Genomic DNA, 112,629 nt, shown 5'->3' with positions numbered 1-112,629 from the left:
CCAAGGAGCAGAAGCTTCCCCCATGGTCTCACTATACCCTACCCAACACCTTGCTGAATGTGGAGATGATTCAAACCCTTCCCTCTCAGAGTCAAGGGGATACCCCATGCAAGGAAAGACCAGGCTGTTTGGGTTTTTTTGTTGGGTTTTTTTCAGAGATTTTTTGTCTTTTTAATTTCATCTTGGTACGCGATTTCTGACAGTGTGTCAGCATCTCCCGCTGGGTCAGCCATCTCTGGAACCCGCTACATTCAGTGTCAGATCGTACGGTGGTGATGAGCCAGTGTTTGAGCCTCACAGTCACTTGCATGTCTTTACAGGTTGTTGCTTACATCGTTTGTGAACAGCAGCACAAAAGGACACAACGCATGAAAACGAGAGTGGGGATGAGGTGAGGGTCAGCTGAAGGCTTGACCCTAAGGAGAACTTTCCCCAGGTTCCCATGGCTTCGGCAGGGATGAACACAGGAAGGGAAATGCCTCCTTTCTCTTTTGCCTGAGGGGTGGTGATACAGGCTGCAGTGTTTTCCAGAGCCATGACAGCAGTTCACACTGGTCTAGCACCCATATTTGAGGGTACAGGATGGGGTTGCTGGCGGAGGCAGGCTGGGTCCTGCTGTGGGAAGGAGAGAGATGATACAGAGAAGCATGGCTGAGCTGTGATGGGCCCAGATGTCCACCAGGTCCAGCAGTGTTTTCCATCTTGCACTAACCCCACACTGAACATGTCCAGATAGGGACCTGGCCACCATGCTGTCCCCATCAACCTGTTGGCAGAGGAGCAGGTACTTGGAGCCAGCCCTGCTTTGGGTTTCAATTGCACCTCAAAACCAGTAGGGAAACCCGAGAGCACCAAAAATAACCAACCCCAAAATCCAAACCTATCGCCTGAAATGAACTGATGTTCCTTCCCTGCCACTGGGCTTTTGCAACCTAAACATAACGTTTATAAAAAGTAAATTATTTCATCTTATAACTTAAGTGCATTGAGTGTTTCCTTAAATATGGTTCACGCTGAAAATAAAGTTACTTTTGCTGTACAGTAAATTTCTGATAGACTTAGAAATAAACTTTGTTGATACAATCTGGCAGGTGTGGCTGTGTAGGACATCACCCACAGCCACACAGCTCTGCACACACACACACGTGTGTGCCCATTCACACACACATACACACACACAGCCCCATCCTCAGGGACGGGGGTGATGTTAGGGGTTTCTAGCTTTCTATATTCACACGGGAACACCTATCTTAAAAGTCCCTGTGTTTAAACAGTGAGCGCTCAAGCTGGTAGAGGGAACAGAGGGAAAACCCTGAAGTGAAATTTTCCCCTTGTTTCTCCAAGGCATTGTCAGCTTTTCAAATTTCAAAGCCTGGCTGATGCTGCAGGCTCTCCCCATGAAGATCAGCAGTTTCCTCTTTCTGCTGTTCAGACTGAAGGCGGTGTGGAGGGAATACGGCACTGGGATGCTCCCACAGGAGCATCCCCCTCCCCCTGCCTTTCCTCCTGCTGAAACAAGAAATTTGGTTCCCCGTTTGAAATTTGAAAATCCACCAGCCAGCTGCAACAACCACTCCTGTCCCTAATCCTAGGCTCCTAAGAGAAACATGAAACTATGCAACCCATAACTTAACTCGCTCCTTGGGAATCCCAAGCTACAACATATTGTTTGACAGCATGTCAGCAGTGTCACTTTCCCCTCCCTCCCAACCCCAGGGGCTCTGCAGCCCCTCCTGGAGCAGCGCAGCAGTGGTGGCTGCCGTGTGCTGGGGCCCACGTCACGCTCAGGAGGTGAAGTAGGAGTTCTGCATGGAGTAGAGGTGGTCAATGGGATTCCCCACTCGTGCCTGGAGCGGCCCCGCATCAGTCGTGGTGAGGAAGCAGTCACCCAGGTTGCTCAGTGAGGTATCATCGCTATCCAAGTCATGGAAGAGGGGTTCAGCACCTTGGGAAGCAGGGAAGAAGCAGAAGGGCTTCAGAGCCTGCTTTTTCCTCCAGCACCGTGACAGTGCCTGGTACACCCAGCTTTTGCAGTGTAAGGATTTAGCGGTGAGGGGACCACCATCTTCCAGCATCACTGCATCCCCCTGCATGCCTCCACCACACAGCCCCCCACCACAGCCCAGCATCTCCATGAAGGGCAGAAGGCAAGAGGCAAACCCCAGAGCTTTACCATAGGGGTGCATGTGGTCTCCGGGCATCTGTGGCGGGGTAAGCCCTTGCCGGAAAGGGTCGGAGCCGTAGACACTTTGCTCCATGCCCAGCAGCTGCTGGGGTGGGGGCAGAGTGGTGTAGTGGTTCAGCATTCCTTCCAGCCCTGCGCTTCCACTGCCATTGGTCTGGGCTGGAAGATAAGAGCAAGTTGCCAACGCAGTGGGGATGCTGCTTTTTGAGGGGCCCAGCTGCCTTGGGAAGCCCAGAGAGGGCTGTGAAATAGGGAGATCCTGAATGCAAGGAGAACTGGGTGTGAGGGGGTACCTGAGCTCAGGCGCTGTGTGTTTTGCTGATCTTGCTGCTGCTGCTGCTGCCTCCTGGCAAGCTTCTTCATCTGGGTGAGAAGAATGGGAAAACCAGGGTGAAGTCATGCCCGGGCCAAAGTCAGGAGGGAGGGGAGCCCCAGCACCAGCCTTAGTGGGGGCCTACCCCTTGTACCCACCTTTGCTCGCTGATTCTGGAACCAGACCTGCACCACACGGACACTCAGCCCTGTCTCTGCTGCCAGCGTCTCCCGAACCTTGGAGGAAGGAATGACAGCAGCATCTCAGCCCACTCTGCCTTTCAGGGAGGCTTTAGGAGGGAACAGAGCAGCCAGGACAAGTCCTTGGTCAGCATCCAGGACATCCCCAGGGGCTGAAGGCAGCTGAGCATGGGCCCTTACCTTCCTGCAGGGCTTGGAGGAGACCTCAAACGATGCCTTGAATGCCCTCCGCTGCTGTGTGGTCAAGATTGTCCGCGGCCGCTTGGGACGCTTGTGATCCTTCCCATCCTCAGCACCCTTCCCTGAGGTTTGGCCCAGTTTGCAAATGCTGTCCTCGTCGTCACTTTTGCCTAAGAGGGGGAAAAAAGAAGCAGGTCCTTTACAGACAACACATCATGCACTACATTTTCCAGCATGTCCAAAAATATCTGGGGGACTTAAACTGGTGTTGGTGGGAATCTTCCTGTGAATGTGTGAGAGGAGCTGAGGTTTGGGGCTGCCTTCCCCACAGCAGCTCAGAGAGGGTGAAAGCTGCTGTGACTCATAGTTTGGGGCTGCTCAGTCAGCCAATGTGCTTTTACGTTCTTCTTTGCCCCAACAGTCTGAACAGCTGCAATGTGAAATCCTAGGACACCTGATTTTCCCTCCATCAGACCCAAATCTCTGCCTGCTCTACAGCTGGTGACCAGGCCTGTATTTTCCCCTTTCCATGGAGTTTTAAATCTCTCTAGCCAGAAGCTCAGGCTGCTTCAAGGTTCACCCCTCAGGTACTTGCTGCAATGTGCTGCCCCACTGCATTCCCAGGCACTGGTGTGTATCTCCCTGCTGCTCTCCACCGTGCATGGCTAAAATGCCTTTGGGCAGAAGCTGCTCCAGGAAAGCATCTTACCAGCCCGCCTCCTTTTCTGCATCACCACCATGTTGACAGCGTCACATGCTCAGCCATTGTGGCACGGCTGAAATGCAAGTCTGACAACACAGGTCCTTCCCACTCACGAGCTGTTATTCACTTACAGCCTTTTCCAGAAAGTTCCTCCACCATCCATTCAGGAACTGATAACAGAACTGAGGTGCTGGTTTGGTACAGATGCAGGCTACAAGGCTGTGCTTCACTCAAATCCTGTCCCAAGGCTGTTATGCCTCTGGGAGAGGGGGATGCATCAGGGAGTTGTAAGCCTAGCTCATAGTAATTCATGGGGAGGGCAGATCAGGCTGAACCCCATGGCAAGACCTAATCATGGATCACACACATCACAAAAGCATAAATCCAGTGGCAGCCCAGTTAGGAATGGGGAATGACAGGAGCAGCTCTGCAGAGCAAGGTGAGGCAGTTATTCCAGTGGAGGAGCAAGGATGCTCTAAGGTAACAGTTACCTCTTCCCTCCACACTGCTCGGTTCTCTCCTGGGCTCATCAGCTGATACAGAGACCTTCCCTGTGGCTAGGGCTGGGCAGGCTGGGACAGGGGGAGATCTTCATACTGGTGATCCCCAAACAGCCTGGAGCTAGGTGCTGGTCCCCAGGAGACAAAGCCTTGCTGCTGCTGTGAGCTCCCTGCACAGCCACAGTGTGCCCATGGCAGCAGTGGCAATGGGAAAGGCAAACTGCTGTTTTCTTCTGTGTCCCAAAACAAGGGACATAGCAACACAGTGGGTCTGAGAAGCCCAGTGCCAGAGATGCTGAGTGTAGAGCCTGATGGCTAATGGGGCTGAGCAGTGGCTGTCACTGCCTCCTCAGTGCCAGCCTGCTCTGCTGAGCTGCCTGCTTTCCTGAAACCTGAAGGAGCTTAATTTTGATGGAAGGGTAGAGAGTTTTACAAATACTGGGAGGAGGAATGTCAACCAATGGAGACATTTCAGTGCCTGAACCCCTTTACATCCTAATGGGAGGCAAGTGCCCCAGTCCCCTCCAGTTTGCAAGGGGCAGAGCCCAGCAGGGGAGAGCCAGAGGCTCATGGACACCATCAAGCAAATGATGCTCAAAACCAATGCCAAGGGGAAAACCCGCTTGGAGCAGCCCTCCAGAGCCCTGCCCCCACACAACACCTGCTCCGCAAATCCCTCCCAGTGTCAAAGGGAAAGAAGGAAAAGCGAAGCCGGATTTGGCAGGGTATTACTTTTAATTAACTCTCCCTTTCAAGCCTTTCCCTACCAAGGAGGGGGGAGAAATTAATGAGTGTCTGGGGCTGCCCCTGACGTCACCTGGGAAGGGGCCGGGGCAATGGATATTGTGCAGCATGCCCTTGGTCCGACCCGCCAAGCCCGCATCCCGCCGCCAGGGCCAGGACATTCCTCACTTGGGAGGATTTAGGGAGAGGAGAAACGTTAGGACGCTTTTAATTGGAAAGTGGGGTCCTCTTTCAGAGGGGCTTGTTTACTTAGGCTGGGCGGCGGAGGCTCAGGGGAGGAGGTAATTGAAGCGAGGGTTTGGGAGATTACAGACAACATATGGCTTGCTTTTTATCTGTGCTTTCTCATAAAGTGGCCTTTGGTGCGCGCCGGCTGGGGGAGGGAGGCCGGGGGTCTTCAAAGCAGCAAGGGGGAAACAGGGGAGACACTGGACAAGCGCATCGCACACTGCTGGTGAAGGGCATCTGAGACCAGTGCCAGAGTGGAGACACTCCCTCTGCATCCCCCGGCGTGGTGGTGGGGTCCCCAGGAGGGACGTAGCAGGAGGGGGCAAAGCCGCCTCATGGTGGGAATCCATGCGGGATGTGCACTTGGGCTGGCCCCCACTAAGCCACCATCCCCAAAGCCACACAACATCCCAAGACAGGCTGCTGGTGGCCACTAAAACCAGGCAGGAACAACAGTGGGGCTAAGCTATGGGGTCTGTGGGGAGACAGGAAGGGCTGGGACCCCCCAGCCTGTAGCTGCCAGGGGATGCTGGGGCTTTGGGTTGGGTTTCCACCCAGCCAAGGGGTTGCCGTGCCCTTTTGACTCCCACATTGGCCCTTTGCATCCCCTGGGTCTCAGCTGGAGTTTCCACCTAAATTAGTATTTCCCCTGGAGGTTTTTGCTAGTTGTTCTCAGTTTGGCTAGAGCCCCTGGCAGGGGGCTGGACCACTGGCCAATGAGTCGCTGGGGAGGAAAAGCTCCCCAACCTTTCCCAAACTGCCCTTTTCCCCTATTAGGAATAAACCCAAACCACTGTGGCCAATTCACTTATTTTCCTGCAAGATGTCTCCTCATCAGTTCCTATTTTAACTGAAAGAGTCTGCATATCCCAGAAGGAAAAAATAATAATTCTTCAATTCATGAAGGACTTTCCCAGGGCTAAGGCAAGAGGCAGCGCCAGCGTGCTGCATCCTGCTACTTTCCTGCCTCTTCAGCAACTCCAGTGTTGGACCACCACTCAGCGGCTGCCTTCAGCCACCTCCTCCCATTGCCTCCCTCTTTACTGTTTAAATATCATCACTGTTATTTGGGAGGAAGATTTTTTTTCTTTCAAGCAAGTGGGATTGCAGAGGAGCACAATATTAAAGAGAAATAAGGGCTTCGCACAATTTTTGCTCCATATCCACTGAAACCACCCTGTCCCCTCCAACACCTGCTCCAAGCTGCAGCATTGCCTGCGCCTTGCAGTGAGCACTTGGCTTTGCCATGTCTGTGGCCTGCCTTGCTTCACACCTTGACAACCTAACCAGCTCCTAAGCAGGCTCGTAACACTGATTTCTATTTTATTAAATCCAAAGCTTTGCTCTAGCAGGGAAAGAACAGGTTTCCCCCAGCATGCTGTCAGCCCTTCCCAGAGCACAGCATTTCAAAGTTGATTTTTTTCTCCACAAAGCAGATTTTCCCCCAGTGATGGGTTTTAAGAGTGACCCAGGTGCACAGCATGGGGTTGTGCAGCCTCTCAAGAAACAGGGCTCCACAGGGACAGCGTTAACACAAGGATTTCTGCTAGCAGATCATTTCCACCCTCCTGGCACCCATTGCTGGGCTTTCTTACTAAATTTGTCTTCCTGGGAAACATTCAGATTTTATTTGCATTGACTGTGAATACATATTTTAATGCTGATCTGATGCTCTGGGCAACCTGACCTGGCAGTGACACCCTGGCTGGAGCAGGATGCCAGTCCCCTGCCCACCTACAGGTGCCAGCTAGGTGCCACCTCTCCTGCAGCCCCCCTTGGCTCTTTGGTGTCCCAGCAGCGTCACCACACTGGGTCTGCTGTCTGGGACGGTGAGGCACAGTGGAAGGACACAGAAGGCAGTCATTGGGATGCTTGGGACCATGACTTTTTTCAGAAAGAAAACTCTTGTTTACAGTATGTTTCAGCAGAGGCAGCTCCTCTGTTTCCAAAGGCAAGGAGGTGAGAGATGTCACCTTTGGCCAGCATGACCCTCCCTCCTGCTCCTGGAGAGGATGTATGCCCCTCAGGATGGGGTGCTGCTCCCCAGGCCAGGAGCACAAATCATTACAGAAAGAGCCTATTGAGATGGGATGGTCCCCAGAGTATCCTCTAGCACTGCAGCCCCTTCGCTCCTGAGGTACCCGCTCATGCTCTTGCTACTGAGGTGGGAGAGACTCTGGGTGGAGAATGCGATGTGCTTTTCCCTTTGGACCATGGGGAAGAGTTTCAGGGTAATGAGCCCAAACCCTGCTTCTAATGAGCAACACTGCACTCACAGGGGCCTCAGAGCGGGACCAGCCAGGGAGACACTGGGCACGGGCGGCCCCTTACCAGAATCCGACAGAGCCGGGCTCACCAAGCTCAGCAGCTCCCGCTCCTTCTCGTAGTCGCTCTTACAGAGGAGCTGCCCTTCCTTCAGCACAAACTCGTCGCCCTTCTGCAGGCGCCGCTCACAGACGCAGCAGCAGAAGCAGCGCAAATGGTAGACGCTCTTCTGGGCGCGCATCACCAGCTCACTGGGCGCGATGGCCTCCAGGCAGCCGGCACACTTCACTGCGAAGAGCCTGCGGGAGCAAGAGGAGATGCCGCTGGGATGCCCGGCAGCACCGCGGCTGCACCCACAGGCGGCGCAGCGTTTGGGACCCGGGGCAGGGAGATGGGCATCACAGGATCACTGCGTCACCCCGTTGGTGCTCTGATTGCACTGACGGGCTGGGCACAATGACACTGTCTCCCTGCATCTTGCCCTGTGCCAATGGGGATTGCTGCCTTTGGGTCTACTTTAGCATTTTTGGTTGATCTGTTACCAGGTGCTTACCATGAACGCAGTCAAAGGACGAAGATGTCAACATCTGGACACTCCAGTAGAAAATCAAACAGGTGTCAAACCCAACAGTCCAGCTCCCACCACCACAAGACATGGGACACACAGGAGTTTTATCAAGCCAACCCTACATTTTTACCTGCCTCCAGATCACACCTAGATGTAAGGAGATGATGGAGGTGGCAATGGAGCCAGCAAGCTCATTCATGCCTTTCAAGAAGCACCTGGAGAAAGCATCAGTACTGTAAGTCACCCACAAACCACCCCATCCTTCTGGCCTGGGTCACTGGAACAGCCCTGTTTCTGCTTGCAAACATATCAAACACCCAATATATCATAAAAATCTCTACGGCAGCAAGTTTTGGGTTAAGGCTGGTGACAGACTGAAGACTCAATGCGTCAAAAGGAAAAGATAAATCTCAGCTTGTTCCTTGACATTGATGGGACAGTGTGTGAAGCACCACTAATTGTACAATTCCCAGGTTTCAACACACTGGCTTTATACTTAAAAGTCAAAAATAATAATGACAGCAATAACACTGTAGCTTGAAACGGAGTTTTTCTGTCTCCAACTTTAAATGTCCTTACCAAGAAGTTCAGTAGCATGATCATTGATTTACAGCTGGGGAAACTGAGGTGAGCAGAGAGGAGGCAGCAACATCACTGCTGGTTTGAGAGGATTTGGAGGCACCTGGAGCTAATCCCTGGGCTGGATGTTTTAAGTGAGTGGGATGTTTCACCCAGTAGAGATGTTTGAAGATACCCCCAGATATCTGTATTTTTGGCTTGGGCCCCATAAGGAAAAGAAAAAGTCACTGTTTACCCAGCCTTGTCCTAAATATCTGTGGGAACTGGACATTATTATTCCCCTGTCTTGATGACCTTGGCCCAGAAAGAGAAGTCAGAAGTCAGCACACATCCTGTGAAGGTTATCTCCGAGCATCGCCCATGTCCCAGCCTGGGGATGCCCTAGGGACCTGCATGGGGAGCGATGCATCCAGCCTTCCTCTGACCCCAGATAGCTCCCACCTCTGTGGTCCCATCCCACGTGTTATTCCCAGGGAAAACCTGAGGTGCTGGGGGGCTGCGGTGCTGGGATGACTGGCTGGGAGGGGAAGGGCAGCCCTGCACCCACCACTGGGTTTTCAATCCTTTTGCTTTTTTTGGCAGTTACAAAACCGAAAAAAAACCCAAAAAATCCAACAAAAACAAAAACCCAACAAAACCCTCATAGGACATGAAAAGCACCGAGTCAGCCCCATCCCAACAGGGAGAGGACCAGACGTAAGCAAAACCCTCACAGCAAAACCATCAGAAAATGGAGATCATTTTAAAAAGTTTTTGTGGTGAGCTCGATAGCCCATAAAACAAGGAGACAAGGGGCAGAACAAGGCATGTGCGTGTCTTTGTGTTCCAGAGGTACCTCCCAAAGCAAAGCCTCCCGTAACACCAGAGATGCTACACAACAGAAGATCCCCAGCAGCAAAGGTGCACGCACCTTGCCGCAGCCCATGCACAGCCTCTGCTCCTACGAAATCCCAGCCAGGTTTCATCTCACTTTTTCCTTTCATCACTTCAGTTGCCCAACAGCTGATAAAGAAGGCGGCCCGCTGTGCGAACTGCCAGAGGGGGACAGGCAGGTTCTGCCTTGCAGGCAGCAAGCCTGGGAGAGTCAGCAGCAACTGGCTGCATCTATGCCCCTCTCTTGCCTGTGCGGAGCCAGTGACCCTGGGCAGAGCAGTGTGCTCCACGGTACAAGGAGCGCAGTTATGTGCAGGAGCAGAAGATAATGCCGGCCTCCCCGTGCTGAGGGCAGGGTCAGCCACAGAGTGTCACCTCCCAGTGCTCAGTGCTGCAGCTGGTGAGCACCCAGCTCCAGAGGCAAACAGCTGCCTGCCAGACATGCACACCTCTGCCAGGGTGACAAGGCACACTGCCACCTGCCAGTGGTGCCTGCCAGCTTCGAGGGTGCTGAGGGTTTGAAGGGCTGGGAATGGGGTATCCAAATGTACCCCACTTTATGTGGTGTTGGCTCCCTCTTGCCTTGGGGTTTCTCATGGACACTTCATGCCAGCATGTGGGCTATGCACACTCCCTCCCCAGTTTTCCCAAAATGGTGGGGGCGAGCATGAGAATAGGGTGCATCACTCTTGCCATGATAGCCAAATCCTGGCAAACTCGTAAATTGTAGCATCCCCCAAGAAGTAGGAAAGAGGTGTTACGAAGTTTTTATAAAACACCAGTGTCACTACAGAAAGTGGAAAATCGTCAAATAAAAGGTGGAGGTTAGGGAGTTTATAATTCTGTGTAATGCTGTTAGTAGCTTTTATTTTTGTACACTCAGTTTTAATTTCCCAGGTTTCCATACAACTCTCTGTCTCTAAGACGTATGTATTTCCAAGACCCCAGTGACTGCCCCGCTAGGAAAGGGATGTATATTCCTTCTAAATCATCCCTTCTGAAGGGTTATTTTCTTCTTGTCCCAGCTCTGAGAAACACAGGCTTGCACTAATATTTCTGTAATTGTCTCTCATGTCAAAGTGGAGGTGATTTGATTGATCTGGTAACACATTCTCGCCCTGTTGAAATGAAGCTTTACCTGCTCAGTAATAAAATATTGATAAGCTATTACATTACTGCTATCCAATCTTCACAAGTGAATGTGTCCAAAATCTCTATTTCCAGGACACTGATTAAAGAACCATAAACTTTTGCCAATTAAGCCCAGCAGCACCAACCAAGCGATGGATGTTTCTAAGCCCAAAGCATGTTGCAAAGCAGGAAGGTGTGAGATTTAGGTAAATGGCTGCCTAATATTACACACTTAGAGCCGTACTTAAGTTGCTGAATAAATTACTTTCTTTCCAAACTGCTGAGTTCCCAGCAGCTCCCACTGAGAGATGCCAGACGGACCAGTCGTCTTTCACTGTCCAGTGCAGGACTCCCCCATCCCTGGGCAATGTGAGATGCAGAGAAATCCCCATAAAACCTCTTTCACAGTATGAAACCATAAAGAGCGCCTTATAAACCCATAATAAACCAAGATCCTAGGCAGTAAAAGGTCACAGCATAAAAACTTCAACCTACCACAGGTAGTAATGGGGAGAGTGCAAAGGGCATCCCAGATCTCTACAGTCCTGGAACAGCCCTGGACAGTATCAGCTCTTATACAGGGACTGGGGAGGAAGAGCATGCATGGTTAACATCCCCCCATAGATAACCCCATGCATGGGTAACCTCATGCATGGATAATCCCACTTGAGAACAACCCCATAATAGGGGCAACCTCACATAGGATAACTCTAGCACAGACAACTCCTGCACAGGTAACCCAACTGAACCACCCCTGGTCAGCCAGAGATGGGGCGGAAAGGAAGTTTTCTTCCAGCACCAGATCTAGCAATTGATTTAACATTTTTGCCTGATCAAGGCACACCAGCCTGGATCCAGAGATGTTTTCCTCCACCTCTGTGATCTTCAGCTCTGTGCCCAGCTCCCTCCTTGAAGAACACATGAGATACTTTGTCCCCTCTCTCCCTCTTTGTGCCTCCCTTCAGCTGCAAAGGGGACTTTGAGATGACATTTCTTTATAGGAGGCTGCACTGAAGAGAAGGGTTGGGACTTCAACAGGTTTTAAACCAAGAAAAAATTACCTACCCTTAGATTTCAATAGAAGTGCTTTCATTCCTGCCATCATAGGGATGGCAGAAGACAATTTTTCCTTCCATAGCCTGAGGTTCAAAAGCTACATGAGGCTTGGCTAGCAGCCTTTGGGTTTGTTTAACCACGTAGGAAGCTGGCAGGCACAGTGCAGGACACTGGACAGGGTGACCCGCTCAGCACTGTGATGCTCGGTAGAAACCCGGCCTGCCATGGGCAGCTCAGTAAAAGTCTCATTGAAGCACAGACAGTGACAATCTGTAAATCAAAACAAACCCACTCAACCTAGCAGAAACTGGGACAAAAACATGGTGATGCAAGCAATTTTTTTCGCAACAGACAACCTTTTGCTTCTGATCTTACAAACATTCCTGTTTCTATACTGATTAATCTGCATTATTATTACTATTATTTTGTATTTAGGTCCCTTTTGAAATTAAAATCCACAGTTTTGAAACAGAAGGGGGGAGGGGGGGTGTGTGGAGGGGTGTTCAAGAAGATTTTGAAACAAAATATTTTGCCATTTCCAGAAATGCAACATTTCTGCTGGAAGGTTCCCAAACAAACTAGCCAGCCCTACAGATGTCCCCCTTTTCTCTGGGACAAAGTCTCACTTCTCCACGCAATCCCTCTTCCTCAAGAAAGCCATCCCAGACCCCTCCTTTCGGGTTTCCCATCCACACAGCATCACTGAAACCTAGAAATTTCTACACGTGTCTGAAGCCGCCTCTGGGACAGCTCATCCCATGTCCCCTCTGACACCCATGGAGGGGGAGGTGTGCGGGCAGCCCCAGTTTCTCATCAGAGTCACTACCCCCTCTTTCTCCCTTTATTTTGAGCTGACAGGCTGAAAGGGGCTGTGATTGACGGGCGCTTCCCGTCTGCTGTCTGTCTGCGTGTGTCGCATACAAACACAGCCCTTTGGAGCCTCCCCGGGAAGGGGGCAGTGGGTCAGGGATGCCGATATTAAATAGTGATGGACAAACCTCAAACGCTGCGCAGAGGCTTGGCTCAGGCAGCGGGTAAGGCAAGGCAGCTCGGCTAGGCACAGGAATAATTTCCTGCCTGCCTGCACCAGCCTGGCCCAGGGATGTGCTGAGAGGGTGCCCCAAGTGACCACACAAGCTCCTGGCTGAGGGCTGGAGCAGGCGCCGTTGGTACCAGTCCCTGTGAAGCAGCTGCCCTGCTCATCTCCCTGCCAGGACTGCCCACAGCAGATGCATCCACAGGGATGCTGGGTTTTCCAGCACCTTGGTGCAGGGACCTGTCTAACTCATCTCTTGCTCTCAGCACGGCCCAGGAGGAGTGTGAGAAGACGTCAACCAACCCATCCAAGGTGTAAAGAGCTCCAGCCAGGCCATGCTCACAGACATCTCTAGTCAATGTCTCTCTGGAGAGCAAAGCCATGACCTTGGCATGAGGACGAGCCAATGGACATGCATGGCACGAGAGGTGCGGGAGGAGGCTGGAGGCAGGCACCGGCAGTAAGCCGCAGGGCTCCGTGTGTATGGATGTCGGATTGAGTTGTCTTGGCACTGGGTCATCTTCTCACTCACTGTCACTCATCAGAAAGGGGGAGGGCAGCACCAGGTCCGCCAAGGGCTGGCAGTGGAAAAATGCCAGTTGTTGTCAACCCTGCACGCATGGCTTGGGAAAGATTTGCTGTCCTGCTGCTGCTGGGCTCACATCACTTTGTCCTTCCCTCCAGCCCTTCTGGGGCAAAAGGATGAGGCAGAGGGACTGTGGCCAAGAAGGAAGGGAGAGGGATTCACCCCCTATGTGTGGTGCCTGCAAACGCAGACTCCGGCCATAGGCACTGGGGACAACGTGGATGTTCAGCTCCCGGGAAGGGTGCTGAGGCCATGAGAGGAACTAGGAAAGGGCTCAGACCACCTCTGTGCTGCAGAGAGCAGGCTGGCATGTCCTGGGGTTAAGGAAAAGAGATTGAGGGCAACCCAGCACCAGCGAGCCCAGGAGCTTCCAAATCCACGCCAGGTCTCCAGACTCTCAGGCTGACGCAGGAAAGCACCCCCAGCAGCCCTCCCTGTGCATCCCAAGCCCTCAGAGAGCTCTCTGGTGCCATGAAGGAGGGATGTTTTCCCTGGGACTGTTCTTCTGACCCTTCTCCGTCTCCCGGCTCCCTCCCCCTCTACCCTGAGGCGGACAAGTGTTCGCTTTACTGCCTGGCAACGGGGCTGGGGCTAAGCTTGCTAAAATATGAGTGTTTTTTGGCTGGAGTACCAGAAGGCTGCAGTCCTACAGAGAGAAAAAAATTGAGCACTCCATGCCATGGCTCCAGAAAGGGGGAGAATTAGGTTTCACACCGAGCAGGCTGGACCATGGCATTCTTTAGTTAATGCTTAACAAACGCCCAAACAATAGCGGCCAACTTCGCTGCGTGTTTGTAAAATGTATTCTCAGCAGATTCGGGTTTATTGGGGAATTCACTCACTTTGCAGCAAGTGATGTTTTCCTTTTTTTTTTTCTTTTTTAATTTCCCTTCTCCTCCCTCCCCCCCCAGCTCAAGCCCTTCTCATTCCTGCTGCTTGAATGCATCTTCCGACACTTCAAGGGGACATAGCAACCAGGCTGAAATGGGCTTATTTCATCCCTTAGGCTGATGCGAGCTCGCCTTCACGGCCCTCGTGAGTAAGTTCTTCCTGGGGTCCAGTTTAGCCGCTGCTGGCAGCCAGGAATGGGGAGTCCAAAGTATCCTTGGCCTCTTGCAAATCCACCCCTGAGCAGCTGGCTGGTGGCTGTATTCTCTGGGAGACCAGTGAAAGCAAGGAAGGGAGGTGAAGCCTGGGTCCTGCTTTTAACCTTTCTTCGCCTAACACAGCTCTCTCAGGGCCCAAAGCCGATGGTCCTACCCCATCCAGCATCATGTTCTGCCATACACCCCAGCCCTGCACACATCCCAGCCTCGGAGAACCCATCACAGTGGCAGATGCCAACAAGCACAGTTTGCTTTCAAAGGCAGAACTGCCGTCAGTGATGGCTGGGGTGTGGAGGCAGGGGGACAGCCCCGTCCAGGGACCCCAGAGGCTTTTGAGGTGTTAAACTCAGGGATAAACTGGGCGATCTATGCATGGGAACCCTGCAGAAGAAACCCTAAATGAACTCTTGCCTTGATGAGAGCACCTAAGATGGTCCTACATCCCCTCCTGGAGCCTGATGCTGTGGCAGAGGATGCCAGTGACAAGGGACACGCTGGGGACAGCGGACATACAGGGAACATGGTGGCAAAGAGGAAAGGGGTGCAGCAGAGGAGAGGGGGTTGGCACTGGACTGTTTAACCTTCCCTCTGCTACACATGAACCATCTGAGCCTTCACAGGAAAGGGCACCTTCAACCCTGCCTCCTGGATGAGGTCAAAAGTGGTCACTGAACACCCCCCCCAACCCTGCAGAGACCACACTGTGACACGCAGGGGCACCACTAAAATGAAAGGGTTAAATAAACAGACAAACGAAGCCTTCCCAGCAAACAGCTGCTGCCAAAATACACTAGCAACCCCCAAGCCTTCTCTACGCCAAAAAAAAAAAAAGGTCAAACAAGTGCATGGCTTCTAAGGCTGCTTTAAGTTGCTCCATTTCTGATGAAGGATATACTATTAAGACTTTCACCAGCAAGGTCCTACAGGAGCTGAGAGCTATGGGTTCCCTCCAGGCCCTTGGAGAGCCTGATAAAAATCCTTTACTGACTTCCTGGGCAAGGCCATTAGAACAAGACCAAAATGCTGATTTTACTCCATTTCCCTAAAGGCTGCTTCTTTTTGTGCCCCTCTCCTTCCCTCCCCCTCCCTCCCCGTAACAACACGTAGCATAATGCAGGGAGCTGGGCCCATCTCAGATCTGGTTTTGGAGGCAAGAGGGATACAGGTAGGAGGGGGAGAGGTGCACACAACACTGTTGTCCACAACACTTTGTCCAAGCGCAAACACCATCTGAACGGAGACAATCCAAGGATCAATCCCACCCAGCCCATGGCACAGCAATTCTGCATCCCAGCCAGTACATCTCCCACAAAGCTGAATTTCGAGCAGTGACCCCTTCCCCCTCCATGCCCCCAAGAAAACAAGGATAATTGAAAAAACACAATATCACTAGTCAAATTTAATATTGAGAGTGAGTGAGCGGGAGCCAGAGGTCAGAATTAATTACACCCCACCATATTTCAGCACGCTGCCGCGGCTCCGTGTCCTTTCCTTGGGGAGCAGTGCTTCCATAGAGAGGTCGACAGACATTATTAGAAAGGACTGATTTAAACGTACCCCCAGGAGCTTTTCAGCTTGTCTCTTCAGAGCCTTTGTTTGTACTGAGATTAATGGAGAGGCAAATGATGGAAAAGCAAAGTCACCAGGAGCAAGAGGATGTGCCATCGCCGCCACCACCCCGATTTGGCTGGCTTTGTAAAGGAGGGCAGGAATAACTAGGAGAGAAGGAAATGCTGTTTATGGCATTCATTTTGCAGATAAAAATGTGATGATCTTGAAACCTCATTTTTGCTTTCCAAGAAATGGATATCCTGGATAAATATCCTGCAGGCTTTTTCTCCTGCCCCCTTGGGGATTTTACACACCCACTGGTTTTTCGATGTGCTGTATCACTTGGGTGGAAGGAGCTACTTTCATTCTCTTCCAGCTTAAGGTACCCCTTCTTGCAAGTCATTATATTTGCTTATGAATTTTTTGTAAACCTCCTGTGATGGACAATGAATATAGAAACAAAAAAACAAAAGCTTTCCATTTGGCACTCAGAGGGTTACAAAAAAAACCCAAACCAAAACCAAAACAAACCCAAAAAATAACAAAAAATACTCCCCCAAAAAAACAAAAACAAAAGGAAAAGAAAGACCATTCAGATCAAGTGTAGACATATCCTTCCTCAAGTATAGCCAGCCCTGAGCAACCTAATCCAACACTCAAGCCAGCCCTGTTCTATGCAGAAGAAGGGATGGGGACCTCTTGCCCCTTCCAGCCCTGGCTCCCCCATGGTGCCATAAATCCACTTCCACCTTGTACCAACAGGTTTAAAAAGGGATCAGGCAAATCCGGGGGACCAAGCCCACCCCTAGCCTGGTCCCACAGGACCGAACCCTTAGGACCACCCAAATTCCTGAGTGCCCAGGGCTCCCCTGGCTTTCTGAAAGCATCACTTACAAGGGCACGTACCCTGGGTGCAGCCGTGCCTCAGCAGTGGGGCTCCTGACTGCTCTCACATCTCCTAGGCTACAATTAAGGCTTGTGTTTTCCTTTATTAAACAGAAAACCTGTGTTTCCCCCAGTGGTTCTCTGAGCATCCAGGGACAGGGCCACAGGAGCCAGCATTTCCCAGGCATTTAAAATTCACGGGACATTCGTGCTGACGTGCCAATGTGGCAAACTCTCATTAGGAGGCAGCCAATATCCTGTCGAGCTTCCTGGTGCTCTGGCAGCTATAAAAATTGCTCAGCTGTATGAAAGCTAAACAGAGTAAACTAAGCCCGACATAGAGACCAGCTGCTTCGGACCGGCTCAGCAAGCACAGATCTGTGGGAGCACACAGGGCACTGCCAGTGAGGAGATATCGGTCTCGTGGCTGGGTTATTTCTTGCCTTATCTTTTATTTCCATGTGTCCCAGTTCACCGTCACACAGGGTTTTGCATAAATATTGTCTGTGTGTGTTGTCAAGTTGTTGGGATGTTGTAGATTTTTTTTTCTCAATAGCATTTCCACAATGGGAAGCAGCTGTTGTGGTTAAAAGGCTGCTCCGGAGCAAAAGCTGTGCTGCACATCCAGATATCTCAAAAGAGGCATCCTTCATTCATAGCTCCGTGCACTAGAGAGCACTATAACATGTGTTTCGATGAAGTTTGTTAACTACTCAGCTAAACAAGCACGCTGGAAATGCCAGAGGAATATGCTCTGGAATGAATGGAAATATTCATCTAAAAAGATGTTAAACTTAAGCCACCTTTTTTTTCTCCCCCCACCTCTGCTGAGCTCATGTTGCATCTCTCTGGTAACACGTGCTCTCAGGCTGGGGTTTCGGGAGAAGCAAATGCTTGGTATGCATTCTGCACCCTCATCAAAGCGGCATCCGAAACAAGGCTGCGGTAACAGATAAGGGTGAGAGGGGGGTACTCACACCATCGGTGGTCCAGGGAAGCATCAGCAGAGGAACCTGGCAATGAGCAGCTAGCACAGGCAGCTCACTGACCATGATCCCAACAAGCAACCTGCTCCCAAATGACATGGAGAAGCAGAGCTGCTCTGTCTTTGTGGGGCTGGGCATCTGCTCCCCAGGGGTATTGAGCATCCTAGAGGAGTAGGGTAGGTATAAATAAGGGATAAGCTAAATAGGGATAAAACCTGAGGAAAATTTGGTTATCAAGTGTTAAAAATTCACTTGCTTCGCTAGAGCTTTCTCTTCTTCAGCCTGGGGAAGTTTGGGAGGGAAGCCTGCATTTTTAGCCAACACCCTCTTGAAAATTCAGCATTATATTTATTTGTGTAATAACTGCATTTCAAGGTGGCTTCAGCAGCCATGAACACCCCCAAAAAAGGCTTTAACTGATGCCAGTAAACAAGAGGCAGTCTCAGATCCTGACATCAGTTAGAGGTGTCAGTATCCATTATGGGGGACGGATGCTCAGAAAACTCCAAACTGGCCTAAAGGTGTTTAGTGCCAGAGCTCGTTCAAAGTTTTCCCATAAAATCATATCTCTTCCTTCTATTTGCTCTATTTTACACACACACACTCATGTGTGTATACATTATATGGTTTTTTTTTCTGAAAAACCTGTTTTCCACAGATTTTTTTCAATTCAGACATGAGCCCAAAGTTCGTAGTTCTCTGGTTCAACTCAGTTGGGTACTGAAGGGCTACAAGGTGGAACAAGGTGGGGCAAGGATGGCCTTGTTCCTGCGCCACTCCTGGGCTCATACTACTGTCCTGGTACAGGTGCGTAGGGCTGGTGCTCACTTTGCCAGGCTACCTGAGACAGGTCCCAGTGCTGCCAAGGCACCAGGATGAGCCTTCAACAGATTCGACACTAAGAGCAAACAGGCTTCCCTTGGAAACAGGTTGCTGCTGCTCGTCTGCTCAGGGTTATCGCAGCGCTGGGGGCAGCAGCCCTTCCCAGCAGCCTCCGGTGGCTGTCGAGGCAGGATATTACTTTGTTGCTTATTCATTTTATTGCTTCTCCTTTCTAAATATTTGCTTGGCAGGGGAAGGATTCCCTTTACACAGTATCTGCTTTTACAGGTCAATTGAATTTCTGGCGCTCTCAATCTCTCTTTCCCTCCAATTGCATTTGCAAAACAAATATTGATTGTACCAATTAGCTGTGAACCCCTCGCAGAAGACAGCTCAACACCTTTAGCTGGGAGAAGGCTCTCTCAGGCCCAAAGCGTGAACTAGTAGATGGAGGGACAGGAGCCTACCACAGAGCAGCAATGTTGGGGCAGGGCTCTGCAAACCGACGGTAGGACCCTCTGGAAGACAACAGAAAAATAATGTTGTTAATCCATCCAGCCAGAACACAAAATCTTTGAAGGGTGTTAAGTTATATCTGGGATGTCCCCTCACACCCGAGACAAGTGTAAATTACCCCATGCCTATCCTTCACTCTGGAACCTAATGACTGCAACCGAGGGAGACCACAAATGGCACCAACAGAATAACAGGTAGAACATTAGATCCATCAAGCCCAAAGCCACCCATCCCCAGCAAAAGTCTCAACTCTTTCACTGACACACCAAATGCACCAACTCACTGGGGCACGGGTGGGTAAGAAAGACACCCCCTTCCCACTACGCAGGTTCGGGGAGTCCCTTCTAGCTCTGCTCTTTTGCCTGGTGTGTGATAAAGAAGCAGCTCTGGGCAGCAGCATGCGCATGATTCTCCTGCCTGCCGCAGCAACATTTGCTGTCTGGAATAGCTGGCAGATGCCTTTTTTTAAGGGTGGACTAGACCGTGATAAAAAAGAAGTACACAGTTGGGTGCTTGGCCACAGAGCAAAGGACCACAATGAGACCTTCTTGCAAAATCACACCCTTTAAACAAAATTAAAACCCAATACAGTTATTTTTCTAATGTCTTTAGGCTTTGCCTGTGCAGTGCTGGACTTCTCTGAGCTGCCTTCACCAAACAAGGGGCACATCCAACTCAAGCACCACGTCACACTTTTCACATTTTAACACTTATTTCATTGCTCTGGAGTTTTGTTGTGGTTTCCTTGGGAAGTTTTGTTAAAATCCTCACTGCCACAAGGAGAAAGGAAAGACATCTTGGTGGAAAAATCAGTCTGCATTAAAAACTTGCTGCGTTATGCTCTGACGCAGTCTAAATAACTTATAAAAGAACAAATGAGATCACTGAATTGCACAGCAGTGTGAGACACAGTGGGGATCCTTCACCCTACACACAGAAAGCAGTGCCAGCCTTTGGTGGCCTTCTTCTGTCCCCAGGATGGGGGTCCCCAGCACAAGCTGGGATGGCGATGCCACCTCTGGTATCACTCCAGCAGGAGCTGTGACAGAGCCCCACAGCTCACAGTCCACCAGATCACCACTGGCAAAGCGTTCAGAGCACACTGTTAAATGTGTCCTGCCTGTGTCAAAAGTCACAGCCCAAGGCAAAGGCACAGAGCAGGCAGCAAAGCAGCAGGGGGGCTGCTGGATTAGCCACCAAAGTGGGAGTCTCTGTCCACATCCACTGCAATAGTGCAGGAGAGAGGCTGGGCACAGCTAGCAGCCAGTCCGTCCAGGAGAGGACACCCAGACTGCTGGGGATGCCCAGCCAGGGAAAAAGCCTCTTTTTCCACCTTGCAGCCTCAAAATGATGCTGCAAATCCCAGGAAGCAGAGACAGTCTGCAGCCCCCTCAATATCCCCTGCAGCCTAGGGAAGGTGGATTACTCAGACCAGCCTGCGAGTGCAGGACTGGCCCAGCATCCAGGAGAAATGCTTTTTCCTCCCAAAACATGGTATACTTTTTTCCCCTCCACAGTTCTCTGAATCACAGCCAGAGGAATTCAGGTTCCCCCTACAGTGCTGGGGTAAAACGAGACAAGAAAACAGAGCAGTCACCCTCCCATAGCCAGACCCGGGGTCTAGTACCCATGGGGGTGTCGGGTCCCCTCCGCAAGCTGAGCTAAAGCCCGGACAAAGATGTTGCTATGTAGGATGTTGACATGTACGATGTCAATATATAAGCCAGTCCTATCTGATGACAGCATGCACACATACAGCGTCCCGGAGCGGAGGGTGGGAAGCAGATGCGTGGTTAGAGAAAGGAGGGACGAGCCACAAACCGTTCATGCTCCTCTGCAGCTTGGACAAATACAAGGCTGTTTGGCTCCATGTTTTGGGCTTGGGCCCATCTCTCTGGTTTAAAGCAGTTGAACTGAGCCCAAAGGCTCATTATGTCAGTCTGCCTGGAGCTGGTTCCACCGCAAGGATGTTTCATCCTAACATGAAGCTGATGTTCCTCTTTGCAGCTACAAGGGATTTGGGGTGAGCAAGAGGAAGCAGTCCCCACAGCAGGGGCAGTGCTGCCATCTCTCAGCATTTCACCTGAAACAGGCGATAGTGGGTGCTTGAGGCCTATGCCCACAGCCTGCAACTGGGTGAGCATCCAACCTGTTCACTATTACCATATTATTCCTCCCATTTTAAACTGATCTCCCTGGGCTGCATCAGGAATGGGTACTCTTGGGACGGCAAATCCCATGAGCTTGGAAACAAGGATTCAAAGGCAGAGAACCCAGTATTCATCCTCAATTCATGTCAAATGACATGATGGGAGAACCAAGGTCAGGAGCATTAATTTGTTTTGCCAGCCTGTGTCCTGGACGTGCAGGGCAAAGGCAGCCTGAATCCCCCTCCCTCATGTCAAGCAACATGTGTCCATTCCCTCCCTGTGACATCCCTAAGAAGACATCACCATGCCACCTCCCGGCCTTGCTGAACCCTCTAAAGGTCAGCACCGAAGGCATGTCCACCACATATGGTTATTAGTTCTCTGTGGGTCCATCCATCCCTCCACTACAGCTGGGTGAACAATTCACAGTGCATAAATTTATCTAGCAGATCTCAGCCCACGTGCTGTTTGCTAACAGTCTGTAGAGAGGCTATATTTTATCCCTTTGGGTTTCTTGGCCAGCATTCAAGCTCCTGACCCTGATTTATTCTCAATCGGTCAAGAGCCACATTTCATCTCCATAGGCCACGTCTGCACAGAGCTATTTGAAGCACGTGGCTTGACGTCCTGAGCAGCACCAGGGCACTTCACTGTACACTGGCCCCAGTTCTTTGCAGCACATCCAAAAGGTAACCAAGGGGGATTTTGTGTTCAAATATAGGCTCTGCGGGGGCAAACTTTGCCTGATGAGAGCAGCGTGGCCGGAACAAACCACACCTCTTCTGTGCACGGAGGCAATGAGAGCTCCAGATGCCGGCCAAGGCTGGCTCGCTGCCTGTCCTCATCCCGTCTCACCATCTCTTTGCCTACCTCTCTGCCTATTTATAGCCATGGAAGACCTTTGCACAACACTCAAGCAGCCAGAGGGTTGAGTGCATAGGCAGGATGGCAAATGCTGCTCTTTAACTTTCCAAAGTCCTTTTCCTTCTGCCTCCCAAGGGGCTGCCATCGAGAACCAGGCATGCACCCTGCCTTTAAGACGAGACCATGGGACCAGCCAGAAAATGCTTCTCAGAGCTACACCCACTGCCAAACTGGCCTTGGGTGTTCATAAACCACCCTATGATCTGTCTCAGTGAGTCTTTACTAGGGCAGGAATCACACTCAGCAAATGTGACCATCCCTCTGTGAAGCCAAACCAGATAAATTAATTAAGACAATGGGAGAGGTAATCTGCAGAATTCAGTGAAAAGGTGTGACATGAAGGATCAAGGTTAGTATCAACCCTCTCTGACATCTTCATTGGCAATTGCAATTAGGGACTGATTAGCATGTTAATAACATTAGTAGGAGATAATAAACTGGAGAGGATGGAACAGAGCAAAACAATCTGAAGGGGACCCTGGAGTGATAAAACCACCACAAAACCACAAAACAAATTCAGCTTCTGCAGTCCAGGGGTAAAAGCAACTGGAGCAGATGCTGTGGATGGAGGAGGAAAGGCAGGAGCAGGGAAGCAGAAAGCAGTTTGCACGGGAGCGGCATGTTGGGCAGACGAAGGAAGCCCGCACACTGGCTGCCCTGCAAACCAGGTCTTGCCTGTGAGCAGCTCAGTGAGTGAGGCAGTCTGCAAGGCTTCACCAGGAGAGCTGAAGAAGGACCAGCACTGCATGCTGGCAATCTGCAGGGCATCCTGCTGGGTGCCTTGTAAGAAAGACTAATATCCCAAGTAGAACCATTAATACAACGCGACTTCATCTGGAGCCGTTTCACCTCAGGAAGCTCCATTGCACGAACACCTCCCCTGCTGCACGCCTGGTTCCCAGGTGGATTGAACACGCATGGGAAGGAGAGAGGTGACAGAGAGCTGCTGCCTTCACCCCAGCCAGGCAAGGCGGAGGGACAGCAGTAGTTACACAGAGCTAACAGCTGTGCTCACGCTACTCGAGGAGACCCCCTACTCTTCAGGTGTACTCAGAAATAACTCCTCTCCCTCTGCAGCGACTCACAGTGCTGTCTTTGCTCACTGCACACCGTGTACTGACCAGCATGAAGTGCTGGATGCCCCTGCCCTCCAGCCACACTGAAGCTCCCCTGTGTCTCCTTCATCACACGAGCCTCTGGACTGCTTTGTGAAAGCTGCACCGTCGCTGTCTTTAATGGGACACAGGATGAGGGGTGGACCCTCAAGGTGGGACACATTGGCAGTCCTTGTTCTGGTATCACTGTTAGTCTACACTTCACTTATAAGATGGACAGAATTGTTTTCTTGGAAGAACATCCTATAATAACTCAAATTACCAAAATGGTGTAACCTGATTGTCTTTCTTATGCAGATCCTAAAGGACCTGCACCTCCCGGTGCAAACCAGGTGGCTGCAAAAGCAGGCAGGATGTATGAGGTCATGGTGGGATGATGGTGGGGCTGCAACCACTCCTACACTGCTCTGGGAGCCCCAAGCAAGAGAAACAAAACAACACGAAGCACACCTTCAGTAGCTAACTTGGCTATTACAATAGCAAGGGAGACTTTGCCCATCCCCATGGTGTACAGGGTGAGCAGGAGAGCTAAGACAGGCTCACCTGATCTCTGCAGCTCTGCTTCACCAACAGTTCTTTCTGCCAAATAAAAAAATAGCAGCCAGCAGGGTTGCAAGGAAAGGGCTGGGCTCATTAAAAGCACCCATCATCCTGATAAATAACTGCTCCTTCACCTCTCATCTGGAGCCTTACACCCTCAAAACCTGGTGCTCCACAGCTGGACATCCCTGACAGTCTCCTCTCCCAGTACCTGATGATTCAGGCAGACCAAGCAGGACTTGAGTCACTGCCACTTGTCCCCACCACCAGGAAACAAGTCACACCAGCCACATCACAGTGTCTCCTCCAAATGGCTCCTCCAAACCCCTGATGTCTGAGTGTTCCAGCCCTTCCCTGGACCATTTGGAGAGTTTAAAAGTGCAAACAATTCAAGGGAAACCCAAATTTCTAAGCTGCCAGGACAAGCATTATAGGATGCAGGAGCTCTGGAGGATCTGGGCTGTGCAGCCGCCCAGCATCAGGAAGGGGCAGGAGTTTTATTGTCCAAAGGGGGATTAAAGTGGTTCCTGCTGCATGAGTATCTGGAGGCAGGCAGGGAGGAGGGGAGATGCTTTCCCTTGATTTGTGGGCTGTTCTCAGGCTGTCCTTGCTGCCAGGTCTTGGGCAATTTGACGACTTTTGTTGCAAACTGGAAGAATAGGAGACATATGTGAAGGAGGAAATCTGCATTCCTCTCGCCTAAGAAATCCCTTCTCACTTTCCCCCAAATCACACATACACCCAACCTCAGCCTCTCCAGGCTGGCTTGGACACCGGCTCCCCTCCCACACCCAGATGACCTACTCATCCAGAAATGGCCAGGGCCCACATCTGGGGCGTTATCCTCTCCTCCTTTCCTTCCCGGCCAGAGTCCTGCCTGCACACCCCTGCGGGGGGACACTTCACCCTCTGCTGCTGAGTGGGGAGGTGGGAAATGCCAGATAAAACCAGTCTCTTTCAGCAGCATCAGTGTAAAGGGGACCTCAAGCCTCCAAAATGCACTCCAGCCGCCCTGCAAACTGCGTACCAAGCACCTCCATACATCCTCTTCCAAAGGCATGCCTGGTGGCTTGCAAATGTTGGATGTTGTTCTTCTTTGTTCCTATTTCCCAGAAAAAAAACACACTGGGTGCTCCTTTCCTATCAGACCAGAGGTCCTCCAATACCAGACAGCGATGTGACCCACTGGGCAGTAGTGGTGGACACAGCAATGGACATGGCACCCAGGCCACCATGCCTTGATTTCTACAGCATCTCCCCTTCCTCAGATGCCTCTTTTGTCCCTGGAAGTGCTCTGCAGGATGCAGAGGTGGGAAAGAACACACACAAATCTGAGCCTCTGAGATAATGTCACCTCAGGCCATGAGACCATGTATTTACAGACAGAAGGCCAAAACCTGCCCAAGAACCTGAGCCTGCTTGAGTCTGCTGTGAAAGCCTGTGGGGAAGGTATGCATCAGGAGGGAAGCCATCTGAGTGTGAACAGAGTCCAAATGTAAGCAACAGAGAGCCCCCAGTTAGGGAACCAACTGCTAAGAGATTCTCCTTGCTTACTTCCACAGCACATTACCACTGAAGCCTAATGATGTCACCTGCTAACCTGCTGAACACCTTCTGAGCTGACAACCCCCAGGGCGGTTAAAGCAAAGAGTGACCAGTGTGTCACCAGCATGGAAAGGTACCACCTGAGAGGGGGAAAGCAGGCAACCAGTGCAAACCAGCCTCTCCATCCTTGCAGCTGAGCAAAACTCACCTCCAAAAGAAAACCCCAGCCCTGGGGCTCAGCTCTGCTGCTCTGGGGTATTTTCTCACTGGTGAAAAGGTGAAGCCGAGACATCACATGAAAACTATGGGGAAAAACCCAGCAGCACTGGGTTAAGCAAGCCCCTGCAATCTGGCTATGGGGCGTCCGCCTGTGCAATCTTGGCTTTGCAACGGGTTTGCAGGTCCATTAAACAAAGTGAGACAGAAAATTGGACACCAGCGCTTGCTCCGTGGAGCAAGAGCCACCCAGCTCCAAGCCCATCTCACTGGGGCCTCCTGAATTTCTTTTTCCCCTTTCAAAAGAAGATTAAAGGCAAACCCTGAGTCAGACCCAGATCAAACACAACCTCGCACGTGCTCAAGGGGAGCAACCAGCACTGCAGCGGTAGGAATGAAGCACAGTCCTTGCATAGACCTTTCTGACCCCATTTCCACACCCAGCTGGATTTAGGGCTTCTCAGCTGGGGCGGGACGCTTCTGGGTAAGAAGAGAAAAGGCTCTAGGGTGGACCCTGCTTCTTCCTATTCCAGGAAGGCCAGAGCCCCTTTGAACTCTGTCCTTCTGCTGGAGAGAGTGAAATCTAGAGATGGAAACACACCCCCAGTGCTAATCTAGACTTACACTTTCCCTAGCGTCAATCACTGTTGTGCTGAAAACATCACCAACCTGTGCATGTGCCAGGCAGCCCCACGACAGACAGACAAGCTGGATGTGATCTGCTGCACCAGCATTAACGGGCAGCTGAATTTCAGCCACTAGATTTGATCATTTAAGCACCAGCGCCTTGCCCCAGGCAGCCAGCAAGACTATTATTAGGGCTCAAGGCAGCTTGGCTGCTGAATGCTTCTCCTGCAAGCACTGCCCCGTGAAAGGATGCACAATTCCCACCACGGTACCCCTCATTGCATAGATATTGGATTTGGGAAATACTTTATTGCCGCAGGCAAAACATTTTTCCCCCCCCATGCCTACCCTTTCAAATGAGAGATTTTTAACTCCGTCTGCTGAACTCCCCAGCTCTTTGCAGCAGGCACCACCTAAACCCCTGGGGAAAAGCCAACATGTGGTCAGATGGTAAAAGCAGGTCTGCCACCAAAAGCCACTGGCATCCCAAATTTCACCCAACCCCATTCCCTTCAGTGCAGGGGGAGCCTGAAGAAGAGCAAACCTGCAGATGTAGCAAGCAAACGAAAGGTGTTGGAGGAGGTGGGAAGCAACAAACAGCCCCACGCACCAGCATCTCCCCATGAAAGAGCTCAGTGGCTGCTTCCACAGGCTGGAGAGTTGGTGAGGAGGGGCTGGGACCCCCTAAAAACCTGCAAACAGCTTTAGAACAGCTCATGGCAGGAGCAGAGAGACAGATGCATACTTCAGGGCAGACTATAAAAGCAAGATAGGACACCACCTCCCTTGCTACAGCAGCTAAAAGTCCTCCTGAAGCAGCTCCCCAAGCAGAAGCATAGGACCACCTAAGAAACTCATGCCAAAGGCTGCAAGGTGCTCTGGTGCTGCTATGGTGCATGCTGGATGCAATGGGCATCCTCAGCCCAGCACAAACAGCCCTGTCCTGGGCTGCTCCTCCAGGAGCTGCTGCAGCTTTACAATACATCTTTGGATGTAACAAGACCCTGCTTTGCTCCCTAACATCACTTGTTATTGCAGCACGTAAAAAATACCCTTTGATAATTTTGTTTACCAGGTTGTAAACCCACTCATCAGTTTCGGGGATAGGGATGCGTGGGGGCCTTGCCTCACCACACTATGTTTCTAATGATCTCAAGATCCTCAATGGGGAATCGCGCCCGGTTTCTGCAAACTATTATCTAATCTAATTCCCTCCATCCTGTTACTTAAGGATTTACAACACACAACCTCCCCTGAAATGGTTTCTGGTAAATTCTTTGAAAGCTCTTCTGGTCCTCACATCATTGTCAGGGTCAGCCACGCATTAATGGCAAAGTATTTATGCATCAGGTAACTCGTTCCCTGGCAAGAGAGTTTGTCTATGCTTTTTAAATTCAGGAAGCAATTAATAGTTGCCACAAAAGCAACATGCTTCTCTTGGGTGAAGGCCATAAAGCCCTCTGAGTCACCATGGGGAATTTGGATGCCTCCATCTCAGCAGACACCTTCCATGTGGTGGTCAGAAAGTAAATGCCGATGTTGAATAACTGATGCTGAAGAGCTGTGACTCCAGCTTCCTGAGCCAGCTTGAGATGGCCATTTTAAGGAACAGCACTGCCAGCATCAAGAAGTCAAGCATCAGCATCTTCCAGCTTTCCCTAGAACCGGAGAGCTAGAAGTGCTCCCTACTGAAAACTAGGAAGAACTTTATTAAATCCCTTGGCTCTGGGACCTGCAGCTTTAAAAGCCAAAATGTTACAGATATTGCTGTGGATGAAGCCAGGCTCCCAGCAGAATCTGTAGATCTGACAAAGTATCTTGTAGAAAGGTGGAAAACCCCAGTCCCTGAAGCCCAGCATCCTCCACTCTTACCAGGAACTCTAGTCCTGACAGCCCAGCATACTCTGCTCACACCAAAACCCAGTCCCTAGAGCCCAGCATCCTCCATTCACACAAAAAAAGCCCCAATCCCTAGAGTCCAGCATCCTTGGCTAACATCAAACAACTGCAGCAGCTGGAAAGCAAAGGCAGAAGCATCTACCACATAGTGTTTCCTCCTTCCCAACAACACAGACATCTCTCAGGGAAAGAGGATCCACTGATTGCCTCCCACTAAAAACATCAGCCAGCTGCAGAGCTCCCCAGGTTTTAGGAGACAAGCTCCCTTTCCACGCTGCCCCCCTTGAAGCCATCAGAAAGGAATGATTTCCAGGCTTACCCCTCTGCGCTAGACTTCAACCAGCTGCAGACAGGCCCATGCATATCCTCTTCCTAATCCTTCATGCACAATCCCTAGACAGTCCCTGGCTTTTATTATTTTCTGGCAGGAAAGAGCGCTATGTTAACCCCTATGCACAGGCTGCAGCCTGAGCATCTCTCAGCACATCCCAACTTGGGTCCAAATTATAAATGAAATGTTCATGTAACAAAAGAACTGGTGCGGGCCAATTGTCCATTAATATTTTAAATTCCTGCTAATTCTTATTTAACGACCTGTCCAAAAAGCCCTTTCTAATTGCTTCATACAGTGATGGGCCTAAAGTATTTATTGATATAGACCACAGAAGACTCTTCCTGTGATGGGATGGAAGCCAAGGGACAGAGCAGGCAGCAGCATCACTGGTTGTCCACCGAGACAAGGACCCTGTACTCCTTACCTCTGCCAGCAGAGACAAGGACCCTGCCACTCCTCCCTTCTCTGCACAGCAGTTCCCCTGGCTTCAAGAATACAAGATGAAGTCCTAACTGTCTAATTTTAAAGCACTGAGAATGAGGGACTAACGTCTATATGCATGCTGAAAGGTCCTGTGCTTAGCATGATGCTGTAAAACTCTCAGGGGATGGAGCCACACCTGATGTGCTGGCTCTGGCTAAGGGACAGAGGTTTCCAGATGTGAAGACAGTATGCTGGTGGCGCACAAGAAACCCTCACAGGGCTGCAGGACAAATGCAGACAGGATTCGCATCCCAGAGCCACACTGATCCCACGAGCACTCCCTGCAAGGGTTGATCCCAAGATGCGGGCTGTGGCCTCACCAGCCAGGAGCAAAACAGCCTCCATCTCCAATGCTAAGCTCCTGAGGAACTCAAGGCTTCACCCCAGGAGGGAGCAGAGCCCTGCAAGATGGCTCAGGAGTCAGGTGAGGCTGCAGCCAGGAGCTGCCCCTCCGCCCACAAGCTCTGTGCTGACCTTGAAACACGGGGCGGGCGGCTGCCATCATTGGCATCATATGATCTGTTACAAAACACAAGGGGCTCTACTTAGAGGTTACACACTGCAGGACAAATTTAACACCCGAGAGTGTTCCCGATCCCACTGGAAGAATTCCTGGCAGGGGCTCAGTAATCGCCCACTACTGTAAGTGGCCAAGTGCCATCACATCGGTTCAGCTCCAGACACGAGGACCTCGTTCCCTATTTCTGATGGGAGAGATGCTCCAGCTGATGGATGACATCACACAAGATGAGGAACCCCTCAGTGGCAGGTGGGCCTTGAAGCAGAGAGTAAAAGGAATCTGGAAAAGATGCTGTTCCCAAAAGCCTTCACTTGTTTGAGAAAGGTACTTAAGGACTGCGATTAAAAGTTGCATTGAAGGCACCCTGACTATAAAGCTAGAAGTCCATTAAGAGATCCTTGGGGAGAATGATGCTCTGGTGGACATCAGAATAATAAGCAGATGGAATGGAGGCATCCTCAAAGGATACCCAGCCCAGAGTCTGATGCCCAGGGACTTCCCAATCCTGCCACGAGAAAGAAAGGCTCAACACCAGGAGAAATTGTCCCTGCTGCCATCTCACCAGCTGTATACAAACTCTTCCAGAACCATGCTGGCTTTTTTCAGAGGTGGAGCGGGCAGATGCTGCTCTGAAGCAGAGCCAGGAAAGGCACAGGGCAGGCAGGGTGGGAGAGGCTTTCCCAGAAGCAGATCTGGTCCCAGCTCAGCAGTGAGCCAGACTTCACCGCTCCCTCATCCTCCTCCTTCTCTCCTTCCCTTTCCTTTCGACTGGCCCCAGCCCCGCATTTCTGGAGCGGCAAGAGTCAGCTCTGCCGACGCTGCTATGGGGCCCTGAGCCAGCTCTGGCTATAACCTCAGAATGAAAACATCATCTCTGAAACACAGCAACGGGAAAAACAGACAGGCTGACATGCGTGCACACATGAGCATTCCTGTAATCAGGAGAGCTCCCACATCAGCGGCAAGATTTGCAATAATGGGCAATTTGGGGTACCTGTTTTGACCTGCAGGCTCTGACTTCTGAGAAGGGCGATGCTGTGCTTGGTTAGGGTGGGCTCACAGTGAGCAGGATGGGCAGTGCTTCCTTCCAGCCCCTGTGAACACAAACCTGGAACCTGCTGCTCCCGGTCCAGTTTGCTTTCCAGCCTATGCCAAGAACCCGGCACTATCCTGGTCATGGTGCTTATGGGAGGAAAGGAGAATTGCTGTGACAGGCAGGTGGGGATGCTCAGAGCAGGACCAGCTTGAGCTGTGGGTGCCCCCAGCACCTGCTGCTAGGACCAGGTTGGGAGTGCCAGCATGGAGGCGATGGAGCCAGGTCAGACCAGTGACAAGACGACAGAAAATGTTGTCGGGCCAGCGGCTATTTTTATCTGCAAGGACCAACACTTAATACTCTTGTATCTCCCACAAAATGTCACTTGAGCTCCAGCAGAAAGCTTACACTGCTCACAGACAAGGGCTGAAACCTGAGCATGTAATCCCTGCTCCAGTCAAAAGTTTTAGTGGGATTCACAGTGTCTGGACAGGGGAAGATGAGAAAAAAAACCGACCCTTTCCCCTGAGAAATGACGGCTGGGGCAGAGGAGAAACAGAACACGCAGGTCCCCTCCTGGCACCACATCTCTCTGCAGGGTCAGCTGCCACATCTGTAGGGCAAAGCAGACTTTGCAAGCCCTGCAGCTACATTGTGGCCTCCCAGCTCAACGAGACTTCAGCTACTCTAAGAGGGTCTTCAGAGGACAGTAGAAGGCAGAGCCCGCAGAGGGGTTTTGTGTCAGGTCAGGGTAGGAGACTCCATTGAGGTATCACTGCCACCCATCCTGGCAATGCCCTCCTCTCCACTGAGCATCTCTAATTACTTCAAACACCACCTCCCCACCGCCCTTCCCTTTCATCGCAAAGCCCAGACCCAGAGATGCCTGGGGTGTGAGGAATGGAGGCTTCCATTACTTAATAAAGCCGAGGCAGAGCAATGCCGTTATTAACAGCAACCTGCCCCTCCCCACTGATGGCAGGAATATTGCACTGGTAATCCCAGAGGAGCACCCCAGCACTGCCCTGACAGTGGATGCAATAACGTGGCCCCTCTGGGACTTGGTGCTGCCCTTTTATATTGCGGCGAGTGTAAATGCCAAGGGGGTCCTTTCCCAGATCCTCCTCTACACTGCAAGCAGGGTTCAGTATCAGGGATGGATGGATACACACTCACTGATCAGGCACAGGATTCCTAGGATTTATGACAGCGTCTTTCGGAGGGGAGGCAAAAACTAAGGATTAAAGAGCTCTGTGCTGATATATGATGCGACATGGAGATGGCTGGTGTGCTCAGAAAATTAGGATACCACATTAAGAGCTTACATAGAAACTTACAGGAGGTGAATTTTGCTAGGGGCAGAAGGCAGGAGCTCACACGTGCCTCAGAGCTGTCCTCAGTCACTCCCAGGTGGCTTTTTTCCCATTACACTGTCTTTCATAAAATTAAAAAGACTGGCCAAAGCGGTCAGGATGGAGGAGTGGGCAAGGAGAGGACACAGTGGAGGACAGCGCCAGCCCCTCTGGGCTCTGCAGCCCCTGGGAATGGTGGCAGGATGCTGACAAAAGGGGGACAACCATCGTTTCCCAGCAGGATGTGCAGCACTCGGCAGAAGCAAGTAACGGACACTGACAGGGAAAACCAGCTCCACTAGCCCCAGAAATCTTCTCTTACATCAAGGAGTGGGGTGAAACCCCCCAGGAATATACTGCAGAGGCAAAACCCGCATTCCTGAGATGGCCAAAAAGCAATCACATTTATCTCCCATTTCTAAAATCCATTTCTGAAGCATTGCTGGCCAAGACACTTCAGTTGCTTGAACATGGTTAAAGCAAATATATGCAAAAAAAAAAAATAATCATAGAATCTTATAGGTGAAACTTACATGGTCTCCACAAACATCTTGCATATTTCCAAGGACACTAAGGAAATTCACATTTTTTATCCCAGTTTTGTGGACTTAAAATACCCCAAGGGAAAAAGTTATTTAGAACTACTTAGGAGATGCAAAGCATAAAAAGCCTGTAATTATTTCTCTGCCAAGGGCTTGTCAGTTTGAAAATCCCCGCTCTTGAACAACTAATCCTTATGGGAAAAAAAAATGCAGCTTCGGCAAGATGCATCATCGGTTGACTTTTGCTGCACTTTTCCAGCACAAAGGCACTAAAGTGGAAAGCACAGATTTGAGTTTTGTTCTATTAGCAACTTTCACCTACAACGTGCCTGATGAACTTCCCCAGCTGACCAAGCAGACCTGTAAAGCACCGTCCCAAGGTGAGACCAGCAGCTGCTCTGCGTGAGAATGGTGCTCTGCAGGCATCAGGCCAGGGAGGGAAGGACAAGGTGGATCTTTGGAGGCAGAAGTGCCTGAAACAGTCCAGTGCAAGGTGGGGGTATATTTACTTTAAAAGCCAAAGATTCAGGGAGTTCCTGAGATTTCTGTTGTGCAGTTGGAAACAGATAAAGACATTATTGGCATGGAAACTGTACTTCCTCTGGAGGATGGGGATGGTCCATCTCAGAAGAGCAGGGTGGATTTGGGCTCTCTGGTTTAGCAGCCAGATTCATCACTTAATGTTATGCTGCCTGGATAAAGATGGGTAGCATCAGTGCTTCTGAACTGGGTTGGCCATGAAGAAATGGTCCTATGAATCTAGCTGTGTTCCCATACGTATCCCAGCATCAAAGTACTGATCATGTTTCTTCCATCCTCACTCCAGCCATAAAGAGCTAGTTACGCCATGAGGAGAGGGGAAGAAGGTGAAGCACTGGGAGCAGGCAGGATCCCAGCACATTTGGCCAGAGGTCATTCCCACTGAAAATACTTACCATGAAACTAAAAATGGGATCTGGTGGTGGTTCACAAAACAGCACATCTGGAGAAAGAGCGCTTCTCCCCCAGCCCTGCATGGGGTGACACCTGGGGGCCTTGGCTCCACATCTCAGCCAGGTAAAAAAAGATGCAAAGGTTATTTTGGTGCTGCGGAGGAAACTCCTGTAAAGAAGCTGCCACGGGCACAGACACTTTGGTTTTTGCTAGGACCCAGACAGGGGCTGCGAGCATGCGCACACCAGCAATCCTCCCCAGCCTGGCATGCCTCTAGCAGGCTACGTGAGAAGCGTGTTACACCAGGCAGAGTGGGTGAGCAACCCAGCAGCTTCTGCAGCCTGGCACCCATCCATCAGTGCTGCCCAGGTTTGGAGCTGCAGAGCAGAAGGCATTCTTACACACACATCTTGCACAGCAGGTGCCAGAAAAATCTCATCCCTGCCTTGGGCAGCTTTCACCCTGCCAAGGATAAACACCTCACTTGGACCTACTTTCCCCATGCAGGGCCCTTCAGCTATCTCTGACACCTTCCATTACTTTCCCCTAAACCATCTCCATAACAGCACCACCCATCAACATGGGTTTTGATGTCCTCAAGGTAATGCATGCTGGAAGCGTTTCCCACTTTCTGGTTAACCCTCCTTTCTAGGGCCAGAGCTGAAACAAGCTCGGACTCAAGAGCCCAGCCTACAAGACTTTAAGCTTCATTAAAGTTTTAAGATAGTCCACTGAGGTTGCTCTTTCAGCCTTTCATAATTACGGATGCAGAAGGAAGGAGCAACATTCACTTGAGCAGGCATCAAGAAAATTCAAACACTTAATGGCTTTCCTAACCAAGCTCCCATGTCCACATCACTGTTTAAAAGGATCTGCTCGATAGCACTCCAATGCTCTGCCCGGCAGCAGAGATGCTGAGATATACATAATTCAGTATTCCAGTTCCACATCACCAACCCAGCTGGCCACCCATTTGGCAAAAGCCAGACTCAAGACACATAAGCCTAAGCCGTCCCACCACACCAGAGACCACAGGCACCTAAGGCAAGAGGATGACTGGGCTCATGGACAGTGTTCATGTGAGCAAGGGGCCCTCTGCTCTTCCTGTATCCAACACCTGGAGTTCAGCATCTCCATCAGGCAATTCAGACCTTGGCTTGCCTGAACCACGTTCTCAGAAGAGCCTTTTCCTCCCCCTCAACCCTCGCAGGAGTCTATAGAAAGTGGTCTGAAAGCAGAGAGGAGACTGTCACCCCATCGTCAACACCCAGCACAGGGCTGGGGTCCTGCATACTCAATGCACACACAACACAGCTGCCATTCCCTCCTCTCCTGTTGCCTGGACGGGCCTCTCTAAGACCAGATATGGAAAAGATGCCCCAAAAGGGTGTTCAAGGGCAGTCCCAATCTGGGCTTCACACAGAAGTCATTGGCCAAGAGTTCTGGGGTTGTGTTTTGACAAACATCCATCTCCGCAATCATCAACCATGAATTTAATCATCCAATGGCATCAAAATCATCCCTGTGGAGGCACTTGTGAACATGTGCCATTTCCCAAATTGCATTTCCCTCTTCCTGTTTAGACACATTAGTGCAGAGGTTAGCAACACTTTGTATAGCTAAGACACTGTTTTCCAGGAACAAAGACTTAACAGAGCTGGCAAGTGCCAAGCAGAAATTTTGACAATGAAAGCATCCTTATGTTTTTACAACAGTTGGGCTTGGAGGGAAGAAATGATAACACAAGTTAAAAGAAATAAAAATAAAACTAAAATGAATGAAATGCTGCATCTGAGAACTGCCTTCATGTCCCCTGATCTATTTCTCTCCCCTTTCCAAATTTTTACTGCCAAATATTTCCCTGAGCTTTCAATAGCAAAGAGAAAATTCCCACCTCACTCTTCCTACTCAGCTACCTTGGGCAATGTTATCCACTGAGAAATGAACTTTTAATGTGGCCCCACTGGCCCCAGGCAGAGAAGGAGCCCTCAGCACACACAGGTTCCAGGTTCATCCAGGGAGCTCTGCACCACAAAACTAGAGTACAGGATGCACGTCACAAAGAGATGAGTCGCATCCAAAAGGTAAATTATCCAGGAATCGCTCTTGTTTCTTGTTGTGTTTTTAAGACCTCACTTTACTCCCTTGCAGGGCAGGGACCTTGCCCAGAGGGATTTCAGGGGTGATGGTGGTTATCATTCCAGAGGAACAGACATACCAGAGAGGGAGATTTTGCACGGTGGTGGCAGAGGCACAGGACAATAGGCCGAGGTGTGAGGGTCACATGAAAAGGGATTTGTTCCTTTATCAAGGACAGAAAGCTCTCCCTAAGAGCAGTGTTAGGAAATGAAGCCCACAAGGGAAGGAGAGGGGCAAGGAATGGCAAGAGACAATGTGCGGACGATGGTCACAGGGGGACAACTGAGGAGGATCAATGTTGAGCTCTAATGGGCTTGCAAAGCATTAGTACCAGCTGAGGAAGCCTCCTCCAGCATGCTCCGCCCTTCGACACGTTTGCCCCCAGGAGGAGCAAGATGCCTCTGTGCAGGGCAAACCTTTCATCTGCAGGCACGGACCCCCAGTGACGCTTGGACAAGAAGCACCTTTGCCTGCCGGGATGTGCTGTGATACAGAGGAGAGCAGTTCTCCTACCAATTCATGCCTTCTCCTATCAGTTCATGCCTTAATCCTACCGATTCATGCCTGGGAGATACTGCAACACAAGCTCTTGATTGCCTTCAGTCAAAGGTAGCCCAAGGTGGAAAACAGAAAGACAGGCATGATGTAAAAATAAGGCAAATCTGGAGAGAGACTGAAAATTTGTGCCCCCTATTCAAACATGCCCAGCAAGACATTATGATAAGGAACAAATCCTTTTTTAGCTAGATACATATTTCCAGCCCCATTTTCACGGGTAAAGGAGCCAAGTCTCAGCCAGGCACCAAGGCAGGAGACCTGAACCCAAAACAGGATCGTATTCATAGGCATGGGAAATGCTCTACTGAAAACAGGTAGGTGCATGCAAGCACACAATGCAATATAAGAAAATAAATTGTTTGCATTGAACACAACATGATTTCACCCCTGTATTGAGAAATGCACATGCCACCCTCCTCAAAACTCAAACCCCTGTGGGAAGAAATCACCATTTTTGGATTGCCAGTCTACAACATGCAGAGCACCTGCAGGATCCCTGACAAGATGAAGAAATTGGTCTTTTATTAATAAGATCCCAGCAAAACATATAAGAAAGAAGGCAGAGCCGTCTGACAGAGAAAGGCTATCAGACAGAGATAGGCTCAGGCTGCTACAGGCCTTTTGCAAAAGCTTCAGGATCTGCCTGCCCATAAATATTTGGGATGGGAAGCCAGGAATTACAGACCCCTTCTCCTGGGCAACCAAGGCTTGATGATGTTAAAAATAATCAAACAGAGCTGCAAGAAGATGCCTGGTGGTTTCACAGAGATGCACAGACAACCAGGGTGCATCCATTGCCCCTGAGCGCCATCAGGAGAAGGTACCCGGGGACCAGCTGACTTCCTTCTGCCCAGACAGGTTTTCTTCCAAGTTAAAAGTATTGAGGAACAAAATGGAAGTCACAGGATAGTGTAACTGCAGTGACAGGCTTTCACACACATCTGCATGGCGCTTGCCATTGCAGTGAGCACTGTTATCTCCACATACCTCTCTCTCCTGAAATTTATGAATACATAGAAATTCAAATTCCTCACGAAAATACATTTATGGGGGCAAAAATAAAAATGGGGGGTCAATCCCAGTATTTAACCCTTGTAAAATCTAAACTTTTCCCCCCCTGCTTTAGAACTGCTCTTTACTCCTATTACAGAGGAGATGCTTTATTAAACTGCAGGTACAGGCACAGACTCTCAGCCCAGGCTCCTGTCCCCAGTTCCCCACTTTACGTTTGCCCCTGCAGAGGGCATAAGACAGAGACAAAATGGAGTACAAAGGGACAAAGAGCATCTTGAAAGGAAAAATACCCAGGACACCACTCTCTTTTCCACCTCCCACCGCCTTGGCCACAGCCTCTTCTTCCTCAGACATCCTCCAGCACTAGAGCATGCTGAGTAGCCCCTTGGCTGAACACCACAGGATTCAGCAGAAGTGGGGAGCCATGAATCCAAATCCAAACCAGATTCAAACCATTGGGTTTTCTCTTTCCTCAGAAAGGAGCAGGACTTGCAGCCTAGTGAGTGGAAGAGGAGATCCTCAACCCCCAGACACCTCTAAGGCAAAGGGTGCTTCCGGGTCCCCCGGCTAAACCGTGGGGCAAATGTACAGGATCAGAGTCAGAAACTGCTGTGGGTTTGGGTATGTTGAGACAACCCTGGGACAGGGACAGGCAGAGGAGCTCATCCTCCCTGGCAGCACATGTGGCCACTGGCGAATCCTGCCCACATGCTGGCCAGCCTCTAGCATAGCCAGCACCCAAGACCACGATCCGAAAACAGCTGTGGTTGACCACAGCATCGAGTTTAGACCCTGAAGAAAAGCTCCCCAAGGAGGGACTGAGCAAGAAACCCAATTGTGGGTGCTCTCAAATCCGTGGCTCAGCAAATCCCTCCCTGTGCCTGGCGGCTGCAAGCAGATAAAGAACCAGGGAGGCAGGGGCTGGTGAGCCTGGACAGAAGAAGACCCCAGCTGTCTCTCCAGCTGGTGGGGACAAAATTTTCATCAAACTGAAACAAACTCCCCTTTTCCTCCCCCAGCCGATTTCTTTTCAATGTCTTCACTGGGTTTGCAAAGATCTGAAGCAGTTCCCCCAGATCCAAGCACCCTGATCGGCACTGATCAGGAAGAACTGTGACACAGGGGGAGAAAGAGAGAGAAAGGGAAAACCAGTCATTGCAGGTCTGAAATAAAATGGCAGAAACTACGGAGAGTCCCAAGGAAGCTCAGGTCCCAGCCCTGCCAGCCCCAACCCACAGTGTCACAGCCAATGATCAGGAGAAAGGGTGACCTCAAAGCTACCCCTGGTCCCTGCTACAGAGAAACATATGATGAGTATATTCAGCTGCCTTTGTCCCAAGCTGTGAAACATTGCTCCCTTCCAGGCCTTTCTATGAAACATTAGTTGTAAGGCTCAAACCCAACTAAGGTCAGAGTGAAGGGGCAAGATGTCAAATCTGTCCTCTACTCCCTTTGGAAAAGGAAAGCCCCACAAGTGAGAAGACGGGGCAGTAGAGATGGAGGCAGGGTGTATTTTGCTCACCTGGCATTTCCAGTGCAGAGCCCACAGTGGCCTCCACAACACACCTCTCATTGCTGCATCCTGCTGCTTCCCCACTTCCCTCCCACCCCCATCAGAACAACAAGACAACCTAATAACAAAAAACAAAGGACCAGCACCTGGTCCTGGCCTGGCAGCACCCACCACAATAACCCTTGTAGGGATGAGGCCAGATTTGACTGCCCCAGAGCTGCGCTCATCCCAGCCCACAAGTCAGCATGTTTCCTCCTGGAGCTATGGGGAAGGAGGCGAGTATAGAGAGGCATTTGCTACAGGAAGCAAGGTGCTGGGTGGGGATGGAGAGCAGGCAGGAAGGATAGGATGCTCAAGAAGAAAAAAAACTGAGGAATGAGAAAAGAGAGACCGGCAAGAAGGATATCATGCCGCAGACCTGCCATGTGCTCTGCTACCCTGTCCAGAGCAGCCTGACTGCCTCCAGTGCATGGCCAGCTGGAGAACCCCAAGTTAGCACCACACTCTTCATAGGATGCCCTATACGAAGGGAAAAGGACGTCTGGAAGGCATTCTCCACTGTAGCCATGGCTCTCTGGAAGGTCCATTCTCTCTGATCAGACACAAGAAGAGCAAAAAGTCCCATTTCTCCAGGCAAGGTAAAGCAAAGACTGCAAATTACCAGCACAAACCACACAGACCATAGGAAGTCCTAGCCGGTGGGAGCGGGCAGCTCTAGAGTATTCAGCATCAGCATCGCCTTATTCGTTCTATCCATCTGGGATTATCTGCTTCGCAACCCTTCCGGGCTGGGGAAGCTGTGCTACGGTTTGCAGCTAATTGCACAATTACATTCATTAACCACATTAAGCAAGATAAACAGCCACAGTGCTTCAAACCTCTTCCCTCTCTCTCCTCTATGGCAGCAGCTGCCAGATGAGCCTCCAGTCCATGAGAGGAGGCTGCGCTGCACTGCCCTGCACCAGCAGATCCCACCTTCCCCATGGGTAGAGCCCGCAGTGGTCTGCCGGGACCATACTCGTCCCCCGTACAAAGATGCAGGGTGTGATTTTAAAACCCAGCACTGATGGGTTTCTCAAACACATTTTCTTTTGTGTGTGTGTTGGACTTTTTTTCCTTCACATCCGGATGGTGCCTCCTCATTTTAATTTACAGAGGCAGAAGTGGAGGCACCCTCACGACCCCATGACTTCAGGAGCAGGGGATTTCGGAACCAAGCAGAGGGAGCTTTGCAATGACAGCCCAGAAGCTGGCAACAGCACAGAGCCATCAAGCCATGTGAAGACAGGACGAGCATCACACAACTGCCTCCCTCGGCCGGGGAGCCCGGCATGGTGGAGGCGGCTTGGGGGCTGCGGCTGCCCCTCCGCTGCCGGCGCCCACATGCCAGGCCTGCTCCAAGATGTGCTGGCCATCTGCTCCTGCCAGCCGGGGCTGGGGCTGGGGCTCTGCGCCGTGGCTGGGGATGTGCCAAGCCGTCCCGCCGTCGCCACGCTCCCCAGCTGCGCCCCCCATCACGACCACACCGCTGTCAGTGCTCTTGGCCCCCAGAACCAGCCAGCAGGGCTTCTGCATGCCACTGGCATCACCCATGGTGGGGCTTTGGGATGGGGATGTCCCAGCGGCTCCAAGTTCTCCCTACAGTTCCGGCTCCACTTGGCCCATGCAGACCCACTATGAGACACCTCCAGGCTTGTGGGGCTCAGGCATTCCCATGTTCATGTGGATTTTAAGCCTCTAGGGCAGCCCCTCTCTTTCCATTGCTTCCAGCACCCCTCCTCATTTATGGCCAGGTTCGACGTTACCCCGGAAAAAAACCTGCTGCCCCAAAAGCCCATCCCCCTGGTCACCAGCGCAGGGGCCCCACAGCTGGGGAACATCCCCGAATCTGCTCTGCAGTCAGGGAGCTGGCCAGGGCGAAGCCTGAACCTTGTCATAGTTAAGACTTATCAGGTTTGGATAAGCGCCGGGGGCTGCTGCGAGATTCAGGATGTTCTGTAACTGATGTCCTCTGCCCCAAATAGATGCTGTCCCAGGGGCATGGCTCAAGCAGTCCCTCCCCAGGAGCACCCCCCTCCAGAGTCGGGGAAGCTCATCCAAGAGCGACCCCTGGCCCCCTGAGTCTGTGGGCAGCATCACTGTCCAAACTGCCCACAGGTCCTAAGCTGTGGCCCTGGGCACCCCAAAGAGATGCCGAGACCTGGCCTGGCATCCTTTGTCTTTCAACCATCCCTCTCCGGGTCCTCTCCCAAGGTCTTCCTCTTCATGAAAGACAAAGAAATATAAAACATGTGCTTCAGTAAATGATTCTTCAATTTCTAGAGTCCAGCAAGTCATATGGTCGCTTAATACCGCCCATAACACTTTCCATAGCTGTATTTATAACTAAAGGCATAACTCTGCCATCTCACGCTCTGTCATTAACCCTCTACAGCCTTCTTATAAACGGAATTCAAACAGAGAGCAAAGAGGCCTGTCAGAAAATGCTGCACCTACTCATCTCTAACGAAACATTGCAACAGTCACCACATGGAAGAGAAATCCCATCTTTCAATTAAAACAAAACCAACCAACCAAACAAACAAAAATCCCCATGAAATCAAACAAACAATCAAAAACAAACCCACCAACACCACAGCACTGGCAAGTGGGATCGCAACCGCTTCCCTGATACTCCCAGCCCTGATGTTTCACACGCAGACACCCCAGCCCTCCCACCCGACAAGCCGACAGAGAGGCCCCGGGGAGGATCGGCCACTTTACGCCATCGCACTGCACAAGGAGTGTCAGTCACTTCACGATAATTAACCAGCTATCGGCTTGAGGTAATTAGCTCAGTGCAAGAGCAGTGGCTCTTCTCCTGCCCCTTTCACACTGAAAGCCCCATTATCAGCATCAGCACCCAGGCAGACGCCGGCACAGCGTTACTTCACCAGGGTAAAACATAGGGACAGGCAGCTTGGGCAAAGAAAGAGGGGGTTTCATTAAATACAGCCATGTGTAAAGCTCAGCAGAGCCCAAAGGGAACAGCTCTTTGGGACTTTGCTCAGCATCCTTGCCATCCCTAGGTAAGGAGTCGCAGCGCTGGCACATCAGAGAGCCTGGGCAGGGGGATGGAGGGAGCAGGGACATGGACCTACAGCCCCATGCCAAAAAAGATAAAATAAAACTCCAGAGGACAAAGATGTGATGGCGAGGGGCAGGTGGGAGCAGGAGAAGAAACCAGGAGTGGCTCAGGGATAAAACCACCACACCTCTGGGAAACCATGGCTGCAGAGCCCACTCCCAGCTCCAGCCAGTCACCAAACCAAACACAGCTGGGAAATAACCAGGATAAATGATGCCACATCAGAGCCTAGGAAATACTTGCTGCATTTTCCTTTTTCACAATCATCCTTGTCCAGCCCAACAGCAAGATGGGCCCAACAAGAAGCCAGCTGAGGAACCAATTTCTTTCCCAGACAAGTGACACAGGAGAAGGGTTTCAGGTTGGAGCCAGCTTCCAGAGCTCAGAAGCTGCAGTCAAACACGCAGAAAGTAAAACCCACACGCGCTGCAAGCTGGAAAGGCATTTCTGTGGTAATATTCATCCCAGTTTCCCTTTAATGCTCCAAATGGAGGCACCGGTAAAGCAAAAACTGTGAATTAAATTGTGTTGGAAAGCTATGGGAAGGGGAAGCCAAATTTCGATGAACAAGCAAGCAGCGCACCCAATCTCGACAAATTTTTGCCTAAAAAAAAATAAGAGAAAAGCCCCTAGCACAGCGCTCTCCTTCCCACTCTCACGGCAGCTAATTCTTCCGCTCTTTCGTAAACATTTGAAAACAAGGTCACGCGCACAAATTCTGCTTTCAATTTGCCTTGTATCCATAGTGATTAAACTCAGACCCACAATACGGGACTTAAAGGGGAAAAAAACAACTTTAAAAAGGCCTGGAGTAGGGCTAGCCCCCAGGCACGCTCATCGGCCCACCGAAGGCCAGGGATCAGAGCATCGCCAACCACTGTTTTCTCATGTAGCAGTGATCAGGGAATGGAACCGTGGGGCTCCAGTAATTGTGCTATCTCCGTAGCGAAGGGTCCGGCCCCACAGCTACACCCTCCCCAAGAAACAACTGGCCCAGAGGCAATACAATTTTAACAGCTCTGAAACCCAGCCAGAGAATGGGGTCCGGCAGGGACAGTGAGAGTGGCATGATCGGGAAGAAAATGGAAATAGCTGCAGAGGAAAGACTCAACAGCCTTCTCCCCATTCCCACTGGAAAGGCTTTTCTTTAAATAAAAAAGGAAAAATAGTTTTCTCATTGTCTTCCCCCCCTCCAGCCCCACACTTGCCAAAGGAGCAGCATCAGGACTGGAAGCTTTAACCACCTACGTCTAAATTTCCTGCTCATCACAGCCCCAGATGCAGGCAGAGCCTTCTGCCTGTAACAGCAAAAACTCCAAATTCAGTGGGGCCTTTCCTGGTCCTTGACAAGTGCCTCACTTTCCCCATCTGACCGGGGGAGCAATAGTATTGTCCTGCCTGTGGGACTATTTTCCTAATAATATATAATATTTCCCTAAGTCCATCCAGAACCACATCAGGGAGGATCTAATGCTCCTCCTGAAGATGCTCAGATGGAGAACAAAGCCAGAGGAGATGGGGAAAACACTTGTCCCTGTCCCTCCACAGCCTCGGGGTTACCGAGGCTCAGGCTCGGTAACCCCAAGTCTCAGGCTCCGAACAAAAAAGGCTCCTAAATGCCCAAGGCCCAAGCCAAGCACAAGGAAATACTTCCCAAAAGGGGAGAACTAGGGCACGACAAGGCTGCAAGGGAGAAGCACAACCACGCAGCACTGTAAAGCTGACACCTCTTGGGACACACAGCACAGAGGAAGCAGGGAAGTCGCAGGGAAGCCCCCCAGCCCCTCATGCTTTCAGCTGGGTGCTCGGAGGGGAACGAGGGGGGCTCACCACGGGGACAAGGAGACACTTACTTCTCATAGTCCAGCTTGCAGTAGAGCTTCTTGTCACGGTAGAAGCAGGTGGTCTGCAGGGGCTCCTTGCAGGACGCGCACTGGACGCACTGCTCGTGCCACAGGCTGTCGTTGAGGCGCAGCAGGAACCGGTCCGAAATAACGCGCTGGCACCCTTCACACACCGACCGGGGGGTCGCGGCTCTGCCTGCGGGAAGGACCCGGGCGCGGGGTGGGTGGAGGGAGAAGTGGACGGGGAGACGGACCGCGCGAGGGACGAACAGAGGATCGCGCTGCTCCCGCTTCCCCGGCGCAGGCTGGTGGGTCGGGTGGGGGGCGAGGGTGTGCGGGGTGCTGCTCCGGGATCCGGGGATGACCTGTGCCTTAGAGCAGCTCCGGGAGCGGGTCATCGTCCCCGATTTCGTTCCTTTTGGAAAGATGAAAGCAGAACCGCAGCTCGGAGAGAGAGCGATTGTTTGAAACGGATATTAAAACGAAATTAAAAAATATAAGTTATTTATTGTTCGATACGAAGGAAAGGCCTTCGCTGTAGCGGGGGGCAGAGCCGGAGCACACAATTTAATGCATTCACGGAAAGAAACGGGAGCGAGAAGGCGGGCGCGGGGGCACTGCCTGGGCGAAGGGAGCGGCGCGGCGCCGGGCAGCAACGAGCAGCGGGGAAAGCTGCCACCGAGGTCCCCCGGTGCCCATCACTCATGTCCCGGCCGGCTATGCCCTACCCTCGGGGTCCCCAGGAGGGCAAGCGGGGTGCCCAGACTTACCTAGCAGGGAGGAGAACGGGGCCGCGGGGTCCAGGGCGTTCGGCAAACTCTCCTCCATCTTCAGCCCGTCCAGCATGGTGAGGAGCCGAGCCGGACGAGGGGGCCGCGCCGCTCGCCTACCAACACAGCCCGGACACACCGCGTTCAGCCCGGCCGCCGTCCCCACCGCTCCCGGCTGGGGTTTCCCTGCCCCGACTACCCGCCCGCTCCCGGGACGCCCCGCTCCCCTCCTCCCTCTTTATCTCCGGCAAGAAGAAACCCCCCGAACTCCCCGCTCCGGCTTCGCAGCCCCTGCCCCAGGCGGGCTCACAGCATCCCACCAGCCCCGCAGCTCTGACATGTGGGGCAGCCAGCCCCGGGGCCTTCCGCTGCAGCCTGACAGGAGGATGCGGGACGGGAGGATGCGGGGCAGCCATCGGCAGGGTTCGGCCGCTTACCTGGGACGGCCCGGGCGGAGCCTTCTTGCGGGGAGCTGGCGGGAGAGACGTCCGCAGCCACCACTCCGGGATGATCCTGCAGCGGCTCCTGCCTCCCCGGACTGGCCTCCCTCGCCTTCCCCGCCACCGATGCTGCCGGAGTGGGGACCGAGCCTCGGCGCCCTGGACGGCTCTGGAGCGGAGCGCACCAACCTGCGGGGAAGCGCCCGTCCGACTGCTGCCAAGGCACATTTCCTGGAGCTGATACCTCCCTGCCCGACCCCCACCCCCTGCCCTCCCCTCTCCACCCCACTCGAAATAAGTTTCCTCCCCGCTCTCCTGCCTGGCTGCAGGCACCGGCCCCGCCACGCCTCGAGGGGCCGGCGGCTCTTCCCGGCTCTGGGGGGCACGACCGGGCCGCCTCAGCTCCGCTCCCTGGCTTTTTTTTTTCTCCCTCTTATGTTTTCAGAAAGCCAAAAAGAAGGAGAAGAAGGAATAAAAATGAAAGGTGGAGGGCGGTGACCCGCCACCGCGGCTCTCCCGCTGGTGAAACCGCCTGGAAACCAGCTCCCCTTCCAGGAGAAGCCGAGGCCGGGAGCTTTTGGGAAAAGCCAGTCCCGGCCCGAGGAGGCAGCGGCCGGGGAGGAGTGCGGTTCCCGGCGGGGATGCGCTCCCCGCGCTGCGCGTTGCCTCGGGCGCCTCGCTCCCACTGCCCCGGAGTGTTTAAGGAAAATTAGTGCTGGGAGGGGAGGAGGAAAAAAAACCAAAACGAAAACAAAGGCGGAGAGCTGCCCCGGAAGGCTCGCCGCCGGTGATGGCTGACGCCAAGCAGGGCCCGGTCCGTTACGGGCGCCGGTACCGTGGAGTCACAGGGGGAGGTGGCCCCGGGGAAGCGCCGCTCCGGCTCCGCCAAACCGCATCGGCTTCGGGGAGGGGAAGCCCGCCGAAGAAAAGATCCCGCCCGGCCGGGGAAGCTGAAACTTGGAGCCTTCCCGCAGCCCCGGCAGTTTCCCGTCCTGCCCGGCTCTCTCCTTCTCTCCTCCCTGGCGGGGGTTCGCTAATTTTTCGGGGAGTTTCACGGGTTCGCAGGCCCGAAGCCACCCGTACCGGGGCCAGGACCGCGTACCTGCTGCTGCCGGAGCAGCCTGGACAGCGCGGCCGCAGCTTCCCCCGGCACGGGCAAGGGAGGACCGGCTGCAGAGCTGCGAGGGACCCGCTACAGGCTCGTGGATGATGGGAGGTTTTTAGGGGCTTCACCTCCTGTGTTCACCAGTGACCTTGGTACCAGCCACAGGAGCGCTCCCAGCCTCTCTGTGGGGCATCCTCGTCACCGAGTGTTCCCCACGCCCAGATGACGTGGGTGATACAGGCACCAAGGTCATGTCCTTTGAGAGCTCATAGGAAGGGGAGAGGCCACAGGTTAGGAGGGGTGGATCACCACCCTGCCAAAATCCCACGGGAGAAGGAGGTGGACTCCAGGGACAGCCTTGCTGGATCCCAGTGTAACTACACTGGAAGCTCAGGCACAAAAGAAATGGTACCACTGCACAGGTTGGAGTGAAACAGCGCTGATCCCTCACATCCAGAAAGGCTGAGCTGCAGCAGGGAGTCACTGGGCTCTGATGCTTCTGTCTTTGTCTCTCCTAAAGGTTCCCGAGCAGCTCCAGCCAAATTTCTCAGTAGCCAGATCCATCAGAGCGACATTTCCAAGACACAAGCCCAGCCAGGACATGACCAAGGGCTCCAGACACTGCTCTTCCTCCCTTTGCAAAACAGCACAGCCAGCCCAGCCCACTCCATCCCAGCTGTGCAGGGCAGTAGATTTTTCTTCCACAGGAGTCAGTGCCATGGGATGGGAAAGTACTAAAAACTGTGGTCCTATACAGGACACCATGCATATATACTCAGACTGCCTGCTTGATTTGGTCTCTTCAGAGATGAAGGAACAGCTGGAAGTAAGTCCCCCCTAGGTGCTGTCCTCTGGTGGTGTCCCCCCCCTCACTCCTCCTCTCTAGGGAAGGAGGAGTCTGGAGACTGCCTTAACCTCACAGCTCTTGTGCGCAACTTCCAGCTCAGTCTAGGAAGGATCAGGCTTGAGGGATGGGGGTGCCAAGGGGGCTGCAGCAGGGTGTTGCTGCCCGTGATTTACACACGTCCACCAGCTCCCACACAGTTCACAGGTACTGGAGCACACCTGGTCTCCCGCAAAGGATAGTCACCAGGTGAACCACACCTTCACCTCAGCCCTACAAAAGATGGAAGTGGTATTTCAGCCAGCTCAGTGCAGCCTCTGAGGGCCAGGCTTTCCATGATTAGCTCACCCAGGGCTGAATTAGGTGCAGCAGCCCACATTGGTAACTGCTGAAGAGAATTAAACCAGAGGAGAAGGAGGGCTAGGCTTTCTCCTAGCTGTAGGGTCTGCAGGCAGCCAGGTGTTACAAAAACTGGGTGGTCTGGAAAAAACATCATTGAACAGAAGCAGCCTGCCAAATTAACAAGCCCATGGCACTGGAAGAGGGGCCACACATTTCCCCCAGCGATCTTCCCACTGGGGTTGCCCAGTTTTCCTGTTTTGTGCCAAGGAGCTTGGGTGGACCAGCAGGTCCACACTGTTCAGTACTGGAAGGAGATCAGCAGCACTCAGGTTCAGGGGTGGCTGGCCACAGTCAGAGCAACAGACATGGCTCCAGATATCAGGGAGCCAAATCCAGCATCACCTGAACTCTGCACAGCAAAGCAGATGCAGAACCATAGAGGAGCAGGGAGGTCTGGACACAAAAGCATGCACACAGGAGACCAAGGGAGAGGGCAGTTACGAGCTGTGCTTCCCTACATGCGCTCCAGCCACCTGTCTTGGGACAGGAGCACCATCAGGGTGCTTTTAATGCCTGAAGCCAAGTCTTCCCAGAGGACAAAGCCCTGCCCATCACTCAGAGACATCCCTCTGTGCCACTTACCCTGTTAAGTACACTCCACCCTCTCTTTCCTGTCACCCTCACAGCCCTTTATAGGCATCAGCTGCTGCAGACCCAGCTGGGCTGGCTGGCCCTGGTAGAGAGGCAAGCCAGAAATCAGCCCACAGCCACAATGTTGTTGAATATATCCTTTGGGGGAACACACTCCTTTACAACTGAAATCCCCACAGCCAAGCCTGTCCCAGGAAGAGCTAATTGTACAGAGAGCATAGGGAGAGAGACAAGAGTGGTGTGGGGTGGCAGCCACTGGCCTTACATAGGTTTGGGTTGGTCCTTCTCCACCAACACTGACAAACAGTTGGGGATTTATCAGAGCTTTTTTGCCTTTGTATCATGTTTTCCACCACAATGTACCTCACCGTGAAATAAAAGCAGTCAGTCCTGAAAGAGGATACACACACTGTTTCCCATTGCCACCATCAGCTCTAAGGATTCCCACATGCTCTGAATCAGTGTAATTTCTCCTCTACCCCCTCCTCCTCCCTATGCCCTCTGGTGCTCCAGGAGGTAACAAGTCAACACAGCCTCTCCAGCTTCCCATCCAAGGACTTTGATGGGACAGCAGAGAGCTGGGTGGGATGGAAGAGGGGACAGACAGAGAAATGAGGCAGCAAAGACAGCATGTCAGGGAAGCTCAGGTGGGATGGTGAAAGCAGTCCAGGGCCCAGACAACAGGTCCTCAAGGAAAGGCCAATGGTGGTGGCACTCAGTTTAGAGTCACACCACTGGCATCTGAAAGTCATCTTAGGTCTATAGGACATGATCTTGAATCACTAAATTCAGCAGGGATAGTGGAGCTGAGTTAAATACAAAGCTCAAACCTTTATAGTTTGGGCTTTATTTATTTTATTCCCAATACAGAACTGCTGTTGTTGAACTTCAGTAAAAACTGAAGCAGCCACTACATAACCCAAACGAAGTCAGGGCAGGAAAATACACTGGATTGATTCCTGGGTGAGAAACAAATCCAGCTTAGCACAAGCAATGGAGTTTGAAGTGGTTTTCATTTTTTCTGAGGTCCCCATCATAAGTAGCTAAACCCACTATTGTTTGGTGTTTCCTCCATGGAGCACCACAGAGCAAACGGTGAGAGTTGATAAATGCTTTGAAACCTTTGGCCTGTGCACTAAAACAAAGCTTGTCTGTGCTGGGGGAACCTGCTGCTAACTCTGAAGGCTCATGAGATATGATGCAGGGTGAGAAAGAGAATATGACACACTGTCTTGGACCAGTCATTCTAAGAGCAAAAGAAAAATGCCAGAGCTTAATCTGAAGCTATGAAGGTTTTCCCTTCCAATGGGGAAACCAATGACTGGATCTTCAAAGTAGTGGCAAGACCCAGCAACAGGAATCTGGCAAGAGCAAAATTCAGAGGAGATAGGAGGATCCAGGTTTCAGTAGGAAGCATAGGTAGCTGGACCCTAGTATGCTCTCCTTGTTATGCCTGAAAAGTGGCTGATGCCTGGATTTTGAAGGCATCATCATGACACTGGTCTGCAAGGAAAAGCAACCACATTGAAAGAAACTTAAACTTTGGTATTTCTTGAGTTTTGAGTTCTTCAGGGCTATTTTTACTTCTTTGTGCAGTCTTAACTCCACACAAGCTGGGCCTGAATGTATGTGCAAGAATATGAGTTTTCTTTGGCTTATCCATGACTGCCGTTTCTACTGTTTTACAAAAATTAGGTTTTTGCAGAACTGCAGATTGGGCAAGCTCCAGCCATGCCAAGCTGCTGTTCTGCTGCAAGAATTCAGTCTGAAGGAAAACTGTACCTATGAGTTATTACTGAATGCTGTGGCATTTGCTCCTCAGGGTGGCTGTAGAGACTTACCCTTAAGCTTTGCAAGGCTAGGGGAAGCACTACTCTAAAGCAGCATTTGGACACCATCGTATAGAGACGACAGACTGAGGAATCCAAGGGTTAGGACAAACCTCAGTCCTCAATGATTGCAGACAGAGCTCAGAAACCACCTTTCCGGGGTCTCAAGGTAGACTGCTAAGAGTAGGGGTGTCCAGGAGCCACAAATGGCTCCTTTAGAACAGGAATCTCTTAGTTATCATATCACATCATTTCCCACTTCAAAAAGTGACTGTTCATGGTGCAGGCAGTAGCCCAAGATCAGCATCAAGGCAGTCAATGTGAATCACTCATGGGCCTTAGCAAGCTCTACTCACACTGACTGCAGTAGCACACGCAGGATCATCTGGGTGTACTGTATCATCATCCAGTGCACTGGATCCACTCTTCTGTCCAGTTTATTTTTCTCTGTTGCCCACACGTTGAACAGTTCTGCCAGTGTGGAATACCAGGGACTGTGAATTCCTCATCATGGACTCAAATTAAGCCACCAAGAGGCATTACACTGTCTATGTTAAACCCCTATCAGAGAGGGCTGAGCATGTCCCAACAATTGTGGTTGCCTTGGCCAAATTAAATTCCAATCTTGCAGCTCCATGTAAATATAATCACAGCTGCAACAACTGTGTGCTGAAGACAGGCTGTGAGCTCCTGAAAGAGACAGCACTACGGGTATTGAAGCATCCTGTCCCTTCCAGCTGGCTCAGCCTGCTGTGCTGCAGTGACTCACCCCAGAGCCAAAGCACACTGAGTTACCACCAAGTGCTGCAGGGCTTCAAAATAGCACTCAGACATCACCTTAGCAAGAGCTCTACTGCAGCATGAGGATCCCTATGTTTCCCTCTATACATTTCAATAAAAGGCATCAATACCACATGGTCTACCTTCAGACAGTGGCATCAGCTCCTGCTGCCCTTCTCTGGCTAAGTCTGCTAATGCCAGCCAACCTCCTTTACTTAAACTATCGAAACTGAGAGCAGGGAGGCCAAGAGAAACCCAGGGCTTCATAATCAGGAAAGAAACCCAACCCAGCTAGTTGGGGACCAGCTCTTAAAAGCCCACAGCTTTTAAGCTTGTACCAGTCCAGGCTGGAAGTAACCTCTTGCCTTATCTAGCCAGGAGTGTGGGGTGGGTACCGTCCCAGCACAGTCTGTGTGCAGTGTCTCAAATTCCAGCAAAGGTTTTACAATGAGCAGGTTGATCATCCTTCTTTAGAATACTTCCCTTTTAATGGAGAATCACATTTTCAATTCAAAATAGCCCCTTGGCCAGTGCTTTTCACCTATTTGAAATGCTCCCTGTTCTTTTCATCATCACAAGAAAAAACAAACAATTTAGCATTTTCATAATTTGGAGGGGTTGTTTCTTTTTCCTGCTCTTTTCATTCTCTTTTTCCTTCTCACAATGAAATACCAGAGAACAAATCATGGCCCTGGGTGGGATTTTTAACAAAATGTTAAATGTTTCATTTTTATCCTTTCTTTATCCTGTTGTCACTACTCCTTCCCCTCGAACTTCCCCGAGTCGCTGAGCGGCAGCGTTGCAATCTGTCACACGGACAGACGAAGCACGGCTGCATCTCACCGCACTGTCTGCTGAGAGGGTCAGAAGGGGCAGATCACTTAACACTACACCTGTTTTATGAATAATAATGCAGACAGTTTTGCTGGGTTCCTGGGAGGACATTTTCCCACCAGGATAAGCTCCGCATATTGAACAAATTAATGTCTTTAACTCATTTGACTCTGGTTAGCTCAGTTGTGATGGGAAGCTCCAGCAGTGCCATTCGAACAGGGAAAAGAGGAGGCAGACCTTTGAAGCAGGTTCTTCAAGTGTCTTGTACTTTCCATCTCTGCAAGTTTCACTTACAGAGGCATGAGATTATAAATTTGGGGTTGAAGAGCCTGTTTGCATTGCAAAAATATGGAGAGGGAAATAAAATAAATGAAAAAAGCAGCTGAGAACAGGATCTGCAAAGCTTTAGAAGACTGAAAATTATCCACGAGCATGCCAGGTTTGTTTCACATTGAAATACTCCACCTGAACCAAAATGAAGCACTTCAGGTTTTCCCTCAGTGACTGGACTAGCTCAGAAAACAAAAAAAGTACATTAAAAAGTCACTTTTTAAATTACTTTAAAAATTTCGAAGAATTCAAGGAGTCCAGGAGTTTCTTTGTAAGGTGGTGGAATGAAGTGTTCTGATTCAAAGCACCAAGTTTCTCCAGGTTTTTCCTTAGCAGGAGCTACAATACCTGTCCTTTCTTGGCCAGGGGACTGTGCCCTGAGTGATGCTCCTGTCCTGATTTGGGCTGCTTGAGAGTTTTGGAAGCGTCCCTCAGCCCCATCCCAAGCCAGAACTGTGACCACAGCAAAAGAGGACACTGCTCTGCCAGCTCAAATCAGTGTCTCTCTCATATATTATTTTATTTGTTTTGTTGGTTTTTATTGAGAATGAAAAAATAATTTAAAGCAATTATCTGTACAGGGGGCAGGGGAATGGTTAACTGGTCAGAGGATCTGTGGCCTCCCACAGCCAGGCCAGGGAGGGTTAGAGGAGGTGATTTACAGCTGTACAAAACGCAACAATCCCACCGAGGACGAGCGGAGGGAGGGTGGGAGCTCTCACAGGCTCAGAGTGGAGGGGTGGGAGGCTGTGCAGGGGCATGGTGGGGACAGGGTCGGGCCAGAGAGAGGCCAGACCCTCAAGTGACCTGAAGGGGTGTCTCCAGCATCTCCATGAGGAAGGTGTCAATAGGGGTGTCTCCAATCAGCTTGAAGAAGAAGAGGTGCTCCAGGCACTTCAGCCCGATGGACCGCAGTGCCGGCAGACGCAGAAGGAGTTTGGCAAACCTGGAAGAGAGCAGAGTCAGAAGCATGTGGGAGGCACTGGCTGCCCTCTCACAAGAGTTTCCAAGCCTGCAGCAGAGGATCAGGAAAGAAGAGCTCAAATTCTCCCCCAAAATGGCTTGGGAAGTTCTATCTTAGATTCCCCTATGCCTTCAAAATAAGCATTTCGCTCTGCATGTGTGGATGGTAATAGAATCATAGAATAGTTTGGGTTGGAAGGGACCTTCAAAGCCCATCTAGTCCAAGCCCCTTCAATGAGCAGGGACATCTTAAATTAGCTCAGGTTGCCCAGAACAACATCCAGCCTCAGCTTGAATGTCCTTAGGGGTGTATGTTTCCCAAAACAGATTTTAGCATTTTGAAACATAAAATCCAAGCAAATAAACAAACAAAAACCCCAACCAACCAACCAACCAAACAAAACCCAAAACACCAAAACCCAAAAAAGATACATCCAGATTCTCTCTCCAAGACTTACATCTCCGTGGTGCCATTTCAAGCCTTCTTGAGAAAAAGAATCTTCCAAAACTCCCCAGCCTCCCGAGAGTGTGCAGCCCCTCAGCAGTGCCTCTGCCAGCCACTGCCTCCCATTTCGAGGCACAGCTGCAAGGAGGTGCAGCAAGTAAAGTGCATCCCCCTCCCCACGTCCCACTTGTGGCACTCTGTGGTCACATCCAGAGCCAAAAATAGCAGAAGATGCTGTGGGTACATCACTTGGCTGGTGGCAATGGGGATGGGTCCAGCTGCCGGTGCTTCGAGAGCTCGGCCAGTAGAGGGTATGATTGGATTGAAAAGCAAGAAAAATGCATCCTGCTAGCACCAGAAAGGCTCTGGCCCCGGATTAGGGCTCTGAGAGGACAGGCCAGCCTGCGGGAGCTGGGTTGCTCAAGCAGTTCTGGTTGGTGTCCTCCTGTCGTTTTGAGGGTGGCCCAGGCAGAGCTAGCACAGACACCTCCGCCTCAGTCTTCTCTTTCCACGGTGGGTGTTGTGCTGCCCTGGGCTGCCTGGCTTGCTTGGGGACACTCACCGCCCTGGCTGCTCAGGGTACTTCTGCTTTGTGTAGGCTTCCAGCGTGGCATAGACCTTCTCCCTCAGTGATTCCACTTCTGAAGGGCTGGACAAACCCTTAGCATCTGGATGAAGGAGAAAATAGGGGTAGGGAAGAAATCATTGCAGAGGGGCCTTTCCACTGCAGAGTGACTTCTTGCAGTGTAGGAGAAGACTCAGGCTCTCTGTAATCATGGACCCAGGGACTGGGACAAGTCTGTCTGCAGTCCTGCCTGATGCTCACTGACACAGCCCTCCTGCCTGTGACCTGCCACGGCCCAGAGGGTGTGCATGCCACCTGAGACTGCCCCAGGCCTCAGACTTACCTGGGTTAAACAGGACAATGGCTCGCAGGCACCCCAGCTCTGACTTATCCATCTGCATGTCTTTCATTTTGGACACCAGTTCTGTCAAAACCCTGCATATGGTGACATGGGTGGGAAGAGGAACACAGACAGGTACAGACATCAAGGCGGCGGACTGAAAAACATCTGGGTCAGGCACTGGGAATATCCCATATTCTTCTCTGCAGGAAGAGGCAACTTTGAGGGAAAACCATGCCACACACTGCTCAACAGCATCCAGGGACCTGAGCATCGAATTCACTCCTGTTCTCATTTTGCTCAGCATGTGGTCTCTGTGATCCATTTGGACGATGAAGAAAATCTGCACCCACTTAAGGAAAACCACATGGGGTTTTCTCCACATTTCACTGTGCAAAACATGTGAAGCATGCCAGTTAAGTAAGAGTGGTGATGCGCTGCCCTGCCAGGCGGGGAGCAGGCATGGCATGGATGGTACATATGCAGTTGGTACATGAGCAAGTTGGGGTATAAGGCTTTGCCAGATAAAGCTCTTGCTGATCAGTATTAGTTGTAGATCCAGCTATGACAAACTCTAGAGAAAAGGCAGAGAAGCATTCCTCCCCCTCCACACTCAACCAAAGACCTCCTTCTGCAGCTGCAAATCCCTTTCCAAGGTGCTTTCATTCCATTCTTGGTTTTTCAGCCAGTCAAGCATCCCTTCCTCATTCTAAACTAGTTCTGGCCTAGATGATCATGGGTTCTTACTAAGGATATGTTGTCCATTCAGAGAGGAAAGGCAGAGCCAGCCTGACCACTGGTGCTAGGGGATGGCAGAAGCAGGCCACATACCTGTCAAAGATGGAGCCCACACCAGCACTGTGGGCACTGCTGCGGTGCACATGCAAGCCCGTGGCCAGAAGGATGCCATCTTGCACTGACACAGAGCGATGGGAGAATGAGGCAATGAGCAGCTCATTCCATCCTGCAAGAGGAGGTGTGTAGGACACAAAAGACAGTCAGCAAAAGAAAATCAGTCCCACATGGAGCAGGAGAGCTGGTTTCTCCCTGCTGGCTTCAGATGGGGCTCGCAAGAGAGATAGGACCCCAAGTGCCAACTACACCCTTGCCAACACTGCAAGGGGCGGCAAATTGTGACCGGCAGCAAGGAAGGTGCAGAAAAGGACTCAGGGAAGTGGGGAGACACTATTTTTTCATTTTGCACATTACACACTAGTGTGCCCCACACATAGCGAGTTCCGCAGTTACAGGAATTACATGAATAAGACATTTATTCACACTTCTCCAGCCCTCCTACATGTCTGCATGAAGAGAGGAACAAACAGCAGATTCCACTGCGCCACAGACAGCCTCTACCAACTGCTCATCACGGCTCATGATGGAGTGCTTGCCCTGTTATAGGGCAAGCAGGGACAGATCAGATCAGGATTTCACATTCACCATCCTGCCTGGCTGGCACAGCACACAGCCCAGAGGAGGGATAATGGATCCAAGGATAGCTCCAGAGACCCCAGGTGGGAACATTACCTGCCCGGAGGAGAATGACTTGATCTTCCAGGGTCAAGTCAGAGAAGTGAGGGATTCGCTTGGCCCACTCAACAAGTGTGAAGAGCTGCTTGTCAGCTGCGTGGCATATGTTGGTAACAGGGTCATTTGTCTAATTAAAAGCAATATCAAAGGGAAAAGAGGAAAAGAGAATTTGTCAATGAAAAATCTTTGACAGTCACTGTCTGTATTGCACATGGTATCAGATCAAATGAATGATGCTGAGAGCCACAAGTAAAATGATCAAACTGACAATAATCTCAGCTGTGCTGGGAAGAGAAGAGATTTATTACCACTGTCCCCTCTACAACCAGCCAAATCAGCTGGTTGCTAAGCTTTTCTGTTTGCTTGCTCTTTGCAAAGCAAGTCCTGCATGGCAGGCTGTAGTCCTACTCCCCAGGGCGTATCTAATCATCATCAAGCAGCCTCTGAATGGGCATGAACAGCAGTTTCATCCAAACCAGTAAAACCACAATAAACCTGCTGAGTCCAGCTCCATTCCAGTCTTGGTCACTTCGGGCAGACAACCAGTGTCCAGAGCTGAGAATCTCCAGCATTCAGATATCCCCCTATTGACCCATTGAAACCAACAGGAATTAAAAAAAAAAAACAGCTAGGAATTTAATGTGTAGCCTGTTTTCTAGTCATTCAGAGTAGCTTCAAATGAAAAAAAGGTTACTGATTTTTAGGCAGTGCAAACCAAAAACCCCTTGCAAAAATGCTAGCCATTCACATGGGGTTTAGCTTTTCAAATCACACCTCAAAGGCTCTCATCTCAAGCTGCAAGTGATGTTAGTGCCCTTACCGAGCTCTCCGTGTTCACATCGCTGTATGCCTCTGTCTTGGGTTCGACTGCCAGCTCAGCTTCTAGGATCCTCTCCACAGGCATGTCCTCGCTGCCACTGCTTGTGGACTCTGCTTCGTTCTCACTCCGCTCCCTACTCCTCTGCCTCTCCTCCTGCACAGCTGCAGAACAGAAACATGGTTCTACATCCACAGCAACACTTACCTGCTTGTGCTGGGTCTCTTTCCTCTGGGAGGAAACTCGATCGTGAGGTTGAGAGCAGAAAATAAATGGATATTTAAAATGTAAATCCAGAAACATGGCTGCCATCATTAGCCACCGATAACATTGGGGTTGCTGTAGAACAGCGGCCTCCAAATCTGATAAAAAGTTGTGATTTCCAAGATATGAAGCTCCAGAATATAAGAAAGAGGAGTTGATACCTCCAGGTGGCAGCCTAGACTCAGCCTAGACCCAGGACCCAGACATCAAGGCATGCTGTGCTTGCACCATGCTTTGAACACTCCCACAGTGGCTAGCACATCCAGCAGCAGGATGGACCATCACCCCAGCTGGATCCACACACGCTGCCTGTCTCATTCCTGAGCAAAAGCTTACACAGCCTGGCCCAGCCCTTGTGCCACCTTCTCCTCCACTACCTCTCTTCCCAACCCTCCGCAACAGACAGTAGCTCCTAGCACCTCTGAATGCTCCAATCTCTTCTCCCATCTCTGTATATTTTCCAAAAGAGAAATACAATCACTGAAACTCTCTCCAGATCTCAGATATTAAATCCCAGGGCTGCTGGGTGTGTGGAAGACAGGTTGGTGTAGAACACGTGTATGTGGTATGCCAAGCCTTGTGCTCAATAGAGGCCTGGGTACACATTTTTTTCGGAGAAAATCCCGATGGGAAGAAAATCCTGCTAAAATCCAAGTGACCAGCAGGTGTCATGTCGGTTTAGCTCATCGCTGGGCAGAAATGTCCCAAAACAAAATCCTGCTAGCATCACTCTTCTGTGTGAGAGGCAGGTGCCTAGAGTGCCTCATAACCCCTAAGGGACAAGTAGGCAGCTGGCCTGGCCTGTGCTGAGCTGTAGGCAGTTATACACCTGAAATGAAAGGTTCAAGGGGAAGAAGCTGGTGGCAAAGCTGGCCCCTGCCATGCAGACATTGGTGCTTCAATATTCAACAGCTGAATGTCTTCCCCACCTGTTAGCTAAGCACCAGGCAGTGGGTATCCAGAGGAGTGGGAAAACCAACAGGGCCAAGGGATTAAAAAGACCTTTAAGAGGAGAGGGGACCTGCATAAACACGAGGGGACACCAAGAAAGGAAAAACTCAGCAAGTCCACAGCTCATAGCAAGCCTGCGGGAGAATTTGACCCCCATTTTCTCAATTAAGTAAATGCTGATGGAAGAAGGGTGTGACAAGCTTTTAGGTCAGGTACTTGGATTAGGAGATTTCTTTCCCATTTGTCTTTATAGCTCTGCTGTTTGCAGTGGTGTCAGGAAGTAAGTCCTTGCATCAGTCTTGCCTTACTCTGGCTTACATTAGGGTGCTTTCAGGGGAAGGGCCAAACCACAGGAGGCTCCTCAGCACTGAGACTTACGACCACTTTGCACTTCTCTGCATTTCTCCCAGTTTGGAGGATGTGCTTCTCAGGACTGCCCAGCTCTGGGGAACTGGCGGCACCCAAGGAGGTGGCTCAGTGGGACATAGAGCCTGGCACTGAGGGTGGACAACACAGGATGCTCTCCTATGTGCTAACCAGCTGGGGGAAGCATTTGTCCTCCTTAGAGTAATGGACAGGAAGAAGCCAGGGAAGTGTTTCTAAAGTCATCAGAAACTTAGTGGGAAGTCATGCAGGGTTCCATCCGTGTCCAAGCTGCAATATGCCCCCAGTTTCAGCAGCTTCCGGAAAGCCCGGTGATTATTGCAGCCAAACCCCCACAGAACCCACCAAGATCCTGGTGTTTAAATTTTCAAGCTCTGCAAAGGAAAGTTGAGTTGACACCCTGGTCCTTTGAACCACTTTGCACCCAGCTGGAAGGGAGAGCTGTGCCTGGGATTAGGTTTTTGATTCAAGCTTGGCATTTTGCAGTCCCCCACTGCGCTAAGTGATTGAAGCAGCACAGTATTGATGATACTGCAGGGAACAGGACAAGGTCAAAAATGCCCTGAAGCTGTCAGTGTGGGTTTTTGAAAAGCTCTAGCCTTGGAGGGCTACAAAAGCCAGATTTGCCCTGAAGAATGTAAGGAAAATTTCTCTAAGCCCATGCCTTCCACCAGCACTCACATACCTTCCCTCTTCATGCCCATCGCGAGGCACTTCTGATAGCGGCAGTACTGGCAGCGGTTGCGTTGGCGCTTGTCTATGAGGCAGTCCTTGTTGTCACGGCAGGTGTAGATCAGGTCCTTCCGGATTGTCCTCTTGAAGAAGCCTTTGCAGCCCTCACAGCTGTACACCCCATAGTGCTTCCCTGGAGAGGCAAGGGGAGACCATGAGTAGGCAGGAAAGTATCTGCCCTTCCCTCCAGTGTGAAGGAGCTTGAAACAACCCCAAAGGTGAAAACCCTGGCTGCACAGTATCACTTTAGCAGGCCTGAGTTGGATTTAGGGGTTCTTTCCAGTAATAGTGACCAGTAGCAGTTAAACTATAGGAATGCTGCTTTCCTGTGATAAGGAGGGACTGCAACCCAAGGCAAGGATGTGGAGCCACATCCTGGATGCAGTGCAAGTGCATTAAAGCCATAGGTAGCAAATGGGGTGCATTGATACGGAGGGGGTCTGCAAGGCACAGCCAGTCGGCAGGTCTCTGCAGTAGGAGAGAAAACCAGGCATAGGCAAAGCCTTGCTAACACAAAGCACAGGTAAATAAGAACACAATTTTTTATATTTACCTTTGATAAACAGGGACAAAATGTAAAATATTATATATTATACGCATAAGGGAGAAAAACATAGCTTTTAGATTTGCTCTCTTTTGGGCACAGCACAATTAATCTGCAAAACCCTTAGGTAAGCCATACCTAGCTATGAATCCTACAATGCCACTATGACACCAGCAATCCTCCACAGGGTTCATTCCTGCACGAGCCTGGCTTCAGAGCATCAGGTGAGTCTTCATTGCACAAAGCCTTCTCCATGAAAGAAAACCTCCTACCTGAGGACCTGTCCCCACAGATGGCACAGATGTGTTTGGCTAAGGATCCTGGGCTTGTAGATGGGTAATTCATGTTCCCGATCCCTGGGAGACCTGGCAAGGGTTTGACATCCTCTGAGCTGCTGACATTGTTCAAGACATTGAGCTGCAATAGCAGAAGCCACAAGACAGGTTAGAGGATCAAGACTCATACCCCAGTGAAACCATCCCCAAATTGAGCTGACCCCTCCTTTATTGCTCCTGCTGGGCTCATCCCATAAGCTTATCCCCAGCAACTCCATGGGGCTGCCATGGGCAGAGAGACATCATCTGGTGAATCCAGCTGGAGCAGTTTAAGCAGATGCCTGGTAGCAGATATTGCCTCTCATCCTGCCCTGATGCTGTAACCAAAGCCAGTACTCAGCATAGCTGGAAAAGAGCAGGCAGCAACCCTCAGCTGCTCAGTTACAGCTTCCAAGCAACAGCGCTGGCTTCATTAGAGGATGCTGGTCTCTGTCTGCTTGCAGCCTTGAGCACCAATAGCTTAGTAAGGAACAGCTTTGCAGCCAGGCAGTTTGTTGCAGTGAAACCTACACTGCTGCATGGCTAGGGAAGCCCTAATGATGTTGAGTGAGTTAGCTTCCCTGATTCACCATAAAAAAAATCTGCATGAACACATAAAAAACATGGCCATCTTGGTTACTCCCTGGGACTTAGGTCCCTGACACTATCACAGCCTTGGGAATGGAGCAGGTTTGGGGTTACCAGATGAAGAAAAAGGAAGGGGCTGAGCATCTAAAAATCGGCTTCAGTAAGATGCAGACAAATGGCCCAGAGCCCCCAGCTTGAGATCCCCAGGAGCTGCTCGTGGCTGCTGCAAGTTAAAGGTTACAAACCGACATCGATTAGAGACTAAAGCCTGATGTTGCCCAGGGCTTCCTTTTATTGCTATTTGCTTTCTAGCTGTTGTTGGCAGTGCAGTAAGGATTAAGGGCCATTGAGCACGTCTTTTCCAAAGCTGTCTGGGCAGAGCAATGTCTCCCCAAAACCACTATGAAATCATCTTTCCCACTGCCATTCTTTGAGGGCTGGGAATGGTTTCTTCCTTATTAAGCTTGTTTTTAGCAGTCACCCCAATTTATCAGATAAAGTTCTTCTTCCCAGCAAGAAGGTGAAAGTAGGGACACAAAACAAGGCTTTGAATGAAAATCCAGCTACAGATACTGTTAAAGTCTCCATAACATCTAAACCACTAGATTTCATGCATGCTGTTGCAAGTTCTCCGTTTGCTCCAAGAAACTGCCCATTTACCATTAAAAAGTATAATTTCCACAGGGGCTTTCAGGAAAGAACAAGAAGAGCTCATCCCATTGGGATTTTTGGACCGGTCATTATGAAAAAATAAAAAGGTGAAGCCTGTGTTTATCTTCCTTCACACTTCCCCTGCATTTTCAAAGCTTCAAAGGTCTGATGACATTGAAAATACAAATTATCCAGCAAAAAAATTACCACATTAGGAGCCAGGTTGTTTTGCTCCTCTGGAAAATAGAAGTGCATAGGGAAAAATTGCCCAGAGGAATAGAGGTTCACTCTCCCCAGCAGAAACCCAGCCCAGGCACTGGCAGCTGTAAGTATAATGCTTCAATATTGGCCCAAGAAAAAGGGAAATCAAACCCTTCCTCCCCACAGGTATCCAGCCACATTTTTTTAATCCTGAAAACTTTTTGGCAAGATGCTGAGCCAGGAGGAACTTCTTACGGTTTACAGTGTTACCCAGAGCTCAGCTACCACCTTTTCTTTCCCTCTGGCTGCACTTTAAGACAGTAACAGGGAGAGAGGATGTATGGGAGGGGGAGGGAATAGGGCAGTTTTAGCCATCAGTGTCCTCAGAGCTTGACTCCGGCAGGTTAAGTGCAATCACGTATGATATCTGGGACAACTACTTGAACCCAAATCCATTAGCTGCCTCTCTGCTGAATCCCCAAGGCCCAGCTGTCTCCTTGCATTAGAGGCAACGCAAGTGAAACCTGCTCCTCAGAGCTGGGAACTTGGCACAGTGCCTAGGCTGGGGAAACCACTTCCCAGAGCATCCCCATCCCCAGAGGAAAGGCTTCCACACAGCCAGTGCTGCCACAGCTCCACCACCACAAAACACCTGCCCTGGGTGTCATGGGTACAAGTATTGTCAGGTTGATGGGAGCAGCTGGTGGTGCAAAGGAAGGAAGGATGCCAGGTGCACCCACTGCAGTCAGACCAGATCCACACAGGAGCTGAGGATGCTGGTAAAAGGTAAACCAAACCTGCCAAATCACCCTGTACTCTCTCAGAGCAATTCAGGGGCCTCTCCACACCACCCTTTCCCAGCCCTGGTGGCAGGCACAAGGAAGAGCTTCAGACAGACTGTGGAGTTAGAGTGGTACATGGGGCAGAGAGGGCTTGGGGACCATCTCCTTGCTGCTTCTTCAGCAGAAGCCCAGAGGCTTTTGAGTACTTCCTACCTTCAGATCTCACTAATAGAAACCAAAGTCTTGTTAATAAAAGGCAGAATTTCTACTTAGATCTGAACTCCCAGAACATTTCAGCACACTAACAAAATTCCATGCTGCCACCTTCTTCCCAGCCATGCCAGAGGTGGTGCCAGGCTCTTGGGCAGCACGTTCCTGTCCCTGCCCCACAAAGCCACACCAGGAGGCTCCCAGCCCATCCATGGCTCTGGGGAAGCACCAACCCTAACACCTTGGTCTCTCCGCTGTCTGAGTGAGCTCAGGCAGTAAGGATAGCAGGGCCTTGTTTTAATTCAGTCAAAGTTTATGTGCAACACGAAGTATGTGGCTGGCATTTAGGACTAGCATTTGCCTCTCTCTAGAAAGTCTATCTCCTTTCCAAATAATGAAACAAAGCAGATATCCTTTTGCAGGAAGAAGAGGAATGCTTCACGTGCTGCAGCCCTCGGTTATCCTGACTACTTCCATGTACAGTAATTACATACGCTGCAAAAGATGCAGTGAAGGAGAGCTGGACTGCACCCACAGTGAGAACTGACCTTGGAATTCTCTCTTCCCACTTACTGTGCAGGGTATCTTGAAATACATACAGGTATCTTCTCTGTGTCTGTGCCAGGGGGGTTTATGCAGAAAGATTCACGTGCTGGAAATTGTTCTTTACAGCTCATCTCCCAACTGAAATGAGCTGGTGGCCAAAAACCACCAGACTCCACACCAGCCAACCCACACCCTCAAATTTTGGGACCTGATGCAGTCTAAACACTGTGAATTGTAGCAAAGCAAGTACGTGCATCTGCATACCTGTGGACTTGCATGTGTCACAAAGTTCATGCCTGGGGCTGAAGGCAGTGAGACAGGGTGTGAGCTGATAGAGGACGCGATGACTCTGTACGGTGAGCCCAGCGCGTTCACTGGAGACCCGATGGCATTCATGGGGGACGGCAGTGCCCGGGAGGTGTTCACGGGGGCTTCGAGGTAGTTGTGGTGCCCCTCCACCGAATTTCCCGAGGAAAGGCTTGATGACAGGCTCACAGATGTGGAGCTGCCATGGACAGGGGAATCTACAGGGAAAAGCAGAGAGATTAAATACACTATGAGCAAGGTTGGCTGTACAGCTATCAGCTGCCCAGCCTTGGTCATGTTCTTCCTAGTAGGTGGTGCAGTGCTGTGTTTGGGCTTCAGTCTGAGAACGATGTTGATAACGCACCAATATTTTAGTTGTTGCTCAGTAGTGCTTACCCTGATCAAGGACTTTTCAGTCTCTCACTCTCATGCTCTGCCAGTGAGGAGAGGCACAAGCCAGGAGGGAGCAGAGACAAGACACCTGACCCAAACTAGCCAAAGGGATATTCCATACCACAGTACAACATGCATGATGTATAAACTGGTGGGATTTACCCAGAAGGGACTGACCACTGCTCAGGATGGTTTGGTATTGGTCAGTGGGCACTGAGAATTGTATTGTGCATCACTTGTGTTTTCTGAATTTTCATTTATCCCTTTTTGTTGCTCTCTAATATCCTTAACAATATTGTTATTTCTGTTATTATTTCTATTATCATTGTATTTTACTCAATTTCAATTATTAAATTATTCTTATATCAACCTGCAGGTTTTGCATTCTTTCAATTCTCCTCCCTATCCCACCTGGGGGGAAAAAGGTGGGCAAGCAGCTGCGTGGTACTTAATTACCAGCCACATTTAAACCATGACATCAAGGCTCTAAGCCAACCAGCAAACATGTCTTATGCTATAAATGGAAAGAGCAAGATGTTGGTTATGGTACATGAAATAGAGTTACATACAGCAGCAAAACGTATTATAAAGATAACGCTTTATAATCAAATCTTCTTTCACTGCTTCGGTGCCTCAGCTGACTTGGAAGAAGGCACCACTGCCTGCCTGCTTCTGTTTTTCTCTGAATTACTCTCTGAGGTCCCATTTCTTTTGTCTAAGCTGGCTCTAGAGACAGTGCACATCTGAAACCATGAAATCTCCACTCATCAGGCTGGAAACCCCTGAATGCTTCCCATGTCTTATGAAACACCTTTTCTCTCTGTGATGGCTCAGGCATCATGCTCAGCAGGCTCCTCTTGCCATGGCTTAGCTCCTTCCTTTCCCACTCACCAATCCACTATGCTATTTTACATGATCCTCCAGCTGTCAAAATTTAATGCCAGCATCTTCTGGAGAAGCTGGAGCAATGGAGGACAGAAACTGCCCATGACATGCTGGCAACGCAGATGGCAAGGCACCCAAAAAATATTTTGTCCATTACTTTGCCTCACATAGTATGAAACAGAGCAGAGACTATTCCCACAGATGTGCCTGGCAGACAACCTCAGAGACACAAGGAAAGAGGGCTTCCTCCTCCCGCACTAAAGAACCCCAGTGCACATCGCCAAACTAAGCCTCAGAGTAGCCCCATGAGACCAATCTGCCCCTGAACCCCACTGGGAAAGAGGAGGTATAGAAAAGCAATATAGTCTTGAGCATTGCCACTTCAGGGCAGTCTCTGAGGCTGAATGCCTCACCCAAGGTCTAAATGCTTACTTCTATAGGACCAGTCTCCTATTCAGAGGGTATCTGGGCATCAAATGCCCACTAGTTCTGATAGGTTATGTATCTAGCTGTATTTTAAGGATTTATATGACCTTTTCTCCCTCCCCTAGAATTTACCAACCCCAGTTAGCAATAGCTGTACTAACATTTCAATGAACCATTGTTTCTCTGTTGGTTTTTCAATACAGGAGATCATTCCCTGGAGTAGCAAGGAAAAGATGTTGTGTGGGAAGGTCACACAGTTGGTTTTCCATGGCTGGCATAAAGGATTCTTGTTCCCATTGCATTTGCAAGTAAGGGAGCACTTTGGTGTTTTGTTTGTTTGGGGTTTTTTTTCCTCCTTTTAACATTATTGCAAAGTTATTTACGTGACAGTGTTTGTTATTTTACCTGAAGTAACAATCAAATCTGATTCAAAGGGAAGATGCACAATAAAGACGGGAAAAGGTCAGCTTGCTGAATAACATTAAAGACATTTGTCAGAGTCAAGGAGGACTCGATCTGCTGTTATCAACCCACTTCAGACTTAATTCTGCAGGAGGGGTGGGGGGAGAAAAGGTCTTTGTCAATTCTTGCTTTGGCTTTTTGGATCAATTCTCCCAGTGGGAAAGCAATGTGCAGAAAGAGGAAGCCAGCTTAATGACAACAGCAGAAGCCTTAGAGGCAGCAAGGCAGTCTGAAGGCAGAGCTAGGGCTCCTGCCTGCTGCTGGAAAGAGTCATCTCACATCCCCCTGCCACCATCATGGAGGCAGGCAGCCTATTTTCTGTTAACAGACAGCAAAATCTGTACCTTGTAATGGCTTCCAAGCACAAAAGACTTTCACCCCAGACACAAGTGCCAGGAGAGCATTTAGCAGTGGGCAGAAGATGTGGTTTTCCTGGCCCCACCCCTATCTATGAGCTCAGCTCACAGAGGCACCTCAGTTGTTTCCTGGGACTTTAAAGGACTTGTGCCAGAGAAAAGCAAATGCATTTTTCATCACCTGTGAGTAGTCTGGTACCATAGCATGCAGTCCTGCCCAGCATCTGTAGCACAGACTTACAAAGAAATTGCTTTTATGCCTCTTTAAACAGCTAGATAAACAACATTGCCTTTGAGGATTCTTCAGCTTGGAAAATAAGCCGCTGAAGGGGAGACTGGGCAGAAATCTATCACACCAGGACAGCTAAGGAGAAGAATGATTCTTCATCCTTTTCCATTAACACAGAAAAGGGCATATTTTGAAAGTATCATGCAGAAGATTTAAACCAATAAGAAAAGACTCCCAGGAGAGTTATTTAACTGCTTGCATTTACATCAGACCTTACAGAAATGCTGTCACCACTAAGTTTATCTATTAGAGAGGTTCCCAAGGACACAGAGCAAAGCCACGTAGACTGCTGTCCAGGACAAGCCCCATGGTGTGCTTGTGTCTGTGCCAAGAACGCTATGGCCAGGTGAATCCACTAAACTCCAAGATGGGATCAAAAGTTGAAACGAGGAATTGTGAAGAGCTTGCGCCTACCTTTTTTAGCCCAGCAATGAGACATCAAAGAAACATGAATGCATGAAGGAGATGGACAGAGAAATGAAAATATCTACTGGCAAGCACAGTAGATATTTTTTACACCTTTACACAAGTGTAAAGCCAGGCTTTGCCAGGGCTTGATGATATACACCAGAGTGAACAAGCTTGTTTCCACAGTGCCTGGCCATGCTGTCCTGCTAAGGCTGTGACAAACCCATTGGTGAAAACCACCAGTGTTAAGCTACCATTTACTCATGAATAATTTTATCCATCTGTTACAGACTGTAATACCAACTGCATGAAGAAGCGTTTGAAACAAAAAGGAAAAACAAAAAATAAAGGAGAAAAAAAAGGGCAGAAAGGGGCGAAGCAAAGCGCTCCCGCAAAGGTGGTCCAAACTTTGACTCTCAGTCCCTCCCTGGGATAAGTTTGCCAAGTCAGCCCCTGTGGGAGCAGAAATGCACCCTCCTGCATCGAGGAAATTTCCTACCATGGGGAAATAATTCCTTTCAGGTTGTAGTGCTCCAAGAGCGATATGACCTGGTAGCAATCACATCTTATCAGCTTGTGCAAGTAGCAATTTGCACAGCTGGCAAAAGGTGTGCAGAAAGAACCATACTTAGTTCCTGAGCTGAGTAACCTCAAAGTTGTCTCAGTCCAAAGGAGACAGGGTGGCTTGGACAATGCAAACAGCAGATATTACAAGTGTGATTAATTTTGGTCAAAAAATACTAAATGAATCTGCAGGAAAATACCGATGCTCTGTGTCCCACATCTCTCAACAGAAAGCACTCAGAAAGACCTGGGGCTTGCAGTGGTGGCATGGTCTTCCTCAAGGTATTTTCTCCCATGATTTGGGAGACAAACAGAAACGACAGCACAGCAGCAAAGGACAGCAAGTAGCTGCTCTGCAGCAGAGAAGCAGCTCTGGGACAGAGCAGGGGGCACTGAAGAGACAGGACTCAGTCCTGCATGCCTGCCACAGCCGGCCGCCTCTGCCTTTGCAGCAGCACTCGGCACAGGTGACATTTACACAGGCCAAAGCGGGCCCCGAGTCTGTCCGTCAGGTAATGTGAGGTGACAAGCGATGCCGGGGATTCAGCCGGCTGTGCCGGAGCCCCGCAGAGCGGAGGGCAGCCCCGCACTGGGAGAGAGGGCTCTGCAGCTGACACAGCCCCTGCCTGTGGGCTCCCAGACCGACCAGGTCCCCCACCTCTGCTGCGGAAGATGGGCTGAGACCCCGCATCCAGCCAGCATCAGTGCTTGCAACTGCTTTTAACCACCTGCTCCAGATTCAAGACCAACTTACTTCTGATCCACAAATGGAGCTGTTTGCGTCTTTCTCCTCTCTCTCCCTTCTCCACATTAATGCTTGGACATTTCAGGGCAGCCTGATACTGTATTTATTTCTGTTCTGGAGGAACAGAGGTAAATAGGACAGGGGGTTGCTGCCCTGTGTAGCTTCTCTGATGTTTCCACTGCAAACACAGCCTACAGAGAAGTCAGTGCCTCAATCAACCCTCCGCAAGCTCTCTTCTACAGGAGCACACACAGTCCAGGCTCCTCTTTGCAGGAACCAAAGCCTGAGAAGAAGAAACCTGCTTCTGGGTGCTTTGCTCTTTCAAACTGTCTCTGCAAATGTACCACATTACTTGCTGCAGACAGCAGCTGTGTGTTGAAAGCGTGCTCACAGACACAACGTCCACCCTGTTGCTTTAGCACTCAGAATAAAGATCATATCTAATAATCATTCTGCTGACATTAGAAAAAAATAATGAGAGAAGACCCTAAGAACGACTTAGTTCTCATACCCTCAAGGACATAAGCATTACCTTCGTGCACCAGTCACTGAAGCAGAGGACACAAAGTATGATACTTTGCTTCCACCTGTGTTTAGTCTCCACCTTAGCAAAATCGTAGTCCAGTGATGGGAAACTTACATGAATAGCCTTATAAAATCAGGAATAGAACACCACTGGCTACATCACAGCAGATGCATAGGTGTCTGACAGATGCACCTGCAGAGCACAAACTCCAGTTCCACTACACCAGTGCTGAGCAGCCAGCTCTGGGCTAACATGGCTAGGCTGATCCAGGACCTACATTAGCTCAATCAAGCCAGATTGGATACCTTTGTGCTATGACCACTTCACAGGTAAAGCTGGGGCGGGCATAGAAGCAAAGACTATCTACAAGAGTGTGCAAGTGACCCCAAATGCCTGGGAAAAGGCAGTGGGAAGATAAGCATCCAAGCTGCAGCCAATAAAGCTGTCTTGATTTACACCCAAATAATGACAGGAAATACCAGTCTCAGTAATTACATTTGAGCAGAAAGTGGAATGAGGATGCAGAGACCAGAAACATCCAAGCTCTAAGTACGCTATTGAACCAGTATGGGTTGTGAGTTTGTTATGGTTAATGCCTTCAGCTGGAACACCTAGCAAAGCCTCAAGAGGAAAGATATCCATGTTAAACACTGGGGTTTTTCTTCAAATAAGGCCTAAAAAGCAGTCAGGCTTCCTGAGACCTGAGAATCCCTGGTAAGCCTAGAGATGATGACACTTTCAGCCTTTAGTTTTCTTTTTAACGTTAGAATCAAAAGCTGGAACTTTTCAAATAGTGAAAACCATGCTTGTGTTTCTGAGGCCCCAGATATACATGGAAGAGGTTCATATCGTTCGCATGAGCAATTAAAGTTGTCCTGCCTGACACACGACTAGCAAAACTTCGCAGATACTTCATCCTCCGCAGATCAGAGAGCACCGGGAAGTGGGAAGAGACGTGAACAGAAGGGCTGATTTCAGGAGAGGAGCACTGGCGTGTGTGGGAGGTACAGCTTGGCAGGCAGCTCGTCCTTGGGGACGACCTTCAAGGGGAAGTACCTGTGAGAAACACTCCTGAAACTGGATGCAGTTATGCAGCAGGGAACCCAGGTTAACTGGAATCAAAAGTTTTGTTGCTATGTCTGCAGGAGTAGTTTTTATTTAATACATGGAAGCTAAACTGAGTAACTGTACCCTTTCTGGTGGTATTTTTAACTGTCCAAGCAGATTTCCACAGGCAGTACAGATTGCCATGCTAATATCCTACAGAAAGGTTATTGTTTTCACCTTGCTTTTCAGGTCCAGTAACCTTTGTGCTTCCATCTTCCTGCTCAGCTTGGAGTCAATAAATAATGCAGCCTTCCCCTGCAGCTAACACATGGAGGAGCAAAATTTTTTGTCTGTGTGCTGGCACATACATGAGCAGGGGCTTCTACAACAGGGATCAGCACAGGGCGAGAGAGAGTTTCCCTCAGCTCTCTGGGTGCTGGGAAGAGTTGCTCCTTTTACTCTCAGGTAATGGCTCTTCTGCCACTCCTGCAATCAGGGCCCACCCAAAACCTGGGCCGTAAGAAACCACGGGCTGGAAGTACACAAGATTTTCACCTGCTCTGGTACAGGCTCAGCATCAGATGCTATTTTGAGGTCTTGCTCTGATTTAACTGAAATACTGAGTCAATAGCTTGAGATGTCCAAGGACATTTGGACAAGAAGCACCTGCAGTGTAACCACATATTCTTTTCCAGTTAGTACCCTAACAAGGTGTCACATCCCCCTGATGACCATAGTAACACACGAGTTGGATGAAATTTCTCATCTCTGAAGAATAAAAGTTGTTGCATTTAAGGCCTGAAGGTTTTTTCATGATTGCCTGATCAGGTTTCCCACCTGGCCAGCAAGATTTTCGGCACAGCATCCACCAGGAAAAAATGCAGGTTTCTGCCATGGCCTTTAAACAACTTGGAGAGGCTACAGGTCCCTATCAGAAACTATCTCACTGGCTGCAGGGCCTGTGGCTGCCCCAGGCAATTGAAAGCAAGTGTCTCCTTCTTTAAAAAAAACAAAAATTAAAAAAAAAAAAATCTATGTTTCAGTAGCTACAGGAGTTGCCCAGTCACTGAAATTTCTCACATCTTTTCTGGGTCAAAGAGCCCTCTTCCATCTTCACATACTTCAGTTACAGGTTCTGACATGGCAAGCTGTGACAGACAGAGAAAAAGGATCCTGCAGGTCACAAAACCTGAGACCATCACAGGCAAAAAAGGTGCCAGCCAGCAAGGCAGCCCCACTCCAGACACAACCGGGGTTTTTCTCCCCTTATCCCCCAAATGACCTGACCTAACCCCACTCTGCTTGGGAGAGCTGACAAGATTGAAGCCAGAGGTGGCGTGGCTACAGGCCAAGTTACATGAGTACTAATAAAAGAGACTTTGTGGAGGAGCCAAGTTAGCTCTTGTCCCCAACCAACACTGCCAGAAAGTGCAGAGAGAGAGGACAGCCAGCACAGCATCTTTCCTTGCCCTGGGAGCTGAGCTTCAGATGAAATGCATCCTTCTGGAGAATAAAAACACATTTTGAAGCCCTTTCTTTGTTCCTATAGCCCAGGCTGTGAAAGCAAATCCATCTGCCTTAGTGCACATCTCCTGCTTTAGATGTCTAAGGGTGACTCATCTGAACGCTTGCCCTGCTACTCTCCAAACTCATCTGTAACACTTTAGAGTCTGACTGTCCTTTTCTCACCACAAATTATGTACTTATTACCAATTGGTGTATGTACATTCTCAAATTTCATGGTGGTATTCAGACATTTAAGATCAAAGCGAGTTATACACACTATTGAAAACATGTTCCTTATTTCTAACCTGAATGTCCTTAAGCTCAAAATGAAGCCCAGAATTTCAGAGCTGAAGGAAATCAGAATATAATAAGATCTAGACCTGCCAAACAGGAGCAGCCACATCATCTTAACTACCCTGCAGCAACAAGGTGCAAGAACAATGAATGCAACAAGCTGACAGCCTAGTGTGGACACTGCCCTTTTCCATTGCCTTGATGTCCCCCTTCATAATGCAAGCACAGGCAGGACCAGAAACATTTTCATAGCTATTTTAAATAAAGGGGAAGCAGCAAAGACAACATATCATGGGCCTGGTGGAGATGCAGGTTGCCTGCACGGGCTTTGTGGTGAGGACCCCAAAGCAGTGGGAAGCTTGCTACACCCCCACCCCCATCATTGTTGGTCACCATGATCTGTCCTGCTTCATCTCTCTCAAAGCCTTACTGTCTCCTTGTACAGTACACGGGCCCCTCAAGTTGTCTGGCCAGAGCAGCAATTGCCTTCTCAAGCAGCCAGAAATCTCTCTCTGCACACCCAACAACCCAATGAGAGGCAGTCCCACACCACCCACCAGGCTGCCTCAGTGGCATGGAAGCCCTCCAGCCTTGAGGGGAATGTAGATGCAAGTGGTAACCTGCAGGTCTATAGCATCTGGGGAGTGTAGGGCAGGCCAGAGTGACTGTTTTAAATCAGCCCAAGCAAAACTTGGCCAATGCTTTTGCATCTCTGTCAACAATTCACCTGCAGAAAACACTTCTTTCTAAACCAAATTAGAAGCAGGCTAAAACTTCAGTTAAATATACTTCTAAATGAAAGTTAAAGTTCCAATATACTGAACTTTGGGCTGGAGAGCAGTCCCTTCAGATTTATTGGTGAAGCAGAAATACCTCTGCTCCTACTACCAATTTCCTCCTCTAGAAATCTCCCAAACGCTCTACCGAGTGCTGTGACCCCTGTCTCTACAGGGATCTGTGCCCTATTCCCATGAAAATCAGACTGAATGTCACTTTTCTTTTGCTTCTTCATAAATTTGTAATACTCAACATACTAAACACAACACTTTCATTGTTTCACTCTTATTGCAGCAATAGGAGAGAGTTTGGCTTGTCTTTGCTTGATCCTTAAAAACACCACTGAGCAACAGATTCTTCCGAGTCATCTCTTTTGTACAGAAACTGCCTAAAAAGGTATTTTGGAAAGTCAAGTGCTTGTGAAACTTGGGGATGACTTGATGCAATACCAATGACTTTTCTGTAGTTGGAGAATTACCAGAGGTGAGCATCTGGTGCAAGAGGGAGGAAAAAAATGCACACATAGTGGGAGCATCCCATGTGCAATTCAGCTTCTGCACAAACCTTCTAGCAGAGAAATATCAGGTTTCTTGTGACGTATACAGCCTGGGGGCTTCCAGAGGAACTCCTGAAGGCATTTACCTACCCTAAAGGGCTGGGAACATCTTGAGAAGTTTTCCAGGGAAACTAAGACTTTGCACATCCATAAACCATAATGCACTTTAACCTCCCTGGAGCAGCACCAATGATGCTGTCAGCAGCCAAAACGCGGGTGCTTCCAGTCCCTTGCAGCCAAGCACTCCAACCTGCCCACTTCCTGCGTCAGCTGGGGAGCCCCTACAGCTCCTCAACTCGTTCCATTTGCACATCACCCATGTTAGGACAAGAGGAATAACTTCAGGAAAAGATAATGAGCGAACCCCAGTAATTGCAAAGCCCGTTTCCCAAGAGCGCTTCTGGTTTCCGCAACTGGGGCTCGCTCATGGCTGGTATGTGCAGGGGGATTGCAGCTCACAGCCACGCAGACACAGTCGTTCGCAGACCATTGTCTCACCGTACAGCCTCATTTGACTAATCTGACAGAGCTTCACACAGTTATGGTGGCGTTTGTGTCACACGGGCAGGAGAGAGCCCCTGGGCAAGGAAAGAGCCCTCTTTAGATTTTCTTGGGGGCTGTTCCACGTTTTAACATTTGGGTTTTTTTCCCCTCCAACAACTTAATTAAAATGCGATTGGAAAGGTACTTAGTTGGTTTGACTCTGTTCTTTCAATTCATAGATTCAGTCCATCATACGCAAACACACACATGCATCTCTCAAATGCCACATATGAAACTTTGGAGCGGAGGCATGGTTTGACTCAAGCCTGCGTAATTACAGACAGCTTGGCTTGGCTGTGCTGAAGTTCACAGCATATACAATCACAGGACAGTTGCAATCATAAGCACACAGGCACCACAGGTTACAGCTACATACAAGCTAGGTTAAACATGTTTTTAAATTCCCTTTAACTCCCCCATACTCCTACTGTGGGATCAGTTCCTCCACCTAACCCAGAAGGCACAGATTGCAAATGCAAGTAAAATACTTACTGCCAAAGCCCGCAGGAAACTTAATGAAGTGAGGATAATTTCCATACATGTTTAATCTTCAGTTCATTGCTTGCCTTTCTAAACACAACTGTCTCCTCTAACTTCAAAGCTGCCTGGAGTGCAGTGCAGCCCGCTGGGGTCGGGACATGGCTCTGCAGGAGCAGGGGCTCTTGGAGGGTGCCACGGCAGCTGCCTGCTCCCGTGGCCTCATCCTTGCTTCACGCTGACAGCAGCTGCTCGCCGGAATGAGACATGTTCTTGTTCTCTGCTGCTCAGGGCTGGCTCCCGTGCTCAGCTGTCTCTGCTCCCCGCGAATTCACGGCAGACCATCCGGGTAGCATAATCGCCTGGATAAGGCGCCGATCAATGCATGACAGCTCCGGTATAGATCACAAATTGGGAGGGGCAGGGGGGTTTAAGTTGTTTAGGGGAGGAGCATCGTGGGGAAGGAGGGGGGTGCATTGCTTTTCCACCAGTGAAGACTCGATGCAGGTTATTAGTTATACTAGACGCAGCCATGTGGAGGTGTTTTTCGGACACGTGAAGCACCAACCCTTACCCAGAGTAGCTGTGCCCTGATCATGGGCTGGCTGACAGGGCAGGAGCACGTGTGCAACCTAGCACTTTGGGGCTAGGGCTGTGCAGGGCAGGTAGCTCCATGCTCCGATCTCACATCAAGCCCTGCCTCAGCTGCACTCCTGGCATCGAGTTATGGCCCTTGCAGTGCTGGACTGCAGTCATCCCTAGGAAATGCAGCCAAGGCTGAGGAGAACCAGGACGTTCCTGGGGAGAGCAGAGCTGGAAGCTCAACTCCTATCCCCAGAGGACTCCAAAAAACACCCCCCAAAAAATCATTAGCTGTTGCTAAAACTGTCTAGGATGAGAAGGGGGGACATGGGACAGAACCCAGGGGGCTCAATCTGTGCCACAGTCAGTAAAGTATTCACAGCAGAATGCAGCAGGCTTCACACATATTCACGTATGTACATCCAGAACTTCAATTTAATGCCCACCCAGCCTGAGAATAAAGTACTGCAGGAAATAGGTAGAAATAATCACAGACAAGCAGCCAGTTGCTAGATCAGAGCAAAGCTACATGCAGTCTTCATCACTCCCTCCTCCAATGACTGGTACTCTGAAGGGGAAACAGTCCCAGCTCCCTGACTGGCAAGCCCCCTACCACTTGCTGCAATTGCGGGGAGAAGCAGAGACGCAGGCAACAGCAGAGCCCGCTGCTCCTGGCTTCTGACCTGGGTGACCTCAGGTGAGGTCACCTTGAAGGGATGAAGGAGGAAGGAATTCTGTCTAAGGTTGTAAAATAGCAGAGACCAAGGTCTGCACTGACTTACATGTCTGTTGGAGGAGGAGGTGGGTTACAGCCTTGCCACTGGCACCAGCCATGTGGCAAAGAAAGAAGGCACAGAGCTAGCAAGGGGCTCTGCCTTTCCAGGGAGACCACAAACCACCCCCATGTACAGGATGGGGAGCATGCTATGCAAACAGCAAGGCAAAAGGAAGGGAGAACAGCAGATTAGAATGTTTGGCATTCTTCAAAGGCCTGCTGGCTCTTGGCTCCCTCCAGGTCACCCAAGGGCCCATGCTGCCCTTTGGCACTAAGCACGCTACAATGGGAAGGCATGCAATATACCAGCACAAAGCTGTTCACAGCATCCAGTCGCAGCTCAGGCAGATGCTGAGGTACTGTCAGCCTTGAGGTAATGCTTATGCAGGAGAAGGAAAGGTTACCCTTGTTAGCTCTGTTTCTTGCTTCTTTCTCAGACATTGCCATAGCCACTTCTCTCTAACCAGGGGGTTTAAACAAGTACCAGCATCCTGCATAGTCCATTAGCTAAGTCCAAGTACAGACACACTGGTTTTTCTTACAGTTAAAAAAAATAAAATTAAATAAATAATAATAATAATAATAAAAAAGTAAGATCAGTATTCAGAGAAGGTTCTACTAACGGAAAAAAAAAAAAACCAAGTAACTGCAGTCTTGCAGGGGGAATACAAACAGAAGAGATTTCTCTCATATTTTCTATTGGCCACTGTTCACATCTTGTTTGGTTTACTGCACAAACACTAATGGCACTGCAGAACTATTTCAGAGGAGGAAAGGCAGCTGAGCAGCATGCTTACATGCCCCGCTCACAGGCCACAAGTTTCAAGCTACGGGAAAGGAAGACCATAGGGTTTGATAGCCGGTACAAGAGCATAATGCAGCAGCATCTGACTGTGTGGTGCTATGTCCCAGTCCTCTCCCTGTTCAGCTGAGCTCACGTTTTGCCTTGCCACCACCCCAACATACAACAAGGACTTCCCCAGCAAATGTCCTCAGCAAGGGACAGTCCTCCTCCAAGAGTTCACAGCAGCATCCGGGTGCAGAAGCCATAGGCACAGCTCCTGTTTCAGTGGGTGCTGCCCCCTCAGTCACCTGGCCATGCTCTCACATACCCATGGGTTCCTCCGAAACCATCTCCACCCTGCCCTAATCTAAGTGGCATCAGATCTCTGGCAACCACAGGAATTTCTAACCTCTAGGCAAAGTTTGATATTTCAGGATAACACCGACTTTGCCTTTGGTGCTGTCCTTTAACAGCCACACTTGGGATCCTCCTTAGGGGCAGGAGGCAAGAGCTAGGCACAGAGCAGGGATGCTCCAAGGCCCCCCCAGGCAGATACCCAGAGTGCTGCAGAGAAGCCGCCTGCAAGGTGGCTTGTTTCCATCTTTGGACAGAAAATTAGATTTATCAGCAGGGCAAGTTTCCTCTGTGACGTGACTGAAAGAAACGTTTTTCTATCAAAAACCCCAACAAACAATCTGCTACCAAAATAAGTGATTTTCACACACACACCCTCAATAAGACCCAAGGCTTACACAGAAGAGTGGGACTTTGTGCAGCCCCACATGCAGCCTGCCAGAGGGATTTTTCTATTATCCAGTGTCAGACGATAACTCTGGCATGGTGGGAAGCCTGCCTGTCCACACAGAGACTTTTCCCGTCAATTGTCCATCACCCCACAGAGATGCATCTGACTGGGGGCCATCTATCCTCAGTCTTAAAGTGCCCACCAGCACTCAGAACTGAGTCACTATTTCAAGACAGATCCTCTCTTGCCCAGCAGTTTAACTTCCACCTCCTTGAGTCATACCTTACTACCATCCCAGCCTGGCTTGCCCCTTGCCCTCAGGCTGGATGAGAGGGCTGTGCCTTCACCCAGCAGCAGTGAGGCAGAGCTGGCTGCACAGCCCATTGAGCCCCAGCACCACTGGGACAGAGAGGTGTGAGCAACAAAGCAGCTTTGCATTTAAGCACCAATCGTGCTGAGATTTAGCAGTACCATTAATTCTTACTGACTACATGGGATCTCAGCAGCTTTAATTCCATGCTAATGAAGTTTTAGTGGGGAATTATTTTTATTGATCTGTCCAGAGCAAACAGCCTGATTTTAGTCCAACTCTGCCAGCACCCCTTTTCCCAGCCCTCTTTTCTTTCTCTCAGCTTAGAAGAAAGGGGAGAGGAAATAAGACAAAACATCTCTGAGCTCCTTAAAAAGGTTGGCAGTCCCAAGCAGTAAGTGGATTACTTTATTGATTTTTAGCAGATCTGGGTTAGTGAGTGCTTAGTGCTGCAAAACACATGTACACTCTAAGCAACTCCAAGGAAACCCCACCAGGCCCTTTCCTCAGGCAAAGCAAGCATCAGGCAACTCATTTAGGGGTCCACCATGGGTTTTGGGGCTGAAATCAGTACCCAAATTAGTCTGTGACAGACTCCAGGAACCAGCCCAGTCTCTCAGCAAGTGCTGCAGGACCATACAGAGGCAGACCCTCAATTTTTACTGGAAATAATAGCACTGGTCACTGCTTCAAATTACTGAGTTCTGTTTTATCACCACACACACCCTGTTATGTACAAGGAGAAAAAATAACTGCCACTGTTATTTTAGGAAGGAATAACATTGCCATGCCACATGCAGATGGGACTCAGTGCTGCTGACTGCCACTCAGCAACCACACCTTGAGAGCATCAGTCAGAGTGGGACTCCCAGCAAAGCAGTGCTGATTCAAGCCAACTGAGATACTAACATTGTGTTGGGGTCACTGACTCACCTCTCAGTTAACTTTCCAAAGCCATTTCACTGCAGCCAGCATTTCAGCAGTGTGTTGGAATAACATCTCAAAGAATTTCCAGTACTACTCCACCAAGCCTTTTGGAACACTGGTCTCTGGAGCCAGACCCTAAACATGTGAAAGCCTCTCCCATTCTGCCACAGAACTAGAAAAGCCAGAGAGTAAATAAGGTTCCTTATCCTTGCACATTGGATTGAACAAGGAAAACTCCAAACATCGCCAAGAAACCCGTCAGTCCCCCACCAAATCTCTGTTTAAAGGCAGAGGCATTCTTTGGTCATTCACATGGCAACAGCATAAGCAAATAAAAAGGTTGCAGCCCTCATAACCTTACAACTGCACATACATATTCCTCCTGATACTGCTTCAGAGCTAGAGAGTCCATGAGAAGACTCACTGCCCATAGGGTTGGTGGTAGAGATAGAGCTCCCTTTACATGGCTAGTGAAGTGCAACAGGGACTAAGAGGCTGAGTGCCCCAGGGGCCAAAATGCCCATTGCCCTCCCTGCATGCCTGCAAAGGACACACAGATACCAGGTGACATGCTCAGGGCCAAAGAGGAAGTCAGTAGCAGAGCAAGGACTTGAAACTGGGTTTCTCAGGGCTAACTGATGGACTGACCCAACCTCACCTACCTGCTGCAGGTTAACATTGGCCTGAGACAGAGCAAGTCACCAAAATCAAGGTGGCCCTATGATTCCCTGAAGATGAAGAGAAAGGGATCCAATACATCAGCCCTTCTCCACCTAGCCCTGCCCTTTCTCACTGCTGTCTCTTGTAAAGCAATAACTACAGACACCAGGCTAATGAAATTAGCCCCAGAGCTCCATCAGGCTAATGCAATTACCAGCAGCAGCATATTCAAACAGCAGAACCACAAACACACCTGCAGTAACACAACCTGCCCTCTTTTCCACAGGCTTTCCCCATCTCTACCTGAGCCCTGCAGCTGCCACCCAATGGGGGTCCCCTCCCGAGGTTCTGGAGGGCACGGGCCACCATTCCCAGAACCAGGCTGCTTCAAGGAGGGCACTGCTTACCTTGCAGAAAGCACAATCCCATGCAGCCAAGAGCAGCCTCTGAGGGCAGATAATTCCCAGGCTGTTTGAACCCTGGGAGACCTTCAATTACCAGCACCATAATGAGGCCCTCAGCCTTAATCAGAGGTGTCACCAAATCCTCTTATGCCTGCATAAGCACCTCCAGCAGCTTTGCTGGTTGCAGGACCCAGCTGCTCACTCCTCCAGGGAATTATCTCCCCAGGCAGGCATCAGTGATGGCACAAGCACATTTTGACACAGATGCAGGTGAGATGCTGCCAGGCACCAGTGCCAGATGACAAGGTGAGAGATACATGAGCAAGTCTTCTTCCCAGCCCAGAGGGCACCTGGAGTTGCACTGGAATAGACAGACATTGCAAAATTACTAGAAGAGATATCTTAATGCTGATGCTCCTTATCTGAGATGCAAAGAGCAGGTTTACATCTGTCTATTTCTGCATATGTCATCTATACCATCAAGCCAAGCCCATTCTCTGGGATGCTCCAAGAAACTTTTCAGCCGCTATCTGCGGATGGCAGGTGACCCCTTCTCACTCCGCTCTTCTGTGCTGGCACTTATTCATGGGGCAACAGGCAGCTCCTTCTACACATCCGTTCTGACTCATGCTTTCTGCTCCAACAATGCACTTTTTAATATCATGCGAGGAGCAAAAACAACAGGTCCACTATAATGCCGAGATATCCTGAGGCAGAAAATCCATTCGGAGCCCAGCTAGAGAGAGTCAAGTCAATTAGACACTTTCTGGGGCGTCAAGCTGCCAACAATCCCAGCCTTTGTAAGAGTGAAGAATCACTGCCTATGTGCTTCCCCACAACTCCCCCTTGCCAGAGCAGAAAGGTCAGCAGTGGTAGCGTCATGGAAAAGCATGCAGCAAAGTATTCCTGGGAAGGTGGAACCAAAAAATAGCCATTTGGATCCTCTGGAAAATACTTTTTTTTGGTCAAAAGATCTGTGCTACACCAGGTAGAGGTTTGGGAATGCATTGTATTGAGACACAATAGTTGAGTCAATCAACTGCTAGCTCAGGGTTTGGGAGCTCATCGCTCCCCACCTGTTTTCACACAAGTCATTCCACCTTTTTAGCTTAGATGGAATAAAGGTCATAGAGACAAAAAAGGAACCACTATACTGCAAACTGGGAGAGTCACACATCCCTCTACACTTAAAGGTAAGCCCCGGACTTCTCTTGTCAGTGGTGCAAGGTAGCAAACTTGCTACAGATCTGGGCTATAAAACCCATATTCCAGCTTGGATGAGGACAGTGAATTTCTGTAAGTGCTAAAGACACTCAGATGCAAAGGCAGGTCTCTGACCTTATGTCCAGAGGAGATTCTGGTGAGAAAAGAACACTTAGCTCTTAAAGTTAACCGGTGTGTCATTTAGTGTTCAGCAAGGAGCTTTCAAAGGACAGGTGAAGAAAACATTCACTTGATACCTCCTTGATACCACCCTGCAAGCAAACTTTCCAGAGTGTCAGAAGACCTACAGGTTGTCATTTCAATGCAAGCCCCTCTTTAACCCTGCTGTATACATGGTGTGAAGCTGAGATGTCTGCAAAATGCCTCGGAACAGCGAGGTTCAAAGAAAGTTACACCCCGAAGACCAAGATTTCTTCATCTTCTAAAAAAAGAGTTCTCAGGGAAACCTTAGGAGACACAGCTCCTGCAACTGCCACGATTTTGCCATTTTCCCACAACAACCATTTCTCAGAGGAAATATTTCAACAGAAGATTGTTCCTTGACCAGGTTAACCCTGCATTATTGCTTGCAGGGACATGTACTCTAAAAAAGAACCAAAATACCCACACCTTAGTCACAAAAAATCCCTACTGATTTCAGTACTTCTCTGACTACCCAGAAACAAACGACCTCAGTGAAACTCAGTTCCTTCACCTTTCTCTGCAGAAGTCATTTCAAAGAGCCTATCTTTTGATTTATTTTCCTTCTGGATCCTGCTCTATTTATTTGTCATTCTCTTTTGCTGGGAAACCTAGATTTCTGTGAGCAGACTATATTCCCTGGAAAGGGCCTGGGCTGGATGGCACACAGCTGACAGAGGACAGCCCAGCCACATAAAGTATTTGCTGGACCTTGCATTGGACCTTGTATGACAGCCACCAGAGCTCAGCGCAGGGTCTGGAAAGTCTTGTTACAGCACTGCTCTGCACAAGGCCACAAAGGCCTTTCGCCTGCATCCTCCCATGGAAAATGGTACAGTCTGTTGTGTAGCTGGGTCTTTGCTGCTCCTCTCACTTTGTGCATCCCCATGTTCATGCTTTTACATTTCTTCCTGCTTCAGCAAGTGCAAAACTCCAGAGACAACCTGTCAATCTCCATCACATTCGGCTGCCTTAGATGGTCTATTTATACCAGACAGGCAAACGCAGATATCTTGGAGTTCAAGGTAACAGGGGTTATTTCTGCTCTGAGTAGCACCTTTCTCAGGGGAGGAAGAATTGGAGGCATCCAACAGAAACAGCTTCACATCAGGACCTAGTACCAATACCTTCATGGCTGAGGGCACAGTAGCCATCACCAGCCACAGCCCAGTCCCTGAGATCCCAGCCACAGTAGCCTGGCCCTGAAAGCTCAGAAGGCTGATCTCTACCTTAACACACCTCATTTCAGATGCCTCTGATCCTGCAATGAGAGATGGGAGATCAGCACATACCTTTGGAGTTCTAACCCATGTCCTCTCCAAGCCAGCAAGGTCACAACTTCAAGCTTCCTCACAGTGCATTTCTCCACCGAGCACTGCCTGGATCCGGTGCAAGCATCTGGCTGCACACTGTCACATTAATGCCACAGCAAAGGCTCCAGCTTTCACTGAATTATTCCTGTCTCTCCTGCACTTTTACATTTACAATGCAATCTGGTCTCAGGCAGCCAGTGTATCTGACACAGGAAAAATCCTGCCTTATCAAGTTGGCCCATTACTATTCCTTAAAGAGATCTGAAGCTGAGGCATTTATACCAGCTAGCACTTTGCATCTCATGGCCACAGAGCTTTTGATCTGGACCAAGGGCCCAAAAGTCACATCTACCATATTGCCTAGGCACAGCCTCAGCCAGCACTTCTCAAACAGTCTTCATAGTTTAGTCCTTGCTCCAGTCAACGAGACATTTTCTATAAGCCACAGGGGTATAGCAGGGCTGCTGCCTTTTCATAGGATGCTTGCGGCTCCTCAGGAGCCAGGCAACTCAGCTGGATCCCACCCCCACTTCACTTCTGCAGACACCACTGGCTCATTAACCATTTTTTAGTAGATTTCGGTAGATTTCATTCCATTAGGCAAGAGAGAAAGGAAAGAAAATCCTAGCAAGGAGAGCAGTAAGTAAAATAAAAATTACTGCTAAAACCAAAGTGTGTCTGCTTGAAAGACGGAGAGGTAGGTTTCTCAGTGCTTTGCTGTCTCTGATGCACAGACGTTATGTTTCTGTAATGACATGATCTTCCTGGGGATGGCTCTCCTGAGCAATACCGAGTTTCAGGCAAGTCCTGGAACAAATATCCTGATCCAGCAGCCCTGGGCTAACACTATTACTACAGCAACCCGGCACACCGCAAGCCTCCAGCTCATAGCTATAACACCTCTGAGTCACCAGGGGGTGGAAAACACGGACAAAAAACCCCAAACAATAAAGCAGACCACATTTTTGTGCAGAGACACTCCCCATGCTGCACAAACATACCTCTACAGCATCTCCACAAACACCAGGTCTAGAGAAACAGCCTAGGCATGGCAACGGGAAGAAATGAAGCACTATAAAGTCTTGCTGCCCAAGCACAAGCTACAAAATGCATTTAAGATGAACTGAAGCACAAACATACCCCTCATTAATGAGCTGTAAAAAAAGCAAGCAGAAGAAGGGGGATACAAAGACCCCACCTTAGCTCTCACTGCCTCTAGCTCCACTAATGGTTCAGACAACTCCACTCTTTGTATGTCCCCTAAGCCATGCAGACTTCCATTTCACAGAAAACCAACAGGTTCATTTTGTGATCATCTCCTTATAGATCCAACCAACATCAGTTCAAGACTCTGCCAACCTGGTTTGTTTGACATTAAGGAGACTGAACCATTTCTTTGCCTTTAACGGACAGTTACATCTCTCTCATCTTCTATAGCAGCTGTCCATCCCCTGGGACTCACTTTCCAGTGCCAGATGAAGGGAGACTAACACAATGTCAAACTCAGCCAAAATATTCTCCCATGAGATCAGTTTCTCTTACTGTTTCCCTACCGAAACTATTAAAAACCCTTCGCCTCCCTGCGCAGCCTAGGGGCAGGTAAGAATCCAGCTACAGGGAGCATCGCTTTCCTCCTCAATGCCCTCCATTGCCTTTCAAACAGATCGTCCTCTCAAAAGCCACATGCTCCCCTGCACCAAATGGAAAATCCACTGGTATTTAAAGCCATGGGAGCATGACAAAACTCCCTGTGTCCAAAAGAAAGGAACAGCTCTAGATCAAGACAAGCATGGACCACACCACACAGAGCCAAGACAGCACAGCAGTGACAAGCAAGCACGTGAAGAATTTGCAGGAATGTGGAATGATATTTGCTGGCACTGTCAAATACTGCCTCTCTGCCCCCCCAGTAGAAAGCGAGAGAAAGAAGTGAGCACCTGCCCACATGTTTTGGCCCTGTCCTTTCGAGCCTCTGAGCAGAAGGAGCAGCCTCCGCACAGCAGAAGCAAAGACCTGGGATGATGTGGGCACAGCAATACATGTTTGAATACTGGCACTGTGCTGATGTACACTGACTTAAGTCAGCTTGTTCAAGAAATCCCTGAAGATCCCAGGGCAGCTTCTCCAACATAGAGCTGTCTCCTCTGCTAACTAGACATAACTCAGTTGCAAAATTTGAGCCCAGTCCCTTTTCAGGTCTTAAACTTTCCAGACCAGCAGCACAGCCCTAAAGACTAATCTATACCAGTAAATTCACCAACTCCAGGGTATGATCCAGCATCCTGCTGGCTAATAACTCAGTGCCTGGCACTGTCCATCAGATGGTTCCTGAGCACAGTCTGGGAATCAGCACAGGTCAAGGATTGTTCCCACAGGAAACTCTGGACATTTAAGAGCCAAGACATGCACACACAGTGTCAGTCTTCCCTGGCTTATTTCATTAATAAGGCTTTTTAATCACAGCTATCCACTAAATCCTGTGGTCCTGGAGCCTAAAATCCAGGGCAGCAAAGACCCAGCACTTCAAGCATCACAAAAACTGTGCAAGACACATCCCTCAGTGCCCTGAGTATTTCTTTGAATCGCCCTGGGCACCTGTGCCAGGTGGGAAAGCCTTCCAGGAGGGCTGCTGCCCCAAGATACGGGCTACTTCAAGCTCTCACAAGCAGAGAGGATCCAGGAGATATGTTTACATGCCATGCTTTGGCACACAAAACCTCTAACCTAGGATGACACAGAAGCAAGGAAAGATGAGTATTGATGAATACTCATTCAGGTGAAACAGAAGAGCTAAGAGAGCTAAGCGCCTCAGCTGACACCAATGGATACAGCTCTCTGACAAAAAAAAGAACCCCATCCAATTTGCAATACCCAAGAGCTGTCCCATTTCATCTTTCTGGTTGGAAACCCAGTTATTGGTGCAGGCTGGCTCCCAGAATCCTGAGCAAGCAGTCCCAAACCCAGCATCTTTCTCCAGGCTCTCCACTTTTCCTAGTCCTCCAGGAAGGTGCACCTTTCTGTGCATTCCTATCACCTCCAGGCAAGAATCTCCCAAAACCTCTCCATCATCTGTAAACCTCCTCAGAGAAAAGCCTTGCTCATGTCTCTGCTGAGCACCTTGCACAGCTGTCCCCTTGGAGAAGTTTCGTTCCTGGCCTTTGTAACAAGTCAGCAACAAGAAAAAGGTCATTTACATCCATCACGATGTATATGCAGTGAACATGGTGAGGACTGCCAGAGAATAACAGTGCAAGGGCCAGCCAGTGCTCTGCAGGGATGTTTGCGCAGATGTCGCTACAGATTTTGGGGGCAGCTGGTCTTGGACCTGCACAGTTATCACTGATGGAAGATGCTGAACAGTTCAGGGCAGAGGCTGCCATGAGGTACCTCCTGGAGGGGGGACACTCAAACACACCCTGCTCCTTCTTCTCCTGTAAGCATTCACCATTTGCAAGATGGACCTTTGGCCTGGCTCTGCCTGGCAGCTTTTTACACCCATGGGATGCTCTTACGCAGCCCACACAGCTCCAGCTTACCCCAAGTCCAAGTCCCAGCCTACACACAGGGGCAAAAAAAAAAAAAAAAAAAAAAAATTAAAAAAATAAAAATAAAAATCACAGACACAGACTCAACCCCCAGCATCACTTTTTTTGGCCTGAAGAAGAAGGCATGCAAGGCTGCTTGATGCAAGATGTGAGATGTGATCACTCCCTGCCGTCCCAGCTTCTAAAGGGCTTTTGGCTCCTCATCCACCTGCTTCATCCCCAGCTTAGCAAGCCCAGGCACCCCCAGGGCACCTGCAGCCCTGTGCGTGCAGCCACAGACGGATGTCTCCATAGCCCTCCCCATGGGCTGACTCTCTGCACGAGCTATCTGTCAGGGCAGGGATCGTCGCCCAGCTCAGAAATAGGGCTGAGCTCTTCCCAGCTCCCTCCGCACCGTGGGTCAGCAGGGCTCAGATCCACGTGTGATGTGGGGACAAGGCTGGCCAAGGCTTCCAAGTGGGACAGGCAGTTTTGCATCTCTAGTGCCCAAGGTGCAACTGTGGAGAAGTCTGTGCTGCCCAGGTGGTGACTTGCCAGGTGACAGGTCCACAAATGCACCCCCTTCTCCCTTAGCAGGGCTCAGGGCCCTGTTTCCCCACCCACAGCATTTGGAGGGGGAAATATTCACTGTATTCTATGGCTATATAACCCTAAGAAAACCCATCCTAAAGGATGTGTCAGGCCCAGCCTGCCTGCAAGCTGCCATCCCACAAATGCAACCCCACTGCCTGGCTTGAAAACCTTCCCTGAGCACCCTGCTGTCCCCTCCTTGCTTTGTGTATGCCTTTAACAGTCTGCCGGATTACCCATTGCAACAAAAATAACAAAGCTACAAAAGAAAAGGGCAAACAAACGCCATATTCTGCAGCAATTAGTGCTAAACAGGGGAAAGGGGAGCAGGGAATGAATGGACAATGGGGAGGGCAGGGGCACGGCAGCCCGGACCCGGCAGGCTGGGCACAAACAGTCCTCAGGAGGCCGGGTCTGAGCCAGGGAGCAGCGAGCTGTATGTAAGGAAATGCAGGAAGATGAAAAGGAGTATTTAAACAAGCACAGGGCAGTCCCCACAGGGCCTCCCTGTCTGCTTGGCTTCGTCACAGAGTGTCCAGGGAAGAGCAGCTCCTGCTTTCCCCCCTCACCAAGTCCTTTCAGGTGGTGGGGGGACTGGCAAGCTGTGGTGTGGTCTGCTTAGAAAGGAAGGAATCCATTAATCTCCCTGGTAATTACTGCCATATATGGATTTGCACAATTACACTTTGTTAATTGGTTATTACAGGCAAACCAGACTGATTGGGCAGAACGGCTGGGCTTTAACTCCTTCACTGCCCCCAGGGCCAGCCTGACACAGAGGCAGCCATCCTCCCAAAACACTGCTGTATCCTCCTGTAACCTTGCTGGCTCCAATGCCAAGGACCAGAAAGTATGGGCCCCAGCGATTAGCCCAAGCCATCTTTCCTCTGATGCCTTTCTTTTAGCTGGGGATCACAAGGAGATGGACCCAAGGGGAAAAGAGTGAGCCTGCACCTCAAAACAGCCAAACTCCCTAGCTGATTTCATTTGCTCTGGGTTGCAGCAGACACATCACGTACTCCCCAGGGTGCTGAGGGACTGCAAACTCAGATCTTGTTTGTTTTCAGGAGACCCAGATTGCTTGTGCACTTCAACTTCATGCCCTCAAGCCCAGCAGGGTTAGTGCCAACGAGAGGAGAATCCACTCCCAAGCCTCCCTCAGTCTCTGAACACAGCTTCTGCAACTAGATTTGCAGTGTAATGATTCTCTCCTTCAAAGCACTGAAAACAGATGCTTTACTGTAGTAATAAATATATATATAAATACAGTAATGTAACTCATGCCAAAAATTACAGCTGAAGCCCTTGTAAAAATCGGACAGCATAGGACTTCTGACAGTTGGGTGTGGAGGCAGCCTGGCCTCCTGACACCGCAGCTAACACCTCTGACACCCCTCACAGGTAACTGGTTATCCAGGACATGGCCCCAAAATGTCTTGTTCAGGATCCAACGATGTTTCTGGGAAAAGTGCAGAAGAGGCAAGCCAAGGTGAGAGCAGTTTCTGCCAGAATCATGTCAAAGGCTTCCTATTGAAAAGCCATGACAAGAAAGCAATCAAGAGCACTGCAGAAAACCAACAAGGAGGAGGGCCCACCTGAGGACAGAGCTGTGCTCAGCAGCCACCAACTCAAGGTCAGAGCAGGCATTGACATCTTGGCACATCAGAGCCACCATAGTGTTACTTGGCTTTTTCAGGTGCACTCCGATATGATGCAGGGCACAGCAATGCACTGCTCCACCACATTGCCTCCCCCTCCCCCCAGCCCTGCTCTCATTTATTGCATTACTGCAGGTTCCCGGAGATTTCCCCTCTGCCATTACTGTCACATGCGGATGAACCTTGAGATATCACCCTGCCCTCCATCCTCCTCCTCCTCAAGGGCAGCCCAGCACACCTCCCTAGAGACGCACCTCCTGCTTAGCAGTAGGCTATTGCTCAGCACAAGCAAGAGACTTACGGGAAGAGCAGAGCATCACATACCTAGTGATGACTTCAGTAAGCTTACTTCTCTACAGCAAGAGAAGATACTTCTAACTCCAAACCCCCCTCTAGCTTCACCCTCTGAGTAAAAAGGCCCTTGGGCGGCTTGACTTGGGTTTTTTCAGCTGAAGTGTAGATTGAGACTCAAAACACTTTCAAAGAACAACCCCCACCCTTTCCACTACTGCTGTTACTGCAATAATGCCTACTACAGCACTCTAGGTCTAGCCTAGGAGAAAACTCCTTATCAGCTAATCTAAGGGCTTTTACTGTCTCCTCTCTGCTGGAAGGAGTAGGCCCAGCAAGAAAGTCTTATCCCTAGAATGTCACTGGAGTTACAAAAAAATTGCAGTAGAATTTGTTTCTACTGTTTCAGTCACCTTCGATTTGCCAGCTCCCTGACTTCAATGAAGAAGTTTCTTTCTCATGCAAAAGCCACCTCCAAGAACCCTGTCTGAAGGGGGCCATCTCATCCATTGCAAAGGCAGCTTCTCCCAGCTCCCTGCAAGTGTTTCAGGTGTGCGTGAGCTTGTCTTTGAAGAACAGAAAGGCAGGCCAGCCCTGCACCCATGAAAGGTTGCTGATCTCTCCCATAAACCAATTGCCTCGGCAAAGTTCAGATTAAATCTTCAGATCTGTCAAAGGGAAGATCGGGCAGAACCTGCAACTGCGCTTAAAAAGGTCAGCCGGGAAAAGTCAGGATGCGAAGGATGCTCGCTTTATTGACAGATGCAGAGTGGAGCAGTCTAACCTGTGAGTACCTGCAAGCTGATTTTGGCAGCACATGCTAGACTTCAACTCTGGGCTCTGTTGCCTACAAGCAGTGACAAATCCTTTGCAGATCACTTCCAGACAAGAAACAGAGTTTGGGGACTAGGACTGAAACTCAGTCTGAGGCTGAGCCCCAGGCAGAGATCTTATGCAGCCTTCCTTTGTCCTGAGGGATGAGAGAAGGCTGGAGGGATGGATGCCTTTCTGGCTCTCATGACCCAGATCGTCTTTTTAGATCTCTGAGACTAGAACAAAATTTTGTCTCTGTCCTTTATTTCTACACACACACCTATCTGTCCAGGTTTCTGTAAGAAACAGAGCTGTGAGTATCCAGGCATTTGCTGGAGTACAGCAGTACAAAGTGAGTCATCCCAGTAAAAAGCTAGAGAATCTTCCAGCACTGATGGAGTTGGACCCTGGGAGCACTTTACAGTGCAAAGCTTCTACTTTTGAGGGTCTGGAGTACTTACAACAGGAAAAAATAACAGATTTTTGAAACTTACAATGTGTCGTGGTTTAAGTCCAGTCAGTAACTCAGAGCCACGTAGTCACTCGCTCACTCCCCCCTTTCCTCCTCCCTGCTCCCAGAGGGGGAGGAGAATCAAAAGAATGTAACTCCCATGGGTTGAGATAAGAACAGTCCAGTAACTAAGGTGTAACACAAACCACTACTGCTGCCACCAGTAACAGTAATGATAAGGGAAATAACAAGGGAAGAGAATACAACCGTTCACCAGCTGCCGGCTGATACCCAGCATGACCCAAGCAGTGATCTAGCCCTTCCGGGTAACTGCCCCCAGTTTATATACTGGGCGTGATGTGCTGTGGTATGGAATACCTCTTTGGCTAGTTTGGGTCAGGTGTCCTGTCTGTGCTTCCTCCCGGCTTCCAGTCCTCCCTGGCAGAGCATGAGACTCAGAAAGTCCTTGGTCAGAGTAAACATTACTGAGCAACAACTAAAAACATCGGTGTTATCAGCACTGTTCCCAGGCTGAAAGTCAAAACCACAGCACTGCACCAGCTACTAAGAAGGAGTAAAATGACTGCTACTGCTGAACCCAGGACACACTGATTCCTCCATGTCCCAGTTATGACATGGGTTCTGTCAATGTGGAAATGTACTAGCCATGGTCTGTGCAGCAGATGGAAGGGACACAGAGAGGAGAAAGCAACTTCAATGCAAGCCCAATCCAGAGCCAGCAAATGCTTACCTAGTGCCAGCTACCTTGTCAGCTGCCTACCTGTTCGCATCCAGTTAACATCTCCTGGTCTTCTGGGAGCAATCTCTGCCCTCTCTGCAGTCCCTCCAGCCCTCTGATCTGCTCAAGACAGCTGGGTTTCAATTCCCAGGGTTCAACCCCTGGTGCAAAAGTTACTTTGCATCTGACTGGATCAGTTCCAGTGTTGTGCCACTGGTTTACCTGATATACAGGAATTAGACAGTGTATCAGCTGATACTAATCAAACTTCATATAGCTATGGATATGTGACATATTTACTAAGAAAGCAGCAAGAGAAGCTGCTGCTTAAAACTTTATGTGACTTGGGAATATATAAAGGTAAATATATTCCTTTTTGTCACAATATTTCATACATATATACTCATATGCAGCAGAGGTAGCGAAACACTGGCACAGGTCAAAACGCATTGGGTCAGGTCAAAACACAAACTAGGTCCAAACAGATATGAAATTAATTAGACAATTATAGCATTTTCCCACTGGAATTCTCTCACGCTGTACATACGCACCCACATTAAATATATTTGACAAAATCAGTATTCACCCAGGGAGAGGTTTTGGAGGAGCATCACTTTTAAAAAGTATTATTCCCATGGAAAATTATTGACTAGCTTTACATGTATCTTCCACTGTCTTTTATTAACTTCTATTAGCTGATCCCCAGAACACTTTTAGTATATGCCGTCTCAACCCTCACCTGTAAATACAGTATCCCTTTCCATACTCTGAACACTTTTCTTTCCCTCCATTGCAGGAGGAAAGCACAGACTCATAGAAAACAGGTCTGGAAGAGACCTGTCAAGCTTATCTTGGCTGTCTTCCCGTCCCAAATCAAATCAGAGACAGAGCTGCCACTCCTGTGAAATAGCTTTTCCCAGTGTCTCAACTGAACTTCCTCTCTGCAATGGAGAGCACAGCAGCACAGTGCTACACTCCCATAAAGGCTCTGTTCAGCCGGCACCTATTCCTATAGCAGCAGCATGCCCAGGAGGCTGGGCAACCCCTCTGCCTCTTGGCGATGGCCACAGCGGGGTCCGCCACCCCTCCATGCAGCTGCCCGGCCCACAGCTGAGCCCGTACTGCTGCTCAGCACAGCCAGTCTGCACAGGGTCAGGGAAAGGACTTACAGAAGTGAGGGAAGGAGCCCGTCTCCAGGGAATAAGGCTGTGTTCCCAGCTGCATTTCCAACCTGTGTCCTGTCTCGTCAGCAGACTCAACCATGAAGGGAGGTTTGGGACCAGCTGTCTCAGCCCCACCGGCCTGTTGGAGGAAGAAATGACTGTTTACATGTTACAAAGAAGCATCCTCTCAATCTGTCCTAAGTTACAAATTTACCTCCCAGACCTTGACCGGGGCCGGGGTTTCCTGTGTTTGCTGTTTGGGCTCCTGTCTCTTTGGAAAGCGGGAGATGTTGCAATGCCGAGGGGGAGGGCTGGCTGCATAGGCTGCCTGGGAAAGGCCCTGCAAGGCAAAGGAGTTGGTCTGAAATGCCTGTGCTGGAAAGTGTCTCTTGGAAGTGGTTTCTTTTCTGATTCCAGCTCCTGAAGGAATTAAACCAAGCAAACAACTGCCCTCCTGTCTGAACATCAATTTTAGATCTGCTTTCCTCCTTCTCTGTGACAGTTGGTCTTTCTTCTCCCATCTGCAAGCCTATCCACACTATTTGATATCAAACTTTGTTATCAAGAAGGTGGTAGTGTTAGCCACACCACCACTGGACTCCAGTGGAGACCCCGCATAGCTGGATTTTGCCTCACTGAAGCTGAATGAGGGCTGTGGGGCAGGTGACAAGGGAGCAATGTCCTGTACACATTCCTGAGCAGCGTCACTAGTGCTTGCAGATGACCTGGACGGACCCATGTCTCTAGAAGGCTTTCAGAAGACATACAGCTAGTGCTGTGATCAGTTTTTCTTGCGCTGAAGTTGGAACCTCTGACTTTGCTTCTGAGCTTCTTTCTCTCTGTTACACTCTCAAACCATGCATGGGTGTCTGCTTGCCCCTTCATGTCTGAATTCTGCCAGTCCTGAAGGAGAAGAGCTACAAGCAAATGACATTCCTCCCCCCAGTCTGCACTGCTAATCTCAGAATCTTGTCTCCTATGTGTTCCCCTTCAGGCTGTGTCAACATTGTCGGGGTTGTGGAGGGCAGGATTGCTCTGACTTCTCTGTCCCATCCGGAACATTGTGTGCTGCCCAGCCCAGCCCAACCGCACAAAGAATATTGCTCTGGGATGCAAGTCAGACCTGCTAGAGGCTTTTAACCACCTCCCTCTCTCAGATTTCTCTACATTTACAGCAACAAAACACGCAGAGTCCCAGGGTGGGGTGATCTCAAGACTTCTTCCAGAGACTTTCAGAAATTGGAGCCTTTGCATTGCTGTAATCCCCTCAGAGCAGAAGACAGAGCATTGCTAATGCCAAAGCGAGCCCCACAGCCCCTTCCACATCAGTGCCAACTGCCAGGACATCTACTGCCAGAGAAACAGCCACAGGGCTAGCAATGGTGCTGAACTGCCAGTTTGATTTTTCTTGCACTTTCAGGAAATTCTTAACCAGCAATTGCAACAAATACCTCAAATTCAGGTTCTCATGGAGCTGAAACCCTGCAGGGTAGTCTGGATTGGAACCAGGAGGTGAGAAAAGACATGGAAAGATACCCTGTGGCATCAACTCTGGGCCTCTTTAGGAGCCATAGAACTACAGCATGCTCTGTCTGCTGTCTCTTCTCCCCAAGAGTATTGCCCCTCTTACATCCTTACACTGCCATGGGCAAGACGGATCCAAACTCTTCCTTTTTTTCTGTTTTTACCCAGGAAGGGCTGTCCATCAGTCAGATCAGTATTCAGGGACTCCAGATCTTCTCAAGCCCCATTGACCTTTCTGATCCACTCAGGTTCACCTCCCTAGTTCCCACAGACAGCAAGATTTCTGTGCCATGAACTGTGGTGCTTGGATCCCACTTACTCTCCCTTTCCCTTTCTCAGACCTAACATACCGCAGCAGCTGCCAGAGCACGGAACCACTCCAGAAACAAATCTCCAGTGTTAGGTGGCATGGCTTTAATTACAGGACAGGAATCAGAAGAAGGGCTATGAAAAAGTGCTATTTCGAAACCTTAAACCTCCACTCAAAGCACTTTGTGTGGCTGCAAGCAGAAGTAGCAGGACATGAACTGTGCAAGCACACAAAGGAGCTAAATCAGTGTTCTGTTGATAGAGTCTAGCAAAATAAGCTAATGATGGACAGGACTGCAGGTTTTCATATGTGAGGGAAGGATTTACAGTAATACCAAAGGAATTATTTCAGCCTCACAGTGACAATACCCACCCACTTCCTTATTATTTCATATTGATCTTTCCCTAAATACATGTGGCTGGAGGAAATGATGCATAAATTACTAACAAGTTAATTTCTTGCTCCAACACAGACTCACAACAGCCCTTTGAAGGGGAACCAGGAAAGACAATGTGTGAAAGGATAAAGGCAGTGAGACAAGCTTGGATGTAATAATCCCATGTGAATGATTATTGCTGCAACTAATGTAATCTAATAATGAAGAATTTACGCCAGATGTCCCCCCAAATATGGCAGGCAGACTCAGGATTCAGCAGTGGATCCATTTCTAAGGAAACCTTGTTAGGAGGAAAAAAAATGCTGTTGTCTGTTCATCAAGTGAGAGGCTATAGACTTCCATAGTCAAAGCTTCCCGGGAGTGTGTTCATTAAACCTGATTGACAATTTGTTTTCTGGTGAAGCTTAAGAATTTGAGTTTGGCCTATAAAGCTCCGAACAGCCTAGGAGAAGTCCATTCCAGAAGCTGGCCCTTACCCCAAGCCAGAGCTGCCACCATGATTTCCCCTTTGTCTCCCTGGAAGTGAGAGAGCTGCTGGGAAGAGCATTCTTGAGGACAGGTAAATGAAGAGTAGAGAATCACCTTCTTGTATTTGTTCTGAACTTGCATCCCTTCAGCTCCCACAAGAATATCCCAGACCAGAGTTCCATCCCCCTCTTGGTGCATCCCTTACACTCCTTTCTTTCTCATAAGCTGCAGCATACTGGGCACACCATGCAGCAGGGAAAAGGAAAACAGAACACTCTGCACCAGAGGATTATCTTGGGTGTACCCAGACTGCTGCAAAATGAGATTGGCTTCACCTTGGCTCCTGCCATTTCAGAGCCCATTTTGCAGCAGGCAGATTGAGCACAGGTCCAGCAGAGCACTGCTGGCCGTCCAGGTCTTCATAAAGACCTGAACCAGATCAAATTTTTTGCCCAAAAATCAGACCAGAGTTGGGATAATTTTTTACCTCAGATGAAGCACCAAACTAATGCTCTTCTAGCCCAGATATGGTAATGGCACTACCAATAGCCGCTGATTTCCACGGCATGTTAGGCAATCAGCCAAACCAGACACACGACATCAGCAGTTCCTTTTCATTCAAATCCACACATAAGCTAAGTTTAAAAACAGGCACAAAATATACTTTTTCACTCTCTCCTTGCTTCTGCTGTATTTTCGTCATCTCTTTGAAGGTATTTCATACAGGCATTCCAAATAATCTATCCTAGTCGCACTTTGGGGTTTGAACTGCTGTTCCTAATTTCTCCCTGTTAACCACTCTATTTAAGTAGCTCTGAAGGAAAGAAGGGGAAACAGAAGATTTATCAAGATCCAGAGCCACTAAAACACAAACCACTACATTCAACCTGAAGTATTTGTTCAAGACCCATTAAGTTAATGGGAACTTAGCATCTTGTTCATTCATTGCTTTTGCACAAGTCCCAGAGATCTCCACAGTGAACCTGCGTGACTCCAGTACTGAGTCATGAGGACTGTATGAACATGGTATGATTGTGTCAAAATCCCAGCCACGGTGCTTCTCCCATGATCCTCCCTTGTCAGCTAGTTTGATAGCGTAGGTTGCTTGGTCTATGTTGAAACCTATTTCACTGTGTGCTGCTGTTTTGTTCTAACAGGCACAGAGCTGCTCCAAAGGACTTTGCAAACAATAATACAAACATAGTTGCACTTAGGACTTGCGAACCCTGATTTTAGCCAGTCTGTATGTCAGAAGTCAGCATGCCTAGAAATGACTTACAAACAGGACCAAAGATCAGGCCTAATTTTAGTAGGCCTTTGGGCTCTGCATCCCCTGACTGTGCTTGCTTTGATGAAACATGATCATAGGATGAAAGAAAGCAAAAACCCAGCTGGCACCTGCTGGGAGGGCAGGGAGAGAGAATCTGGCAGACAGGAGGTTCCTACCGAGATTGCCAACACTACTACACGTCTGTTTTAGTTTTTGGGCAGCATGGTGAATCCAAAGGTGATAAATATTTGGCTTGGCTGGCCAGACAAGATGTGCCCACATCGGATACTGCACCCTCCCTCCTCACTCAGTTGCATCTCTGCATCTCTCAAGTCAGCTCCTTCTGCTATGCTTCAAGTCTCCAGCCCCTGAGCTTCAGAGAGTATCCAGGCTCTGCTGGAGTGGAACACGTATGTAGGAATAGCTGCTTCCTTACAAAGAGCAGGCTGGTCAGCTGCAGTGCTCTATACCAGGCATCTGGACAACCAATTTCAAATTTCAGTTTGCAGCACAACACAAGGATTGTTGTTAGAGGATATCGTTTCTGAACCTCAGGAACCTTTGAGGTATCTGTAGTATTTTTAGGACAACAGCTTTATTTACAATTCAGTGCCATGAAAAGACAATGTTTAACTAAACTGGGAGTGACTTTGTTTTCCAAATACTTTCAGTGAGGAAGAGTGACTCTGAAGTGAAAAAAAAACTTGTCTGAATATCAGAAGAGGTTAATAAAGATTCTTTACTACCCTTTCTCTTGCTGTGAAGTCCTGGAAAAAGGACTAAAGCCCAGTTGTGCTCTTTAACCAAAGAGTGCGTACTGTTCTCTTTTTACTAGTCAGGATGCAATTTCTTTCTATAAATATCTAGTGGTTTACCATGCCATTGAATGTGCAGGTGAGCTGGCTCAATACATTTATCAAGTGGGCACCTGCAGCCTGAATGACTCATTGCCCCTGCAGCAGCAATCACCAAATAACATTCTCTGATGGAGGACAGGCAGACAAGTCAGACCGCTGGGCTGTAATAACCCTTGCTAGCATTCAGAACTGATTCCTCACCCCCACTCTCTCCCTAGAGAAGCCTGCAGCCTCTTTGGAGGGGTGGGCTGTATATCTAGGCATGAGGACCTGAGCCTACCAGTTGGATTTTATGGAGGTCTGGCCTGCTGAGCCCCTTCTGGGAGGGAAGGGGCTGCTGACGGTATTAATGTGCCTATGCTCTTATCACAGGGACCGGTGATTGCCTGCATTGGAAACAACATGCTAGGCAAACATGCAGACCTTCATGGAAGCTACAGCAATTAGGTTAATTAAGAGCTAGGGTGGTCCCATCTGTTTTCTGATCTGTTGTCTTTTAGGTCCCCTATAGCACCTGTTCCCACGGCATCCAAACGTCTTGAAAGCTTATATTTTCCAACTCCAGACATGGGAACAGAAGGATGGCTATTCCAGATCAGAGCAAAGGCCTGTTTCACCTCAATCCAGCAGCAGATAGAGAGGGCAGGAGGATAAAACCAAGACATGTAGCTTTTCACCTGGTACAGGTCCTCTGCTCTTCCTGGGAAGGTCCCAAAGCTCTTCTCTAAGAAGTTCAGTATCATTCTATCGACATCCCTGAAGGTATTTAAAAGATGAGTAGATGTGGCATTTCAGGGACTTGGCACTGTTAGGTTACAGTTGGATTTGATCTTGAATGATTCTGTGATCCTATGATTCTGTTTTAGATACAAGGCAGACTTAGCAGTCAGCAGTGCTGAGAAGTTAAACAAAGTACTCATTTTTCCAGGCTACAACCATGATGTTAGAAGAGCTAATAGCCCCAGCTTGCCATTTCTGAAATAGCCAAAGGAATTCAGACAAAAAGTCAATCCCACTGACTGGGACCTCCACACACTGGTCTAGTATGGGGTGCCACTGCACTGGGAATCACACAGGCTCCTTTCACAGAGCCCCTGCTTTTTCCATGGGGCCCGCAGCATCAATGTCCACCTGTGGTATTATTCACCCTGAGACAGAGGTTTGAGATAGGTGACTTTTCAGGGCTCCTTAAATCCTATTTCTTGGGATCCTCTGACAAGTTCTTTCTTCAGATGCAAGCTCGGGGAGAAACCTGCTCTTCAGACTTAGCTTTGCTCATTGCAAAGTCCAGGGGAGTCCATGTTCCCCAAAATCCTCCAATACAGATGGTTCATCCTTGCACAGTGAATTTCTCGGAGGCAGGATCACTTTCTGGAGCTACACTTCAGTTCCAACAAGAGAGCAGAGTATCCGTCTGCTATTTGCAACCATCTTCATTTCCCCTCATGCGGGAACATGAATAAAGTTTTTTAGAAGTCCACAGAGTCTCTGTCACCAATTTCTGTCACCAAAAGGCTGACCTACAAGACTCGCTCCTACTTAGCAGACAGGGAAGGATGTTGCATAGCGTCATTCAGCATTTAATGGGCTAACCAGAATCTGCCCTCTGCATGTGCAAGGAAACAGGAAGCAAAAGTGACAAAAGCACTGACTGACACTTTGTGCGTGAGTACATGGGCACACGTGTGTGCATGTTATTAACTTCGTCTGGCAGCATCTGAAACACCTCTGTCAGCACCTAAAGGAGCTGCTTCTGAATTTAATTCGGGCAAACTGTATGAATTGCGGTAGGCAGAAAAGGGTGACAAGTCTGTGACTTCTTTTCAGCACTTAGATGAATTCACGGAACCAGATGCTTGTTTGTAAGTCATTACAGTCACTTTACAAGAAACTTTTTATGTCCAGTCTATTTTTAAAGTCTGGGGTTTTACTCAATTTTAGGAAAGGCATGGAGGTTTTAATGTCCTGAGTGGTCTCCTCATGGCACATCAGCTGGGATTTTACACCAGAACAGAAGCCCTCTACTCAGGCAGGGCAAATTAAACAAGGTGCTGAATATTCCTGAAGAATGAGGTAATAGAGAGAAAAGAAAATGAATCAGATCAATCTGTACTGACCTCAACAGTAATACCCAGCTGCCCCAGTTCAAAAGAGCAGAGTGACAAATGCATTCAGGTGAATGGCTGTCCTGCCATTAGTGCAAATAAGCCACCAGCCTAAACAAACTCTACATGTCCGAGCAGTGCATGCAAAATTCACTGTGGCTTTACCAGTTGCCCACACAATGCAAACCACCACTCTTTCCTCCAAGGGCCCCTCACCTCTACCCCAAGCCCTGTACCCACCAAAAAAGCCAGGGAGAAGAGCACAAGTGATAAGCGATAAGTGTCTTGCAAAACAGAGATGGAGCTGTTCTTCCCTCTGTCTCCCTGCTCCCTCCTGCATGACTCCATGATGACTACTTCATCACCGTCAAGAGCTTCAGCCAAATCCTCTGCCTTTAGTTGGAAGAGGTTACTGACACAGGTCAGTTTTTCTCCACAAGTGCCTTTGACAGAGTAGAACCTCTGCTACATCTGGTTGTCTGCAGAGGGTTTGTTGGTCAAAAGTGATTAGCTGTGAAGTAGCAAAGATCTTCCCCATTAAATGGCTCAGCAGTTCCTAACTCATCTATAGAGATTTCCTCTGCTGCTTTTGAGGGCCACCCAGATCAGACTCCAGTCTGGGAACAGCCCTGTGACACAGATAGCATACCCTGCTCCCAGCTAGGGATCAAACTGGGGTCCCTGGTACCAACTGAGGCAAGGGAGGAGGAGCAACTACAGTGAGGACTAGAGAATGCCCTTTCTGTCTTAAGGCTTTCTAGCACTATCGCCACTGTCTTTCTGCTCAAACCATGTCACTTCTCCATGGGATATCTTGGTTGTTCATGTGACCCACCATTTCATGATGTCTGATTTGTATGTTATCTGGACTGTTTGCGCTGGCACAAGATAAGGTGAAGGGGGAAGCTGTTGTTTCATTCAGAGAGGGCTGTACTGTATTTTCCTCTTGGTTTAGGCTAGGCTGGCTTGATTTCCCAAGATCCCAAAGTGAATACATCCTGCCTGATTGCAGCCCCTCCTTTCCCAGAAAGAAATCTGTAGAATAAGCCCTGAACAAAGGGTTTCCTCTCTGCTCTTTAACCCTTTTCCTTCCACCCGAGTGCTCTATGACCAAAGGCCTGCTCCAGAAAGCATGGATTCAGTGTGATTCCCTCTTCGTGCACACTTGGAGGCTGTCAAAAGCCCAAAATGACAGCACTGGAGTGCCAGAAGCAAGCAAGTCACCTGCAATTTCACACCTGCCATTGCTGCTTTCATGGCAGCTGGTGAGGCGAGAAGTTGATGAAGGTCCCACTTGTCCCAGGCTGAAAGTCAAAGCAAATGTTAGGCTTTTCAGGGAACGTCCTTTCCTGAAGTAGGAGGGCAGGTAGAAAACTTGCTGGCAGCTGTCTGGGGGCATCTGCTGCCTTGCTGAGGAGGCATTCGTGCTTTTTGCACACTGTCCTGTTCTTGGCAGCAGCTTTCCTGAGCACCAGAAAGCATTGGCCATCATCAGCTGTGGAAATGGTTTCTGGGCTGTGTATTTCTTTCTCACCACCAGAGCCACAGCTGAATTATGTTGGCCATGTCTGCCTCCCTTCTCAGTGAGATTTAATGGTGCCAGGTGAGGAACGATAACCAGCTAGAAAGTTTTGACTCCACTGGTCAAATCTAACCTGCAATTTTGTTTGTTTCTCCCTACAGGTGTGCATGAGAGAGGCTGCAAACCAGGCTAGGGAGGTCCATTGTACAACTGTGCAAATGCTAGGACAGGCTGGGCTGTGCTGCCTGCTTTTCTGCCCTCCACCAAGCTCTATCGCCCACTGCAAACAGGAGGATGCCTGTCCATGGGCAAACACATGCTGTATTTCTCATTTGATGTAAGTTATGGATCCCAGGAAGCAGCAATCTTGTGGACCTTTCTGTCCTTAAGAGCTCACCACAGCAACTTGCTCCCCTGTGCCTATAGGCTGAAAACCCCTCAACCAAATACCCACCACCAGCCACACATTAGCAGCATTCTCAAGCTAAGAGGGTGGAGCCAGCCCCCTTGCAAGGACCAGAGGAATCTGAACAGGAGCAAGACTCAGGACAGAAACCAGACTCACAGAGGCTTGAGTGTGTTGCATTGCACAGACACACTTTATGTTGCAGTGTGGCAGCCTCCCGGCCCTAATATCCTCTGACAGCTCCCAGAGCAGGAGCTGAGCAGGTTAGTGATTTGATCATGACACCAACTCCTACGGGAGCTGCTGCTTCAAAGCCCCTGCTGCCAGTCCTCAGCAAAGCAGGCAAGGAGCGGCAAAGACGTTCAGTCTCTAGTCTGTAGCAGTGACTTTTCTTCATGAGTGAAAAACTGCTGGCCAAATGCTGGGTCCAGTCCAACCCTTGAAAACTGGAGTTCTGGAAGGCAGCTTCAGCCAGGCCTTGGTAAATGACTGATTGTTTGATGACTAATTGCTTATGAAAGTAGAAGGCAGAAACCCAACTTGGGTAGGTCTCATACTGTCCATATCACCAAGGGCCACAGAAACACCCACCCCAAATCAAATACTACCTGTCTGTTTGAGACTTTCAGTTAAATTTTGTTTCTAAGTCTCCTTCTGTCGGGCTGTAGATTTAAAAAGCTAAAGCCACCCAGGTAGCTTGGTTCATCAGGAATGTGATAAGTTGTGCCACAAAAAGCATCCCCTTGCCAAGCAGCAAACACACAGAGATGTGAAAGGACATGCGTGCCTCCCAGTTAATGTCACCTTCACAGCTTCCATAGGTCATGGCACAAGCAGACATCCGCTCCAAAATAAGATGCCAGGCAAAATGCTGATCCCATTCTGAACAATGCCACAGGCCCGGGGATAGCTGAGGAATTTAAGGGAAATGGAACAACAGGAAATAAGAAAAGTCCCCTTGTGGCCCTTTGGTGGTCGCACAGCACTATATAGAGTGATTCGATGGAGTTTCTAAATGACTGCCTGGCAGCAAACATTCCCATGGCCATTCTTGCCAGCACAGGAACTATACAGATAGCAAACAGAAGAGCTGTGTTCCCAGGCACTGCAACAGAGACATCCACTGCAAATAAAATTACTTCCTGAAGATCCTTAAGGCCTGGACACACCATAACTGTCATAACTGGTAATTCATATCCTGAAGCAGGAACAAAACAATACCAGAAGAGGACTAAGAATCAAGTAACCTGGACAAGCACAGGCTAGAGTTTTGCCTGTGCCCTGGACTACCATTAATTATGAGAATAGGTGTAACCTAAAAGTCACTGTAAGGAAGGAGATCCCCTCTGAGGAGTCTTTGTCTGGCCTAGGAGATATATGAGAGACTAATTCCACCCAAATATCTCACTCATGCTGCCTCTAGAAGTCACGGGGTGACTGGAGAAAGAGAGAGGATAATTTTATAGCCTCTTTTCTCATAATAAAGCCCCTGTAAGATCCCAGGAAAAATTTCTAGAAGCACCATCTCTAGTCAGGAAAGGAGCAGCTGAGCTGCCCTGACTGCAGCAGAGTGGGAGCCACACTGGCCTGAGCAGCTCTCTCCAGAGGATGCTACAGGGCCATGCACACAGAGGACAGGACAAGGACAACAAGGACTGGCTGGGGGACCCATGTGGTGGTTTATCTCTCAAACAGCTCCTGCAGGGATTCAGAGCAGGGCGTTTCGGGCTAATCTCTACATCCCCTCAGGGAACCTGAAGGATTACTGCTCTACATCTGCTCACATGTTTGGGCCCTACCTTGTCGAGGCTGGGGGAAGCACTGACAGCCACTCTCAGTTCTTTAATCAGTTTGGGATAAACAGCAATGGGCCCTGTCCACTGCGGCACAGCATCTCTTAACTGAGTCCCTTGCTCACAGGCCTGATGGGTTCTCTGAAGTCTTGTCTAGGGCAGGAATGCACCTCATTATTTATCATCAAGGGCTGGCTCTTGGTACCAGCTACAGAGAGCCACAGTGCAGCTTCTTTGACTATGTCAGGGGCTGGGAAAAGGCGACCACAGGAGTGGCTGGCTACCATCAGTACCTGAGCCTTTGACAACAGTAGAGCAGAGGTCCCTACACAGCAGTCACAGCTAATCCGCAGAGCTGTGCTTTCACCTATTAGCCCATGTCTCCCACACTCAGCTAACTTCCCAGCAGTAAGGTCTGAAAAAGACCTGTGTGGCCTGAGGAGTTTGTACTGTTAACTATGCACAAACATCATCTACTTGCTTCTCTTTCTGCTTTCCTCTCCCTCCTGAGCATGTCTCTCACAAAGTTCACTGCTGCTCCAGTCACCTGCTTTACGGGACACATCGCTGGGCCCTCCTTTTCAGGACTGGGGATGTTGGTTTGGAGTCCAGCTCTGGCTGTCAGTGCCATCTGCTGGCTACTCTTTCCTTGACTGCTATGAAAACATGAAAATCTAAATAAGGGACAGTCTTTCTATTTAGCCAGTCTTCCCTCAACCCCTCAAACTCTGCTGTTGAAGCCATATCCACAGGGCTGACCTAAATCATTTAAAAGATGCGCTTGTCCAAAAAGGGAACATTACATTTAAAACATTTTATTAAATAATTTTACAAACAGGACAATACAGATCAGATTCTAAGACAAAGATTTTTAATTTATAATTATAACTTAAGCATAACTTAAGACTTTCTCGTTTGAAGTCCTTTAACAGTTTAATAAATCATACTTGCAATATATATACACACATATCTCAGGCTTCCACTGTATTTGTAAATAATATGCAGGCATGAAATCCTTACAAACACCTCTGAATTATTTTAAGATTACCTGGGGCCAGATCAGTGGCCACAGACCTACTCAAGAACAAGTATTTTATAATCCATTTAGTTAACAGCACAGAAGTATCCACAGTAAAAAATGCAATTAAATTTGTGTATACACCTGTATTACAGTGCATAATCCCACAGGGATGAGACCATTTCAGATCTACTTGCTGCATTCAGAAACCAGAGTACCTAATAGAAGCACTACAATTCTTAGTGCTATTACAGAAAAAAAGAAAATTTAAAGTCCCCAAGCTTTCTGGGACATGCAAAAGAAACCCAAATAATTGCCCATATCACTACAGGTGTATTTCTTGACTGGGACATCCTCTGTAATTGACTTCAACAACAAACCAGATCAATGGTTTCAAAACTATTCAATGAATATTTTTTCATCCTGATTATTCTGTTTCTGCAAGTGTAACCCATATGTCTCCAGAGGAGACATCTCCAGCAGTGTAGTAAGTGATGTGAAATAATACATGTCTTCACCTCACCTAGGTACCTTTGAGTAGCCCAGAGGAGAAACCAGCCTCCTCTTTAGGCAGCAGCTTACTATTTGCTCACCATCTGGACAAGAGATGGCAAGCTCCCAGTTATGATAACTACATGACATAACGTAGACAGTATTTTGCCAGAAGGCCAGAGGTTTTTACTGTGCTTGTCTTCGATGGAAATACCAGAAAGCTTGAGTTTAGCATTTCTGAACAATACACAAGGTCAATCATGTTGTCAGCAAGAGGTAAAAACATCTGGACAGCTGCTGATTTGCATGCAGTTTCACTCTCTGGAAATCCGAGACAAAAGTAAAGATGGCTTCAATTCCTGCAGAGAGAACAAATTCTTCTATAAATTCGAAAATCAGCATAGGTCTATATTTGCTCTCATTTCAGAGGAATTTTATATGCAGCAGGTAGCAAAACCACACAAAAGCGTTACTAATACTATATGCAGCTGGACAGATAGTAACCACAAAGATCCTTAAGGAGCTGAATAACCATTTCTAAAGCAATAAATCCATCAGTCTTGTTAGGAACTTTCATGCAATGCCAAGACACATATTGGGTAGCCCAAAGCTCATATTGCTACTTCAGCAATTAACAGCTCTGATGGCTTGTGTGATTAAAAGGAAGAAAATTTGTGCAGTGCTCTCATGTGCTTACCTGAAACACCTGGAGTTAGACAGTCTGGCCAGCACTTTGGAAACTACCTTCAATGGTTAGGCTTTGACAGCTACTATAAAAAGCAGAAGTGAAAAGTATTTTAATGACAACTGGTTTATATCAAATGGATTTTAGCAAAGTGATCACAGTGCTACTTATGCTGCTTTTTGAGACACAACTTACCTGGAAGGAGTAAACTTCTTTGCTGCAAGAAGAATAAGAACAGCTATTAGCATTTCAAGATTAAAGGCCCCTCATGCAAACTTTTTTCTGTACTAAAAAACCCTCTCATTTAAGAATACCTGATAAAAAGCCATTATCTAGCAACAAATCTCACAGGCAGTTACTACTATGCTGTCATAAGTCCCGTCTCAAATTCGCATTCACTGTCCCTGGCAGTAATTACCAATAAATAAAATGTTGCTTTTGTCCTCCTAATTCTTGTTACCTAAACATTTGGGGTTTTACTGTATTTGATTTTCAAATGTTCATCCAGAAGACAAACATGGCACCATGGAGGCTTCTGGAAAATAATTTTGGAATTTAAATATGGGAATTTTCACTTTTTCAAAAAGCAAGATATTGGGATTTGGAGAGTTGGGTTTTTTTCCTCCACTGTAAATTTTGCAGGAAGGTAAGTAGATCCAGTGGGCCCAATCCAATTGCTCACCTTTTCTTCGGAAATGTCTTGCAAGCCAAAGGAGGAATGATGCCGTGGACAACAGAGAGGCACTTGTGGCTGCTACTCCTACAGAGATATAGCTGACTTGATCAGAAGCTGAAAGGATGAAAAAGTTTCAGTGAGCTCAAGAGGCATGTGTGGTCTTTGAAGCACTCTCTACTTCTTCCTATTCCTTATGCACTTCATGATGAGCCTTGCGGCTTGTAATCCTTAAGTCTTCTTTTGCCAAGACAAGACACATCCAGTGGACAAGGTAAAAAGACGCATACTAAAAATTATCTCACCCATTGCCAGAGCAATAGCAAGGCAACAAACTAGCTATACCAGAGTCTGACTAACCTCCAGCCTCACATGACAACTTAAGTTTATCTTATCTTTCATGTTTCAGTTTATATTTTAATTCCAAGGATGTTCCCACTGAGGACAGTTACAGAGCTCTTACAGCCTTGAATGGAAAGGTGAGGCTGAGACTTCTGCAAAATTACAGCCTCTGACAGAAAAGCTCTCTGAGGTCTTCTGGCTGAGAAACCAAGAATCTATCACAACAAATTAATAAACCTATAAACTTTTCAACTGAGAAACATACTTATGAATGGAAACCTCCCCACAAGGTTCAGTTTCTCTGGAAAAGATTTTTTCTTTATTCATACAGAAAAAAAGCTCAACGTGAGAAATGTTTAAATTGAAAAACAAACAAAACAACACAAAATCTAGTTGCAGATTTTATTTTTGGATTAGAAATCAACACTTTTTACTGAGACCTTTTAGGAATTTTCCCCTTTTCTATTTTCAAGAAATATACTGAGCAACTCTGTTCCACTTTTTAATTCATGCACTCCACTAGAAGTTCTAACTCACTGGTAGTCTTTTTTACCTCCTCCACCCTTCTATACATCACCTCACTAGAAACCCAGTGCCACCTTTTTTTGCGGCTAGTCACAGGCAAAATACCTTCACATGTAGGCAGACTTGCACTCCAGTTTCCTGAATGATTACACTCAAGAACATGAGAACCATTCAGCATCCATCCTTCCAGACAGCTGAAGTGGCACGCTGTGTTGTATGTGAAGTTCCCAGCACTATGTGAGCAATCCATAGAGCCTTTCTCAGGGGAGCTCAGTGGTTCACACTGTACAACTGAAACGCAGAAAGAAATGGTTAAGAATCATCAAGAACTTTCCTGTCTTTGGCCCTATTTTTTGCACTAGATGTACACTGTATTTTTAAATTCTTTTGACTTTGGGGTGGGAACAGTTCTAATGCAGGGCAAGTCACAGCTGAAATCAAGAGACACATCACAGAGTTTAGGTTGCAGCCATGACCCTGCAGGAATATTAATTTCAGTGTGTTGTCCAGTGACAAGAAACTGTATTTGTAACCCATTAAGTCATACCTCTGCATACTGGTGCTGGCTCTGACCACTGTCCCTGTGCTGTGCACTCAATGCTGGATGGACCATCCAGAACGTAGCCCTCACTGCAGTGGAAATCACAACGTGAGCCATAGGCAAGATCTGCAGGAGCGTGGTCACAGGTCATAAAGCCTTCTGGCCAGATTACAGCCTCACACCGCACAGCTGCAACACACAGATCACAAGCACAGTCAGCACAGGTGCCTCAGGAATTCAACATACCAATGCTGCCAGCCCCAAGTGCTCAAGTGAGCCAGGATAAGGAAAGGTACCTGCACAGGACGGCTGCTGCTTGTCCCAAGCCCCAGAAGACCCACACTGCAGTGTGGCTGGTCCTGTCAGAGTAAATCCTTTCTCACAGGTGAACTCACAGGTGGCACCCCAGGTGAGCTCCACAGAGGGATGGGAGCAGTTCACAGCACCATGAAGAGGCATTTCTAAGGCAGGACAGGTTACAGCTGAAAAGCATAAGAGCACAGAGCTTAGCTTGTGTAGGTCAAGTGAAACACTCTTTTAGCTCACAAGATGACATGCCCTGTCTCGAGCTGTGCCCTGCAGAGCCAAAACACTTCCCTTCAGACCTAGCAGTATCTCAGGAAACAGTGATTTTGGCACGTTACACAGTGCAACCAGAACCCTTAAATATGCACTGAAAGCATCGCAAGCTTTACTAAGACTGGCTTTGGATTATGCAGTCCACTAGCAGAGTATAAACAGACACTGGTTCCCATTTAGGGTGTAGGCAATAAAGTTCCTGTCAGAATACTCCACTGCAAAAGCCTGTTGTCATATGTGTTGCGGACACAGTTCCCAAGTGTTCCTTATCACCCTGCACTGCTGTTTCCTCTTTAATATAAGAGGCTTAATGATCCCCATCACAAGATCTGCTTATGAAGAGTGCTATAAACACATTGAGGATGACTGTTACTCCTTGACTACACTTCAATGAGGAAGTTTCTTCAGACTATTCAAGTTACTGTAAGGTTTAACTGATGACTTCCAACCCAGTAAGGCCTACCTCTGCATACTGGTGCTGGCTCTGACCACTGTCCCTGTGCTGTGCACTCAATGCTGGATGGACCATCCAGAACGTAGCCCTCACTGCAGTGGAAATCACAACGTGAGCCATAGGCAAGATCTGCAGGAGCATGGTCACAGGTCACAAAGCCTTCTGGCCAGGTTACAGCCTCACACCGCACAGCTGCAACACACAGATCACAAGCACAGTCAGCACAGGTGCCTCAGGAATTCAACATACCAATGCTGCCAGCCCCAAGTGCTCAAGTGAGCCAGGATAAGGAAAGGTACCTGCACAGGACGGCTGCTGCTTGTCCCAAGCCCCAGAAGACCCACACTGCAGTGTGGCTGGTCCTGTCAGGGTAAATCCTTCCTCACAGGTGAACTCACAGGTGGCACCCCAGGTGAGCTCCACAGAGGGATGGGAGCAGTTCACAGCACCATGAAGAGGCATTTCTAAGGCAGGACAGGTAACAGCTGAAAGGCATAAGAGCACAGAGCTTAGCTTGTGTAGGTCAAGTCAAACACTCTTTTAGCTGACAAGAGGACATGCCCTGTCTCGAGCTGTGCCCTGCAGAGCCAAAACACTTCTCTTCAGACCTAGCAGTGTCTCAGGAAACAGTGATTTTGGCACGTTACACAGTGCAACCAGAACCCTTAAATATGCACTTAAAGCATTGCAAGCTTTACTAAGACTGGCTTTGGATTATGCGGTCCACTAGCAGAGTATAAACAGACACTGGTTCCCGTTTAGGGTGTAGGCAATAAAGTTCCTGTCAGAATACTCCACTGCAAAAGCCTGCTGTCATATGTGTTGCGGACACAGTTTCCAAGTGTTCCTTATCACCCTGCACTGCTGTTTCCTCTTTAATATAAGAGGCTTAATGATCCCCATCACAAGATCTGCTTATGAAGAGTGCTATAAACACACTGAGGATGACTGTTACTCCTTGACTACACTTCAATGAGGAAGTTTCTTCAGACTATTCAAGCTACTGTAAGGTTTAACTGATGACTTCCAACCCAGTAAGGCCTACCTCTGCATACTGGTGCTGGCTCTGACCACTGTCCCTGTGCTGTGCACTCAATGCCGGATGGACCATCCAGAACGTAGCCCTCACTGCAGTGGAAATCACAACGTGAGCCATAGGCAAGATCTGCAGGAGCGTGGTCACAGGTCACAAAGCCTTCTGGCCAGATTACAGCCTCACACCGCACAGCTGCAACACACAGATCACAAGCACAGTCAGCACAGGTGCCTCAGGAATTCAACATACCAATGCTGCCAGCCCCAAGTGCTCAAGTGAGCCAGGATAAGGAAAGGTACCTGCACAGGACGGCTGCTGCTTGTCCCAAGCCCCAGAAGACCCACACTGCAGTGTGGCTGGTCCTGTCAGGGTAAATCCTTCCTCACAGGTGAACTCACAGGTGGCACCCCAGGTGAGCTCTACAGAGGGATGGGAGCAGTTCACAGCACCATGAAGAGGCATTTCTAAGGCAGGACAGGTTACAGCTGAAAGGCATAAGAGCACAGCGCTTAGCTTGGAGCAAACCATAAAAAGTTGAGGGTTGTTTTTCAGAGTTGTTTTGTTTTGGTTTGTTGGGGTTTTTTTTGGGATGTTTGGGGTTTTTTCTCTCTTTCCTGAAACTCAACAACATATCTACTAAAAGGAAGCAGCTTTAGAAAGATCTACTATGCTGCCATTTCAGAAAGCAGACAGGAGTGGAAAGATCTCAAAATGGAAGACTGACATTTAGGGCAAGGACATGAATTCATCTGAAGCTCATGACAGCAACTATTTACAATCTAAAATTTTCCTTAGTTTGACTGCTATGTTTGATGCTATTTTCCTCAAACAGCATTTTAGGCTGAACACCTCAAAAAATCCCTACAGCCAAGAGTATCTGGTCTGTTGTGAGCAGTCTCACAGCTAGATTATCTCCATTCCCTGTTTCCCACTAAGAGAAGGGAAGGTCTTTCCCTACACGGAAATCTAGACCAGGGCCAGAACACTCATCCTGTCCATTTCACCTCTTCAGGAACAAAAACCTGTGTGCTGCAATAAAATAGCACTTTCATCATGTAAGAAATTCCACAAAGAAATGAGACAGAACTTCAGTTTGTCACTACTAACAGAGCAACATTGAAGTTCAAAGGTACGTATAATGTAGAAAGCTCACCTTTGCATGCTGCAAGGGGGGCAGACCAGACCCCAGAAGAGGTACAGTACACAGATTCCAATGCAGTCAATTCATAGCCGTCCTCACACTGAACTGTGCAGGATGAGTTGTAGCTGAAGTTCTCCAATGGATGGTTGCACACGAGGCTCCCATGATTAGGTTTCTCTAGTGGATCACAGCTCTCAACTTCAAAGAAACACCAGATATACAGTCTCATTGGCTGAGCTGGTAAATCAACAAGCCAGCCATACTGAACACTGACTAGCAGGAGCATTGCCCTGGCTGAAAAGCAGGATGGAGTAACCTTACCAAACTCGCATTCTGGCCCATAGAATCCAGGGTTACAATTGCAGCTGTGATTGTTAATAGTCTCTATGCATTCTCCACGGCCACTGCAGAGAGACGGGTTGCAAGAAGCTGGGGAAAAATAAAAAAGAAAAAATATAGCCACTTCTAAAAGAATCAGCAATGGCCACTACTGAAACCTGGCTGGCACTTTGCTTCTCTTTCTGGCACTAAACAAGCACTTTGCATAGCAAAAGAAAAGCAGAGGGTTTAGTCATTTCACAAAAGGATTTCAGAAAAAAATACCTTTGACAGACTAGCTCACAGTGAAAGGATTCTACTGGCTGGAAACTCCATGACCCACTTGTTCTCAGGTAGATATTAGGAATATTTAAAATGCAAAAGGAACAATATATTATGGCATAGGTAGAAATCCTCAACAGGTCCATTCTTCACGAGCTCACCACAGCTCTTATTTGGCTGATATTTGACTTTGATTTATTTTTTTTTTTTTTTTGCCTTAACCACCTCTATACAAAGTAGTTTAGATTTTACACACAGTGTCTAATCTAATCCAGTGATCTAGAATCAGCAGACAGATGCCTCCTAAAGGGCAATTCTTATCTAGCTGAGACACCCACTTGAGAGTGGGATGAAAGTCACCATCCTGAAGAGCCTGTTTCTCTTCACTGATTATAGAGGTCTGGTGACTTGCTCACAAAAGATGTATAATATTCTGCGAGCTAAAAGGTAAGTGAAATCAATCCAGCTCTTGGAACAAGAACAATCTCATCTCTGTAGCAAGGATAATCATACAAGTGCTTATAAACAACTCATCTCCACAAAGGCATACAAGAATAGCCTTTATCACACCATACCTGTGTAGCACAAGGCAACCTTCTTTTTCTCGCACTGTTCATCATTCCATTTTCCATCATCCTTCCCTCTTTTAATGTAGATTTCAACGCAGTCCTCGTTGTTCCCTTTGCCATTTGGCTCACCTGAAGCCCAGTTTTTTGCCTCTTCTGTCAGTTCTTTGTTAGTTCCAATCCAGGTCCATACCTCATTAATTTTTCTGATTCCAATCCAGTAGTAACCCGGATTGAAGGGTAAGAAGTTATTGAGATAGTTGATTTCCTCCTTATTCTGAATGGCAACCATGTTAGTATATCTCTTTTTGCACCACAGCTCTGCTTCCCTGTAGGTCATGTTTGTGTCTGAATAATGGTATGTCCAACCATTTGCCCCCTGCAGTAGCATAAATCCTAGAATAAAAAGATGTCAAAAAGTTGGTGTCTGATGTTTACATATCTTCTTCTAGAGAGGAGGCAAAAGTTCTACAACCATTGCAAACTCATTCATCTCTGAAACTAGATAAAAGGTGCCAGTTGTTTTAGAAACAATCAATTGGCAAGCTTCAAAACAGGCATGTCAGCATTAAGTGCAGGGACTTCAGCCTGTGGAACTATGTCCGATCACACAAAACTTAGCAGACTAGGTTTTTCTGTGTGAACCTAGCCTCAAGTTGATCAGGTCAGGCTCAAAAATTCCATTTAATTCTAAGCTGAGACAGAGCAGTCACACTAATATTACCATCCAATTAGTTTTTTACACAGAGAACACTTACCATGAGTAAGAAGAGATAGGAACCACAAGCAAATCATGTTTTGGAGTTTTTCTTTTAAGCAGATAGCTATGAGAGATCAAAGGAACACATTTGTAAAGAACGAACATTGACTTTTTACAATCCAGTATAAAATACTGTCTATGAAATCTTTTTTACATTTTACAATTATTCTAAAGACTTAAATAAAGTTTCAATTTTTAGGAAATTATTTATTTTAAACTAGTTCTTCATATTGAGATTGCTTTGAAATGTAAACAGATTTTTAAAGAACACCAACACAGAATTCCATCTGTCCTATTTTCCTTTAGCTGAGCAATGAAACAGAGAAACACACTCCATTTATACTCACAGGTTGTGGTAGCCAGGTGGCAAAAGTCTTCTGTAGTATTTCTCAGGGTCTGCTTTCTGTTGCTAAGTTGCTGAATACAGACTTGAAGAATAAGTTCAACTCCAAGTGTCTGGACTGCGTAATCCCCTGCCTTTAGTACAGCCTTTTATTCTCTCAAATGGCCTGTGTTCCACGACATGGGAAATTCCACGTGTAAAAGCATTTCTTGGAAAATCCAAGGATTTGGCACTCCCACACATTAAGCCTGATGCTTCCCGTTGGCAAACCATCCCACAAAGACACACTGTTCTGACAAACTGCCAAGTGCTACATTACATAGTTTTACTGACAGCAACACACAATTACAGGATATCAGGAAGGAATGAGATGGTTAGAGTTAGTTGTATGAATGATGAAGACTCCAACTTTTTACCTAGCATACTGTTTTGCAAGGGGGTGCCAGTTCTCAGTGAGAAAGGCGCTGACACTCAAAGCTGCTTAACTGAGTAAAAGATGGAAACTGCAGCATTGGACAAGCCATTCCTTGTGGACCACAGCACACTGTACAGAGTTCTCATCTGTGGTAAGGTTTGCCAGCTCCACGACTGCTAGTACTCTTCTAGAGTCTTGCTCACAATACAGATTCATCAGTTACTTGTAGCAGTCAAGCTTGGAATGTGACCTTAGCTTCAAATAGTCCCTTGGACTGTATGCTCCAATATCCTTACCTCAACAGAGTTACACTTCCTGGACAGGTGCATATAATATTTCAGATGGACAAGACAATACACTAGTCTTGTACTGAATTAATGCACATTTATTGTGTATACACTGATTAATTATACTACTGCATAGAGCAGTCACACAGTGTCCATGGTACAGAGACATATGCCTGAGTAATTGTGGACACTTTGCTACAGTGAGTTGGTAAGCAGTCATAGGCTATTCAGAGTACACCTGTATACACGAGAAGGCAGTAAGCATGAAAGATCACCAATTCCTTGCACAATAGTGTTCTGGCAGCACGACGTCACTCCGCTCCTTGATCGTCATGCATATCTTCACACGTATACATACCACTTCAGTGATAAGGCAATTGACTTGTCATGGTATGTACAGAAATAGATTTGGGTATTCTCACTTAGGAGAATACCCAAATATTCACTTCTCACATCTCTACAGGAGGTCTCACAAGTACTGGTGAGGGCTACAAGTAGGGAATAGGCAACACAAGTAATAGACACATTAACTTGGTCCTTAACCCTGTGCAAAGACATGACACTAGATGCTTGTTGCAGATTCCACATTCCCCAGCACTCCCAACCTTGGTCAATACAAAGTGGTATTATTTCCTTGCACCCTGATCAGTCATGTCACCCCATCCTTTGTTCCATGTTCACTCGGGCACTTACTGTGGAGGCTCCACCAGGCAGTCCAGTTGCCAAACTGGTATTCCAGGCATAATGTTTCACCATTGTTGGTGAGGTTTAGCAAGGCTAAACATGCAAAGGACTTGACAAGGGTTGTCAGCGATAGGAGGACACAGGGTAGCACTCACTTCATATCTGTAAAGCATAGTTACAGCATATACAGTGCATGTTCTTATTTTTGAGCCTCAGCCTGTTCTTACAGAATAAAAATCAGTGGCTCTTGGATTCCAACCTAATAACTCAGCTGGTATCAATTTCTACCTTTTTCCACAAAGAAAATATTTGTCAAGTAGCCATATCTTAATCTCTGCCCAAAGGAATCCATCACAGAAAAGAGGATAAAGAGTATGTTCTTAAACAACTTCAGTTACTATCAAAATAGAAGAGTTTACTAGAAATTGCAACAATTACAACTAGAAAGCATGTCAAAACCAGTTACTGAATAGAGTGGGGATTAAAAACAACATACCAAATATTTGTAAAGAGAGGAATGCTTTCTAGCAGGTGTGAACTAGCAAAGCTAGAAACACAAACTATCAAGAAACTCTGGAAAGACGATGCTAACTCTTGGCTATGCCACAGACTTACTCTCCAAGCCCAGGTTTGGGCCAGACTTGCTTAGAGCAACCAGACTTTCAGAGAGTTCCAGGTAGCACCAAATCACGACAACTCTTTTTTTTTAACCTCAGAGACTCATCTGTAAATTGGGAATGAAAACAATTCCTGTCTGTCAACCTTTCTGTCTGTGTTCTTCAGATTGTAAGCCCACGTAACAGAGACTGGTACTTTTAATGAACATGTACAGTACACCATGCAGCAGGGCCTAATTCCATAGAGGTTCTGTAAACATTATCCTGATACAAACTAGTAACTAGTTTTGATAGAGGAGCCTTATTTTTTTTTTTGCCTCAAACATAGACCAGTTGTTATAATTGTACA

At 48.9% G+C, this 112,629-nt stretch overlaps 3 protein-coding genes across 6 annotated transcripts; all 3 read right to left on the bottom strand.

The window, feature by feature from the left end:
* Positions 1 to 1,784: 1,784 nt before the first annotated feature.
* LMX1A (LIM homeobox transcription factor 1 alpha) lies at positions 1,785 to 44,771 on the bottom strand. Its single transcript, XM_065672604.1, has 9 exons — positions 44,632 to 44,771; positions 44,195 to 44,310; positions 43,434 to 43,620; positions 7,385 to 7,617; positions 2,879 to 3,048; positions 2,657 to 2,734; positions 2,479 to 2,548; positions 2,174 to 2,344; positions 1,785 to 1,945 (listed from the first exon to the last, which is right to left on the bottom strand). Exons 2-9 carry the CDS (start codon positions 44,268 to 44,270, stop codon positions 1,785 to 1,787), a joined length of 1,146 nt encoding a protein of 381 aa, XP_065528676.1. The 5' UTR covers positions 44,271 to 44,310; positions 44,632 to 44,771.
* A 7,073-nt stretch (positions 44,772 to 51,844) lies between these two features.
* Positions 51,845 to 90,157, bottom strand: RXRG (retinoid X receptor gamma). Of its 3 annotated transcripts, XM_065673997.1 has the most exons (11): positions 90,085 to 90,157; positions 89,877 to 90,009; positions 62,441 to 62,700; positions 59,157 to 59,301; positions 58,294 to 58,473; positions 56,013 to 56,173; positions 55,190 to 55,319; positions 54,494 to 54,626; positions 53,666 to 53,757; positions 53,320 to 53,425; positions 51,845 to 52,295 (listed from the first exon to the last, which is right to left on the bottom strand). In XM_065673997.1, exons 2-11 carry the CDS (start codon positions 89,968 to 89,970, stop codon positions 52,148 to 52,150), a joined length of 1,449 nt encoding a protein of 482 aa, XP_065530069.1. In that variant the 5' UTR covers positions 89,971 to 90,009; positions 90,085 to 90,157; the 3' UTR covers positions 51,845 to 52,147. The 3 variants fall into 3 exon arrangements, with proteins under 3 accessions (XP_065530069.1, XP_065530071.1, XP_065530070.1); XM_065673999.1 differs by lacking the exons at positions 89,877 to 90,009; positions 90,085 to 90,157 and adding an exon at positions 77,522 to 77,626; XM_065673998.1 differs by lacking the exons at positions 89,877 to 90,009; positions 90,085 to 90,157 and adding an exon at positions 72,752 to 72,834.
* An 11,164-nt stretch (positions 90,158 to 101,321) lies between these two features.
* SELE (selectin E) lies at positions 101,322 to 110,412 on the bottom strand. 2 transcript variants are annotated; one of them, XM_065673996.1, is made up of 16 exons: positions 110,282 to 110,412; positions 109,933 to 109,998; positions 109,184 to 109,570; positions 108,330 to 108,437; positions 108,021 to 108,206; positions 107,167 to 107,352; positions 106,877 to 107,059; positions 106,131 to 106,316; positions 105,841 to 106,023; positions 105,095 to 105,280; positions 104,805 to 104,987; positions 104,363 to 104,548; positions 103,400 to 103,507; positions 102,913 to 102,934; positions 102,730 to 102,802; positions 101,322 to 102,391 (listed from the first exon to the last, which is right to left on the bottom strand). In XM_065673996.1, the coding sequence occupies exons 2-15, from the start codon at positions 109,967 to 109,969 to the stop codon at positions 102,745 to 102,747; spliced, it is 2,199 nt and encodes a 732-aa protein (XP_065530068.1). In that variant the 5' UTR covers positions 109,970 to 109,998; positions 110,282 to 110,412; the 3' UTR covers positions 101,322 to 102,391; positions 102,730 to 102,744. The 2 variants fall into 2 exon arrangements, with proteins under 2 accessions (XP_065530068.1, XP_065530067.1); XM_065673995.1 differs by lacking the exons at positions 101,322 to 102,391; positions 102,730 to 102,802; positions 102,913 to 102,934 and having other exon boundaries at positions 102,941 to 103,507.
* Positions 110,413 to 112,629: the final 2,217 nt, after the last annotated feature.

This window comes from Lathamus discolor, chromosome 3 (assembly GCF_037157495.1).
Source record: "Lathamus discolor isolate bLatDis1 chromosome 3, bLatDis1.hap1, whole genome shotgun sequence".
Lineage (NCBI taxonomy): Eukaryota > Metazoa > Chordata > Aves > Psittaciformes > Psittacidae > Lathamus > Lathamus discolor.
Note: the sequence above shows the minus strand (reverse complement) of the source record. Positions and strands in the feature narration are given on the sequence as shown.

Bases quoted from the DNA above. Each gene is read 5' to 3' on its own strand.
- LMX1A (XM_065672604.1), bottom strand. From the start codon at position 44,270: ATGCTGGACGGGCTGAAGATGGAGGAGAGTTTGCCGAACGCCCTGGAC. The intron at 2,735-2,878 runs GTAAGGGCCCAT...CCTTCCTCCAAG, and splicing joins CCTCCAAGCCCTGCAGGAAG to GTTCGGGAGACGCTGGCAGC. The intron at 2,345-2,478 runs GTACCCCCTCAC...CTTATCTTCCAG, and splicing joins CACACAGCGCCTGAGCTCAG to CCCAGACCAATGGCAGTGGA.
- RXRG (XM_065673997.1), bottom strand. From the start codon at position 89,970: ATGGTTGAGTCTGCTGACGAGACAGGACACAGGTTGGAAATGCAGCTG. The intron at 58,474-59,156 runs GTAGGAGGTTTT...TTGCCTCTCCAG, and splicing joins CTGTGGGGACAGGTCCTCAG to GGAAGCACTATGGGGTGTAC. The intron at 53,426-53,665 runs GTAAGTCTGAGG...TCCTTCATCCAG, and splicing joins CATTGTCCTGTTTAACCCAG to ATGCTAAGGGTTTGTCCAGC.
- SELE (XM_065673995.1), bottom strand. From the start codon at position 109,969: ATGATTTGCTTGTGGTTCCTATCTCTTCTTACTCATG. The intron at 108,438-109,183 runs GTATGGTGTGAT...ATTTTTCCCCAG, and splicing joins GGTTGCCTTGTGCTACACAG to CTTCTTGCAACCCGTCTCTC. The intron at 107,353-108,020 runs GTGAGCTTTCTA...TATGCCTTTCAG, and splicing joins CCCCCTTGCAGCATGCAAAG to CTGTAACCTGTCCTGCCTTA.